Genomic DNA, 138,702 nt, shown 5'->3' with positions numbered 1-138,702 from the left:
ACAGTGCACAGACATTTTGCCACAGAGGTCCAACGGGAGCACAATTATGCAAATATGCATTGGGAATAGCAAAACACCAATTACCAATTTGATAATACCAAATCACAATGTTCTGCAGTCTGTCCTCTGTTTTCATATGTAGTTTGACTTGGTGTCTACTGTCACAAAATATGCAGATCTCAGCAGGTTTCAGAAATGCATGTATGTCTGAATGAGTAGGTAATTGGTTCTTGTTGCATACTGAAAAAATTTATTTGCTGTCATGTTATAACATACAAATCAGTTACTGAAAAAATGTACATATCATACATTTTTAATATCTGAATGTGCAGTGCCTGGAAAAGTGAAGCTGCAATGAGGAGTTATTCAAATTACAAAAACAGTTATAAAATGCAGAAAACTGTGAACATAATGCTGGGGTAGTTTTTTTAAAGACAGTTATGGAAATATATCTTTGTCTCCCTATTTTATAGTGTAAAAACATAAAGTAACCTAATATGTATAATCATGAATCTTAAGATGGGTATGTGAGGAGGACAAGGCTGCCTTATAAGCAAATTTCCTCTGCTCTGTACTGTCCTGGGGACACAGCCAGGAGCTCGTGCTGCTGTAGCTTACTTCAGACTGTGTAGGCTTAGACTAACCTGCAGCATCCAGCAGTCCAAGCATCCTGCCTTGCAGGTTATCTTCATAAAGTAGACAAAGTGAATTGAACCATGGACAATGAACCAGGTTTTGCCAATTTTCCTCTGAATTTCCTCTCAATTTCTACGATTCAGAAATGTTTCTTCACCCGTTAACTCTTCAAGCAAAAAATTCATGCTCAAGCTGAGTATATCTGTTGCAGAAGTTTAGTTACTTCCTTTCTTTGTGACTAGCCAGTTCACATGTGTATTGTTCTGAGAACTTCTTTCATTATTCTAATTGACTGTTGTAATTTTTCCATATTTTTTTAATGGAGGATGAATAAGTCCTTGTCTTGAAGTGTTTTGTATATGAATCTTAAGAAAATTATGGCTGATTTACTTCATCTGACCAAAAGCAGGAAGAAAAAACATGCACAGATAGGAAGAATTCTGCTCCTGTGCAGAAATCTGCACTGATCAGGTCCATTGCTCGTGCTGCCACAAGGTAGATCTGAGTGTTCAGAACTGGTACCTGCTTTAGACTACAGCTGTCTCTTAGGAGTTGTCGTGACCTTGGAGATACAGTGTGTATTAGCAGTCCTTCCTCATCTTACTGACTCTGAGGAACATAGTACCAGTCACCTTCTTAATAGAGTCTTTTTAATTCTTCTGCAGTTTAGGGCAGGAACAAACTGTGAGGCCTGACCACTGACCCATGAATCCAGTGAAGATTCACCCACTGACCTGCACTTAGCAGTGATTCAAGGTTTTAATGATTCTATATTTTTCTACTCTTTTCATATTTTCAATCTTTTATTTCTGTTTTCATATCATATCAATAGAATCCATTTGTTAAAGCTAAATACAGTGACATGAGGTTTGAAAAGGTCAGGAGCAGAACAGATTTCTTTCCTCCAGATGGAAGCTTTAAAACAACAGGGAATAATTACATATAAATGCAAGAATGGTCAGGTAACTGATCGGATTTTATCTGCCTGATCCTTGCATGGTGCGAGGAGATCGACCTGTCCCTGAACTCTCTTGGCAGCTTCACGGAATGACTTAAACGAGATCAGCTAAAATGATTATACTGGATGGGTTTTAATGATTAGTCAAAGCAATTTATCAGCTTGTTTCTCATTGGTACTTTCATTCCACCACAATACACTGGCTGACTTTATGGTCTGGCTGCATCTTGTTGACAAAACAGTTTAAAATTTTGGAGGTACAGCTTTTGAGTTTAATAGATAAGTCACTTCATAAAATACCTATGCACATGACATGCACGTTGTGATATATCAGCAGTAGGCAGTCATTGAGTTAAGCTGCTGGAATTCTTAACTTCTTAAGAGTGATTTTTTGGCAATGTTATGTTAAAATCTTAGGACACTAACACCAAAACAGGCCTTTCAAGCCTTCTGAGCTCACAAAAACAGCCATTGTAGTAAAGACAGAATTAAATAGGGAAAGTCTGTAATAAAATCAGTCTAAATATTCACACTCTGATTTTGAGTATCAGGAAAAACGAGAATGAAAAACCCGGAGTGCTTTATTGTGTTCATCTAAACTTTAGAAGGTCTGTTGAGGAAAGAGGATATTCCATCTGAACATAATAGAGCAAATTCCACAATGATTAGACTGTGATGTCTAACTAATTAGCTTTTGTGGTAGTTAATTAAGTGGTCAAGAGTAGTATATGAGGCAATAAAGTCTGCTTCTAGCATTTAGCAAAGCCAAAGATTATATAAAGGGCACTGATAGTGATGTAATTCTATTGTACTTGAATAGAAATATATTCATTAATATGCTGTAAGACTTGTAATGTTTTTAATCATGAGAAAAACAGTTAAGCCCATGGAAAAATCTTGTAGTGAATACTTGGGCAAATTACCGTCTATAGACCCAAGTAATAAATTATTCTCAGATATTCATCCCTAGGATTTTAAAATCTACTTCCCATCAGTAAAATGGGCAAGAAGAAAAAAAAATTGCAGCTTAAAAACAAAGATGGGAATTTTCTCCTATTTTTAGTAGTTTCATGTTTTTTATATTTATCTATCTAGGAAGCAGGCTTATGTTTAGGATTGCCTCTGTGATTTCTGAATAAAAAAATCCAGGGGTTTGTTAGTGATTCCCCAATGTTTAACATTGCAAAGGCAATAAGATTTGTGGATATAAACCAACATAGTATCTCCAGGACTTTTGTAAGGTTGCTTGGAATATCATGTCAAATCCTTGAGACAAGTTTTAAAGTTCTTGCATATATCCAGTAAGCTGAAAACACTGAATATTACTGATAACAATTTAGATGTCTCTGTTGACTATTCACTGTTGACTAGCCACCCCTCAGTTTTTATTCTTGTGGAATGACAGCGTGAACACTGAATAACTTACTGCAAGTGCCATATTACTTGATATCAGGACTGGCTACAGATAAACAGTTCTGGCATCTAATTTCAGTCTCCTGATGAATAAAGGAAAAGAAGGACATTCTGACTTAGGTGTTCTTCATCCTTAAACCTCCTGAGGACAGCCAGGTCAGGTCCCTAAGGCCCCTGCTCTCCCTGGAAGGATCACTGCCATGCAGAACAGCAGATTGCAGCAGTTTGTAGTGTCATCCCATTTGAAGCCTATGAAGTGTTGCCAGACACAGCCCACAGGTGATGCTGTATGGGTACAGGGTTTGGGAGGGTTGCCCATCCAATGGCACACTTGGGTCCTGCAGAGACAGAAGTGAGAGGGAAGGAAAAACAGGATGAGGTGGGTAGAAGAAGCAAATCAAGTGTCCCTCATCCTGCAATGAGTTGTGTGGAATGAGTAAGTGCTAATAGGTGATACTAACCCTGTGCCTTTTCCATACAAACACTTTCCCAAATGTGGTTTTTCCAAATATGTTTTTTGCATTTCTATGTCCAATAGAGAAACTGCACAATGTTCCCTTTAAACTTATCTTTTTATTGAGACCTTCTACAGCTTGTGGTAATAAATTTCTTTTCTTTCTTCTTTTTCTATTATTCACACTTAGAGACTTGTAGTGTATCTCCAGACCTTTCTGATAGATTCCATAGAGAAGAAAATGGTTAAGGGAAAAATCTTTGAATGCGTTTTTTGAAAAATATTAGGACTAAAGCTACCTTAAAACTCCCTGCAGGTTTAATGAGAGTGCCTGTTAAATTTTCTGGATATGGAAAAGTAATTTGCTAAACAAAATCCCTGCAATCATACCTTAGTTGCTTCTTTTTTATCTGTTAAACTTAAGAATAAATGAAAAATTGATCTGTATGGTCACTGAAACATTAAATTGTCTTATCTGTCACTTGTTCAGCGTCGACTTCTTAAAAGGGAAAACAACAATCACAATCAGTAGTTTCTCAGTGCCTAGAAGAAAATAGAAGCTATAAATGGACAGATGAATTATGTGCTTCCAGTGGTTTTCAAGGGAAGCATTTACTGAGGGAGAAAATTGTTTTAATCTTATAACAACTAAGGAGTGTAGAGTTTGTAAAAACATGGAACACCTACACATAAACTTGATTTTTGTTGCATAGGAACATATACAAAGTAGCTTTCAACAAAAATGGCGGGGAAACAAGCTCTTTCATTGTTTGGTATGCTATTTTATATCTTTAACAAATCTCTGTGTAGCAGTCAGGGAAACCTAAACACAGCAGGTTATTTGAGTGTTCAACCTTTATAGTATGAGAAAAAAAAGCGTGAATCTTTTTTTAAAATGGAAATAAAAATACAAAATTATGTGGAGTGTATCTTTTCTTTCCTTATTTTTAAATGGTGGAGGAAATGAATAAGAGGAAGCTAGAATCAATGCCAGACAAAGAGCAGCCTCTGCATTCTTTTCATTTCCCTGTCCCATGTTTATTTCTAGATTTTGCTTAGGATTCACTGAAGCAAAATACAGAGTTGCAAGCCTGCCAGTTGGAGACATTCATCTCCTCTTTCATTGATTAATTAATCCTGGCCATTAGAGCATCCTTTCTCTCCTTTTTATTTTCTTGTCCATTTGTTTTACATTCAATAGCAGAATAAAACAAAAAAAAATTGGGGAAGGAAAATCAGAAAGCTTTCAAGAATTAAATAGTTTATTTTCTCTTGGTGAAACTGAGTAAACAAAGTACTGGATATAAAAAATAACATAGATTACCCATTAATAAAGACAGAAAGGTAATATCTGAATCCTTGTCGTGATGAGAAGGTAGTAAGAATCAGAATCTGATCCTTAAAATTTGGGTTTTGACTGCTAGAAGCCAGGTAAGGCTAAATAGAGATACCCTTTTTATCACCATTGTAATGCGCTGCCCAGTGTAATAATGAGATTTTCTTATGTCTGCCCTTTGTGCAGGTGTGGTTGAACTGTTTAACCTATCAGGAATTCTGGGGGGAGAGAGGAGGAAGGGGAGAGAAGGTTGTTAAGGACTGGGAAGTGAGGCTGTTCTTTTGTTTTTATTTCCAGTGTGTGCAGAGCTGGGAACACAAAGGCAACCTGATATTTAGAACGCTAACTTTTGCACAAGGTGGCTTATCTGCCAAATGTTTCCAATGACATTTTCCTTTCTAAGTGAAAGCACAGGGATGCAATACTCAAAGCTGAGTAATGCATGGGAAATGTATGAGAAATGTAGATCCCATTCCTTCTTCCACTGATGTTAAAGTAGATGTGTAAGAACAACTACTGGTAGAGCTCTGAGCAGAACTTAGGAAAGGAGAAGCTGCTTTGTTCTGGAGAATTTAGGTTTCCTAAGCTCTTCTTGCACACTTTACAATGTTACATGCAGACAAAATGCTAAGCAAGTTCCCATCTGCTTCTGCTTTATTTTGGTGGAGCCACATTGTGGGAGGTGTGTAAGACTCCACTAGTACAATCACTTTGAAGACAGAGTTCAGTTTCTTGGGTTAGTGAAATAATTATAGCAAAAGCCATTTGTAGCTGGTGGTAGCACATTTAAGAGTATTTGTGTTGTTCTAAAGGCAGCGAGTGGAATATTATGGGTGAAAAGTGGTGAATAAAGTCAAGAAGTTATGGAACAGGAAAGCTGAAGTCCTGGGGTGAAAACTGATAACTGGGGATTCAGACCCTGTATGGAATTCTGACAGCTGTTCTTTACTCCTGAATGGTTAGATTCATTTGACCACAGGAAAAAAAAAAAAAAAAGAAAGGGTGAACAATATCTGCAGGGGATAATTTTTATTTCACTTTGATCACAAATAGCATACAACAGCAGTAGCTGACAGTGCTACAGCTAGAGAGGAAAATGCTTAGAGAAAGGCAATACACTTATGTTCTGTAGAACAGTATTGTCCATAGGCTCCTGTAGAAGGTTAAGCCTGGTGCTAACTAATGACTCCTCTGAATACTCATACAGTTTTCTCACACACTGAGGGGGTTATTGATACACCCACCTGTCTTTGAAACATACTCTGAATTCTTGAAGTATCTGACTCTTAATTTTTATGTCTTCTCTATGTTACATTGCCACTGCTTACTGCCTTATATGGTGGAGAGCAAACTTACGCATTCCATTTAAAAGGCTTTTTACCATGAATCAGTATTTTTAGGTTTTAAACAGAATGTCCACTTGGGATTTATCCACTGTTACACAGATAAAATAACATTATTATTTTAATTTTATTCGATTACTTGGGGTAGGGTGGCCTGTATATTGTTTCTTATAGGGGTTTTTTTTTGTGTTTGCACCTCTAGATGAAATGAATTGAAATTAAAAAATTGCACAAAGAAGATTTTCCAGCCTAGTAGATGTTTAGGGTTCGGTTCATAAAGAACTGCACATTACTAATTGAGAGTTACACAATGTAACAGGAATGACCAATCTTTAGGATCAGAAGTCTCCCTTCCATGTGAGGAGTGTGGTTTTCAAGAATGGTGAAAGATTTAATGCCTTAATGAACAGATGCCTATGTTCCAACAAATATGACACTCTAAAACAGTTGTGGTTTTCAACAGAGATTCTGCCAAAGGGAACTCTGTCAAATAAATAAGATCCTGATGATTACAAAAAGACGCAGCCTATCTAATTTTTTCCTTGACCTTATTTTACTGGCTTTTTGGGCTATATTTTTGAGGAAAATTGTTATATTCTGCTAAGTTATTATGCCTCTGTTTATGCAGTGCTATTCCTGGGTTTATGGAAATCTCACAGAGGATCATGTGCTTTGATGGAAGCCTTCTGTATCCATCAGTATGGAATAAATGGTACACAACACCATGTGCAAGTTACCTGCACAAAGGTATTTCTCAGTTCTTGATCTTCCTTGGCATAGTACTAAAGGTGATGAAAAATCAGGCCAGAGAAAGAAATGTCAGGAATAAACAAAATTTTTGTTAACGTGCTTGTCAATGAAATACAGCAAGAGGTTAACAAAAAGGAGAATTAAACATGTGGAAGAATCTAGATAATCAAAGTTTGTAAAGAACTGCAGCCCTGAGGCTTTTAATATGTCAGTCACTGGCCTTCTCTGCTGAGAGCAGCTAAAATGTTTACAGTGCTTTTTTTGGGTGGATGACATTTAAAATCTCAGCAATGAAATACTTGCCTTTTTCATTCTAAGTAACTGCATACAAACATGTACTTATGAAATGTAATTTTTGATTGCCACAAAGAGAGACTCATAAATAGGCATAAATCAGTTCACAAGTGTTACCTTCACCATAAGTACTTCTTTATTGCCTTTATATTCTGTAAATCAAGAAGTCAAAAAAAACCAGAATTCATGTTGTTGTCTTTATGTCTCCAATAGCTGACCGATAATAGCATAAGGGTAAAGCTGGGGTCAACAAAAGGTTTCTTGTGGAAGTAGCAGCCAGATCTCTGAGTTCTCATCATATCTCTTTCTCCTGAAGAAATTTCATGAGAAAGCTAAGCCTATGAATACAGACCTGTTAAATCTCTGGTCTCCAGACATGAGATTCCATGTGCTGGGGCACAGATTATTGTGCAAGGTTAGGTGATAAGCATATGTCCAGTCATTAAAGAGCTGAATCCTGTAGCACATAGGCTTAACAGGGAGCATGCCTTCTAGCAGGGCTCCTGTCAGCACTGGGTCCTGCTAAAGAGCACATTCCCCAGCTGCAGTGCCAGGACTGTGACCTTTCTTTTGCTCCTTGACCCACACATCAGATGCAGCTGGTCAGATAATCACAGAGCAGACTGACCACCTGCATCTGATGTGTGGGATCCAAAAGTGAGAGAGAAGCCACGGTACTGCCACGTAAAAATGTGCAATGCCGGCAGGGACAGAGTGTGATACAAAAGAATGAGTCAGTGCATGAGACTTGACAGGTCTGCTTTATAGCACAGCTGGGGATTCACCAGATCCCACAGCACAGGGAGTGGGAAGTGCTCTGTGTGCTGCCCCCTCTTTGCAGAACAATCCTTAGAAGCCTGTTTCTGCATGCATAACTCACCAGCCTACCTAATGAGATTTGCACCAGCACCACCACAGCTCAGTTTGTCTTACAGATAGTGTAGAAAGCATTTTAGCCTAAGAAAACATGATTTTTAGCCTCTTCCCCATTTATTTCATAGAGAGCTCTTGTTAAGCATTCAGGTTTTGAGTCAATGTCATCAGAGCTACATGTTTTGACAGGTTCTCTCCTGTGTGTGTGTATATGGAAAGGTTCTTCATATACGTCCTAAGTTGAGAGATATAATTTGAACAGAGAAAATTATGGTTCATAAAGTGCTCTTGTTAGGTGACATGACTATGCTTAGTCCACTGCAGGACAGCCTACACAGAGAAATGCATATTTCCATACAAATTACAGTATACTGCAGCCAAGAGATCAATTAGAATGTCTGCAACCAAGAACTCTCAAGTGTCTCCATTCACTCTGCCATTCAAACGAGACAGAAATGCATTCAATTGGTGTAAAGAATTTGAACTCTTTCAGGGAATGTGTGGAGACTGCCGCAAAGTGGCATTCCCTGCAGGGTGGGACTTGCAGATTCTGTGGGATCCAGCAGGGAATTTTAAGGGTTCTGTAACCTAACATTTTGTCTCCTGTTGAGAGAAAAATTGCAGAATCTGCTGAATATTGTGGAAAGAATGAGGATTTTTCATTGGTCAAATATAACTGACTATGCCAGCTCTCTCATGTTACAGCAGCCAACTTGATCATCTCTGATCTGTGCCGTATTTTGTTTGAAAGGATCTCAAAGGATTTTGCAAGCTGTGTTGCAGATACAGCACCGGCATGTCTGGTGTTGACATGCAGGTCTTTCGGAATGAAACATCACAGGAATAAAAGGTCATAACTGTTTAACTATGTATAGTCACAGTTCACACACCAAGACAGGAAATTCAGGTTTAAAAAACCTTTAAAAGTTAGAAGTTTATATTTTCAGGGTGGCAGAGTATGATATTATCTACTCTTTTGAAAAGTGCTTCAAGATATTCATTTGACCAGAAGCTATCAAAAGCTGTGTTTAGCAATTCAAAGTGCCTACCTTTCATCAAGATGAACTAAGATCCCTCCCTTTGACTGGAACTCTAAAGTTCCATTCTCACTCAAGTCAATGAAAAAGTTCCCATTGACTTCAGTAATACAGCAACAGAATGCATCCCAGCTTTCCCAGCTTTCATTCAATAAAAGTCCTTACCAAATGAAGAAACTTAATAGAATTTAAAAGTTAAAAAGTTAGAAATACCTTTAGTAATTATTTCTGCATAATACAGTTATACAGAAGTCGATAATATTATAGGTAGTTTATACTTTAAATAGTGTGGCATTCATATACGCTGTAATTTTCTTCAAATATACCGTTCCTGTAGTATTTTTTTTATTTTCTTCACTGAGTGATTTGAAATATATTTGCTGTGTTTTACACAAAAATGCTCCTCCCAGCAGTTAATGAAGGTTTTTTTCCAAGGCTAGCTTCTCCCATTTAAAAATATTCTTTAACTGTAGGAAAGATGTTAAACTTAAAAGAGAACTTTAATTCAGAGGCAGGATTTTTTTCCTTCGTGATTTTTAAAGGTTTCTCCAGACACAGGATTGATAAAAGGCTCAGAAATTTTGAGAAGGGCAGAGTTTGCAGGTGTTTCCTTTGGATCTAAATTCTCGGATAATCTTTTTTTATTGGTTCCTGTCCCAAAATTTTCATATTTTAGGATGCCTCTTCTTGCTCATTCTGGTATCTGTTTACAAAAGAGGTATTCTTAATGATTGCATGACTTGCTGTCAAATTTTGAACAATCTTTGGCATAAAGGGATATGAAAGCTCTTTTCTGGCAGGAACTGGCTCAGGTTCAATATTAAATATGGGTTTGAGGTGAATTCAGCCTAAAATTCTCAGAAGCAAATTGGTGTTTAGCAGCTCAGACAATCAACTGGGGTCAAAATCTTCACTTTTCACTGCAGACCTTTCATGCTGCAAAAAATTCTCAGAATCTTCGAAGAGCTGTGGGATGATTTTCCTGGAGGAGTGCAGTGTGTGCTGGGCTGGGGTACAGGGCATGGAGCGGGTGGGCAGAGCTCCCAGACCGCGGGGAGCTCAGGGGCTCGGCTGGGCAGCACCCCCAGAGTTAGGGCGTGTAGCGAGCACTCGGATTTACCCAGGAGGTGGCGAATGCTGGTGTCAGCTCAACGTACTCACCCGTCTCCTGGTACACGGGCACGGTGCACGCACTGCTGATTTGAGTCTGTTTTCAGTGCCCTGGAGCTTTGCCATCCCCTCCCCACAGCCGAGGCTGTCCGGGCTCGGCTCCAGGGACCCGCTCCCCATCCAAAGCAACAGGACGCCCTCCTCCGGATTGCTTGTCCAGTTGCACGTCCTTCCCACACCAAAGGTAACATTAACATCAAAATAAGGGAGGTGGGAAGGATGAGGGTCTGTAAAAGACTTCTTTATAAACTGGATTTTCTGGAACATAATGGAAAATTACGTAGTACAGTATATGTACAGTATATGGCATAACATACTGAACTATCTGTAGGATATTCCAATGTATCTGTCATCCCAGTATGACAGCTGTAAATAAAGGGAAACTGAATATATAAAGATAATGAATATGTATATGTTTTATATACATAAATTAATACATATAGATGAGTTTTACAAGTTCGTATATAGAAGTGCCAGAAGCAAACCAAATTTGACTTTTTATTAACTATATATCAGAAAAATATTTTTTGATACCTTCCAGGATATAATGTAATTGCAAAAGTGATTGAGTCAGGATGACCTTTTTCCATGGACACGTGAAAACAAATACCTGTTGTGAGCTTTGAATGCTAAATAACTGGGATGAGCTTTGAATGCTATCTTCTCCAAGCAAGTTGTTTACTTGACTGTAACAACTGAGTGTCCCTTAGAGGTGCTGCTGCAATCCTTGTGAATAAAAATAAAGACAGCCTTTTAAAGCAAGCTGTTGCTTGTTCACTGTGCAGTAACAGTTATGAGTGACAACCTGTGATAGCCTACCCTCTCAAAGTCATATTCTTAAAAAGTACCACACCAGTGTGATAGAGAAAACCAGCAGTGGTCCTCAGGGCTCTATTCCATGGCCAGTTCTGTTCAATATATTCATCAATGATCTGTGTGTAGAGGTGGAATCCTCCGTGAGCAAGTTTGCTGATGATACCCAGCTGGGAAGAGCTGTTGACACTCTTGAGGGACAAGATGCTTTGAAGAGGGATCTTGATAGCTTGGAGCATTGGGGAGTGATTAATTGGTTGAAATGTAACAAGTCCAAATCCCAGATTCTGCACCTAGGATGGAGTAATGCCAGGCACAAGTAAAAACTGGGAGAGGAGTGGGTGGAGAACAGCTCTGCAAGAAGGGACCTGGGAGTGCTGGTTCAGTATGAGCTGCAGCAGGCTCACCATGAGTCAGTAGTGTGTCCTGGCAGCCCAGAGGGCAAACCCCACCCTGGGGTGCATCAAACAGCACAGCCAGCTGATCAAAGGGGGTGGTGATCCTGCTATGTTCAGTGCTGGTGTGACCTCACTGTGAGTACTGTGTGCAGCTCTGGGCCCCACAACCTGGGAGTGATGTGAAGATCCCTGCATTTGTCCAGAGGAGGGAAACAAAGCTGGTGAATGAACTGGAAGGAATTCCCATGAGGAGTGGGTAAAGATTCTGAGCTTGTCTAATTTGGAGAAAGGAGTCTAAGGGACAACCTCATTGTTCTGTGCAGCTTCCTGAGGAGGGGACAGAGAGAGGGAAGTGCTGAGCACTTCTCCTTGGGATCCAGTAATAAGATGTGTAGTAGTTGTTGAAAGCTGTACCAGGTTTACACTGGATATTAGGAAGCCTTTCTTCATGGAATGGGTGGTCAAACACTGGAACAAGCTTTCTAAGCAGGTGGTTGATGGCCCAAGGCTGTCAGTGTTTTAGAGGCATTTGGACAATGTCCTTAATCACGTGCTTTAACTTCTGGTCAGCCCTGAAGAGGTCAGGCAGTCAGACTAGATGATTGTTGTATGCCCCTTCCATCTGAAATATTCTAATCTCTTCCATTCTATTCTGTTCCACTATCCTAGGTAAAGTGCTACCTACAGCTCTTGACTTTCCTGGACAGCGTCAACTTCCTAGCACTATGAAAGCAGATGGATTTTTTTAAAAGCAGGATTAGCTATTAAAAACAAAGTTGTCGGGAAGAAAAAGAAATAGTGACTTTCTTCTGACAAGTGCATATCATTGGATTAGTCAGGACCTTGCATGAGTGTTTCAAAGAGGGGAAATGACTGGCCCCATGTGAATGTTAAACTCATGGTAATCATAATCCTTTTTTCTTCTGTAGTAGACTAGAGAAGATGAGGCATGGTCTCACTGTTCTATATCTTGGAAGATCAATCAGTAGATGCACAAAGCAGTGTTTCTTTTGCACTACTTCCCCTTAAATTTCAGATTCTGAAGGGCTTACCTTCGAGTTAGTCCATTGGGATCTGTAGCTGAATACTTAGGATTAAGAGAGCAAGTTATTAGTAGAGAGAAAGGATTGAGGGAATGACTAGAAAGCCATTGGCTTTTTGTCAATTCAGAGAAGCAACCAACCAAGAGATGTCATATGCATAAACACACACATATATAAAAAAAATATAATTATTCAAAGAACCCACACATTTTGTATTATTTGAAGTAAATGGAAGGATAGCAGTGGTCTGCATTAGGAACAGTCCACTATTGAAGTAAAGCAAATGAAATACAGTTCATTTTGAATAATGTTACTGAACATTTTTAGTTCCTCTAATCTGAAGAGGGAATCAAATTATTTGTTCCCTTTTAAAAAACCCCAGCTTTCAATAAACACTCTGAAAGCATGAAGCACATTATTAGCGTAATAGAAATTAAAACTGTGAAAGATCTGTAAAAACATCCTGGTATTCCATCAGTTGCCGCTGATACCCTGAACCACACGATGGCAGTGTGTTGTTGGATAAAGACAAGGAATCTCCTAAACTGGTCTGAAAATCAACTTCACAGATTATACTTTTACTTAGGGTTACAGAAACTTTTGTCTTATAGGCTCATTGAATCCCAATTGTAGCACAAGGAGGATTTTCCGGAGGATTTGGTGAAATATATCCATAAAGAAACTCTTTGAAAAACAACAGAATCTTCTTTCCAATAAATCCTAGAGCATAAGAGTGACTTGAAAAAGTGACATCATCTTCTCAGTTTCAGACTCCACGACCTTGTGGACAGTAGATCATCTTTGGATGCTAAATATAACTCCGTGTTTCCACTCCTGCTGAAGCCAATATTAAAACCGTTGTAGTATTTAGGGAGAATTGGATTAGTCTTATAATTATGGACAGCAAAGAAAGATCACAATTGTAATGGGTTTTGTAAAAAGCACCACAGAACGGCCTTGGAAGGGTCACTTGCAAAATCTGGGTCGATGTGTGTGACTCCCTTTAAAAGTTGGGCACTCTGGTTTCATCAGTGGCCTCTCTTGAGGGGGAGAAAGAGGCAGCAATTAACTCCCTGACAGATAAGAAGAAATGGACTGTCTGAATGCTTGGAGTCTGATCCTTCCTCAGTGTCAATTAGTAGTAACTGCTAAACTGAGTTTCTTGGAAGCGAAGATTTTGTACGTGACCTTTTGCCTTGGTCATTAACTGCCAAGTCAAACACCCTCTGCATTGGTCTTGGCCACTCCTACAAAGCAAAAGAAAGGAGTGAGGGAGACTGATACTGCAAAATTGCTTTATCCAATTTATTTATTTGGTCTAAAATATTCTTGTCCATAATCCACAGCATAGTTTTAAAACAATTTCAAAACAAATTAAGCAAAAAGTGTAACAGAGTTTTCAGTGGGAGGTAGCCCATCCCTCTCTCCTCTCACATTTGTGGAAACTTAACTTTCTTCCAATGTGCAATGAAGGAGTGCCCCAGTGTGGTGTGATAGTCGAGTTCTGCTAGATCAGAAGTAAAACAAACTCCAGAATTAGGACTCCTGCCCTTCCCCTGAACAGTTCTGAATGGAGAACTGTTACAGCTTAAGACCTGTTGAATCTTATTTGTTACTTAGATTAGTGAGAGGGGCTGTGTCTGAGGAAACCAAAACGGTCATTTTGGCTGAGATTTTAAAGGTGGGTAAAATCTTTATACTCTGCTGGGTTTTGTAGCCTAGCTTTCTTTAGCAGCTGTAGAAAAATCCCAGCTTTGTGGCTTTACAGACAATTATACAGCCACAGCCATTAATGGAAGAGCTCTCAGAGGTGCAGTCAGTGTAAGCTCAACGTGCAGTGTCTTACAGTGAACACTGAGGGCTGATTTCCAGCCAGTGGGAGATCAGCTGTGCAGCAGAGCAGATCACTGAGTCCAGGAGCTGCTTGGGCCATGCCTTTTCTTGACAGTGTCTTAAGGGACAGGCTGCAGCCTGGAAGGGGCAGGTGACAGCAGCCTCCCACTTCTATCTCCAAATTATTTCCTAAGTGACATCATCTGTTCATAATATCAGATTTACAATTTTAAAATACTTTCTGCTATTTAGTGTAAACATTGCTTTTCATCTTTCCATTCCATTACATTTTTTTTAACAGTAAACAATTATCTCCCTCACTACTGTGAGTGACCCCATATTCCTCAGATTCGTGTCAAAGGTTGGGTAACACTGGCTACACCCATGCTAGTTGGCTGCTGCCTTCTGAAGGTAATTAAATATGTACTACCCAAGCACCTTAATGATATTCACTCTTCTCTGAATCCCCTCCAATTTCCCATTAGGCTTTGTTACAGTCATAAAGATTAATAAAAAAGATATAATCCTGTTTCTCAATTTCCGAGTCATCTTAATGTAGCTCAAGACAAAACACAGTTATCACGAAGGGAACAGCAGGTCCAGTAAGAGATTAAAAGAGCAGCGTGATTCTGAATAAGCTGTAAACTTTAAAAAAAATAAAAGGGCTGCTAAGAAACAAGTAAAGGAGCCAACCAGAGAAACACCAGTACTAATGTGTTTCTTAGCATTAAAATGACATTAAGAATTTTCAACAACCTAAATCTATGGGATTGTTAATAACATATGCAAAACATATATGTGAGAAAAGTAAGGGCAAGGCGTATTTAACTGATGATTCCAGGGATGCTATTTCAGTAGAGATTTTCCAAAAGAAGGTGAGAAGTTGGGGCTCATCTGTGCTTATGCTTTTGAAATCTTTTCTATATGAAAAGACAACAAGGAACTGTCGATATAGGTCTTAAATTATGTTTGTTTATGCACCTACTAATGTATTAGATACAAGAGATCTTTTGGGTCAGTTTTTCCCAGTGATGTGCAGCTGGAGACTATTCAGTGACTACAGTTATTTGAGAACTCTTTGCTCTTTGACTGGTCAGAGTTTGCAGGTGAACCCCTCTTTGGTACATTTCTGAGCTGACATTAGTGTTCTAACCAGCAAGGTGAACACTTTCAGTGACATGATATATCTGTGTCTTTTTTTTAATCCCCAAGGTACTAGAAACTACTGGAGTGTGTAACTAGGACATCAGATTTGAATCATTATCAGAAACAAAGGAAACAATCAAGATTTAGCATAAGAAAAGACATACACGATTAAATAAAAACTGTATGTCACAAGGTAGCAATTCTATATTTTGTGGTAGCATTTCAACTTAAAGTTCTACTATGTTTTGCCTTCTAGGACATGTCTGACTTCTTTGACATTTTTGCACTGCTAAACTTAATTCCAGTCTCCTGACACAGTTGCAACAGAGCTGTTGTGCAATATTCAAAAGAGAAGAAAAGATGAAAAATTCTAGTAAAAGCTATATAATTTAAAATTTAAATTTAAGCTAGTCAATAAAATCCAGAAATGAAGATGGCAGGGCAGCTGCCCATCTGTGAGATTGCTGCCCCTGAATCCTGAACACCTTTGGTTCACATGGCATGTTGTTCAACTGCTGCAATGGCCCTGTTAGACAGACACTGTGGGAACTCAGTGTATTTGCATGGGCCTAAGTAAAGGTGACTCCTGCCTGCACAGAAGTACTTCCAGAAATGCCTAGGACATCCTTAAGAAACAAAGACACTACTAGTATCATCCTTGATTTTGTTTACACACCTGAGCTTCTTGCTGTGCTCACTGGTGAGTGGCTGCCAAGTGTGACAGTGGGGTGTGTGCACTGCAGGGCAGGTGACAGTGGGGTGTGTGCACTGCAGGGCAGAGGATGGGGTGTGTGCACTGCAGGGCAGAGGATGGTGTGTGTGCACTGCAGGGCAGGTGACAGTGCCAGCAGTTTACCAGCCATCTTCTTGGGAATGTTGTCTCACCTTTTAATATTTTTGCAGCATGTCTGTTCTTCTAGTTTCTTGGGTTACATAGCACGTTCATAACTATTCGGGATTCCTTCCCATTAAAGACCTTTGGTAGATGTTGGAATTAAGGTTCTCTCTTCTGCCTTTGAACACTACCTGATGAGTCTAATTAGGCAGAACTGTCTGTCAATGGAGTTTTGTCCTACAGTTGGGTGTCCTCTGGGTCCAAGCCCAATCTTAAAAATCTCTTGTTATATGGAAAATATCTCTAAATCACTCTTTAAAAAGCACTGTGAACCCTATTTGGCTTTTATACACCTTACATAACAGTATGAACCAAATACAGTATTCCAAGTGAGAGCATCATGTTGAACATAGCTCTGTATCTGAGATACAAATTTTTAATTTGGTTCTTCTGTACTTCTTGACTTTTGCTTGTTTCTTGATAGCTGCTGAATGGTGTATTTGCCAATGACAGAAAGCTTTTTTGTGGGATTCATTTGGAATTTAGCAGTATGTACAGGATATTCAAATTATTCTTCCATAAGCTGCTTTGCATTTGTTTTCCTTGTGCACCGTTGGGACATTGTTGCTAATTTAAAATGTAATCTTTCTGCATTACTGGTGTCTGATTTTAAATATACATCACCTTTCACAGTGCTGTTGGTCTAAAGTACTGTCTTAGTGTTTCTGTAACATTGGAAATAGAACAATGAGCTGGCTTCAGATTTACACTGTTGGAATTGTAAGCAGAACTTGATTGATTTCTTCCATGAAGTTAAGCTTGAATATCAGCTTGGCTGAAGGAAAAAGGTCACATCAAAGGACACTAATTAACCAGCTGGAACAGTGTCATTTAGCTATGCAGAAAGCACTGTCTGTGTGTTTCTGGAGCTCCTGTCATAACACTTTTTTTTGGTATGTTGTATGCCATGCATGGAGATGTCTGACAGCAGATACAGTGAGAATAACACTGAAAAGGCAGGAATATTTTTGTCAGTGATCAAGTTCTTATAGGTTTTGTAGAGAGCACTGAAAAAAACCTCCAGGCAACTTCATTTATGCCTGAGAAGAAAAGGTAAACTAAGGATACAAATTTGTTATAGAATTCAGGCCTCGGGGCAAAGAGGGTTTGGTCTGGCAGTGCAGCAGCTTTTGCTGCTTTTGTGAAATGCAGGCACAATCTCAGATTTATGTTCTCTCAGATCAGTTTAGCTTTTCATTCAGATTTTTGTTGATTGTTCCTGCATTTGGGTTTTGTGTATGGTTTTGTTTCTGTTTTTAAGATGTGTTCAGTTCATAGCCAATGTGTTGGCAATTGTGAGTTTGGTTCTGTGTTATGTGTTTGGAACTGGAGAGGCAAATCAAGGTGATGTTTATCCAAAAATGCTACTGGATTCAGGTTTGCCTGTCAACTCAAAGACTATGTATGATTGTTTTGTAAGGAGCTGATTTCCATTTTATTCTTGCCTGAGTATGTTTAACATCCATCGGCTTAAAAGAAGGTCATGCAAGGTTGTTGAGGGACAAAACAAGCACTGCACAAACAAAATAGATAATGAGAGTGGATTTCTGAAGACGATATTGTGCCATTCTGAAGACGTCCTTGGCTGTTCCAGAATGCTTAGACAGCAACAACCGCCAGGAATGCTTTTATCATCTGTGTTTGCCCAGGAGTCTGCAACCTTTCCTTTCAGAGGTTGGCCTGACACGGTTTTCCGTGCCTCTGTCACCTCCTGAGTAGATTAGTGTAGTACATGGTATCTTGAGTAACACACTACAATCGTTGGAAACTTTAGTTGCTGTGGAAAGTGGTTGTTGTCTTATTTAAAGAGAATGATTCAAGTGTTCAAAGTCCTGAAGAATTTGGATCCTGCATGATTTTGAAGACATCTGTCTGAATGACTTACTGCAGAAGCTGATATAAGAGTACAGGCTGTAAGAGTACAGGCTTAGAGCCTCATGTCGCTCCTTTCCCTACTTTGAACCTTGAGGGAGACAGACACGAGGAGTTCGGGAACTTTGAGCCAATGGGCATGTGTTTAACTTACACCTTTTGAGCTTTTGATTAGAGCATAATATTTTTCTCTTAGCATAGATTTTCCTGCAGAAATGATTGATTTCAGTAGGAAGGAGCAAGGAACCTCTACTGGGGAAATTTGGCAAATAATTTAATTTGGGCCTTTTTATCAGGGTTTTGTAGGTTTGTAGGTTTGTGGGGGTGGCATGCCTGTTGGTTTGTGGGGATGGCTGTCAGGGAAGCAAGCAGGAAGTTATGGCCCACTTTTTTGTCTTATACTGCAGAAATACCTGCCTTAGGTCGCCCTTGGTTATTTTAAACATGAATCTACATTTGGCTTCAGCTTTGCATAGTTAGTCTATTTAATTGAGGCCTATAAATTAAATCTGGTACCTGCACAGTGCTAGGGTGTGTATTTCAGATTATGTTACACTGGAGAATGGAGCAGAGGAGACAGCCTGGGAAGCAGTTACCATAAACAAAGATACTGGGCAGAAATGCATCCCTCAATGGGTTCATACTATTACACCTCTTTTCATATTCAAAGTGGGTGTCTCACACTGACACGAACAAACTCTTCTAAATTCTTAATAGATTTTGTATTTAGAGAGAGTTTAGGAGATCTTTACCTTAAAGACTTGAAATTTTTAATGCTTTCCAGACTGATTTGTTTGGGTTTGGTGTGTGTGGTTTTTGTAGTTTTTTTGGTGGGTTTTTTTGTTGTTGTTGTTGTGGGGGTGGGGGTGTTGTTGTTTGTTTGTTTTTGTGACAAGTGACATTACCCACATGAAGATATTTAGAAGACCTCTTGCTGTGATAAAAAGAAATTCAGCTGGCACAGGCCTAGACTTTTAAAGGTATTTGAACATTTCAGTCCCTGGCTCTGCCTGTCTCCAATGAGTTTTGTGGCTACATCGAGTCCTCCGTTCCAGGATTTATAGGGAAGAGTTAGGCAATCCAGAGCAGTCCCTCATATGTCAGCTCTTTGGAAAGAAAATCTTACTAGACAAGACAGGAACATCGAGAACTGTGATGAGACTAAGATGGTCTTTGAGCAAGCAGACGCTTCCACTGGGATTCCTAAATGTTTGGGGTTTTTTTCTAGAATTAGGGTTACGTCTAAATCATCACCATGAGTGTGTGAACAAGAGACATGAAAGAAGTGGTGGATATGCCTGCAGAATGCTGGTATGTTCTCAGTATGATGTGGAAAGGTTCTGAACCTCCATATCTTGACTGCAAGAGAAAGTTCAAGTCTCCTTGTTAGAACACCAGAACACCTGTTTGAAAGCAGGGAAAGACAGGCACCTCTCTGCCACTTATACACATCTGGACAGCTAATCCCCTTTCGGCTTAGGTATGCTCAAAGCATCTGGAAGGATCAGAAAGCAGTGGTAGGGAAAACACAGTAAGTCCTACTTCCAAAATCCTGCTTCAGTTCCTGAGGCACCAGCTGGAGCTGAAGCTGCAATTTATTAGCTGGGAAAGAGTACGAGCATCTGCCAGCTGGCAGGAACTTGGGTACCCACAGACTCGGAAATATGTTACGGCAGGACATGGGGAAAGCAGTGGACCCCGACTGGTGAACAAGGGAACCTAGAAAGAGACCAGTCCATCACTCTTATCTAGTGCATCTCCTCAGCTGTGCCAGTTGAGAAGGGCCAGCCACATACAAAATGCACATTACAAACAGAAGAGCCTGTAATGACAAGATCTAGCAGTGGATTGAAAGGAATAACGATTGCAAGTACTCATCTGAAATTGTACTTTTTCTCTATAAACTTTACCACACTGATAGGAAATTATGGTATGTGTCCACTTAAAACTTGTTCATCCATAACACACAAGATTTCAAATATAAGTAGAACTGCTTCCCTTCATTGTCTGTGATACCTGTATGTATTCAAGTCACTCAAAATCCTTGAAATTTTAAATGCCTGTAGGAAGACACAGTTTTAAGAAGAACTACCTCAAGACAAACATAATTGTCTTTCCAGCAAAAATCTTTGTAATTGCTAACGGATTATAAAATCTTGCAAACACATGGGTACACAGAAACATCTATTACAGGGGAATACACTTGTGCCAGTAAAGTTGTCAAAGGACCTAGAAATGGAGACCACTTTACAGCCAGCTTTGAAAAGCATTTTTGCAATTATCTCCTATGATTTTCACTAGGGATTAGGTGACTGTGAATTTGAAAATCAAGATAGGCATCCAGCTATATCAGAGTACTCTAAATGCTCTTTCTGATGTTCAGCAGCTGCATCTCAGAGAAAGCAGCAGTAAATTATGCTCTTTGAAAATCTAAAATTCACCATTCAGAATTAGTGAGTGCTTCTGAACTGTTGTTGTCCCCACCTTAAGTATTGAGGGATACAGAACCCTCACAATTCCCATGCAGTGCTATGGAAAATGAGTTATGGACACCTGTGAAAAAATGACTTTATAACCCCTTGTTTAAGTCACCTGAAGTGCAAAATTGAGATGATGAGAATTAAGTATGTTGCTTTTGTATAGATTAGACATTCAGCATTGAAAAGTTTGAATAAGGAAGGGTGACTATAAATAGTTATTTTTTGGCAACATTGGGATTGCTTACATGTCCATTGTCTGGATGATCTGTTTACAACTGGAAATACAATTTTAAATTAACGTCATTCCAAGCCCATTTATCTGCAGAAAGTGCCCCTCAGATCTTGCAAGGGTGAACAGGAAAATGTATTTGATACAAGCACCCTATTTTCCCTGTAGCTATATACATTATTTCATGTCTTATTAACATAATCTATCTACAGTGAAGTTTATAGGCTTTGACAGATAGTACTTCGGGTGAGAACAAAGATGACAGAGAAAATTTACTTTTGCGAAGTCAGTCCTTCTGAATCTGTTTTCGGGCAGCTTGACACCAAAGGCTATAAACATAGTCTGGAATCTGAAACCTTTTCTGCAATGACCTTGTTTTCGAAAATACTATTCTTATCTCCTTATGCTTATTCTTCTCTCAGCCATCACTCCTTGCTATAAATTCCTCACCATGTGCTCCTTCTGCTTCTTGAGCAGTATCTTCATTTTTATTTGTTTACTACCCATTTTTATTTAAGTCATGCAATCTGAAGACCTACTTTATGCTAGTCCCAGAATTATGTTAGTGAACCATTTGATTTGATACAGACTTGTCGTCTCTGCTTTTTTCTTTTCCATTTCTTTGGAAGAAGGCTATTCCAGGAGGAGGACTTCTCCTGCATTGAGCACTGCATTAAATTATAATTTAATGGTGGTAGTTTTGTACATTTAAATTTAAAATTGCCCATTCTTTGTATTAATAAAAGAAGGCCACTACTTTCTAAATAATAGAGCAGTCATATGCAAGCTTAAGGCAAAGGACTGAAAATAAAAACTCAGCCAAAAATACAGTCCCTTGGAAGACAGATGTCAAATAGATTTGAAGAATATTTTCACACATATTTCACTATTTATAAACATTACTTTCCATAAGAAATGTTATGCTGCCATTCTAATCAAACCAAATGCCATTTCCTGTGGTGATGATTTTTTTACCCTGCCCATATGACACACATTTTCTGCAGAACTGATTTAAAGAAGCCTCTACATTTACTTTCATTGCCCTGTGTTTCAAAGTCAGGAGATCTTGGGTGGACAAAGATCATCTGAGGTGTGACTGCATTAATCTCAGTGCATTTGCTCTGTTTGGGTTTCCAAATGTCCTTACTGAGATCTGCTGGCATTGCAAGATTCTGAAAGCATTTCGGTCTCCTTTTCAGCATTTCTCTCTTTTTGTGGGTTTTTTTGTTTCTTTGTTTGTTTTTTTTTAAACCCAAACTCCTACTGGGGAGCAACCTTCTTAAAACATCTGACTCCAGACTCTGTGACAGTCATTGTGGTGATGTAGACAATCCCAGTTTCTGTGAAAAAGCACAGGTGAATGAAGTGCTGGCTAAGGAATATCTATCTGTATTAGAAATATTGGCATATGTTACATGTTTTATTCTACAGTTCCCAGGCACCAAGGGCGCTATCACCTCATCTCAGTGCTTTGGCACCTGGTTTAAAATTATTAAAAGCAATGGGAGATTTTCCATTGATTTGAAAAGACTTTGGATCCAGCTGAAAGGATCCAAACCAGGGGTTGCCAGAACGTCTTAAATTCAAAAAGGCATGGAGTATTTTTGTGGTCAGTGAAAATCCTGGTTTTATAAGACACACATGCATACCCAGAATACTAAAATAATAATCTGTGTCTTTCTCTAAATGGTAATCTTCACCAAGAAATAAAAACCAGATCTTTTATTGTAGTTAATGGGGTAAATGTTATGTGATTCTTCTTTAGTCAATGAAAAACAAATTAAGGTGATTTCATTATGTTTCTTCAAGTAATTAAATCATCATCTTTTTGGTAGTTAAGTTTAAGAAAGTGGCAACATTTAAAGGATCATTAGTTTTTTTCCTGAGCAAATTCTTGGTTTATTGAATTACCAGATTTGAGCAGTTTAATAATAATTTAGGCTAAACACCTAGAAGAATGTCAACAACATTCTTTTCTGCTGGCAAAGATGACTAAAATAATAAATCTTTATTGAAAATACCACAAGCAAATCCAAGAGATGTAATAAGAGGAAGGATGTTTCTTGCATTGTATGTGCCAGTTTAAAGATTTTGATACAGTTTGTTGTATTTGAATTAGAATGGGAAAATAAAGGACTTCTCCAATTCACAGCTTTATGTTTCATCAAAGCAAGATTTGAATCATGGTTTTGGATTAAAATTACATTTTAAGTCAGTAGAGTTCTGCTATCTTTTGGGTTCTCTTTTTATTATTGAATTCCAAGGTCAAAGACAAAACGTACTCATGTTTACATTTGTGTAAATACAGGAAATGGCTTATTTTTGCATCCATTTTTATATAGCTGTGGTAATGAATTCAGTATTCATTTATAGAAGCTAAATATATTGCCTACTTCAGTGATGCTAATCTTCTAAGATGAACTACTTTCCTTAAAAATAGTCATGTCTTTGTTCCAGGACTGTTCGATTGTTACTTATTATATAATTTTACTTTTTACTAACTTGCTACTCATGGGATTTCCTCACCTTTTCAGGAATAATATGACTTACTGATTCATAGTCTTTATTTTAGCATACTAGACTCCATTTTTAGAAATTGTAAAAAACTGGTATTGATGTCTTCAGAGATATTTTAAAACAACTGATAGAATAGTATAATCATATGGATTTTGCATCCCTTTAGTGATAGGGAAAAAAAATTATCAGAGGGCTCACATAACCTGTGGTGAGATAAATTAGACATTGAGTGGAAAACTTACTCTGTTCATTTGGGATATTCTGTACTTTCATTTATATGTGTGTGCCCTCATTAAAGATTCCAAAAATAGAGCATATGGTATTAAAAAAGAATGCACAGAGAGGAGTGGCACATCAAGATTTTGAGAAGATGTCGGTGATGCTTGTAACACCATTCATTTCTGACATTTAAGTAAAAGTAAATAAATGACTCACAGTGGTGACTGACTGATGATTTAGCCTTTTAATTTTTACAAATGTGTTAGTTATTTGAATTTTCTCAAATGTTGAACATACTTCAACCAGTTGATTAATGCTAAAATATCTATTTCTACTATGTCTAGGAGCACATCTATTTTTCTTTCCTCTGTGTGATTTACTATGCTAATTCTAACCATGATCAGATAAATGGTACCATTTGATGTTCTAAATTTAAATTTCTATCAAATATTCTTTTTAAAAATAGTTATGCTCTGAAAAAGATCCAGTAGCACTTATATTTGTGGATTTATGTTTCATGAGCATTTCCAAGACATATATTTGCAAAACACCTTCTACAACCGTTTAGCCTTTTCTTTTTGGATAATATTCTTAGAAGTAAAAATCAAATCATATAATGTTCATATATATGAAATGCTAAAGGTTGTAAAACCTATCAAAATATATTTGTAATGTTAAAAACATTTTCAATATTCACCAGGCACTTCTTAAGAGTGTCAGAGGGGTTTTGCTTATTCTTTATTTCCCTCCAAAATCTAAACTGTCCCAGTCCTGCTGCATTGTTAAATGTCAGATGGAAGTTGGAGGTAAGTGGAATTCATTAAGTTTTACTCTGGTAAGTAGTCAGTTTGTCCAGCCTTAGGTGTAGGTACAGATTCCTCTCTATGCTGCAAGTAGTTTCTTGTAAAACTGGTTGTGTTATTTCTCATTTACTCTGTGACTTTGCTCACCTGAATTTATTCAGTTGGCCTTTAAACTTCCTTTATTCCTCGGTACATGTGTATCTCAGTGTAACCACTTCTACCCCTTAGACAGAGGGTGAGATGCATGACATATAATGTGCATCATATTTCCCACTCTTCCAATTTGTTCTGTACTATCCTGGAGGATCTGGGTGACATTTTCATTATGTCAGGATATTCCCCACACAGTTTCTTAAACATCTTAGGGAAAAAAAACCAAAACAAAACCAAAACCGTTAACCTGATATGTTCCTATAGGAAACATAAATGTCTGTTTCCTGTGAGCAATCAATCTATGGAAATTGCATATAATACTAGTTTCAGATTTGCCCCTCAGATACAATTTGTTTGGAGTATCATGGCAATTGTGTTGCTTATCTTTCAGTATTCTGTCTTTTCTTTCTAGTATTTAATTGGACCACAGGAAGCTTCAGAAAGCAGTTAGGTAGGAGTTTGGTAACTGTCACATGTTCTGTGGATTTCTGTGATGACATTTTTATCTATCACAGGTGCACAGTGAAAGAATGTACTCACTATGTACTCCTATGTCATTTGCCTGCTAATTTTCTGAGTCCTTTCTCCTTTACATTGGCAAATTCAGTATTCTTGAGCTGGTACAGCATGATTTTAAGGGACAGAATTATTACTTGCCCTGCAAATAACACTGCAATTTTGCTAATGCTCTATAATTCAATGAAGCAGTGTGCAAAGCACAGGTATGAACAATAACACTTAAACATGCCACCTGGGGGGTACAACGTGCTCTCTAGAACAGAGGTCGTTTCGAAAAGGTAGACAAAACTTTGCAGAATTTTGTCCTACCCAACTTTAGTTCCTTGTTTTCAGACGTGGCTTGAGCCATCTGCCACTTTTATTGACTTCAGTGGGAGCCAATGTACTCATCACTAACTTGAGCAGTGTATATGTCCACAGGAACCATGTAACAAAACCAAGTTTATTGTTTGATGCATACAGAGCTTTGTTTCTTTAGAAGTGATAAGAAATGTGTGTTGAAACAAGGCAGTATGGATGCACAATCTGGCTGATATTTTAAAAATGCCTTGACAGAATAACATTTTTTACCATATATAGTTGGGTGCATATTTGGAGAATAACAGATGATGGTATGATCATGTTAAGTTATATAATACATCTGTTTCTTCTGGGGGTTGATTTGTTTGTGCTTTGTGTTTCTTTGGCTTTGTTCTGTTCTTAAGACACCCAGGGTAGAGGAAGGGCAATGAATTTAAGGAGAAAAGGTGTTCAGGACATACAATGTTTGTGAGAACTCTTTGGAATTGAATTTATCTTTTAATTCTGTGCACACAGCAGCTACACATTCCATTGTGATCCATGAGAAGACTATAGAACATTTATATGATGGGAGTGCTGGACACACACTAGCAGTGTAAGCAGTGCTGAGGGCTAAAGTACTCTCCAAATGAGTTAGTGTGTTGCCAGAGATTTGTGAGCACCAGAGCCACACTTTTACTGTCTCCAGCCCAGCAGTTTTGCTGAAAAACCATCCTGCTGTGAAATGCTGGAGAACTCTATGCCAGCAGTGTTCCCAGAGGGATACACTTCCAACAGATGCCAGGATACCAGGAATGAGAAATGTATAAAAGACAGGTGAAAATTATATAACCTGTTCCTTTTGAAGAAATCCTTCATATTTCTATGTGCACAATAAGCTTCTTTAATGAAAGGCTGTGACAGTGATGAATAGTTTTTCATTCTTCTTATCTTTACAGAGACTTCTTTAGTATTAAAATAAAAGGCTGTTTTTAGGAAAGGGGAAGATAAAAACTGCATCTAGGGTAACAGATTGCCAGTTGACACTGTAATGAAAATAATTTTTAAGTTTTTTAGCACATGAGCCAATAAGCAGAACTGGAGAGGGTTAAGTGCTGTAAGCCAAAAAAACTGTACAGCTGGAATGAAGGAGGACACTGCAATAACAGTTATGCAGGTGACAAACAGAAACCAGGTATTGTATGTTTAATGATGCTCCAGAAACTACATAAGAGGAAACTTTGAAGTAAGAAACCATTAATCTAGGAATTTTAATTGAGCAGATAAACATGGTGTTTTATGAGGGATTCCTGAGCTGCCAAGATGCAAGGTGTCCTTACCTGCTTTCTATTCTTTTGTTTGCAATGTGGTGTGGTTTTTAAAGATACAGCTCTCCCTGGTACCAGTATTGGGCTGGCTGTTTGGCTTCAGTGGCGGGCTGGTTTCTGTGTCTGTGATAATTTCCGTACCTCGTGCTGTCAGGTGCATTGAAAGCAATACTCAAATGCCTGTATTTCTTCCAGATCTCTGTGCCTCGTGTTTCCAGCTCACTGATTCTCCGTGCTACTCCATCAGTGCCTCACTTAGACCCCTGTACTCATGAGTGAGAAGCACAAAGCTCTTCTCACTGACTAGCCACAGTTTTCCACAGCTCTCACAACGTGCGGGTATGGCCCCGAAAGGGCACTCTGGTGGTCTTCAATTCTCTCATGAAATTTTGATTGATGCTAATGGATCACATGTATGTGGTAGCCCTGCTAAAATCAGTGCTAGGTTAGGCAGCTATTGTTCTTGTACTGGCAGTTTCTGCCAGCGTGTCTGAACCCCTTGTGTGATGAATTGAATGGTTTGAGGCTGCAGCTTTCTGGGGATCACCTAGGCTGCAGATGCAAAATACAGTATATTAAATCACTTCTCGATTGTGCTTGAGGGGTGTTCAGTCCAAAATAGATGGCTGAGAGGGAACTTAAAGCAGACATCTGCCCCAAGCTACTGCAGAAATCATGCTTTTCCTCATAGTCACAGCAGTACCACAACAACTGGGTTGGTGCTTGAGTTGAACACTGATGGGTGCCTTGGTTGTCTGATGGAATAACACTTTGATGTTTCAGGGTCAAAAAAAGGTTTCCTTTGTGCTACTACTCTCCTGTAGTGTACTAAGCTAGCTGATGTTACTTCACTGAGAAAGAAAAAAGTAATTTCCAGACCCACACTGAAATTGAATCTTGTGTATGAGACAAGCTGAGGTGTTTGTATGAACAGGGGTTCAGAGGATGTAGATGACTTGATTTATTTCATCCTTTTCAAAATCCATCCATTCATTTCTACATATTTAGACTGATTTTTCTGTTAGGCTTATAAAATAATAAACAATTAAAAGCACAGATTCCAAACAACCTGTCAAAATGACCATAGAAATGGCAAATTCCTATGGAGTAAGTAACAAAAATGGAGCCTCTTCAGCCCCAGAACAGGCTCATTTGATACAGTGACCTTTTCAAAAAGTTTTTTTCTTTCATATGAAATGTACTTTTTTTTTCATTTCCAGGGGAGAGAGAGATGATAAGGGAAAACTAATGAAATATTTTATTTTTCTATAATTAATTTTTATATAATTTTTATCTACATAAAGCAAAACTAAATTTAAGGGGCCTTAGTTCTCAATTTTATATTTCAGATTGGCAATCTAATTTTACTTTAAATGTATTTCTTTTTAACGTGGTTATAAAAGTATGTACCATGAAAGGTCTCATTTCTGAAACTAGCTAGTCATTCACATGCCTTCAAATATGCTCCTTCTGCATTATTCAAAACACCTACAGCTGAGTGTGTAACTTAGGCAACCTGGCCTGATATTGAATAATGCAGTCACTGCCGTGACATTCGGAAAGATGTCTGCACCCAGTAAATGCTATTTTTATGTGTGTTGTCTTGTTTCTTGAGGGATTGTGGAACTAGACTGCATACAACATTTTTTTCCAGAAAGTATATGATTTGGATATGTGTTCATGTGTTTCTTGATTGCTTCTTTTCTTTTCCTCTGCCTTTGTTAATCATCTCAATACATGTTTAAAGCCTACCATTAATTGCTATTGAAGTGCATTTAATTTGAAGGAAAAGTTTCTGCTACTTAAGTCTCTTGTCAGGAAACCAAGTGTTAGAGTTGTTTGGTTTCTTATTTCCGAGGCTGTTTAATGACAGTGTAAATATTCAGCCTGACTCTAAACAGGTAATGAAAGCCAACTCTTGGCCAGATGTTCCCCTTTGTTGCCTGGCCTGGAGCTGAGGGAAGAGCAGGAAGCAGCAATCCCAGTGCACGCTGTCCCACTGCACACTGTCCTCGGGCTCTGGTAAACTGTGGGTGATCCCCACGTTACTGAGTGTCCCAGGGAACCTGAGCTTACAGCTGATGTGAACAGTGAATGAGCTGCTGTTCCACCGTGCTCTTTCCCTCTCTCCTCCTCAACAGTTTAGAAAATCCCTTTGGGCTGCTGATTTTGGGAGGTGAAGAACTGAGTTCAGCTTTTTCCCTGGATGAGACTCTTTCAGGGAGAGAGAGTCTTAGCGTGTACAGGGTTGGTGAAGGCCTTTGAGAGGAGTCAGGTGTGCAGATATGAAGGAGTATAGTGCTTTAACTTTTGTGCCACACCTTCTGTCCTTAGAGGCAATAAAACTTACAGAGAACAGAGCAAATGCCATGAGAGCAAGAAAACAGGGAACAGAGGGAGGTGCTGAGTAAGCACCTGCAGCATCTGGGATTTTGCTTCAAAATTCCCCAGTCTCCAGGGGTTTCACAGGGATCCTGCCTTGTGTGAGCAACAGCTTTGGTGAGAGGACTTGGGAGAACTTTGGGTGGATTTTACACTGCAATGAATGCCAGTGACCTCCTGAGCCTAGGAATTATCAAGGAACTGAGGCTGTGCTTGGAGTTAATGCCTTTATTTATTTCATGTGAACTGCTGGCAGTGCTTTCAAAATGTGACTGGCTGCTGAGGCTGGAAAGCAAAAGAGATTTAGACAATGAAGCACGGGAGGAAACCAGGAGAACCCTTTCTCTGGCTCCAGGATTGTGCATGGGAGGATACCAGCCTTATTTTTATTCTTGTGTTTGTAATGGCCTCTTAAATAGTTTGGAAAAGTCTTAATCATGGATCAAGTGACAGCAGGGGTGTTTCTCTCCCAGGTCCTGGAGGCAATTAGCTAAAAATCACTGGAAACATGAGGTTCTGGCCTGATGGCACCACAGAACCACGTGGAAGAGCTCATTCCAAAGACAAATAAAAAGAATCCCATGTTGTAAAAGTCACCCCGTAATTCGTGATGCCGAGGGACCTATTAAAGTCTGACTGTTCGGGTTACCTCTACCTACACACCCCTGGCAACCCGACGGCAAGCAGCCGGTGCAACCTTTGCGGGCATCCTCACGGCTCCGTCTCCCGCAAGATTCCAGCACCCTTTCCCGGCGCCCAGGACGAGGGAGTGGCCACGGAGCGGGGTCTCCTTCCATAGCTGTCCCCGGGGAGGGGTTTCTGCTTCAGCAGCCGTGAAATCCGCATCTGGGGCTGGGCTGTCTGTCCCTCGGAGCCGCCCCCCGCCGGTCCCTTGTGCGGCTGCGGGAGGGAGGGGCGGTGCGGCCCCGCAGCCGGCGCGGGAAGGCGTCAGCGCCGGGCCGGGCGCGCAGCCCTCCCCTGGCTCCGCACCGCCCGCAGGAAGGCGCAGCGGGGTGGGGACGGGAGGAAGGAGCGGAGCCTCCCCCGGGCTGGGCAGCGCGGCTCCAGCCCCTGCCATGTCGGAGGCGGAGAGCGGAGCTGCAGGTAAGGGGCAGCGGCGGCTCTCGCTCCGCCGGGCCCCGCCGCAATGCAGGAGCGCTGCAGCCCGGCGCGGCCCCGGCCGATCGGGGGAAGCGAGCTGCGGCCGGAGGGAGCCCCGTCCGGGGGCGGGGAGGCGGGGAGGCGGCAGACAATGTCCCGGCCCCGCCGGCCGGGCTGTGCCGCGCGGGCAGGGCAGGGCCGGGCCGCCGGCCCCTCGCTCCCGGGCCCGGGGGTGCCCCGCGGGATGGGATGGGATGGGATGGGATGGGATGGGATGGGGGGTTCCTGCGGAGCGCACCCCACGGAATTCCCCGCGCAGCCCCTCGGCTCATCCTCCATCACGGGCCGTCCCCGGGGAGCCGGTGCAGCAGCGCGGGGGCTCCAGGTGACAAAGCGATGCGGCGGCACCGCGGGCGGGGCCGAGGCGGGGCGGGAGCCCTGCCCGGGGCGCTGCGGCGGGCGCGGCATCCCCACCGGCCGGGCCTTTGTGGCTTCGACCCCCCCGCCGGTCCGGGTGTCCCTTTGCCGAGGGAGAAGAGGGAGGGCTTAGAGAGGAGATCAGGGGCTGCTGCTGACATAGAGGCAGCACCCCGCTTGTAGCGAATAGCCTGGTGCACTGGAAGAGAAAGACCTGGCAGCTGGGTGGGAGAGATGGCGCTTTCTGGGCTGAGCGCCTGAGCATCCCGACGCATCGTCGGGGACCGGGGAGCTCCCACCGAGGTGTAGGGGTGGGGGAAGCCCCGAGCGGGGCGTTTTACCTCGTTAGCGGGTCTGCATGTCTCTGATTCTGCAAACTTGACACGAGCTGAGCTGAACCTCGTTTTGCGTGAAACAAGGATTCTGTGTGTTTGGTCCGTTTGTGGTTACGCTGTGCCTCATAAATATAACACAGCCTTTGCAGGACAGAGGTGGTCTCTCCTTGTGTGGAAACGGAGCTGGGGGAGGGAAGGGGGTTCCTAGGATACAAATGATATGGGTGAATAACTCTTAAGGGAAATGCAGACTCAGCCTGATTTCATTCAAGTTCTCCATCCCTTCTTCCTCACTGCATGCTGCAAAGGTTTGAGGAAACTGTAATGCTGAGCCAAAGGTGCTGGTAGAAATGTATGGGGAAACTTAAAAGGTTGGGTTTGAATACAAATAATAGTATTTGGGGAGGATTTGGAATAATATAGCTTAATTTCAGTGCAAATGGAATAAATGAGTAATAAAGTATCCACTGAAAAAACCCCAAACCAACCGGACTACAATACTTAAAACTGTTTGAGTCTCCAAGACGACTTGCTCTACTGGATTTTCTCTCTCTCCCCCACCTCCCCATCTAAATGTTCTCTCAGTGCTTCCTAAGTAAAGTCCCTAATATCTGTTTGATTTGAAGTAACCTGTAACAATTTTCTAGCATGCAGCTGACAACGGGAAGAACAGACTGATGGATTCATTTGTCTTTCAAATGACAGGGTATCATGTGTTTTGTTTTCTGCCAACTTGCAAGGTTAGTGCGATGCAATACTGAAATGAAGTAATTTGTGACATAGGGAGAATCTGCACAGGAGGGATTTTGTTAGAAGACTGAAGACCAGGTAGTAAAGCAATGATTTGTTATGTCAGAAATCTTTATGTTCTTGCCATGCACTGGAATGCTGAAGCTGTCAGAGGAAAAAAGGCTTCAGGGATAAAACGTGATTTGGTGCGTGTTGTATTGACAGTATTGATGCTGCAGTCACTTATTGCAGCACAGTACAGTGCGTAAAGAAATATCTGTGTGTAACATAGCTGAGTGTTGTGTGCAGTGCCTGCTGATCCTTGTTACAGCTTCAGTTAGCACAGCACTGCGGTACCTGCAGCTTGGTTAGTGTGAGCCTGGGTGAGATTGGTCATACCCAGGAGCTATTGCATGTAAAGCTTCTAATTATACTGACTTCTGTCATTTCTAAAGCGTTGGCTCATGACTGGGTAACGCTGGTTGAACCGACAAGTTTTCCTTTATGAAACTGTCACCCTGTGAGCTTTCAGTCCAAATGTTTAGTTCATTCCCACAGGGACAGCAGTTGGTGTTCAACAGAGCTGCCCTTCTCTGTACCTGCAGTCTCCTCAAAGCTTCAGTCAGCTGTAGTGAGGCCCCAAAAGGTCTCTTCTGTCCAGAGGTGTTTGTAACTGATGTGTGTATGGTGTAAGTGAGCTTCATCCTCGTCCACAGGGCATGACCAGGGTGCCAGTCAAACACCACTGTCACTGGGTGCTGGAAGAGGCTGCTGCAGCCTCGGATGTCAGCTCAAGTTAAAGCAGCCTCTGGGAGGCCAGTTCTGTGCAGAAGACCACAATGCTGCCTCAGCTGTAAAAGACCTGATCCCAAGATTTAGGATATGTTTTGCTCTCTAACTGTGTCACTGGTGGTTGGGGTTATATGGGACCTGACTGGTGTCTCATCTTGTGCTCTTTTCTGCCAAATACTTCTTTATTTTGTTGAGTGCTGTTGAAATTTTTTAGGCCCCTCCTGGATGTCATATCTGCTGTTGCAATTAAGACTGAATTTCTTTTTTTTTTTTTTCCTTTTTGAGGTTGCAGATCTGGTCAAATATTTTAAAATTTCCAGTTACTTATTCTTCTAAACTGTTCCGGGTGATTAACTCCCTTTTACCGTCCTCTACTATGATTTTGCCTATTCTATCTATAAATGCACTAAGCAACCTTCTCTTTCTTAAAAATATACTTTTTATGTTAAAACAAAAACATTAAAGGATCCTATAATGTCAGTTTTCTGTACCTGAATAGGTTCTGCCTTTTGACGATGTGTCAGATGGGATTTCACAAGTATTTGACTTCAAAAAGCACACCATTCATGGTTTTAGAAACTTCTCTCTCTGGCTGTTTTAGTCTGTAGGCATTGTGAAGAAGCAAATTGGCTTTTTTGGGTATTTAAAAAAACTGTACTGGTTCTTAGTAAACAGTAAGGGAAGATGAAAGGAATGAAGAACAATGCACGCAAACAATGCTACTTTCTGTTAGGAGAATGAGAACAGTCATGACCTTTATTTGGCATGAAGCAACATGACCTTTTGGGGAGTTTGCATCTATTCCCTTTTTTATGTTCTTTAAGCAAAGTAGATTTTGGTATTTTCCATATGCAGCTTTAGTGAAATCTTTAGAGTATTTTGTCTATCCATAAATTACTTCAGTTCTTACTTATTCAGCTGCTGTATGGCACTTGTCCCTTTCCCATTAAACAACCTTGGCCAGTGGAAAACAGAAATGGGTGAAACTCCAGGTTGCATCAGTATTGCACTTGCTTGTTCAGCTGTATTTCTGCAAGGAGAGAGGTACCAGGAGGACTTGGAGTCTGTTCCAGCAATGAGCTCCGAAGTCCATTGGTCGTGATTGTAAATGGTACAGTTGCTTCACAAATGTTTTACTGAAGAGCGTGCAGATGTTTGGTGCTGTAAGGTCACAGATGTTGGTGTTGAGCTGAGGGAATGCTGCTGCCAAGTACAAACCTCAGTGATCTGAAATGCCTGTGACATATCTGCAGGCTTCATCATCTTCACTGTGACAAGTGTCCTGGCTCCTGGGTCATTAAATTGAAACTGCCTTTTCTCAGTGACCAGGCACATTTTAGATCTTAAAAGAACATTCCATAGCTCTCATTACTCAGAAATATCTCACCTCTGGCTCATGTGCTGTGCTTTTAAGAGTCACAGTGATATGCATTTAAAATAAACAAATGCAAGTTTTAAATATTGCCATAACTGCTGTTAAAACAGTGACGTTGCAGTGTTTTAAAATTAGTACAGCAGTGGTTAGCTGTGTAAGTAATCAGTATTAAAACAGGAAATTCCTTCAAAGGCTGTCTCAGAGGGATTTGAGAAAGGTTTTCATGTAAATGAAAAGGAAAATGCAGTCAGTTCTAATAAGTAAGCAAATGAATAAATGAAAATACTCAGGATATGAAGGCCAGCATTCAGCCTAGAAAGCCTTTATTCTTCACTAAGGATTTGACAAAATGCCCTTACTCAGGACTGCATCAGGGTGTGTCAAGGACATCAGAGAGTGGCTCAGCGAGCTGTGTTGGTGTGCCCTGCCATCAGCACCTTGTACTCTGCTGCTGGGCGACAGTCACTGGGTGCTCGCTGGCCCCAGGACTGATTTGCAGGGCTCTGGGTGGATCAGTTCTAAAGACATCTGAATTTGCAAGAACAGGAGACCTGGAGAAGGTTTTTCTTTTAGCTGTTTCTTATATCAGTAGTTCTGAGTCAGTCCCTGAGTCAATACTCTCAGACTGTGCTCTGCAGATGCAGTTTCTGAGGAACATTGAGAGAGATTTCTAGTAATTGTTATCAGTTTGAGTCCAGAAAAGTGTGTATTATGTGAATGTAGTTCCATAATAGCAATTCCATGCCATCTGAGGGAGTTAATCCACTTCCTATCTGTTTCTATTGTGATAGCCTGCCCAACCTGCATTAGTTTCCTTGGGGAAGAGACCAGAGATAAATTATTCTCTCTATGCTACTTCCTTATCCCATAAGGATATCTGGGAATACTGCTTCAATTTGTCCATTTTTTGGATACATCTTGTGTTCTAAGTGTAGTTCAGGACCAGTGTCTAGGGTTGAAGCAGTTTCTCTCCAAGGGTTTTGCAGCCCTAAGCACTCTATATCCACTTGTCCTGACACAGCCTTTCTTTGAGAGGTTCCATGTGTTTGTATCCACACTTTCTCTTTTTCCTGTTCCCTGTGAGGTTGCAAGAGGGAATATTCGGGTGTCTCTTTCCTCATTACAGGGTTTGGGATGTTTTTCTCTGTCAAGAGATAATAGCAAATAACTGTTCTTTAGTACATCCTCGTCTCCTCTGTGTCATTGTTTGGGAAATGTGACCGTTTGGTCTTGTGGATTTATCATTGTTTGAGGACTCAGTGCTGACTGTCAACTAGACCCATTCCCTGGTGCCAAACAGATACAACAAATTTAACATTTTTTCTCAAGTTTCCATGGATACCTGAGTAGAGCACATGCTGTAATCTGAACAGCAGGGCATGCCATTTACAAAAGCTTCCAGTATTGTCATTATGGAACTGCTGCACTCAAAAATCAAGCTTTTGTAGTAGCTTTCTTGCTGACTCAGCTATGGTCCTGTTACGATTTTAGCCACAGGAACTCCTTTGCCATTGGCTTGTCACCATGACAGGGTCACTTTGCAGTTGGTTTTCTGTCTGGTCAGTGTTGGTCTCAGTGTGATCTGTGTGCACAGTCATGGCAGCTCAGAGTGGTAGAAGTGGCACTTCAATATAAGCCTGATGGATGCTAGTATAAAAAGCTCTGGAAATAGATTTTGGTTGGTGACTGCATGACTTTATGACCTACTCTACAAATACTAATCATATATTTTCTTCTTTGCTCATATTTTCCATGGAACTTTCTTCTAAGCCTGATAGCTGTTGTGTTTTCAGGATCACCAAATAAAAAAAGTAAATGCAAACTTTTGATATAGCAATGAGATGTCACTCAGAAGCTAAATCAGACTATGGTTTCACAGATGACTTTGCTAATGATTTGTCAAATGTGATAGGATTTTTTTCAGTTTAGCCACAACTAATATTCTTTTATTTTCCCATCTTTGAAAAAATTGGGTTTAATAGCCTTGAAGAATATGAAGGGATTTATATATAGCATCACTCATGCTGACTGCTATAAGTAATGGCTATTCTAGTTGGCTGTTCTTTTTACCCTGCCCCCCACTTCTTTTTTCCCTGTGAATTGGTGAGAGAGGTTTGTTTTTTCTTGTCTGGACTCTACAAATGTATGAATCATGTTTAGCATTCCTGAAGATTGTTCATATGAAGACAAACATTTTCAAGTATTTTTTCCAATTTATGTTTTAAGAGAAAGGTGTCACTGCATTCATCCAGCTTGATGCAATGCAAGATACTTTGTGAATCTCAGAATGCTTGAAAACTAAATAACCTTTTTGCCTTCTAAGTAAACAGATGCCCCCAAAAGTGTACTTTTTCCTGTGTGGTGGACACATGGTCTGGAAAAGCTGAACAGCGATTCTTGTTCAGTCTTTGAATAATATTTCCTTGAACATCTCGATCTAGGAGGTAGATCTAGGATTGTGTTCTTTTTGGGATACATTTGCATCTTGAGATGCTTCTTAAATAGAGATTTGCAGTAAAACAGGGTTTGATAACTCTGGAATATTTTGATAATGCATTTTAAAAAGAGAAAACAATGAATTATCCCACTCTCAGGTGGGAAATCATGTTTTGTCAAAGAGAGTGATTAACATCACTGGAGTTCTATTTTATGAGTATGGTCCTGGGAATTAGAGCATAATCTTATTAGTGCCATTCCTGATAACCTTGCAGTGAACCAAGAGGAGGAGGCAGATGATGACAGACATCATGATGAAGGAGAAGCAGCAGGAAACCTATACAGAATTCTGTACATCTCTGTTTTGCTTTCTGTTCCTTACGTGTTTCTGGAAGTAGTGATGGAGGAAATGAGAGATACAGGAAAGCAGTGCTTGCACTGAGGCAAATAGTGCAAGGAAGCCTGAAGGAAGCAAGTTTAGAGAAGAGCTTGTTGGAGGAACAGCAGATTAGTGTGTATTAAAGTATCTGTGGAATATTTAGAAAGATCATGGAGAATTCTCTTCTACCACTCTGAGCTGCCAAATCTGTTGTTAACCCACCTTTATCACAACGTGCAGCCTGCCCTTTGCAGCTTGTAACCCAGGATCAGTTTTGTCTCTCCTGGCAGTCATATGTGGGTGTGGAAGAGCTGGAGTGGAAGAAGAGAGGGATCACTGCAAGGCAGCACTGGAGAGTTCCCCCAAGCCCAGGAGCTGGGGCGTGGGCAGGTTTTGAGCAAGTTGGAATCTCATTAGGACGGGGAAGGAAAAGGGAGCTGGCTGATCACAAAAGCTGGAAAGCTCTTGAGTCATTCAAGGTGGAGCTGGATTTGAGACTTACAGTGTAGATGGTGAAAGGGTTTGAGTTCAAGGCAGCTGAAGGGCAGACAGCTGTTGGTAAGGACCTGTCTGAGGCACTATATACCCAGCATGCACAGGAGCGTGATCACAATGGTTTAGTCCAGCTTACCAAGCATTAGTGAGGTCAGACCAAATGTAGGTAAAATAGTTCAACCTACACCCTGTCAAAAAGAGGAGAAGGGAACATAACCCATGTGGCATTTTCAGAAGGTTATTGCAAGTTCTTGTGTGTTTCTTTCATCTTAAATTAAGTTCACAAGTAGTGCCTTTCGGTTTCCCTTTGCCAGTGAGGCGCAGGAAAATGAATATAGTCCACAGAGTGAGTTGTTAAAAAACAACTTGGGGTTATTTTTTAATACTCTTAACAATAAAGGTAAAAACTTGACTTAAAAAGCTGGATAGCATAGTGAAAAAGTAATTCCTCTAGTCAAACCGTAATCATGGTGGGAGACAGTGTAAAAGCATAAATGGAAAAGGTCAAAGTCGTAGTGAAAAACGTCTTATTCTTAGAATTTTATCCAAAGAATTGGGAGATTATTTTTTTTTTACTTAGGAAATTACTGCACTCTAATTGGTATCAGTGCAATGAATACCAGCTCTTCGGGGGACCAGATATTATGAAAGGCTATCAGGAAACTTGGATTTGTATCAGAGGTTAGCTATGGCCGTATTCATGGAAGAGAAGTGTATCACAGTCTTCCAGCAAACCAGCTGGATGCCTACTGGCATTTTAAAACAAAGAACTCTGATTCCGTTGATGGCAATAACAGTGGTGCCATTGGATTCAGTAGAAACAGAAGGTTCTTACTTCTGATATGAAATATGGGATCTTTTTATTACGCATAAGAATATTTTAAGTGTTTTTAATTTTTTTATTATTTGCTTCTCTCAGTCTCTTTTTTTGTTGTTCCTTAAGTATTTTCAAAGACCATCTTTGTGTTTACGGTTAAATGCTTTAGGTTGTCATGTTACATTTGGAAGCTCTGACATGTTGTACTTAATGCAAAGCAAAATCTCAGCAATGGAAAAGCTGAATAAGCTAGTAGCAATATGGTAAACCCTTCTTTTCCTGTTCATCATTAACCAGCTTTGCTTGTGTCAAAATTATTTTCATGCTCAAAAAGATATATAATCTTTTGAATGAAAAACAGTGGTATCGTTCCATTCTCTTATTGCCTGATGACTACTCTATAGCCATATTTGATTCAGTACATCAGTTTGGATTTTTTTCCCTTTTTTTTCCTAAATTTTAAATCCAGACACAGTTCCTAAAATAGGAAATAAAGCATTTGGCTAATATTTTGGTATTGCCAACAGTCTGACTGAGAGCAGAGCAGTATATGTACATATAGCAGCAGTCTCTCTCACCATGTGCTGGATGGCTGGAAATTCCAGAATATTGGCTATCAGATATGTGCCAGTGTTTGATTTGTGAAAGTATTCAGCACATACATGGTAAATTCAGTTAACTTGGATTTATTGGAGCCATAAAGCTCACTTGTAATAGTGGCATTTTTAGTAGGTCTAATGCATCCCAACTTACCCTGTGCATCTGGTTCATCAGCCTACAAATAGCTGAGAGCTCAAATATTTTGGCATATGGAACAGTGGATATGCATTATACAAATCAGAAAGAGTTATTGCAGCTTTCATCTTGAGCCAGGGTGGTGTACTGCAGCTATTCTCAGTTGGGAGTTTGGGAGAGCCTGGAAAAGGGTGTGCAAGAAACCACTGGGTCCTTGGAGTGGATCCTCAAGCTCAGTCAGAGACTGAGATCTGCACAATGAATGGAAATAGTTGCATTGTATATTACGGATTGAAAAAAACAATTTATCATTGTAAGAGCACTTCTTAAAATGCTGTAACTATGATCTGAAATAAGGAATAGTATTGATCCTGTTGTTGATTCAGAAAATAGCGAGAAGAGTTTAATTAGCAAATGTTGGGTTTGTGGCCACTTTGTCAGGATAGAAATAGAGATTAACTTGGGTTGATTGGGATATAACGTACACACGAGTGTTCAGGCGTGTTCCTACAGAGAGGTGATATCGTGGTTATGCTGCTGATTTTCAGGTTTGCAAAACAGCTGTAGGAGATCCAGAGCATGGTGAGCCCCTTTCACCATCAGTTGGAAGTGAGGTCTGTGACGGTTTGGAAAATGCAGCTTCTCTCCTGGCCAAGCCTTTGCATTTGTAGGCATGGCTCTAAAGTACTGCAGAATGTGCCTGAAAAGATCCGTGGTGGGGTTTTGCATGGCAAAGTTGGGGCTTGAGCCATTATTTCTTCTTTTTTTTAAAAGTTGGTTTTTTTCCATCTGGTGTACTGGTGACACGAGACATATTGAGAAATGTCCCCCCTTTCCTGATCTGACTGCAGTTCTGTGCTTTCTGCTGTGGAGTAGCATACCATGCTGCCGGGGTTCCTTTGACTTGTCTTGTTAAATTTTTAGAGATGATTCCCACTTTAGCTTATCCATTGCCTGTGTTGCTTGGATTGCCGGGAACCTTCTGCCAGGAATCCACTGCTATGGCATCCTGCTTCGCTGGGGAAAGGAACTACTTCCATGAAATGTGAAGCAGGAGATTTTACTGATACCTTGTGTAGTTCAGTTATATATAGCTGAAATATTTAATAAAAACTGAATTTAATAGAAAGGAGAATATTTTGTGTGGCTGCTAAAATGTTATTTTGTTTGAGTCCCACCTTAGTGGGTTGTGACTGTGAGGCTGAGCAGTCATCTTTCTAGAAACAGGTTGAAGCTACTGTCTTGAAACTGGTTATCTGGGCCTGTACTGGTTCATGTCTGATTTTTTTTATTTTTTTTTTTTTTAGTGTTCACTAAAACTCATTTATCCAGACCTGAATAGGAATGTGTGGCAGGGGCTCCCAAATATTCAGAAGAGACTTATAGTCTTGCAGCTGCCACTGACTGATCTTTCTAGTTAAATGATGAGCTTGGTCCTGTTCTCTGGATCTATTAGAAAATCAGATTCAGCTGAACATGCAATCAGTGAACTATTCACACTGCATCAGCTAAGTTTTTATAAATGTTCTGGACTTTGCTTCTACTCTGCATTCTGTGACACTTAAAGGTTAATCCTTTATTGCATTTTGTTCAAATCTACAATGTAGCTGATCATTTACTGAAGAACAGAAAAAGCTAAACTGATTAGCCTATTGCAGGAAACCACAGAAAATAAACTCTTGCATGTGTTTAGATGAAAAGAAGGAATAATTTTAATTAAATCTACCAAACCAACAATTGGAGCTAATGTGATAATTAATATGATTCATTATTAATACAGTACCTGCTAATCTCATCATTTCAGGAAATTCTGTAATTGTTTAGGAATTTGCAAATCAGATAGGACCCTCTGAATGTTAAAAAAAAGTCTGAAAATAGGAGCCTTCTCTGTTTTCCCTTCTTCTTCTGCTCACCTTGAAAATTCCCAAGGTGTTCTTTGGCAATTGCTTAGGTTAGGACTAAAGTCAGAAATTGTAAAGATGTGCTCAAAGTTATTCTGTACACATTTAGTGAAATTACCCAAGCTCCTGATATAGACAGTCAATATTCATATCATAAGTAAATTTAAGAATTTTTATTCAAGAAGTTTGCATTGTATTTAGAAAAAGATTATTTTCAATACCGGTGTAAGTGTTCTAAGACTTACTTTAATTTGAATTCTAGATCAGATTCGTCCATTTAATTTAGGGTGCAAATTGGCAGGGATTAACTGTTTATTTAATGTATACTGTTTAGCTATATGTTCCTTTCATAGCATGTAGTTTGACACAGATAGAGATCCTTAGTAAACATGGGAGATAAAGCTGGAACTTGAGCTACGTGGAACATTACTTGATTATGTTTTTTCATCACAGAAGCCTTAATAAGTTATTCTGCATTTAAGAACTGTTCCAAATACCGTGATACTATCCAGGACAGGCTAGGCATCCTTTTTCTGTTTCGTGATTGCAAATCAGGTTCCTTGCAACCCTTTTCCCAATCTCTAGCTTGGAGCAGATGCTTTTGTTTCCTTCAGATCAACCAATCACAGTGCTTTAGAGATAAGAGATTCTTAAATATCCTGGAATATCCATTAATTTACTACTCTTCAGAACACAGCTGTAAAAATTGGTGGCACATGCACATTTTTTTCCCCCAAGGAAACACTTAACAAATTATGAAAGCTCCCACATGGGCTAATATATTTTAACACCTTGCAGTTTAGATAAGGTAGAGAGTATGATGTTACAAATTTCCTGATTTCATTTGCTTTTAACAACTGTTTCACTGCTTGTTGAGAAGAAGTCTTGACATTGAATTCAGGGTGATGGGCTTGCAAGCCATTTTCCGTATGTGCCAACCACCCTGATAAAACACATCTTAACTTCCCAGTGTTCTGAACTGCACTTATTCATTTATTACCTCTCTGAGCATGTCAGAGCCTCTTTTAACAGCAGTTGGAATATCACAGTTATGACTGCCCCAGTTATTGCACATGATTAGTAGTCATGAAATCAGTTCTGACTTCTGCTTTTGCCAACATGATAGCACCTCTATAAAACCACTCTAACAGTACCTTTGGGTTGAAATTGTACTGTGCTACTTTAGAGGTTGTAGCACTGCCTTCCATGATTTTCCTTGCTTGATCTTTCTCTAGGCTGATGGCATGTAGGATGCGTTGTAGAATTATTTTATTTAGGTGGGTGTTTGCAGGAGCAGCAGTGAATACAGTGCAGAATGGTCATGGGTTTGGAAGGGGTTTTTTTCTCTCTTCTAAAGATGTTGATAAATCACCTTAACCTTCCAGCAGAGCTGAACAGTTGATGAAAATTAGAAAAAGTTAGTCCTTCTACAATTCCAGCCTTTATGTGTAAGTTGTCAAGAGCATTTTGAAAGTGAAATGGACAATTTGTTTCAAAGATTTTTGATGAAAAGTATCCAAGTCCATTTTCTGTTTTAAACATTATTTTTTGTGGATCTCTAAGACAGACTTCTTATCTCTGATTAACATTTTTGGATGTGTTAGCAAATATTTTTACACTTAGGAATACAGTGAGTGTCCTTGTATACTTTTTACACCTCTGGATTATCACAAGTTAAGTGAATAAATTCTTGATAGAACCCAAATTAGCAGTTTCATTGGACGGATATGAATACTGCACTGGTTATTTAATCACCGCTCTGTGAAATACAAAAAGAATGTGTATACTGTCACACAGGATTTTCAGAGTTACATATAAAGCTATAAATAAGTTCTCAGGGTACACCCAAGCTGAAGACAGGATGGAAAATACATCATGGAATGGTTTGGGTTGGAAAGGACTTTAAAGATCATCTAGTTCCAGCCCCTTTGCCATGGGCAGGGACACCTTCCACTATCCCAGATTGCTCCAAGCCCTGTCCAACCTGACCTTGGACTCTTCCAGGGATGGGGCAGCCACAACTTTTCTGGGCAACCTGTGCCAGTGTGTCTCCACCTTAGTAAAGAATTTCTTCCTAATGTCTGGTGGAAATCCCTCTTTCGCATTAAAGCCTTTGTCCTATCACTACATGCCCTCGTAAAATGTCCCTCTCTGACTTTTTTGTAGGCCCCCTTTAGGTACTGGAAGGTGCTCTAAGCTCTCCCTGGAGCCTCTCTCCCGACCTGTCTCCAGAGCAGAGGTGCTCCAGCCCCCTGAGCATCTTTGTGGCCTCCTCTGGACCTGCTCCAGCACATCCCTGAAACATGAGTGCGGAAACAGGTAACCCAAAGAACTAGTGACAGGGAGAAACACTGCAGCACAGAGAGAGTGATTGATGTCTGCATTTCTGGTCTGCAAAGTCAGCATCCTCAGCAGGGGGAAAGAACCAGTTTCCAAAGATGTTGAGTCAGTATTGTGATGTCCTGGTCTGCTCAGGAAGTACTGGTTCAGGTCCAGCATTCCCCTGGAATGACAGCAAGATGCAAGGAATATATATTGTGATCTATTCCTTTTTTTTTTTTTTCTATGCTGAAATACTGTTCTTCAATTCTAAAACAATGGTACATTGATGGTACAATAATTAATGTTTTGAAAAGAGGAAGAAATGGCACAAAGGAGGCTCATAACAACATCTGTTCTGAAGATATCTTAATGAACCAAGCAGACCCTGTGGTTGTCACATTTGACCTGTGACTTTTTGTACTTCACTGCAAGAGGAGTAACATTATATATTCCTGGAGAACTTGTGTATGAAATGCAAACATTCTGCTTCTGTAAATGCTTCTGAAAACCAGGCTGAACATGCATGTTATAACTTAAAGAAATAAATGGTGTACAAGAGCAATATTAAGATTCGGAGGAACATTTTTTTTTCCTGTGGCAGATTATCCCATAGTTGCCCACTGCAGAATTTTTGAATCTTCCCTGGGAAACAACACATATTTGATTACCAGAAACAACAGGATTCTTCACTAAGTCATTCTAAGGTCTTTGAGAGTAGCTTCTGTGTCATCTTGGAATAAAGCTTTGACTTGTCAGTCATGTCTAGGAATAACATGCTATGCATAAGTGTGTGATATATCCAAATAGTAATAAAAATACATTGAAATGTGTTATTTAATATTTATTATGATTAATAATCTTCAGAGACCTATTACATCATTCTGCTTTACATCTCATTAGCTTGTATTCTACAGAAGAGAATTCAGTAAACTCAAGGCTTACATTTGGGGAGAGAGGGGTATGAGCAGGGACAGAGTGTGTGATACCATTTCTACATTTTGATAAACTGTTGCATTCTTCATAAAAGAACATATGTATAAATCCTTATAACTCATCGATACTTAATTGTTTTAATAAGCCATTTCCTTTTCTGTCATCAACAGTGTAAATACAAATAGTGCATTACAGTATTTATCACTCATTTGGTCTGTTCCTTTAAAGGAAGTTTTAGTATTGTATGCCGGGTAGAAATATTTCTTTGATGACTTGTTAATAATACTTTCCTTTTTCCCAGCTGGATTCTGTCCTGCAGTAGTATTAACAGCTGCAAGATGTTTCAGTGCAGAGTATATTGAAGAATAAAAACAGAGACAGTTTTGGGAAAGTTTCAGAATAAAGGCTCAGGATGGACTAATTGCAACTTACTCTTCCTGCTTTGTTCCATTGCTATCAACTCCTCTTTTTCTCTTAAAATGAATCTGTTTATTTTGATCTCACAACTCGTGTTTAGTTTCTGCATTCAGACATTTAAATCTTGGGCCGTAATGTGAGTGTGTAGTGTTTGAGATGCTTGTATCAACTATGATTTGTGAATATATTTAGGAAGAATTTTAAAATTGTACATGGCAATGTAAGAGGCAAAAGAATGGAAGTTAGTCATGAAGGTCAGACAAATATTTTAAAACCGAAACTGCAGCTATGTCTGAGCATGTTGTAAGGGCAAACCATGTATTTTAGATGGCAGCTGTGGAATTTGCTTTCTTTTTTAGCAGATTTGTTTCAACTGAAAAATAGTATAGCTGTTTGCAAAGCATATCCTGCTCGTTCTGCTTACTGACACTGACAAACGTTTGTTTCCTTTTAGATGCAGTTTCCACATCTGCTTACTCATCACCAGCCAAAAGTCTGGGAGACCCTGGAATAACTCCACTGTCTCCTTCACATATTGTGGTAAGAAATGCACTCTTAACATATACTGTGTGCTGACGTTACTTTCTCCTGCCTGTTTAGTGGGACATAATTTCTTCAGAAAGCTGTCATTTTCTCACATAGTGATCCCCTTTATGCTATCCATAGTATTAAGGGAAATTTTGGTCACACTAGGGTTGGTGACAGAGCTCTCATTCATTTCATTATGGTCCTGGTTTTGCTGTTTTTTACTTGCTGCATACTTTTGTATCAAACACAGGGGCTTCTTGATCCTCAGGGTTCCCGAGTTCTGCCCCTGTCGTTATCACTGATTTATTTAGGCAGACCCTGAAAAGTCCCATTCAAAAAAAACCAGAGGGATATAAATGATACTGAACAGTAAAATCCAAATTCCCAGAGAAAAGAATCTCCTCCTATAGATACATACATCTAGAGAGAGAAGCTCAAAATAGAACTGGTTTCATTTCTTAAGGAAATAACAACTTCTGTAAGCATTTAGAAGCAAGCAAATGTCCCATAAAGGTAGTGTGTTTAATCTCTGGTACATCATGCTGATTTTGTTGATAAAATCCTGTTAAGTCTCACATGTTTTTAAGATCATCTGTATGATTTGTAACACAGGAAATGCACAGTGTATTTCATGATATTGCAAGGGATCGTGTTCAGAACACATTTTATCCTTGTCAGACTTCTGCCTTAGCTTTCTGAATCGAGTTCAGAGTTGTACAGGAACCTATCTTGAGGATTTCCAGTGTTCTCACTCATAATTTTTTGCTTTTATTACCTTCTTTCTCCATATTCTCTAGAACTTCCCCTTTTACTTCTGTCGTACTGATGAATTTACATCCTATTTCAGTTACATTTGCTCCTTAAACTCTTTGAGGAAGGCATATAAAGAACATATTGTCCTAGTTGAAAAGCTTTATTAGGAGAATCCAAATAAATCTTTTCATGATTTGAGACTGAAACTTATTACTTGTGTTTCTCCATTTTAAGTAGCAGGCCTATGGGCTGATCTTGGCAAAAGTAGGGGCACAATGGAAATGTACTGGAAGTAGTAGGCATGGAACTAATGGAGATATGTGGGGAATATGGTGGTACACTGCTCACAGAGTGAGAACATATGGCAGTTCCTCTGTAAAAGATAAGACAGTTGCTTCAGTTCTCTTGTCTTGCTAAGTTGTTTGTGCTTTAACGCTCATCAGCATGTGAATAGCTCTTTGATGTTTATTACTCATTCCTCCTTTATACAGGGTTTAGGTTAGGCCACACCCTACTGGGGAATGGTACAGCTTGTTTATTCACACCGTGCTTTATATCAAATCATTATGATTTGAGTCATAATCCTTCCAGCTCTTCTAGTTAACGTTCCTACATTGCCCTTGAGCATGCTTTTCAGGGATTGCAGGAGTACAGGTAAAAGGCAGGAAGGAGGATTCAAATTCACCATAAGCAGCCAAACAGCTTTCCACATTCTAGCACAGGCAGGAGGAAAGAATGCATGTAGTGCTTGCAAAGTAAGTGTTATGGAAATTCTTCGTAATTTTCATGGGATATAAAGCTTATTGCTGTATTTTGGATTGTTCTGTCTCCGTTATTTTTGAATAGTAATAGTACCTCATGTTCAAGGTTATCACACAGTTAACTCCTAAAACCACCAAATAAGTCCCAAATATACCACATCGATGGATATAAACATATTCTTCAGTTGATGAGTTTAAGAAAAAAAAACCAAAAACCAAAAGAACCCCAAAACCACAAGTTTTAATAATATAGGATAAGAAGTATTCAAAAAATTAGTATGAAGGAAGCTCTTGATCAGAAGGTTATATATAAAAGGCTCTAGCAAATATGTTGAGTCATATCTTGAATTTCCTCTTCCATTGGAATGTGCAGCTTTTTGGTGTCAGCTTTGGTCATAAATGCAACTGTAGGGAAGCTCTTATTTTATATGCATGTCACAGAGAGCAAAAATACTGACGAGTTACAGTTATTCTGATCAGTTACTCAGTGTCTGTTTTGCTTCTACTATTTAACAGAAGGACTCTGATGCAGATGATGCTGTAGAACAGTTATTTCTTGTTGTTGTGGCTATTGATTTTGGCACAACATCCAGTGGCTACGCCTACAGCTTCACCAAGGAACCAGAATGTATTCATGTAATGAGGTAAGGGCTGCAATGCAGCGTTTCTTTTTGGACTGTGATAACACGGGCTGTCTGCAGTAGCCATAGGTATTTATTTCCTACAGGAGCCTGAAGTGTCTAGAACTGTCTAGACATAGTATGAATATTTCTCATGATTATAACTTTCTGTTGCATGTTATTGTATTTTAATTTGCTTTAGTAGTCAGTGGAAACATATCCTCTTATTTTGCTGAGTTTACAAGATGACACAAGTGAAAGGAGGGATCAGTGAGTATATAGAATTTTACAGGGAGCATTATTAAGTCAGGATACCCTTATCTTAGATACCAAGAGAAGCTACACTTTACTGAGGGTCATGGCATCTCCCAGGAGTTGCCCATCCCCTGGAATCATACTTGTGTACAACACTAAGTTACTTGCACTCAGAAACTGGTAGTTTGTTTGACTGATTGAAGCTTTGTAGCACTAAATTTGAATCCAATCTATGATAATGAAACAGTGATACTGGGAAATAAGCAATCAAAAGGCATGAATGTAAAAATGAAGGTTTAATGTGAAACCTGTTCTGTTTTATATGTGTGTAAGGGACAGACTTCAGATGCTCTTAAGGGGGGGGGGGTATGTTTTTATTTCTTAATTAAATGAACACAATATAAATCAATACAATTGCAAATAGAAAAGCTGTTACGGCAGCTATCAGAAAGGTATGCCCTGCAAACCATTGTTACACTATTTTACAGTCTTTTTATTAAAAACCTGTACAATTCTTATTGAAGTATATTTAAAATCACTATGTTGTAACAAGGCCAAGATAATTTCAGACATAGATTAGGTATGAAAGCTCAGTCATAGAAGAGTCTAAACAATGCTGCTGTTATAGCAGTAGGTAATGTTCTGCAATACTGAGAACAAAAGGTCAAAAAGACTAATTTGCTGCAGTCTAGTGTGATATACTGCAATTTTTCTGAGCAAAGATGCTGGCTGAATGCAGCTCCCTTAATCTCAGCAGACAGTATTGGTTGTGCAGTCAGCCTGCATAGTTGGTTTGTGTATGGTTGCAGAACATTTCTAATGCAACTGAGGGATTTGAAATACTGTCTAAGGGGAGGTAAATTTCTCAATAGTATTGTGCCATCCAGGTACAAAGTACCACTTGCAGTGTGGACAACTAATGCATTCGAGGGCTTTTATGCATTTCAACCCTCTGGTGTTCTCCGACCAGCACAGGAAGGTGCACGAGGCTGGAAGGCAAAGGACAGGCCATGTGTTGCTGTCTCAGAAAGGTTACAGGATTGGCAAATTGCAACCCAAGTTTATCAGTTCCTATTCTCTTTCAACAGCAAGTAATTAATTAAAGTTCTCAAAGAAGTTGGATGCAATGAGGGAAGACATCTCTGAAGCTGTACCTGAGCAAGCCTAAAGTGTATATTCTATGCTGTTCCTATAACCTCTGTGGAGATTTTACTGTGTGAAATCCCTACCATTTCTAGGGAAGTCCTTTAAGTTCTTTGCACTCAAAATTTTATCTTAGGACCTGATTTTGCCATTGGGTTCATATTACAGACTAGCTTCTCCTTCCAGGGTACCAGGCTTCCTGTGGTCAATGATTGGGGACACTGAAATCTAGGTGCTTTGTGCCCAGCTGAGAATATATTCCTAATCTTAATTGACTTTACTACTTACGGTTCAAAACATGGTATTTTCTTCCTAACACAATAACGGTAGCATGATTGTGATTTCAGAACTATGTAGTTATTGTATGAGATACTGATATTAAAAGAAATTAAATAAATTACTTCGTGGATTTCCAACCAGAAGAGAGGAACATTTGGCAGAGGGGTAAATGTATTCATATTTCCAATAGGTATTTCAAACAATGGAAAATATTTTAATACCAAGAATTATTTAAAAAATTTTTAAATAAATAAATAGGGCTGGCGGGGAGGAATTTTGGGCAAGATATAACTCAAACTGACTTACCAAATAATGTATGTCATGTTTTTATATATATTTATATATAAATACTCGTGAAATTATGAAATTCAATTAAAAGAATGGTATATTTATCAAAATAAGTCTTCAGTAGTTCAGAAGGTATTAAGAGGTTCAAACTCTGTATATAATGAGGCTTACATGGAGGATAATTTACAAATATTTCAGAGAGTAAATGTAACTTCCCGCCCGCACTGGAGAATGTTTACATTAAAATAAAGCGTACCAGTGATGCATGATCCTCTGTGCTTCCTAAGATTTTTTCCACCTTTCCCTCCTTAGTGTTGATCCTTTCCAGATACTTAGATTTCTGACTGCCTTTTAACAAAGCTGCTTTTCTGTAAATGTCTCAGGGAAGGATAAGATGGGTTTATTTAGAAGGTCCTACTTTGGAAAAAATGAACATAAGGGGCTTTAGCACAAAGTTTGAGTGTAATGTCAGCAGCACCATTATTCTAGTCCTGTAATTAGTAGGCAAAGTCATGTTTTTGTGTGTGTTTATTTGCTGTGATGCCTAGTACTAAAAAAACCTAGTTTATAAGCGTTGACCTAACAGAGTTCTTTAAGCATATACTTATCTTTAAATGTATGAGTAGCCTCACTCATGTCAGCAGTTGAGTGTGTGTTTCTTGATGAACAATGAATGTCTTCACTTTGATTGCAAACCACTGGTTACTGTTTTATCACTGTTAAGTACAACTTCACACGTGACAACTCTTGTCATTTCCCCCCAGCTTCTCTTAAAGGTAGTTGTGGTTGACTTCAGGTTCTTGTTGCAGAGTAGGAGTATGTGTTATTTGCTGCATACCTTGACATTGTGAGTAAATGCTTATGAACAGCCTGGCCATGAGTTCCTCACTTCAGCGGGCAGGGCAGTACCAGGGCCATAATGAAAGTTTGCTGCTGTAGAATGAGTTAATAATGTCACATTTGGAGAGAATACATGAGCTGTTACACAGTTTTGAAAAACTCCTATTGATTTATATGCCATTACATGAAGTTACAGATGTTTTGGCTACTGGTTAAATAGCAACAAACTGAATGTGAGTATTTCACAAATGGAAAAAAATAAATGGAAAAATGCATGTAGTTGTGAAACAAATTGCAGCCCGTCTTTGGAAGGAGGGAGATTGTGGTCTCTTTTCAGTGTAACTTCAACCTTCAGGTTTTGTCTTTTCCTTCTCTTCCCTGACTTGTAGTTATTGGGAGACACACACTTGCCTTTCTGCTGCGTACACACTCCTTGTGGCATTCATCTGCACTCTGATGATCACTCTTTCATTTCCTTGACTGTTTTGCTGCAGCTCTGGATCAAAATCTCATCACTCTGCACAGATCACTCTTTGGTCTGTCTTTTAGCCTGATTGAAGTGTAAGGAAGGACATTTCTCTAACTGTAGTATCACCTTATGACCCTTTCCTCACTAACTTTCCTCTTGTCTCTTACTTTCACTTCTCATACACAGTGAAGATGTTCTGTGGATATAAACAGGTCTGTGCTGTTTGTATCACTGTTGAGATAATCCATCTATATCACCCTAGAAGCTCATATATCTGCATTTGGGCAAAAATCTACCTTGGTTCTATCTGAATAGCTTTTTTGACTCTGATCCTGCTCTGAGAAAATATCCCCCATATGCATTTAAAGCAATTCTGGCTTGTATAAGTGTATGCTTTTAATAGGTATTTTATTTTTATTTTTCTTAAGAGCATTATTACCATTATTTTGCCTGTATTGGTGCCAAGAAAGAAAACTGTGAATGAAGGTGTTGCAGTCCTAGCTCTACTGACTAGAAGCCCCCACTAACTGGAGTGAGGCCAGAGCTCCACCTGAGAAGAGTGTTGCAGTCAGGGGTCACCATTCATGTGCCTTTGCAGCTGCTTCTCTCTAGAAAAATGTCACATGGCAATATTTTTAAGTCTCTGATTGCCAATGGTTAAGTCATATTTCACTTTCCCTTTCCTTATTGCCCTTTCTGTGACTGAACAATAATACAGGCTGAGCAATTATCGTGTCTAGTTTCCATCAGAAACTCTTCAGGAAGTGAGCATCCAATTCTCTAGGTGGCTTTGAAAATTTCAGCCTGTAGCATTGAACATAAATTTGTCTCCATTTAAACCGCACCTTAAGTGTACTTGTTCCGGAAAGAGAAGATGTGCCTGGCCGTGATGAAAAACAAAGAAGTATTGTTATTAGCCACAGCCTATTTATGGCATTTCCCCCCGGTGACTCAGAATGAATCATTAATGATTCCAAGGGAAAACGATATCAGTCTGTCTCCTCTCTGCCTGCAGCGGGTGTGTGGGATTTAACAATCTGGTGAAATAGCAGTCTTTTCTGTTCATAGGCTGTGAGATCCCAGCTTCTTCACATTGGAACCGTATGTTTGCTGTAACACCTACTCAAAGATTTTGGAGTTGACCAAGTGCATTTCTAGCAGCAGGTTAGAAAGAAATGACCTGGAGCAGAGCCCTTGCCAGCTGATCATAGCTCAGGGGCTGAGTAGCAGAACTAGGGAGGCTTAGGAAGGTTTTTTCAAGTTGATGAAGATGGAAATCATTCCACTCTTCATCATGCTGTTTCTGCTTCAGAGCAGTGGAATTGTCCTCTACACTGAACATTTTCAGATGTGTATTCTCTGCTGTCGCTGCTGCTTGTGCAAAAGGGGGCAGATTTTGCTCTGTTTGATCCAGCTGAATGGTCTGAGGGGTTTCCTGCATGTTACAAGGTCCTGGTCCTTGGTACTTTGCCAAGTATGAACCCTTTAGTTTGCAGTTTTCCATGTCAGTTTTCTGCCTTGGTCTAGAGGTCAGTTTATTTTCAATGGATTCAAGTGTTTTTGAGAGTGAAATGGAAATTATTCTTTCTAAATAATCTGCCTATGTCACATAAACAACTACCACAGAGCACGGCAGCCTTTTTGTGCTTCAGAATAAGGACTTCGGCAGGAGTATATTCTGAAATTGTGTTTTGCTATTTTGCTATCTTTGGAAAAAAGCAGTCGACATGTAGTTTAATAATGAATGCAGTTGCCTTTGTGATCTTAACTTGGCTCCTGTTTGAGTTGTGTTATGATTATGTCTGAGAGCATAAATAGATTTTTCTACTGATGCCTTTTTAAGAAAATCTTTTCTGGTAAATGTTTGTTTCTCATACTGAACGTACTTGTATGTGAGGGGGGAGGGAACAGCCATGCAAGTTTCTTGTTCTTCCATTCTGCCTTGGGGTTTTTTTGTAATGGGAAAATGAGGAGAAGACAGGAATGTTCACAGCTGTCTCTGGGATGACCTACTGTCTGACCTTGTTGTCCTGCCAAGCCCCCCGCAATTCCTGCTGCTGCATGCTCCCATATTTGATGTTCTTTTTTATTTTCTTGTCCATTCTGTGAAACAAGCTTTGGGTTACTTGTACCTTACTACTTTTATGCCTCTTGGGTATCCTCAAAGATACCTTTGCAATCTTGATAAGAGAGGATAGTTATATTCACCAGTAGTGACAGAAATATTTTGGTGCCTTTGAGATACTTGGGAGTTGGGGAATCTGCTTCATTTTTGACAGATTAAAACTTTTACAGCATTTTTGGCGTTTAAAACACAAAATTCATCAACTTCAGGTGAGTAGAGAGTGCAATACAGAGAGGTCAACATCTGCAGGCATGTCTTCAGAGTTTCAGGTGTCCAGGAAATGAGGCACGTGGTCAGATGTTATTTGAACTCTGGCTTGTCTTGTTTCAGAGAGTATTCTGTGACAGAAACAGGGATTTGATCAACTTCTCCATAGTGGTGCGCAGATGGCTTGAGCAGGTCCCTAATTCTGTATAGGAAAAATATCCCATACAAGTAAGCATTCATGGAGCCTGATAAGAAATTGGATAGCCCAGATTTGGGTTTTTATTAGTTGTGTTCCAGGATAATTACTTTTTTTTCTTTTCTGTACAATGTTTCTTACATTTATATGCTTAATTAGAAAATTTAAGTACAAAACTGTTTCCTTTTTAATTGTGTATGTCTTACTTCAGGGAATCTGTATTCTTTTCTGAGAATGATTATGTCCTTAAGAATTATACAACTAACCACAAAATGTATTGAATTACCTGAAACGAAGATTGCAGTCCTTTTTTCTTAGGTGGGAATAAATCCATTTGATTTTGGTATTACGGGGTTTGAAATTAGTATCTTTGGAGGGAAAAGCAGTCTGAAATTTGCCACCACATTGTTTTTCTCATGCTACACTTGGTTTTTTTCTGTGGCTCTAAACTTGAGCATCACTTACTGAAGCTGTTTCACTTCTTGGTTAGACGATGGGAAGGTGGAGATCCAGGTGTATCCAACCAGAAGACACCGACCACTATCCTCCTAACTCCAGAGAGAAAGTTTCATAGCTTTGGCTATGCAGCAAGAGATTTCTACCATGACTTGGATCCCACTGAATCAAAGCACTGGTTGTATTTTGAAAAGTTTAAGATGAAACTACATACCACTGGTGTAAGTAAGAACCAAGTAGCATTTGCTACTCAGATTATTTTCCTCTGAACAGTACTAGATCCTTGCCTGAAGATTGTCAACTAGATGTGAAGCAGCTCTATTTCTAAGTTTAGAGGGTAAATTAAGCAAATGAAACTCTTCAGTTAACGTGATTCATTTTGCTTCTCGCTGCATTTGGCAGCTGTATTTTGCCAGCCTTCTTTATAAATCTTAGAAGTTCAGTATCTACTTTGCTTAGATCTTCATGTCCTAATTTTCCTGGGTGAAATTCATAGCTGTCTGGGGAGTCTGCATGAGTTGGTTTGTTCTGTAAATCTAGTCAGCAGAAATGGAATATAAGAACCATACTGAGCTCTAGTGCAGAGGAGCAGATTCACCCAGAATTTGTTGCCAGAACTGCAAGTGCAAATCATGCTGTTAATTTGATGTTATTCCTATTGATTATATTTTTGTCTTTGATCCATTCTAGAGTTTTGGGAATCAGCCAGTACTTTCTCTGTTGAGGTGTTTTCTGGTTTCATGTGTTGGTGGGAAGCCAAAAATCTAGCCTTTAATTCTCAACTGGGCTTAAATTTCTTGCATGTGCAGCTTTGTTGCAATTAATTACAGATACACTTATTGCAACTATTTAATATTTAATCCATATTCTTCTCTCTGCCTGCAGTTATCTGTAGACATGGTAAGTGTTTAAAAACAAAGTCTAAAATAAGCAGCAAAATGTCATGCTCCAGGAAATTCAAGTGATGAGTTAAATCCTCTTCAGAACAGTTTTGTCACTTTTTCTAACCAGGTGGATAATAAGGATTCCCTTTCCTCAAGCAGTGGGAATAAATTTCATGTTTACCTTCTTTTAGTAACTTCCTGTTATTTTCTTTCATGTAGAATCTTACCATGGAGACAGACCTGACAGCTGCAAATGGCAAAAAAGTCAAAGCACTTGAGATATTTGCTTACGCTCTGCAATTCTTTAAGGAACAGGCCTTAAAGGTGGGGTAATACTTCCTTATCAAGATCTTCTGTATTTATAACTGGTATAAATATGAGCTTAACACTTTTAACCTTGCCAAGTTTTGACCTCAGTAGTATTTGATGTAAACAAAGCAAGGCAGGTGTAGAAGCCCTGGGCAAGCTGTGGACTCGGAAGAACTCACAGTAGTCTGAAGTATTATTTTCCATTTCCCATTTGAAATGTCTGTGATCACAAGATTGTTTATTGTGTTCTCCAGTGAAATACATGGCCCCAGTAAACTGGTTTTGGGATTTAAAACCTCATGTAAACAGTCAGTTGTGAATTAAGTAAACATTGGCTTCAAACGTGCCACTATAATGTCAACGTAAGCATAGGAGTTCCTGGGTCAAATCAGAATATTCATCCAAGCAAGCATTGTTTAAAATAGCCTTGTTGCTAAAAGCTAACCTACTTTTTTGAATGGGTTTAATTTATTTTCTCTGAGATCTCAGTCTCTTCCTTATGGCTGCAGAGAAACAATCCTACCACTTTAGTTCAAATGCCTCATCTTTTCAAAGACTTTAAACTGTTTTGTGGTTGGTTGTGGAGTCACAATGACTGTGAAGCTGTGCATATAGGGGGGAAATTCTTAGCAAATGTGAATGTGGTTGGGTACAGTCCCGTATTTACTGTGCTGCCTGTTCAGGGCTATGTCCTTTCCTGATGTTAATAACTAAATCCCTGGCATTTATGAATAAATCCTGGAACTAATTAGACAAGCAATGTAAGTGAGCTGTTACTTTGGACTATAATCTGCCCGTTTCTGTTGCCTTGTGCAGTATAAAGGTACTACTTTTCCAGCATGGATTTTTGAACTGCAGCATAGCTAAACAAACAAAACACCTTGGCTCAGCACATGCAGAAACATTTTTTTATGTTCTAAAGGCCTGTTGTTCACCTTTCTGAACCTTTCTGTGTTTGGATGGAGATTTAGATAGGACATATGGTAATGGCATTTTACTTGGAACCTTTCCCAAAACCTGTCAGTATATCACCTAATTTGCAAATGCAGTACAGACTTTCCTCTTTTTAAGGGAAAAAAAAGGACAATAAAAGTACTAAACTAGTCTTGAATGTTTGCTTAAAGCAAAATTTTGAAGGAACCATCAGTCATTTTTTTAAAGGGGGTTAACTGTAACTTCCCCTTGTTAACTGCATTGTAAAACTTTGATTTAAAGGTAAGTGGTGTATAAAGAAGTAATTGAAAAATCCAGTTTGTAAAACATAATGTTCATCAGTGATACTTCAAATATTTTTCTGTCTGTTAATCAAGATGTGTGAATTCTTGAAGCCAACAGCAAATACCACACCACGACTAGGAATGAAAATAAATGTTTTGTAACACTCTGTAAATTGCTGCTTTTGCAAAACCCAAATTTTCTACTTCGTGTTAGCAATAAACTTTTCTATAGGTCTCCTTGAGAAAGCTTCAACCCTAATCCCACTTTTTGGCACAGTAAAGCATTCTTGACAGGTTGGAAGTAATCCTGACTCATAGCATAGATGTAACAGGAAGAAAATTGAAAAGAAAGAGTTACTATTCTGGAGCCAGCAGAAAATAATATTTTCTTGTAAAGTAGACACCTATGATTTTGCATTCACCTCTGTTTTCCTTTTATTTAGGAGCTCAGTGACCAAGGAGGCTCAGATTTCGAAAACACTGAAGTAAGATGGGTTATTACAGTGCCTGCTATTTGGAAACAGCCTGCAAAGCAGTTTATGAGACAAGCTGCCTACAAGGTAATATTACAGGCTGAATGTAAAAATGCCCCTTTAAAGCCCTAGTTAGTAGGCTAAATGATAAACTGTATTGGGGACAATTAGCTCTAGTATAAACTGTATAAATAATGGTTTAGAAATATTGAAAGAGGAGTTAACTCTACCAAGCAGTAGCTTAAGCTATATGTATTCACCTCTTAACTGCCTTTTTCTTTCTATTTACTTTTATATGTTCATGTCCCTCACTGTAGACTGATATTTTAGTCATCCTGAACAATATATTTGAGCTGAATTCAGTGCACATGGAACAGATGCAGTTTTGAGACCCAAGGGAATGTTGATTTTAAAATACTGGACACAGTTTTGTTTTGTTAACTTTCTTTAGGTCATCACAGACTTTTAAAGTAAAAAAGGAAAAAAACAAAAAAGAGGGAAAGCAAAGAGCCTTCTTGGTGGGACTTTTTTTCCAGTTCCCATTTTCCCACAGTAGGAATGAAAGGACTCTGAACTGGACAGTCTGGATATAAAATTAAATTCAACTGTTATTTTCACCAGTAAGGGGTTTATCTGCATTTAATTCTTTCCCCCCAACCGCCCCCTGGATATGTCCACTTTCAGTGTGCATGTCCTTTATTTCAGTTTCAGTTTGTGTCTTTAATACACAAGATGTGCATTTTCATCAGCATATTCATTTTCAGTTTGGGGTTTTTGGTTTTATGGGGGGGTTTTGTTCTTTGGTTTTTTTTTTTAATTTTTGGTCGGAGACTTGCATAACGCATTGGCAGCAGCTGTGTGATGCACGGTTCGTAAAATATCTACCAGTTCATGAGTAATTTGCTGAGTGGTCCTGGGAAGCACCCAGATTTTTCTAACTCTGTTTCTAACTATCTCTAATGTTGAGCAACATTTTTCTTAACAGTCTGTATTGTGGGATTGCTAATGCTAGTGCCAGAAGCAAAACACTCTTAAAGTTCTGATGGAAGGACACGGTTGTAGGTAAATCTGAAACACTAGAGACCCATTCATTATCTCTGTATATTGTTGTCTGCCTGCTGTCTGTGTGCATGTGTGCTCGTGAAGTGGGAGCTGTGGAAGGAGCAGGGTAGGGTAAGGTAGATCTCTTGGCATTTCTCATTTGTGGCACAATGGAATGTTGTTAATTAGTGTCTGTGTCTGTGGTTGTGTCTGTGATTGTGTACTTTTATGGGCAAGCTTGATAAACAGCAAGGACTGACAAGGCTTTTAACTCGGGGTGTGTGATCAGTTGCAGGAAAACATGAATTTAGGGAAATAATTGATGTTAACTTGACACACGGTTGATTGTTTTTAAAGAAGTGGGGATGAAGAAACAAATGCAGAAAAGTGAGAATTCTGCATGCCATTCAGTCTTTCAGATTCCTCTTGCTGGATCCAACACATTCCTCAAACCAGTATGTACAGATGGATCAGAAGTTGCAGCTCTTGTTGCTAGCTATTGGAAGATGCAAGCATCTTGAAAATGAGCACTTTTGTTGTAAGAGTAATCGGCACATCATGTAGAGAGAAGTGTGAAAAGGCAGTGGTAGAAACCCTGTTACTTGGAAACACACTGCAGTACAACCACTAGTCTAAGCTGAGAGTTAACTAGTGGGAAACGTTAATGAGCTGTGAAAATCTGCTGAGTAATCTGTGAGAAGCAGAGGTAGCTCTAAGAGAGCAAAACCACTAACAGCTTCAGTCACTGCTTCACAATGTAAAGCCTAGCCTTTCTGGAATGGTTAAGTACTTGTCTAGGCAAAGCTAATGGAATTAATCGAGTAGAGTCAGAAGTGTTGGAAATCTGCTGCTGTTCTCAGCATCCATCAGCTTTTGAAGTGATGGTGCACAATCTCAGTGCACCTCTGACATCCCCTCATCTCTGTTTTGCCTTAGACAAAACATTGCTGACCTGGAACTCTTAATCTGCCCAAGGGCTCCTGCAGTGTCCCCTTCCAGCTACTGTGCTGCTTTCTCATTGAATGGGTAATCTGGGTGGTTCCCTTCAGCTCACAGTTCTTCCTCTCTCTTCCCATCCAGCCTATTCAAATCCTGCTAATTCTGTCTGCATGACAGCTTTTCCTGTTTGTGCTGCTGAGCTTTCATCCAAGATGTCAGTGATTTTGCATCTTGGTTACTCCAATATCATTTCTTTGGCTTTTGGCAGCTGTCATGTGACCTGGTTTGTATCTCTTCAGAATATTGCCACTAAAGACTTTTTAGCCTCATATTTGACAGGGAATCAACCTACATTTGACTCCATCTGTGTCATCTCATGCATAAGCTGCATGTCCTGGACATGAGTATCTGTATTGCTTATTCAGTTTCCTCTTCTGAAACCCTTTCTAAAATGCTGGTTTTTTTCATGCCTACAAAAACTTGACTGTGATTAGTCTATTTATATGGGAAAACTACTCCTCATTGCTTCATGCTGTTACTCTGCCTGCCCAATCTGTTTTCATCTATTGTGCTTTGTGTATCCTTAACTCTTTTTATACCTGAGTTATTATTACCTCTTTGAAACAGGTATTTGTTTGTTCTCATTTATCTTGCTCTCTGGGGCCTCCTGAGGGACTAAGTCTGGTAGGATGTAGAAAGTTGCACGTCTTTACAGCTTACTTTGCTGAATCAAAATTGCTTTATTCCTGTATAACAGGTGCTTCTTTCTGTCCCTCATGCTTAATTCCTGTGTGTCCAAAGATGGTTCTAAAGCTGTGTGACACTTGATAAGGTCTGGTCACAACTGGAGAGAGCTCTGTGGCAAGAGCAGAGTGTCAGCTCTGTAGGACCCACTTAGGCTTGTTTCCTTTCCCAAAACTTGTCTACTGGGATTAATGTGTGTTGCATCACTGTTTGTTACATCCTGAATAATGATTCTTAGGATTCTTAGTCAGGTTTGTCATTGTCCTCACCAGTAAAATATAAGGTATCATAAATAGCATTAACTTTTCTTGTTTCTGTGTCCCATTAACTTGTCTTGTTTCTGTCTTGTTCTGTTTCAAATTCTTTGCTTTGGTGTAGTTCTGTCAGAAGTGCAGTATTTGCCAGTATTAGAAAAAATTCCATTCTCATGAAGAACTCACATTGTGACTAATAAATTCAAATTGCTGATATATTTTCTTATTTGGAAGTCCTTGTCAGCATGGTCCAGTTGGACAGCATGTGGGAGGACTCCACCCTGTTCGTGTGGATGGGACCTGTCCTTGTTGCTGTCCTTGCAGAGGGAGCTCAATGCAACTACCTGCACTGGGCCTGAGATTTAGACCCCAAAATGCAAGAATGGCTTAGGCATGGAAGCAAACCACTTCCTGCTCTTGAGCATGGCCTGGCACTTACAGCCTCATCAGAATTACACGTGAACTTGGATCCCACCTCTGTGTTACCTGAGGTCCTACTGACACAAGAAAATTCATTGTTTTGTTAGTCTTGTATTACTGATGACAAAAAAACCAACCCAGTGTGTCCACTAGTAGAGAGGTGAAACTTTAAAAGTAGTCAAGAACATTTGTGTAGGAACGCTTTATATCGAGGCAGACGGGAATCGTTGGTTCAGCATTAGCAGCACTTTACTGTTGTAATATATTACTGTGAGCAGCACTGTTAATCCCTTATCCAGATGGGATTCAGGCACTGCAGGTTGTGTATTAGAGGAGCACAGGATCCAATACTCTTGGCGCGTTGTTTCTTTTTAGTAAAGACATTCTTCCAGCTCATCTTTCAATACACATTCCTTGGGCACAGTAAGTGCAGAGCAGAATCTGCAGGCTGGAATACCTTGAACATGCTAATAGGAGTAAAGTTTTAAGGAAGAGTTTGGAGTGTGACAGAAGTATGGGAATGCAGAAGCTATAAAATAAGGAAGTAAAACATGGCATAACAAATGCGCTCAGGGCAGAGAGAAGGAAAGAGAAGGATGTTGCATTTTCATAAACTTGCCCAAAATATTCTGTAGGCTTGCAAACGTCATTCATTTGGTCTACTTCGAAATATTGAGGGTTTTTTTCTTCTTAATATGAACTGTTGATTTTGAAATGGAGTTACAGAGCTCTGAAGTAGATTTATCTTTCAGTTACAAATAGCAAATAAAATCATTTGCATGGTAAACTCGTATAAACAAAAAGAGAGGTAGTCTAAGTTATAGGCTTAAGTATATGAGCCTGAAATTCCGGAGGCTTTCTTTAACCAGCTACTAGGCTGGATGTTTATTATTGTTTTCCTATCTGTTTTGTCATGGAATGTGCATGATGGGAATTACTTAACACATTGTGTTGGGTTTCACGTTACATTACATTGATCAGTACTAGCTTGCTCTGTAGAAACCTTCAGAGAAAAATAAACAAATTTGATGAAAGATTGATGGGACAGCACCTAAAATTCGTTGCTGATAAAAACGTGATGTGAAGTATGTTTGGTTTTTTAAAAAGATGACTAGAGAGACTTAACCAGATTGTAATCTGTGAAGCTGAGCTACACCTACTCCTTCATAAGCCTGTTCTTTGGTATAGAAAACACATGCAACTGAAATTTATTTGTGTAGGGACAGTGTGAGGCTTCTGCTGTAAACCACATAAAAAGGTGTAAGCAGCACTAGGAAGCTGGTGATTTTTTTTTAAACAGGACTTGTTAGTGAGGCAGATGAGGCAGAAGTGTGTTCATACATCAACTACCTTGATTATTTGTAGCTTCTGGGGGATCTCTTGAGTCTGTGCTTTCACTTTTGTGATATTAAGATCCTTTTAATCATAAGGATTAAAATGCTTATTGAGTGATGTGTTAGGGAGGATTCTGCATCTTGTAGCTATGTTTAATTAGGAAAAGATAACTAATTGAGGGGTGGAGATTACAGAGTGGAAAATGTGTACTGATCTCTGCTTACACATTTTAGTTACTCAGACAGGGAAAGCAGAGACAAAGCCATCTGCTAATCTAGTCCTACATTTCTGTTTGTCCACCTCTGTGCCACAAGTTGCGACATTTGGAGAATTTCTTTTTCTTTTGCTATCCAAGTAAATTAAAAGGTTTTCATAGCATTCTGTCAGAGTGCATCTGTGCTTATGTTCCAAAGCTTTGAAACACATTTCACAGGATCTTAGACATTGCCTGAGAGGTCACTGAAGCCAACAGAAATAACGAAAAATTAAATTCTTCATTCTGCTTGGTGGAAAGAGTGTCTAGATGGGGTTTACCAACCAAAAGAAGAAAATGATGGTCTGAAAGGATGTCAACTACAATCATTAGGGAATGACAGAAGTCCACAAACAAATGTAAATTAATGCGGACAAGATCTAAAACTAGCGTGTTTGATTGTTTTTAATTAGTTCATAGAAAGGACAATGGTGAAGGATAATAGATAGGTCTAAAAGACATCTTAGATGCCAGTATTAAGTTACAGAGAAAAGAAATAAAAGGTGAAATTGGAACCGTAGTGAAAAATATTAAGGAAAATCAGAAAGCCCAAGGTACAGAATAAGATGCAACTAACAGAAAAGAGCAAGCCTGTCGTTTTCTCTGTGAAAGTCCACTCAGTCAGGCCACTTGTGTCTTTTTAATATAATCAGCCTGAACCATAAGGACCTACAATGAGGATATTTCAAAATATAGAAAAGGAGAGAGCCTGACACACTAGAAATGTGAAACTAGACTTAAATAGGAAGAGTCAGGCTTTGCTGTTGTGGTAACTGATGCATGCCCATGGTACAAAAAAGCATTTCTAGAATATTATAACATGAAAAATTGAAAAGCTTATGAGAATTTAATGGCTTCATTTTTCTAATGCACGCTAGTCATGAAACTTGCAAGTAATGTTCTCCTGCACCTTGGGGGATATAATGTAATGCAGCAAAAAATTCTTGGTAATGCCACTTGGAGCTAAGCTTTCATTTGTGCAACAAATGTGATCTGTGGCAACAATCCCTTGGGAATGAGCTGCAGCAACATCACCTTAATGAAATATGAACTGAATGCCACTGTGGTCCCATCAACTTGTCAAAAACATAACCTCCACCTTACCACGTTATCATTCAGCAATATGTGACTCAGCTTTAGTAATGCTAATTTGGATTTATTTGTGGTTCCAGTACCTGAGAAACTTCTGGGGGAATGAAAGGGCAGAGGCACAACAAAACAAGCAATTTGGAGACTTTTTTGCACAGAGAAAAGCATTGGTAATTTCATAGTCTTGCAGTTGTTCTTACCTAATAAAGGATCCAAGATGCTTCTCCCTAGAAACCTCTGTCTATATTTCTAGGATTACTTCTGAGACCAAATTGTGATAGACTAGATCTGGTGTCCTAGGTAAGGTCTGCTGTAACTATTGATATTCTTTTATATCTCACAAATATAAGAGGTCCTTTTCTCTCTCATAATGATCCTGAAATCAAGTGCCTTGCCTGTGTGTAGCAAGAAGTTATCTTTCTTATGGGCAGTTCACAGAAGCTTTTTGAGAAATAAGCACAGGTAAACTGCAGAACTTTCTCCATGAATTTTAAACAAAAATGCTCCTTCATGATAGGTAGCCAATAGTCTTAATTCAGGTATATCCTTCCTTATGCTCCACTTTCCTTCCTAAAGAAAAAAAAAAGGTTTTATAGGTTAAAAAAGGGAAACTGTAATACAAAATCCAGAAAACCTGACAAGTATACAGTCCTGAATAATTCCAAGTTCAGGTTAAAATAAAAGAATAGATTATAAAAATAATCTATAAAATATGAAGTATAGAAATGCTCAGGTAAAGCAGTCTGTACTCTTAGCTGGGTAATAGCAACACCAGGAAAAATAAATTGAGGCAATCAGACTGTCCTTACCAAAGGCATTTATCTCAATAAGACAGCCTAGCCATCTATAACAAACTGCTTCATCTAATCAGTGACCACATAAATGCAGCAGTTCTGGCTGTAGCCAATGCAACTCCACAAATTCATTATTTCGAGTGTGCTGAAAATAAGTGTCACACTTCATTACAGCTCCAGGTGCCCCATTTATTTTCTTGCTTTTCAGAATGAGATAATGCCATAGTTTCTAGACAGCCATTAAGAGGGAGAAATGTTACAGGCTGTACGTTATTTCTTGTCATAGGAATAGCTTTACTGATAGGTTGGTAAACAGAAGTGAAATATCAAATGGGTTCTGCTTTGGTTCAAAGCACCTTGCTAAGTAGTGGGATCAGCTGCAGGACTGGCAGCCAGCATGATTATTCAGAGTACAAGTACCCCCCATCCCAACAAACTTCACAAATAGCTCCACTGAAAACCTTGGTGTTGAGCTGGATACTCAGAAGTTGATGCATTTGCTTTAGGGGGTGGTTTCACAAAATTTAGTCCAAGTGACTTGTAAAATGTGATATAGGAAGCTTGTACCAGAACTGAATGCAAAAAATTGGGCTTGAAGTCCATATCTGCTATTTCAGACAGCATTCTCATACTTTTGAGCATAAAGACCATATTTTAACTCTACAATGAAATACAGGAAAATGAATTTATTAGGAACTGAATTTCCCTCACCGACAAGACATTGGACCGAGGCAGATTTTTTTGGAGTGCAGGTTAATATTGTAAACTCAGCTTGAGCATCCTTGATACATTAATTTCTTTCAGTATGTTGCAGTCACTTTTTAAATGACTGCTGGCTGATATTTAAGGTTAAAGGACTGCTTAGAGCTGTTGTGCTCTATATATTTTCAGATTAAAAAAAGAAGTGTGCTGTGACAAATGTTTCCTTTTGATCCCAAAACACTTAAACAAAAGTTCTAATTGCAGTCCATACAGAAACCTGTGAGGACCTGAATAGCTGCAGGGTTGTAGCAGAGGCTGGTACTGCTGTCATACTGTCAGACACAATGGGCTCCCTCTCACTGATACACTCAAGGATTTGACGTGAAAGTCACAAAGACAAGGGATTAAAAAGTGTGTAGGTCTTTGGCCTTTGGGAAGGATTTCTGGTCTTTCTCAGTGTGGAATACCTGCAGCATTTTAGAATCCTGGAAGCACTAAGTGGAAGTGTTTGTTGGAGATTATCTAATCTGTCCTTCCATTTGAAGCAGGGTTATTGCCAACACCAGCTCAGCAGTGGCTCTCTTTAGCCAAGTTGTAACAATCTCCAAGGACAGAGATGCCTATCTGAGCAGCTGTTCTGGTGCTGCATCACCTTTCTAGTAAAAAGGAGGTTTTATAACACCCAGTTTGAAGTCTAAGAGCTGCAATTTGTGGCTGTTGCCCCTCATTATATCTCTTGGCAAGACTGAGAGTAAGTTGTGTTCTGCTGCCTTTGTAACTGCCCTTCAGATAGCTGCAGGCAGCTATTAGGCTGCTCCTTGGCCACCAAGAGTTTCTTCCACCATAAAACTAATTTTAATTATAAATAAAATCTAATTTAAATCTCTTACTCCTTCAACATACAGGTTCATGTGCAACTCTGAAATGGGGAGTAGTGTTACTATTAACTGGAATTAATTCATATGTTGTCTGGTGATGTTCACCATACCAGTGATACAGGTGCAAATATGAAGCACCTTATTATTGTCTATCCTGATTACCTGCAGGTTAGAAGGTTTCACCTAAAAACTCCCTTCACAGGAGTTCACAGCTTGTGAGTTCTGTTTGAAGTTGGAGCAGCAATAAGTTCAGGCTAGGTGAAGACTGTGGGAAGGTTGTGAATTTTCTGTGGGTTATTTACTTTGTACAAGCTTCTGGTATGGGCAAGCCCTGGGAATTCAGAAAGCACTGCAAATCCTACGCTCTGGTATTTTAAAAGCAGGGAAATAGTGTATAAATATATAGTAGCAGTATCTATGTCCTCATAGCAGAAGGGAAGATATCTGCAGTATCAGAAGAGAGGTCTCAAGATAATCCCAAAATCCTAAAGACAGTTTAAAGGCCGATTTTTACACTGGGGTTCATCCTTCTGTGTCTTTCATGTTACTTAATCCCTCATGCTTGTGCAAAGCAAATAAAAGAACTATTACAGGGATCTATTAATTTCCAGTTTTGTGTCCCCTCCCTTAAAACGGTGGCTTTTCCACTTTTCATCTTCCATAGCTTATCTGCAAAATGAAGTTACTTCTATTTAACCATAGCCTGAGAATTCATTTATGCTTTCTCAAGCAGTTTTCTCACAGAGAGATGAGTATCTTTGTCTTGTCACTTTACTGTACAGAAGGGGGAACTGACACTGAAGGAATTCTGCAGCTGTGATAATTATCCACTATTTTCTCACTTGTGAAATGCAAAGTATGAGTGGCACCTGATCAGACTAGGATCTGTGCCACAAGCCTAATTTTAGCTCAACCAGCAATAATAGTGTGAAAACGTGTGCATCTTTGTGTATCTATAATGTATATGCATGTATGTGTAGAAAATGTTGTGTAAGAGAAAGCCAAATGGTCTTGGTTCTGTAAAGCAAAACCTGCCTCTATGACGTTGTAAATGTCAGATCTTTGCAGTATCAACCACCACCCAAACATTGTGTTGACTGGATTAAAAAAAAATGTTAGTATTCAGTTTTCATCTAGGCTCTTAAATCCAGAGGATAAATTTTTGAGAGCAGGGGAGCACCCAGCAGCTCTTCTTCCTGCCTTTGGCAAACCCAGCCTCTTTGCTGTGGTCACTAAGAGGAATCTTTGAAAATCCTGTTTATTTTGTGGCTGTTCAGCAATTTTAAGCATCTGTCTTTGAACAGATAAGGGGACAGAGATAACTGGGCTGTCTGACCTCACTGTATTCTGTTTATTCGCGATATTTACTGTACTGCAGCGCTCTTCATTACTCTGAAGTCTAAAGGCAAAGCATTGGTGTATGTGATGTTGTAGTGATTTTCAGACATTCTTTGTGAAGGCTTCTCAAGGCTGAAGATCTACCAAAACTGCATGCACTGTGCTTTTCCTGCAGCTTCGTGATATCCACTTGCCCCACTCCCGGCCAGCTGAGCTCCCCCTCGTGCGCCTCTTTGGGATAGTGCTGTCTTTTCCCGTGTTGCTCATCTTCTTTCCTGGCGTGCTCTGCCTCCGTAATTACATCTCAGTCGTTTATTTGCGACATCCCAGTTGGATGGCACGGAACTGGAGAAAGTGCTAGCTAGTGAAAAAGGAGGAGGATTAGAGGAGCTCACTTAGCAAGGCACTAAGTGGATGGTGTTACCATGAATCCCTTCACACAATGAACTGATTAGTTTAAACGCCCTCGATTGCACGAGGCACTTCATTTCCAGCCATTCTTTTGTCTCGCCTTCATTCAGTTGCACAATACTTTCTTCATGCCGCCTGCACGGTGCTTAACTTGCAATCATGCCTTTCTTATTGTTACTAATTACAATAAATATCTTGGAAAATAGCAAAATGTTGATGTTAATTCTCAACTTCTGTTGTTTTGGCTGAATGATATTGTCCTGCCGAGCTTCATTTCCTAATGAACCATGGTATCTTTATGGAGCTGTTTCATGGGATCCAACGTTTAAATTTTGTCTCTGGTGCCTACAAATGGGGCTTTAGTAGTAAAACACATTTGAAAGGTTCTTTCTACCAACCAGAAGAATGGATCATTGCACTTACCTGGCCTGTAGCGTTGCTTCAGAAGTGACTAAAGTAATGCAGTTGGTGAAGGTGAAAAATTGTGAAAGAAGAGTGGGGACCCAAGGCTGTGGTGGAGCTGTGATGTAGCTGTCCCTGCAGCTTCTGCATGTGCTACGTGTCACAGGTAGAAATGGAAGCTTGCTGTTTGGCCAACGCTAGCATTTGGCTGGGACACTGAACTGGAGTTCTGGGGTTATGGAGGAATTTCCTACCTTTTTGTGGGTTCCTATGCAAAGTTAGAAAAGATTCTTTAGTCTGTGCGCCTTGTGCAACTGTGTAATGAGAGTGATTCTTTTGTACATGTTTATCTGTTTATTCTATTTATGCTTCATTTCTGTATCTAGAAACGTCCTATTAATTGTGAATGCAGTGCTTACAGCCCTGAGGCAGTACTGAATTAGGTCTTGGATGACTACAAAATATATCAAAGCAGGAAATTAGAATTCATCCAGTCAGTTCTTTCAGTCAGCTTGATAACTCAAAGAAACAGGTGCACTCCATGTAAGGTATGTTCCTTGTGTTACAGATCAGTGGTCAGGCTTTTTTTTTCCTTTCCTTTAAAAAGATATCTGATGTATCTCTCTGAAAAAACCTCTTAACTGTTGCTTTCTGTAGTTTGAAAGAGTAGTAATAGGAAATGTGTACCTTGTCAATGATGGTGTATTTCCTAACATACTATTTCTTTTGAGGTCACTGTGGTGTAATAAATAAAGCCTGATAGAACAGCAGCATTCCTGCCTGGCTGTGGAGGACTACAGCTAAATGCTGATTACAGCAGCTTTCAGAGATGGGACCTTTTCATCTAGGCCTACCTGATGGCTGTCGTTGTCTTTTGAAAAGGTTCAGACTATGTAGAATATTCTACTATAATGCCGTCTTTAAGGTCATATATGGGGCAGTATTAAAACAATACTATTAAAACAATACTATTAAAACAATATTAGAACATTGCTTTTCTTTGCTGTGTGTTGTGGCATGTGAGACTGGGTTTTAAAAGGAGCGTCTTTTAAATCTGTAGTAATGATGATTCTGCATATGGAATGAGTGAAAATTGTTTAGTTCTCTGGAAGTGCTCAGACTGCTAATACTGAGCTTCAGTTCAGACCTGAGTATTCGCTAATGATGAATTAGGCTAACAGTTGGCAGCTAATGCTGTTCACAGAATCAGGAATGTTTTGTGGTCAGCTATGGCTCTCCTGGTGACACATCTGTGGCTATAAAAACAAAGGTAGTGAGCCAGGTTGAGAATTCACCTGCATCTGAATAGTAAAGTTATTAATGCTCCAGTACATGAGACTCTGAAGCACTTTGAGGCTTGCTGTCGATCATGAATCTTGACGCATGAACAACAATGCACTGGCACCAGCTCACAGACCTGTGTTACTGGAGTGAGTGAAAATCTGGGAGTTCTCTTGTCAAAAAATGGAATCTTAGTCCTTAGGCATAGGAGCAAAGTTGAATTTTAGCATAGTTCTTTTTATAGTGTTCTTTGCTTCTTCCAGGTATATAAATGCAGCCATATTCTGCAAATAAATTCATTTTTAAGAACTTTTTTGGTGCTCAAAGAATTTTTTGTAATTCCATGATGAATTTTCCACTTCTGTGGTTTTGGAGAAATGGCTGCTTCCTTCATGTCTCATAAGTGATCACTGGGTTTATACTGGTAGTGAGTATTATGGGAGAAAGAAAATCTCCCTAGCAGGCTAGAGTCAAGACACTGCGCTATTATAAAGTCTGCTATAATCTGCCCTAGGCAAAAAGCAAATTGGTGCATCTGTCCCACTGCCAGAATGATCTATAGAATGTTGAATATCTAGACATTGTTTAGATCTGTCCTGTTCAGGCCTATTAATTTATGAATCTCTGTTCTTAATTACAGTAGTACTTGGGCAGCATTGGACAAGAACATGGAGTGAGGCAAATAGAAAGCAGCAAGTGTAAAATACAGCAGATTCACAAATGTCTACAATTAATATTTTTAACAAATGCATCACTGTTTCTTTGTGTTGCCGCCTGCTGTTTTCCCTCCTTTTTCTCTGCATGCTCAATATTTTTCTCCCATCTGTCCCTTGCTCCTTGGCTGTAATGATGGGACAGATGTACTGCCTCCTAAGTCTTCATCTTAGGGCTTGTATTAAAACAACCTCATTGCTCCGTTCCTCCTTCGCATTCTGTGTGTGTTCATGTTTCTTTATCATCTCCCCTTCCTGCGTTCTCTCTGTGCTGTGTATGGATATATATATATATATATATTAAGACTAATGTGCTCTCTCTCATGGTCTAAGTAGAACTGCTACATACATAAGGTATGAAATATTGATTGTTATATATACATGTACATATATGTATATACTTATATATAAATATGTATGCGGGTATGTGTATATATGTACATATATATGTATGTGTACATCTAAAAATATGTGTTGGTTGCCTTGTACTTTTCACTGTAGAAGATTCTTTATATGGTTTCTGTGATGTGAAATAACACATTCTTCATTGTAACTGGCCCTTCAAACTCTGTAAGAAAAGCTTTTAAGCAAAAAACCTCTACATATTCTTCATGAGATTCTCTTAGGATCAGCTGTGCTTTGAACTGTTAAAAACTGCCATTTCTGTTGGATGTTTTCCTCAGGACATATTTTGGGTATGTTAAATAATGACTAGAGAGAAAAAGTAGCAAGAATAGCATCTGCTATACTTGGAGGGTCTGAGAACACAGAGCTCAGTCCATCCGCCGCAGGTCACCGCCTTCCTCTCCTGATGTGCAGGCTGCAGTGTGAAAAGGTCATGGTGCAGACCTGCTGGAGGAGGGAGGAAGCAAATGTTATTGTTAATGGTTTACTGTTTTCTTTTAGCAGAAGCAGCCCTGGAAGTTTGTACCAAAATTCCCCCTAGAACAGATGATCTCACAGTTAATACAATCATCCCCCTCACCCCTGCTGCCCCCGCTTTGAGTTAGGAAATACCAGTGCATTCCCTGTGTGTGTAACTCAATTCTTGTCACCTCTTGCAAATTATCTATGTTGTAGTCTTTAGATTTTAATATCCTGAGCAACAAACTGTTTTTCCCCTAAAACACAATTTTGTCTTCAGTGCGTAGGTTAGACTGAGACTAAGAATTGATTTGTCTGTGCTGCTGACACATGCCCAGTACATGGAGCAGGCTGACCACTCCTGAATTCATCCACATTGCTAGAGATTGGAAAAACCCGCTTGCTGCTCAGATTCAGAGCTCTCACAAAACATGATAATGGATTTAATGTAAGTGAAAAGTGCAGCAGGGTAGTAAGGAGCTATTTGTTCTTCAAGCCCTTATTGGATGGAGCAACAAGTGCTGGCCTTGGAATTTCAGCAAGATTCAGATTAGGCTTTTAGCAAAACTCTCCAAAGGCAAAGACAGTAAAGGGCTGAGAGAATCTGTGTGCAGAGACCATACATTTTTTGAATTCTTTGGCAGATTAGATAAATGTCTGTCAAAGACCAAGTATTGATCCATATCTCGAATATTGCTCTTTCCAGTGCAGCAAATCAAAGCTTCCTGCGTAGGAAAGCTCAGATGAGGGTAAGTGATGTTGAAGTAAGCTGGCTTGAAACCAGCCCTGCTTGTGCCTACTACATCCAGACAGGTTGGAGGAAAGACTGGGTTTATACTAAGGCACAGTGCAAGAACTTCATCCCCAGTACAGTTCCAGAGCTTTGTCTAAGCCTGTGTCTGCCAACATGCTCACCTGCAAGTGCTGTGATGGCAGGAGGGTTATGCTTGGACCTGTGCTTGATAGTCTTTTTCTACATTTTAGAGTTACTCTGGCTGCTGTGGACCTGTGTTTTCCAAAGTTTGATTGTTTGGTTGCGAACATATAATATTTTTTCAATATGTGTTGCCACATAGCTGGCAAGGTTTGATATTCTGCAGTATTTGCACAGTATTTTCCTTCCCAGACATTTGTACTAATTTCAGATCATGCTGCTGAGTCCAGTGGATGTAACTAAAGCAGAAGGTTTTTCTTAACAGCAATAAAAGATGTAAAGTGACCATAGTCCCAGTCGTGAGGTGTGCTTTTAAAACAATGAGCAACCTTGTGTAGTTTAACCCTCACTTTTTTATTTTGAAATTTATTTGTGGTTGTTTTGCCTTTTTTGTTACCAATAGTGAGGCAGATACTTTCTGTAAGAATCTATTTATCATATTTCATAAGATGGAGAGGGTAAAATGAGTCAGTAAATGTGAAGGACAATTTTGTGTCTCCAAGTCTTACCCTGATATTACTTTTAAACCAGCTTTACTTTGAGTTTCTAGGTGCAGTTGTAAATTAACCAGTGATTCCCACAACCCCACAATGTAGCTGTATGAAAAAAGCCAAATTCCAGGCCAGGTCTGCAGTCCTTCCATGGGAGTCTGCCTTCTTTTGAGGATGCTCTGGAGACACCACAATGTGTGTGTATGAATTGGAAGGCTGGAAGACTGACTGTGGAAGCAGAAACATATTCATTTTGTTCTGTATTTGCTAGCATACTTTAGTACTCAGGCACTTAACTGAAAAATAATAGCAGGTAAACCAAAATTTGGGCAGAAAGAGCTGAAAGATATTTTCTGTTTTAACATAAAATCATACTGTAGGCAGAAGTACAGGGGAAAAGAAACAAAACCACAATTTTGTCAACTGTTGTTTGAATATTTTTCTCTAAGCCCAGCTCTGAGAGTGCACTATGTGGTTACATAAGAACTTGTGGCTTCTTGAAAATCTATGTATCTGAAGGCTGAAAATCCAGAAAGAAAATAGAAAGAATGGCAAATGTTGATTTTATAATGTGGGATTATTTTTAGCTTTGTTCTCATTACATTTTAGGGAACCTGCCCCATTGTATTTTGTGTCCTTGAATAAACTGAGCATTTTGAAGATATTATAAAAGTGAATGTGCTTAAAAGCAATGGATTTTGAACTAGAAAATGTTGGTTGTAAGTCAGAAGATGCATTACTGGCAAAGTGTATTGTATATTGCTGTACAGTTCAGCAGTGCAGGAACTTTATTTCAGCAAGGACTGTGCATATCTAGGACATAAAGAAAGGCATACTTAAAATACTGTTGTGAGGAGGAGAGGCCAAAGGTACTCTTTCATGTCTTAAAGGAGGCTGGGGCCCCTCTTAGCAGGCAAATTCACAGGTTAATTAGGAGTGCAGGGTTTAGGCCATTCATTACAGGTTTCAAAATTATTTCGTTTCTCCACCTGTCATGTACACAACTGCTTGGTTAGATACTTAGCATGGTAAGTGCATGCATTCTTCCCTGTGACAGCCTGTGAAGTTGTGCTATACATTGTGGGCAGGACGATTCCCAGACCTTTACCGCTGGCAGCAGCTCCTTTGTGGGTTGAACTCAAAGGGGTGACCTAAACTGAGACCATGAGCTGGGGAGAGCCTTGTTCAAGAACTGAAAGGGTCTGCTAAGGCTGCGGGACTTCCCACCCCACTTCTCTGATGGATTCTCTCTCTCAGGCAGGAATGGCATCTCCTGAAAATCCTGAGCAGTTGATCATTGCCCTGGAACCTGAGGCTGCCTCTATCTACTGCCGAAAGCTCCGCCTGCACCAGATGATAGAGCTGAGTAGTAGGGCACCTGTCAACGGCTACAGCCCGAGTGACACTATTGGGACTGGATTCACACAGGGTACTTCTCTTCATTCACTTCCTGGATCCTTACGCATAAGTTTGCTTTGGGCATGAGGGCTGTTTTCTTACTGTTTCTTGTTGTCCTTGTTCTCTTGAAATGTTTCAGGCTATCGGTTTGCTTTTATAAACTGGGTTGCTGTTTGTTGTAGATAGACTAGTTTAGACATTGATCCAGCAGATGTCACAGAATGGTTTCGGTTGGAAAGGACCTTAAAGATTGTCCAGTGCCATCCCCCTGCCATGGTCAGGGACACCTTCCACCAGCCCAGGTTGCTCAGAGCCCCATCCAGCCTGGCCTTGAACACTTCCAGGGATGAGGCATCCACAGCTTCTCTGGGCAACCTGTGCCAAGGCCTCACCACCCTCACAGGAAAGAATTTCTTCCTTTAATTTTAGCATGCAGGTGGCTTCCTTGCCTTGCCTTTTTTGGATCTTGTGGGAGTCTTTTAGTATTTTCACAGCAGTATTTTTCTGCCTTAATTTAAGTCAGTACTTCATGTTGGATCATTTTTTTAATTTCATGTGTTGGAAACAATTACGTGTTTGATTAGCTGCATTATTGAAGCAGTGTTAAATAACTGGATCTGCAATGAAACTATTAGTCTGAGGTGTTTCAGAGTTTTGGCAGATGCTTTTTGATGTCATCTTTATGAAATACCATTAATTACTTTCAACACTCAGTGGAACACATGGCATTGGAATATAGCAATGAATTTATCTGCTCGTAGAAGACCAACTAAATAGGGCACTTCTGGTTTATTGACTTGGGATCTGTTGCTAGTGTCAGTGTTTGAGGACTGACTTACAGTGAGGGACAGGGCTTAGACCACAGTGCAAGTCACTTGCCAAAAGATCCTTCATCACCAGAGTTTTTTGAGCTTGGTATCCTGCTGAAATTGGAGGGAAGTAGGAGAGAAAAAAAAAATCAACAGCACTAAGAGTTGATTGCTGCATAGTGCACATATTTGCCATGGCTGTGCACTGTGACAATTGCCCTGATATTAATGGTAGTGGGACAGTCTATTCCAGAATGAATTTTTCAGAAGAATCTGTATTTTATCACATTTGCTATGTCAAAACAGTAGAGACAAATGGAAGATTAGGCTAGTAAAGCTATTCTGCACTTACCAGAGCATTTTTTTTTCAGTTAGCAGAGTCACTACATCATTCTCTCAAATCCATGCCTCTCCTTGCCAGCTCTTGTCAGATGTGTTCAGTGTTTGGAGGCCCACGCAGAGTACAGGACACAATCTGTTCCAGGATACAGTCCCTTCAGGGGCCCCTCAGCTTCTGTCCCTCTCATTCATGCCCTGAACCATTCGAGTTCCATGTGATTCTACATGAACTCACTGTCAGACAACACAGGGATTTGCCTCTGGGAAAATAATAAAAGAAAATAATTTCTTTGGATAAGGTTTTGAAGCTGGGCATAATCTGTCAGATCATGGATTTCTGCTAACCCTTGGATGGGATTACCACTCTCCTTCTTGACTTTGTATGGTAAAAGCTATTGGAGATGAGAAAGGTTTCATGTCAAAATTAATGAAAACAAAGTTTGGAATGAATTAATTTGGGGTTAGAATTAAAATTTCATAAAAGCATGGCAGGCACCCAAGACAAGCTGAGAACAGATTAAGGAGAAAAAACCCTTAAATATAAACAGAGAGAAGCACTGCAAGGACCATATTATTGCCGTGAAGTCAAAACAAAAATTTTACTGTTCATAGTAGCCAGGATAAGCTTAGTTCAGTTTTAGTTAAAGACTGGCTCTTGTGTTCACTTCTAGCCCACAGGATTGATGAAAGGACTGCCATTGAATTTTGGGGACTCTGTGTCAGGCCTTTCCTTGGACCTAGTGCTCGTTCTGTCCTGGAGTGCTCGTCGTGTGAGCTCCCACTGTGCTGCCGAGTCAGTGCAGTGAGGCTGGTGTGGCTTGTCTGCATCGGGAGGGCTTTATGGGGAGGGTACAGAGCAGGTGGAACTGCTGGTCTGTGTTCTGGTGGTAGGCACTAGAGAAACAGGAAGCAAAATGCATTCTGTGATTTGCATGCTGATATTTTCAGAAGGAATTTTCACATGCCTTTCCTCTGTAGTGTTTTATAAAATGCCTTTGAAGGTGAGTGAAGGATACACAGGTAATGTGGGGTTTTTTGATCATTCAGTTGTAGAGGTTGATTTAGAAGCATAAGGCAAAGATTCTCGCTATTCTGCTTTCACTTAACAGACTGTTCTGCATCTTTTAAATGTCTAAGTAGCAGTTAAGTCTTGTAAGTTAACTGATTGTTATAACAGTATGGCTAGATACACTTAATTTTTAATTAATGTATATTTTAAATATTATGAGGGTTAGACCTCCTGATCACTGTGTCCTTAAGAAGTTACTAATTTGAACAGCAGTGCTTTGGCTGCTAGTTTTGAGACAGACTGACATCCTGAAAGGCAGTGGACTGGGGCTACTGCTGACAGAGGCTGTGATGAGCCAGTCCCCCCTACCCCACTGCCAGCCCATGCTTTGCAATCCGGAATATATTAAAAAGCCCCAAGTCAGACCTGTTTATAGCTTTCTTATTAGGTTATTAGTATGTATTATTTGTTTATATTATTTATATTAGTTAATTAGTATATATTAAAATATATATAATATATATATTAATATCAAGGAAGATTAGTGTGGCTGAAAAGCGTTTTTTCTTCTTCATAGGAGTGATATTCTAATGTTCCTGATTCCAATGCAGTAATTTTTGTTCATCTGTTTTGTTAAGAAGTGATACATACAGGCCTGTCAGCCTGCTTGCATAACCCTGCAACTTACAATACCCACTTCTTCATGCTTTCTTATCCTCAGTAATTTATTCTCTGTCAATCCCTAGCTAAGGAACACGTGCGTCATAAACGACAGAGTCGTACCTTTATGGTGGAAAATGTCATAGGAGAGATCTGGTCTGAACTGGAAGAAGGTAGTGTCCTTTCTTGAATAAGCTTTGCTGTCACTGGTTTTATATTGCAGGCAAATATTGTGTTTCCCACAAATGTGCTGAGCACTGCATTGTTCTCACCGTGATTATAAATAGGAAAAGAAAAAACCACAGGTTCATGTGCTGCTCTTAGTTAGTAACACTGAACTGCAATTCCATATGCTCTAGCAAAATATGGTTTATTAAGGAGATGGTAGAAAGCCATCCAGGTTTTAAAATGCATGCAGAATATTTTCCTCAGAATAGGCCTTTTAAATATGCCCTAGTATTAATTTGGAAGCCCACTAGAATGTACACAGCAGCACGAGCGGTGCCACTAATCTGCTTTACAGCTGCGCTAAATCAATAGCTTTTGACATCTGACTTTTATATTTGTTATCAATCATTGCATTATATTTACTAGTAATGATCAAGTCTTCAACACAGACATTCTGGCTTTCTGTAGGTCATTGTCTCTCATGGTGCTAGTGCCCCTGAGAAGCTGTCATTGCAGTGTGCTGGGTGGTAAGACTAATGTCAGTACCATTGCCCTCTCCCTTCGGCAAACTAGGGGACCGTTACATCGTCGTGGACAGTGGAGGAGGCACAGTGGATATGACTGTCCATCAGATCAGACTCCCTGAAGGACACCTTAAGGAGCTGTACAAAGCAACAGGTACTGTCACTTCCGTTGCTTGCTTTATGTCATTATATTGTATATTATATATTTATGTAATATTTTGATTTGTCAGTGAAGGAAATGTGTGCCTTTATTACATTTTCCTAACAGTTCTTCCTTAAATAAGACCAGCATTCAAAATTAATATAACCCAGCTGCTGGTCATCAGACATGGATGAATCACTTAATGCATCTGATGCTTTTGAATGGCAAATCTCACACTGGTATCTGTAAGATTACCTCAGGAAACAACCTAGTAAAAGCAAATGGGAGAATGTACACATTTAGGAGTGTCTACTCTTAAATACAAGTCCAACCTACACCTCCTCATGTGTGGATAAGAAGGCAGAGTTTGCTTCTAATAAAAATGTTTCTGATTTATAGTGCTAGTTTTACTTTGGCTATGATGATAGAGGAGTAGAAGTGAGGCAAAGGTAAGAGCATGTTGTGTATTAGACCAGCTGTTACATTTAGGAAAGACACCTCTTTCTGTAGACCTTCTCCCTTGACAGTCTTGCTCTAGTGTTGCTCTGATGTTTATGTGGTCAACTGGAAATGTAATAAGCAGTTCAGAATATTAAAGCTGTGCTTTGTTTGTGGTATAGGTGGGCCTTATGGTTCTCTAGGAGTGGACTATGAATTTGAAAAGCTCCTGTGTAAAATATTTGGAGAAGATTTTATTGAGCAATTTAAAATCAAGCGTCCTGCAGCCTGGGTGGATCTGATGATAGCATTTGAGTCCCGTAAACGGGCAGCAGCTCCAGACAGGACCAACCCACTAAACATCACTCTGCCCTTCTCCTTCATTGACTATTACAAGAAGTTTCGAGGCCACAGTGTAGAACATGCCTTGAGGAAAAGCAAGTAAGTAGGCAATTGAAACTAAATGGATGCAGACAAATAATTCAAATATCCTAATTACATGTAGACTGAAAGATAATAGTGTAAAAATGTAATAAGGATAAGAAAATGGGATTGCCTCCATTGCAGTTTCCAGAATGAGAAGTTCTGATCAATCTCTTGAAAAAGCTTTTCTGTACAAGACTTGCAGTTGTCAGGTATTGCTTTGTATGACTTTTATTAGGCCACCACTGCATCACTTTCTTGACTCTGACTGTGTATTGTGAGTCCCTTTCATGTTAATTAGGAGCATCAGATCAAAGACAAGAATTTGTTGCCTAAAAGTTAGTTACGTAGAACCTTAATTTTTATCAACCTGGAACAAATCCAAGACCGTGAGATGTGTAAACATGTTCATGGCTTGAGGACAATTACTAGCAGGATCAGATCACTGGTGAAAGCATGTACTACTGCATAAAGCTCTGCAAGGGGAAAGCATTCTTCTTTTGAAGTGATGGCAGGTTTTTGCCTCTTCTGGTATTTTACCAATTAGATAATTTGCTGGATAAGTAGGGAGACATAATCCCCTCCAGAGATTTTAATTCATGATTTTCAGTATCAAGAAGTCACCCTAAATGACAAGATCGTGGGCTGCTATAGAAAAGGAAGTGAGAAGAAGGTAGAAATGGGCATTTTGCATCTTTTGAAATTATGTACTACAGGAGACCTGGGGATAATGACATAAAAGAGAATGAACAAGAGAGCCTGTGAATCTAGGGCAGAATGCTTGGGACCTGAGAGGGAAAGATTTGATGTTTAGTACCTGTACCTTAGTATTTGTGGGTTGCTTCCAACTCAGCATATTCTCTGATTCTGTGAATGTAGTATGCAGGCAGGAACTCCTGCATCTCTTTCAAAAGTTATTGGTAAATGTACTGTAAGCCTAAATGACTTGAAATCCAGCTAAGAGTCACTTTCTAAATGAGCCTGAGGTTCTGAAATCATTAAAATTTCCCCCTCACAAGACCATTTCCTTTTTATTAATAGTTCTTATGGTGAATCTTAGAGGCAATGCTAAAAATTTCCTTCAAATGAAATGAAATTAATTGGATAACAGGATAGAAGGAGTATAAAGGCTGAAATATAGTGTGCATTAGTGAAAGGGAGATTACTGAGCTGTATAGATGTGTATCAGTGATGGAATAACCTAATGCCTGTATTCACTTAATAAATGTTGTGCTTCATTAAAAATTTTGTGCTCTCTTCTGCCTCCTGAGGCTTCCAGACTTGCTTGTTTTCCTTGGGTGTTTCCCGTGGCTTTGGCCCGCTACTGCTGTAATCTAAATGTTGCCCTTCTGGGCTGAATCAGTGCTGTTTCAAGTGAGCGAGCCCCGGGTTGACTGCCAGCTGTTTCAGGAAGCAGTTGAGCATTGCTAATGCTGCAAAAGGCAATCAGGCAAAGAAAACAACAATTAGACAAGGAAAAATAATAATTCTATTTTAAAATTTTACATTGCTGCGGTTGGTATGGGGCTAGGGTGAAGTGGGGCGCTTTCTTCCAAGCAAAATGGTCACAGATCCTGTAAACTCATTCATTCATGTATTTAGTATGTCTGATGATTGTTTTGCAACTCAGCTGTAATGTTTTAATGTTTTTTCCTAACTGTTCTTTTCCAGTGTGGACTTTGTGAAATGGTCTTCCCAGGGAATGCTGAGGATGAGCCCGGATGCAATGAATGCTCTTTTTAAACCTACAATTGACCAGATTGTTCAGCACCTCAGTACGTATCTGTGTGTAATTCCACTTATTGGCTGAGTTGAAATGGAGGTTTTTCTTCACTGTTTCAGGGCAGTAACTGTAATAAAGTCAAATAACCTTCCTAGTATGTACCAGTTGTGGGCAAGGAATTTAGTTCTGAAACTTGTAGTTGTCTACAAATTAGTTAGGAAAATAATAAAAGTGAGGGACATCTGAACACATACTCCTCCTGCTTAGTTCTAGTACTAGTTACTGAGTGTGATTCAGTCCTGTTACTGCCTAAGCTTCAATTATTCTGTACTTCCAGGGCTGCAAGCATTCACAAAATTAAAATGCACTGAGAAACCCAGATCCTGCTTTTCTTTTTCCTGTTTCAGGCAGCAGCTTAATAATGCCAGAGGTGTAACTAGCTTCTGATTTTTCCTGCTATTGAGACCTCTAGTTCATTTCTTCCCAGCTTTTGTTCATGACCCTCCAAATCACTGACATCTCTTAAATGCAAATAGTAAATGATGCATCATGGTAAAAGTACTTCCAGGTGTGGCTTAAGCAGCACCGTATTTATTTATCCAGTAATGGAAAGTGATGTGGGCTTTTTGGGAAAATGATTATTTAAGATCTTTGTGGTGGAAGATTGGATTTGTATCAAGTAGAGTATAATGTATGTACTGAGCAAAGTGTTTCTGTTCTACACATTAAAAAACACTAACTGAATCATATTTGGAATGGAATATCCAGTTTTGCTCACTATATGTGAGGGATTATTAGGTTAACTTCAGAGGTCAGAACTTACATATGAACAGGGAGGGAGAGGCCTAGAATTACAACAGTTGTGCCATGTAACTCAGTCTTGCTGCCTCAGTTATTTGAACTAAGGGTGAGCCTGCAACTGAACTGTATGATATTCCTGAAAGTAGGGATTGTGGGTTTGAGCTAAGAAGGAACATCTGTAAAAATGTAAGGAGGTGTAACTTTACAGATGGTATTTCTTGTGGTTAATATGTCAGGGTCAGAAATAATAAGTGAATTTAAAATGGGGTGACTTATCTGGAATGCAGTAATGGGTGTGGGAATCATTTGGGTTTGAGAATGTCTCACTGATATTTGAAGTGGCAAGATGGTGTCTGTTTCCCTATTACCCATAATGTGACTGGCAGGATTTTGTTGCAAGAAATGTATGTCTCCCTTTACTCATAGAAGCTAAATAAAAATTCTGTTTTAAAGGCCACTTCAGAAATATTGTATGCTTTGAGGTAAGTGAATTCATAGTGAAATAGAGTATAGTAGAGACTACAGAAGTGGGAGTAGTGAATGCTGAGAGTGGCAGTGTGGGCATAGATGTGGCACTTTCAGATCTTGTGCATGTGCATGAAACATTCGGTGCACTCAGACATTAGGATTTGCATTTGCATTGCCTTGTCACAGTGTATTTTTCCTTATTGAATGGGCTCTGTTTCTGTTTAGGTGAAGTGTTCGACAAGCCAGAAGTGACCAACGTCAAGTTTCTGTTCCTGGTGGGTGGCTTCGCCGAGTCCCCCTTGCTCCAACAAGCCGTGCAGAGCGCGTTTGGTTCGAGATGTCGAGTCATCATTCCTCAGGATGTGGGTCTCACCATCCTCAAGGGAGCTGTTCTCTTTGGCCTGGACCCTGCTGTCATCAAAGTGCGGCGTTCCCCGCTCACCTACGGCGTTGGTGTGCTCAACCGCTTCGTGGAAGGGAAGCACCCGCCGGAGAAGCTTCTGGTCAAAGATGGCACACGCTGGTGCACCGATGTCTTCGACAAATTTATCTCAGCCGACCAATCCGTAGCCCTTGGGGAAACTGTGACGCGCAGCTACACACCTGCCAAACCTTCCCAGCTAGTAATAGTGATCAATATCTATAGCTCAGAACAAGACAACGTTGGCTTCATCACCGAGGCTGGGGTGAAGAAGTGTGGCACCCTTCGCTTGGATCTCACGGGAACTGATGCTTCAGTGCCAAACCGGCGGGAGATCAAAACACTGATGCAGTTTGGGGACACTGAAATCAAAGCCATGGCCATTGATGTTGCAACCTCTAAAAGTGTCAAAGTTGGTATTGATTTCTTAAACTACTAATGGTCCTTTTCCCCACCACAGCCTGTTTGTGAGACTGATCTTCCAGTATTCCATTTTTTGACATTCATATATCATGTAATCAAGTTGAATTTCAGCAGGCTACATGAGAACAGCTAGTAGTGAGGTGGGGTAATGTAATGTCATGTTTGTGCCCTTTGATGATCAAAGGCTGGATTTTGAAAGACCCTTAAAAAGTTTTGGGAGCTAAAGTTCCAGAGGTAGTTAAAAGTTCCTAAATTACTCAAGCATGCTTAAAGATCTACCTTTATTAAGTACACATGGATTATTGTTGGGTCTCGAAGGTTAGTTAAAAATATATAAAAGTATAATCTCTTTGCCTTCTTCTTCTTCTTCCTCTTCCTCCTAAGAAAAAGTCAGTAACCCACATGGTTGTTGTAGGGGGTGTATTTGTGTGGGATATCTGTTTAAACAGCACCATCCTCTGGCAATGGGAACAAATTAGTAGTCTGTAGTATTCTTTTAACTTTACCCGGTGCTTTCGGAATTTAAAGTGCTGAAAATTAATGACTCAAAGAAATGGGAAAAGAAAATCCTCAGAAATCCCTAAAATTAGATTTAGGAAGCAAATATATATATCTAAGAGCCTAATATTGATTGCTCCAGTTTGAAAACAAGGCCTTTATTGCCAAAGCTCTCAGAACAAGCTGTTAGATTAATTAGCTAGCATTGCCCTCATTATACTTCGGAAGATTATTAAGAGCTAAGCTGTTTCCCATTTGGGTCTTTTAAACTTATTTTTATTAGTTTCCATCTGAAACCATGGCATCACATATTAGTTGAGGTTGAACAGGACATCATTGACTGTCTGATGCAACCTCTCAGCTCTGAGTAGTGTCAGCCAGAACAGGTTGCTTTCTTCAGTTCTGAATATCTCCAAAATGGAGATGCCTAAACTTCATTTGACAACTCTCACTGCAAAAAAGCTTTTTCTTCTGTTCAAAAGGAATATCTGGAGTTTGAATTTGTGCACATTGCCTCTTTCACTGGATACCTCTGATAAGTCTGACTGCATCTTCTTTACTGTCTGCTGTCAGGCATTTGTACACGTTCCTAACGTCCCCTGAGCCTTCTCGAGCCTAACAGCCCCAGCTCTTTCAGCCTCTCCTCACATGGAAGATACCCCAATCCCTTCATCATCTTCCTGGCTCTTTGCTGGTCTCAGTCCAGTGTGTCCACGTCTCTCTTGTACTGGGAAGCACAGAACCAGATCTGGCTCTCCAGCTGTGTGGTCTCACCAGGGCTGAATAAGGGGGAATAATCACGTTCCTTGACCTGCTGCCAGTGCTGTTCCCAATACAGCCCAGGAGGCTGTTGGCATTCTTTGTTGCAAGGGCACATTGCTGGCTCACACTGAACCTTGTGTCTGCCAAGACCCCGAGGTCTTTTACTGCCGCCAAGCTGCTTCCGAGTCCACAGCGTGTCCTGGTGTAGGGGGTTATTCCTCCCCAGCTTCAGGACTTTTCACTTGCCTTCACTGAACTTCGAGGTTCCTGTCTGCAGATTTCTCCACTCTGTTGGAGTCCTACTGACCTGTCTGGTTTATCAAGCACTTCTCCAAGTGATTATTTTTTTATCTTATTAATTCCTATATTGAGATTTGGAAGTACAGGTAGATGATGGCTGTCCAGGAACATTTAAGTGACTTAAAAGAGAGAAAACCATTCAGATCACAAGTACCATAATATATTTTGTGTAGCAAACATTTAAATGGAGTAAAATATATTGCTGTGTTGAGTTGAATGGCCAATAAAGTGGAAGGCAGAAGCCAATATAATGCAACTACAAACAGCATTAAATAAAGCTACATGGCTTTACATGTCTGTGAGCACAGAACTCTGACACAGGGGAAATGCGGAGATGGTCATGGCAGCATCTTGTTTTCCAGATAACAACTTTCTGGAAACATTTTCTTAAGCATGTTCACCTGGAATATTTCTTTTGCAACTCAAATAGTTTCTATTTTGCAAAATGCTACAGGTGGAAAACTTCTGAAACCTACATTCTATATCTGCCATGAACTGACAACTACAGATTGAAATCCAAATCCCACTCCAAATGAGCAGACTGGTGCCACCCAGAATCACCCCAAAATACCGATGCTTTCAGAGCATTTATACAGAGCTGCCCAATTACCTGCTGGAATTCATTGCATTTTTGAAACTTTGAAACGTTATTATTAATCTAAACCTTCCTTTCTAATAAGTTGAGCATGAGTTAAATTCATTGCTGACACTTTTGGGAGATAAAAGCTTAATCAGTAATTTCACTAATTTATGTTCCAGTCCTGCACTTAAGCTTTCTGTGTTTATCCTGCAGTTTTGCCACAATAAAGAGCTGCAGAACTGATCCACTGCATTTTGTCATTGAGTTTTCTGTGTCTCCCGCAGAATTCCTTAGTTGAATGGGAAGTGTGTTCTGCATTTAGCTTTAAAAAATATATATAAATAAAGGACTAAGGAGAATGCTAGTCATAGTATCCAGCTGGATACTTTCTATGATTACAAAGTGTGCTTGCTAGCAGTCGATTTCCTGCTGCCTGCTAAATGCTTTAAAAGCTAAATACTGGGATTTTTTTGTGTGTTGCTTTCCATGGTTTACAAACAAGAGAAACTTTAAGATGAGTTATAAACAATATAATTTTATGTATATACAATATTTAAATATTGTACAGACTCTTTCTTTCTACAGTGCTATTTTCTTGTATAAAAATGCTCTTTGCCTCTGTTGATTTCATTCAGCTGTTAATTTTAAATAACAGTTTCTCAATCAGCTTCTGTAATTATAGGCTTTTAAAGATGATAAGATATGAAATGTAAAAAGGTGATCTTACAATAATAGGAAAGAAATGTTGGTGTGTCAGAGAATACAACATTCTTCCTGCAATACAAGTCATACCAGTTAAACACATTACACAGATGCACTAGTATGATGCTGGGGTTTTCATTTCTTCATTTCAGATGGTGACCATTCCTTCTCCAGCAGTTCATCATAATAATGGATGAATCCTCCTGTAAAACCAAGTTTAAAATTAGTTTGTATAATCTGGGTATACAGCTTCTTCACTAGGTTTTTGGGTTTTAATAAGGAAGTCTAGTTTAAAAAAAAAAAAAACAACCAAAAAACAAAAACACTGCAAACAAGAAACTACCTTCCAAAGTCAGGCAACACTCATGTATTGTAGCTGCAGGTTAGACTCAGTCTCTCTTTACCATTTTCACCTACCAAAAGACAAAATTCTTAAAGAAAAACAGGCTTCGGTGTCTGTGCATGCAATGTTAAATTGGGTTGGTCCAGTTCTGCACAGATTTGTTTTCAGTGGCCTTAACACAGAATTTGGTCTGCTAAATGGCTGCCCTGCCCTCCTCTCCCCTATGAAAAGGAGGTGACCTGCAAGATTAGGTGGCCCATGGTTTTCGTGCTGTTTTCAGCTGTCTGCAGGGTGGTTCCTGCAGCTCTTCTGAAGCACAGTTCCCTGCACAGCAGTGATTCTCTGCCCTTTGTATTCACCTTTTGTAAGATCCCATTTGGATCCAAGCAGGGGCTTCTTGCTGAAGTTACTGCAGCTGTAAAATGTGGTTTGCATATTTTTGCACTTCCTCCTTCAGTCTGATGAGAGCACTATCAAGCTTATCTTTGCAGTGCACTGAACTACTGAACAAACTCCCAGCTATCCTTGTTGCCCTCTTTAAGAATGGAAAATTAGCTTGTCTTCCTAAGGAATTAGAATTTTAAGTAGAATGTTATGCTGTCGTCTGTAGACTATAATCCAGTTAAACAATTTCACATTGTAAGAGGCATGTGGATGCCCATTTTGATAAAGGATGGTAGGCTGTAAAATTAATGTGGAATTTACTAGGGAATGAGTAAATTTTAGAATCATAGTTCTGATACTTTTGCAGGAGGTTCCCTGTGCAGCATTTTTTTGGTAGGGGTTTCAGATGACATTGTGCAACTTAATGTTGAAAAGACAAGGCCTGCTACCCGTAGGGAAAGCAGGGGTCTTGGCAGAAGTTTTGCTCTGAGCAGCAACTTGCAAGTTTGGGTCCAAGTTACTGAACTCTAGGCTAAAGTTTTTAGCAGCTAATTGTGATGGAATGATTAATTGTGTTAGAATATGATAAATGTGCAGTGATGGTTAGGACAGTTTACATTGAATATACTAATACTTATATACAGGAGTTTTAATGCATTATTATGAGAAGGCTAGTTATATATTGCAGGCATTTAATTGCCAAGATAGGCTGCATATTTATGATATGAAGTGGCTTAAGCGGATGAATAGTATAAAAGTTGTTGGGCATAACGTCACAGTACTCACCTGCTTGAAATAAACTATATTATAAAACCAACCATTGTGGTCTTGTTCACCTCTGTGCAAGATAAATTCAGATTTCACTGATGTTTGGAGCTGTTCACAACTTGTCTGGACTGTATCTTGAGTGTTCTTGTGTCTTCAACCATGTCAAATAAAATACCTTAAAATTAATTTTTCTTTTTGGGTGTCACTGTTCTTATGAAAATGGCTATGACTTTGGGCAATACCATAAGCAAATCTGGTATTTTCTGTAGTAGTGCTCTCAGAGAGCCAGGAAATCAAATATAAAATTTGGTGTATCAAAGAGAATGGTAAGCTTTAGGTCTTGTATATTAAAAGCTGGTTTATTGTTAAAATTGTATTATCAGGCCAATAAGCAGGTATATTTGCATGAAAATGTACCTCTTTATAGATCTAGAAATGTTTAGTAAGGTCCAACTGGACTAAAAAAAACCTTGCATAACAATTTATGCAATATTACATTTTTCTGCTAACAGTTGTAGGCCACATCCCTCTAAAATTCTGCATTGTTGTCACCAGGTTTAGAGAGGATTCAGGGGCATGTGTGACCTTCGTGTACGATGCTGCTCAGATGCAGAGATGCAGAGAGTGAACTGAGATGTGTAGCAGCCACTACACCCCAACTTCCTCCTATGTGCTGCAATGAAGATGTTTTACAGGTGCTTTATGACTATAATTATAAACACCATCCTAATAGGCAAGGTACTGTATTTAACTTGTAATGAACTTGATTTCATCTAAACATTCAATTAATGTTACCAGTACAATGGGAAATATAATTACAGTCTTCAGAGACACATTGAGAACCAAATTTTGCTTTCAGTGTTCTAGCACATCGCTGAAGCTTCCAGTGGAATTTCATGTATGTGCATTCAGAATTTGATCCTTTCATTGGACTTTTCTAAATCTCCAGGTTTTCTCATATGAGTGTGTTTATATTTAAAGTTACAGCCCCATCCTGATAGGAAGGATTATGTATAAATTGTTGGTTCTACAAAATCACATAAGCCCTTACTGAAATTTGCAGATGTTATATTCATGTGAATAGCAATAGAATAAAACAACTTATAAAATGTCTTAAGGACAATGAATGTAGAGTTCCTTTACTCAGTGTAAGAGCTGCTTTATTTTCAAGACATGCAGCCTGGGTAAATTGGTGAGAAATGCAGATGCTTTGTGTAGTTGGGATTCAGGCCTGTTATTTGCCAATTTCATTAGGTACTGATATTGGAATGCTTGTACTTAATTTCTTTTTTAAGAATAAATTCTGTTTTATTAGTTCTCATTCATGCCTTGTTGTGTTCTAACACAGAGAAACATTTTTGTGGTGGAACCGATACAGTCACAATAAGTTATTGTGCTTTTTTCCTTCAAATTAGAGACCTGAATGTGGATATTCAAACAAAGCAAGAAGTTTCACTATAGCCTGTGCAGTTCCACAGATGCAAAGATAAATTTCTTGCAGCAAAAACTCTCTTGTGCCAATCCTTATGCCATATATTAAGTCAGTTGACTGCAAACACTTTTCTGCAAACTGAGAAATTCTGTATTGTCTTTGGTTAACATACAATTGAGTGGGTGTTGCTTATAATTTTAAAGTAGTACTTATTTTCTAATTTTTCAGAGACTATATAATAATAGGGAAAGGTTTACTAGACACCATATTCCAGGACCTCTGGCTTTGTGCCCACAGCAGAAGTTACTGAACTCGGACATGGTGTTCACTACCATGGGATGGCAAAAAAATTAAGAAGTTGGTAGATTGATCCTTCTATCCGTGTCCACAGGTGAGCTGACACAAACATGGAGAAATGAAAAATACAATATAAGCTTACTCTGGGAATATTGTGTGCTGCAGCAGAGCCAAGACATAAAAAGAGGACAATACCAGACTGAGTGTAAGGAGACTGAAAGAATCAGTGTGTAACCAGGATTTTGAACTACTAGGACAAAGGCATTGGTGTGCTCCGGCAGTAACAAGATGAGGGAAGGTTTCAAAACAGAAAGAAGTGGTGAGATTGAGAGCTGTGAATGCAGAGTTTATTAAACCATAGTAATCTAAGGAGTTAGAAAGGTGACTCTCCCTTTCCGAAGGGCAGCAAGGAGTATTTCCTTCCCTTTGAGGAATAAGCTCTGCACCTCTAGTAGGAACTTCCGTCTGCCATCAGCTGATAAGAGTGGACACCAGACTGAACATTTCCTCTGTAGTACAAAGAGCAATCTCAGTGCTGCCCTGATGCTTCCCACAACAAACCCCCTGCATGCCGTGCCTGTGTATTTGCTAACATGCAAGGTTGCAGTTAAAACACTGCAGTTCAATGTGTTGTTCAGAGGTTTTACTTTTCATCTAGTGACAATCATAATAGATTTATTTTCTCAGCCCGTGACCCCTCGCCAACACTTTACCTAGATGACAACTGACTCCTCAAAATGAGAGGAGTTGAAATAAGTTAACTGTGAGCAGAGCAGAATCCAGCAGAAAAGATGCTGGTCCTGGATGATACATGCAGGAGTTCTTGTATCTAAGTGTGGTTTTCCACAAAAAACATTACAGGATCCTTCTTGGGATAATTTTCTCCTGATGTTCCTTGTGTAAGCAGGGGTCCTGGATGGCAGTACTGTCTGTAGGGTGTTGGGAACACTCAGCTAGCTGCCTTATCCATGGAAAAGTCCTTAGTTGTAGAACTCAGTGGTCAGAAGGATAGATATTTTGTCAACTCAGGATAATAAGGTCAGTGTTTCAGTCTGATAATTGTGTAAGGCAGTTGAAATATCAGATATGTGATTGAGGGTGTTCCAAAAAGCGTTTGAATAATGTTGTCGCTCTTTTGTTTTGTCTTAGGGGTGAAACACATGCGATTGAAAATCAAAAAGTGCCACACGCTTACCAAGAATGCTACAGGACTGAGGGGATGTTGACAAACCACACTGATCACATCCCACAGAAGCATTTTTCATTTCTCTCCTTCAGAGTCAGGTAGTACATAGTGTATAGTATATATATTTTCCCCTTTTTTCTTTTCTATCTCTGTGCAGATCCATCCAGTATTTTTGCTGACTGCAACTGTCTCTCTGTCAGAGCATCACAGGGATCCATGTAGCTAGAAAGGACCTCAGACATCAATCGTCTATCACTGTCCTGCTGCAAAACAGTATTAGTTCTGCCTAAGCTACTCCCAACTTTTATTTAGTCTGGTTTTAAACCTTCTGATCCTGCAGTGATGCTGCCTGCTTGGGCAGTTGACTTGTCTTTCACTGTCCTCACCTGTCTAAAGTCTTACATAATGTCAGCTTTGACTCTCTCTGGCTGTCCTACCCCTAGAGAACATGGGAACATTTCATCCCATTCCTGCTCTGACAGCTTTTGACATATCTGAAGACTAGTTTCATGCATGCCCTGAGTCTAAATCTTTAATTAAACCCCAGGTCTTTCAATCACATTTTATAGACCTATGATCTTTCTTTTATGGCTCTGTTGGCAGTGGGTGCTGATTTCTTGCAGATCAGCATCATATTGCTGGAAGGAGATTTGGAAACAGATGCCAAGGTTATTCTGTGTGCATACACATGAAGGGCTTGTGTTGGGTACATCTCACTACGAAACAGCCCTGATGAAGCATCAACAAACAATGAAATGTAATATGGGGAGCTGAGGCACATTGTGGTTTTGACTTTTGCAAACAATGGTTAAAGGCCTTCTTGTGTGCAAACTGAAGGGTGCATGTTTGAACCTTAGGAGCTTGTAGCAGTTAATATTGTATTAGCTGGATGTGTTTTGGATAAATTACACCTATGAGGTAACCACAAATTATGGTTATGAAATAGACTGTGAGTTTTGCACTCACTTTGCTTTTACAAATTGCATTGTTAAAGCATTTTCCTTGAACTCCGATACTGTGGAGGTTCTGATAAACTACTTATGCCTTGCTGACCTGAAGTGTGTTGAGCTACATGAAAAATGCTGCAATGAAAAACTTCAAGGAGTGTGAGAAATCTGTATCTTCATGAATGACTTGTTGGGGAAGTTTGGGCAGGATAGATTGAGCTTCTTACTCTGAATTTAAAATGCAAGAAAATACTCCAGCCACAGAAAATGGGGCTCCACTCTGAGGTTAAAGGCTAATTTAATCCAGTAGTCATTCCTACTTTTGGCTAGGTGTCAGCACCTCTGGTCTTTAAGTCTCCCTTACACTCCTCCTGTCATTAAAAACTCTGGCATCTTCTTTGTGGCTGTAATGGGACATTATGTCCTTTGGAAAATGAAGATCTAAATTAAGAGTGTTGGAAGACAGTGCTTTAGCACTTAACTTAATAGCTGTTACTTTACTCAAAATTGACGGGTGTGGAAGAATCTCATGACCTCTTGGTAGATTCCCAATGTTCTATCACTTAAAACTGTAAGACTAATGTGATGCCAGCACTGAATGATAAACCTTATTTATCACTCTTTCCTCTCTGCTTAACCAAAAGAGAATTTCTGTGAACAAGAGAACAGCTCACTGTCGTGCAAACTCTGCAGGCAAGATTTGTTTCCTCTGCCCTATTCCACTGCCCCCGGGCCCGGCCCCGGAACTCGTGTGGCGCGGCCGCGCGGCCCGGCCGGCCCCGGGCGCGTGCGCGACGCGCAGCCCGGCCCCGACCGCTGGGGCCCGGCCCCGGGCGCGGGAAGGAGCGGGAAGGTGGCGGCTTCGCCTGTGCGGACAGTGCCGTCGGGAGATGAGAGGGGAGCCCCGAACACACAGAAGAGAAGGACAACTCTAAACGCGGGCAGATGGAGCTCGTTCAGCCCTGTAAGGCAGATGAACCTTAGGATCAAAGGGTGGGCTCAGTTCAGCGCTCACTGTGTCTCACCTGAAAAATCCCCTGCGCGGGCTCGAAGGCCTTACCCGCATTTGCAAAGCCCTGTATCACCAGCGCGCTTGTAACAATTGTGGGTAAAGATCTTGCCCAAATTTTCGTTCGCGAAGACTGGCCATGATGATGATGATGATGATGATTCTACTCCTCCCAAGGTGAAATTAAGCATTTTTCGTGCTGTCTCCATACCCGAAATCACATGAACAAAGCTTATGGAGTTGGCATAAGCATCTTGGCATGCCCAGACAACCCTAAAAGCCCGGTAGAGGTGCACTGTCTGAGGATGCAGTCCCGGTTGGGAGTGAGGGAACAGCTGGACCTGTTCTGGATACCAAAGCAAAGCAAAAACAACTGGTGAAACTCCTCAAATTTACTGAATCTTCTGGGGGCTTTTTGTGTGTTAAGTTATATTCATCTTCCCAGGGTACTATTAGCATATTCACCTACATTGAAAAAATTAATTTCCTTGTTATATGCCAACTCTTAATTTTTTGTTCTTTCAGAATTATTGAAATTTGTGACAAGAGGTAGTGATATGAGGAAATGCTTGGTTTCTGGTTTGTTAATCAATTCCATAATATCTCATTCTTCACAATTGCTTTATTTAATAGCACCAATTTCTGCTTTCAGGTCTTGACTTCCCTGATAAGCATTTAAGTTTCAGAATTTTTAAAAATCTTTTAACCTTTATCCCTTTGATTTTTTTTTTCTCAGCCTATAATTTATTATACAGTCTCCTGTCAGAGGAGGAGGCAGACTAGGTGATTTTTACTGTATTGCAAATTATAATTATTATCGTTATTTGCATTAGTAATGGATTCATTCTTATCACTGAAAACAATTCCATTATCTGATCAGACAGTTATCTTCACACTGTCCGTGATCATATCTTTTCATTAGGCACCTCTTTCTCTGTGGGTCAAAAGGAGAATTATTCTTTAGTTCAGTCACTTTTCACTCTTAACATTTTCCTTGCTTAAAAAGAAGTTTTTAATCCCCAACAAGGGTCTGTTGCTACAAAAATATGCTCCTTTCTGCTGCTGTGTTGCCATCCCTTCCAACCCAGCAAGGGATGGCACAGCGGTGCCAGGAGCTGCCCTTCAGTGACCTCTCTGTCACAGGCACTGGGAGAGGGTTTGTAATTCAGGTTCAGTGGGAGGGACTGAGAGGCTGATTTTCATGACCCAGCAAAGATATTTTAATGCCTTTTGGGATTAAAGCAAAGGCTTGAGGACCTACAGTCTCTCTTTAATGAAGGGCAGAAGCTTTCTTTCCCAAACCCTCCCTGTGTTCTCTGGGAGATGCAGGTTCGGAGAGGGATAATTGCAGAATGAGGGTGCAGAGGGAGCAAACACAGTCTCCTCACTGGCTCCCCACTAAATTTACTGTCCCTCTCCAGGGGTGTAAAACGGACACAGGCACTGATTTCCAAACTGCAAGCAAAGGGGAAAAGAGACAGGTTGGAGAGAGATGTGAGGTCAGGCCACAGACCCCCCTGAGGAACTGAGAGCACCTTGATGAGAGCTGCAGGTGGTGGACAACCTCTTTCACACCTCTCCTGATGACTTCTGAGTAAGGAATTAAGGACAGTGCTGAAAAGGTTGTCAGTCTAAACCAAGAGGTTGTTTTATTTATTGTTAAGCAGTTCCTGTGGGAGTTTCTGTCATCTGACTCAGGCTGTGGCCAGCAAACAGAGTGCTTTGTGTTGGGAGAAGGAGGGGATGGCTTCTGCTCTTCCATCACCTCAGGCAGGAACATACACATGCTTACTCTGTGTTTTGCATTCCGTGTAAAGAAGGTGATGACTATATTCCTCCTTAATGGAGAGCCTCTTCTAAGCAAGCAATGGTACCGCACTCAGGGCAGACCTCACTCTCCAAAAAGGATATTCAGGACTCCCAGAGGAATCCAACCTCTGGAACTTCACACCCCAAAACTGAGGTACCCAAGCCACCAGTAATGTTCATTGCTGTTATTTTTCTTGAGAGCGAGACTTAGGTTATAAAAATTTTAATAATATAAATTACTATGTAAAGAAGTGCATTACTGTGGAGATTTAGATCCACCTTTTTTCCCCCTTTACCTCCATAACTGGTGAGATGTGAAGCCATTACCTACATAATGCAATTAAAGGTAAGATTTTCCATAGGTTGTGTGCCACAACAATAATTCCATGGGTCACAGCACAAAGAGGAACTTGAATGCAACTTTTGTCTTTGGGTCTCACATGTCTTCAAGGTGCCAGCAAGGGTAGTAGCCACTCAAATGTTATTGTGTAATTGAATACAACATTTAGACATAATTTAAAGAGTACTTTGCTTCTTGCTTCTGTTTGTATATAGGCACGGTTTAGAAGTAAGTGTCATGTAGGTCACTATAAGTATTTTTTCATTCAGGGCTGTGGAACATCACATCGACCCTCTCCTTTCTTCCTCTGCCCTCTGCTGAAGCCTCCTCTTTTGACCAGGTAAGAAAGGGGATACATCCTACCCTTTTCTTGTTTTCAAATTTGAGAGGGTTTGCAGAGGAAACAAAATGAGTATCTTAAGTTACATAATTTCTTTGGCAAAAAAAGTATTTTGTTCTAGTAAATATGTCTTTTGACAAAGAAATTGTCCCCAGTTTATATCAGTAACAAGTTGTTAACAAATTTAGTCTTGTTTTTCCACAGTTAAACACAACCATACATAGTATATATTTCTGAAGTATGAGGGTATGGCAAAATACCTTAGGATTTACACTCAAACTAAGGAAAGACTAGCCTTCAAGGCATAACATCATAAAATTCTTATTTGCAACCTCTGAGGACACATCCCAGGAAGGTATGGAAATAAATACAAGTACATTACACTGTCAGCTGTGACTGGGTGATGAAAGCTCTAATATGACAAACTAGATTAAAAAACCCCTCAAGAGATTCAGCAAAGAGAATTCATCAATGCCAAATTAAGATACGCTCAGATATTTCTTGAAAGATAGAACCTCATTATCCTACTGATTTACGGAACAAAGTAATGACTGTGGACAGCATTGTCTAAAGACAACAATGAGCTCTGGTATAGCTCAGTAATAATTAGAGCCACATGAAATCTTCAATTTATTTTTTTTTTATTATTCTCAGATTATTTGTAATATGGGAGAAAAATGCATCACACATGGTAATCTCAAATGTAATAAAAATACGTGTCCCAAGTTGTTCCCATATTTAAAATTCTGATTGCAGTGCTGCCCACCAACAAAATAATAGTAATTTCTGGCAGGAATTATAAAACCTTAACTACAGCACAAAGCATTTTTCACCAAATTACTCACTTTATATCCACAATTATAGCCCATTTGTTTTCTTATGCTGATAACAAAAGATACATTTTGAGATCCTTGCTGTGCTACTCTTCCTTTAATAAATAAAGTGAGCTTTTCAAAAGCTACAAAATGATGCGGATAAAAATCAAAACATTCCTACATTTAAAGATTCAATCAAAGACTTGCCATGAATGGTGTGATATTAAAGTTCAAAAAAAAATAATCAATTTAGTGTGTATTTTTGAACACAATTTGTCACAAATAGCATTCCCAATAGATAAGAATGATTATATGGTAAAGAGAGTAATTTATATATCTCAAGCGTTCTGCTTTTGTCACCAACATCGTTAAGGAATTTGACACATTTGCAGGAGAACAATATATGTCAACTGAAATATATACCAATTAGCCATAAATGGGACACTGAAATGAATGATGCATGTGCATGCTATACTTACAAGTAATAACATGTGGTTTAAAGTCGCTCGCGTTTTCAAACAAGAATTCTTTTTATGTTGTCATTTAAAATATCTAATATTTCAAAAGGTCAGGAATAAATAGCACCATTAGCATTAAAAGCTAGCTAAAGGGAAAGTAATTTGTTGTTCATTTAACATTGCATTTTATGTAATAGCTTTGTAAAATGTTCAGAGGGGGGAGATTTTGCTCGGCTAAAACAAGATGACGGCAGCTCCAGTTCATTATTAAAAGGAGATTTTTTATTATGCTATTGTCAACTTTAATGTCTTGATTCTGTTAGGTGTTTGTTAAAATTACATGGGTTGCTGAAGTGGCTATGGCAAAGGATAATGCCGAGAATATCGTAACTGTCAAAACAACTGCGTAGGCAAGAATCTGCTTATACCAAGGTAATGGAACAAAAGACAAAGGAGAAACTCTTCTACAGTGTTAGGAAGTTAATAACCCTGTTGAGGTTTCCTCAGCAGGAGGTACTGAGATCAGGAAGCCAGTGTCTGGAAGAGACAAACAGTGAAGGCAGAAGGAAGTAGGCAATGTCAGGGGGGTGTGGTCTCTTAAGGCAACAATATTATGCTCCTGAGGGAGCAAAATTGGGTGGAATCATAGAGTAGTTAGGGTTGGAATTGACCTTTAAAGGTTGTCTAGTTCACCACCCCTCCCCACCCCTGAAATAAGTAGGTACAGCTTCAACTAGACGAAGGTGCTCAGAGCCCTGTCCAGCCTGACTTTGAATGTTTCCAGTGATGGGGCATCTACCACCTCTCAGGCCAACCTGTGCCAGTGTTTTACCATTCTTAAAATAAAAAACTTCTTCCTTATATCTAATCTAAACCAAATAGTGCCTTTTAATCTGGGCAAGAGGCACAAGTGCAATTTAGAAAGTTTTTAAACATAAAAGCAATCCTGCACATCTCTGACTGAAACTGAAATTGCTGGAAGATATTATCTTCAGTTGTGTTAAAGCAAGGAGCAGTTTGGCTTTTACATAAGGAACTTAGTCCAGCTCAGAGCATGCCCACAGGTAGCTAATCTTCAATGCTGATGATGGTCCCTTTTCTATTCTTTACAGCCCTCATCTCCCTTCAAGAGCTGGCAGAATGCACTGAATAAAAAAGAAACACTATTTTTTTTCTATATTAAAAGAGTAGTGCTCTAAGACAGAATAAATTGGTTTCAACCTCCACCACTGCACAGGGAATCTAAAGCCTTGCTGGGAGGTTGATGTCCTTCAGGAAAAGATATTATGGGGGAGGATCAGAAAGGCAGAAAGACCAGAGCGCCCCAGTCTGGGGAACCTGAGAAGAAACTGCAGGAAAGGTCCCCAGGACTGTTAGGTCTGTGTAGTGGTAGATCTCCATCAGTTCTGTGGGATTTTTTCTGTGAGGATGGACTACTTCTGTCAGCAGAGGCAGTCCAGCTGGCTTCTCCAGCAGCAGGCTGAAGGAGCTGAGACAGGATTACACAGGGTCAGAAATGAATTCGTGAACTCTCCACACTTTAGCTGAATGTGTTCATCAGAAAGCATGGAAAGAACCGATCCTCTCATTGCATTACCTCTTTCGATCCCATCATCCAGCAGTTTTGTTCAAGGCTGAGGCCCAGCATAAGGGATTTCAGGATACTTTGGAGAATGTTATGATTATAAGCATTTCAGTGAAACTTCACTAACATTTGAAATTTTCTGTGCAGATTTCTCAAAATAATTCTGTTTAGGTCATAGAAATCCTAGAATAGCTTGGTTTGGAAGGCTCCTTAAAGACCACCTAGTTCCAGCCCACCTGCCATGGGCAGGGACACCTTTCACTAGGAAAGGTTGCTCAAAGCCTCATCCAGCCTGGTGTTGAACACTTCCAGGGATGGGGCATGGTATGAGCTCAGTTCAGCATTAACACCCCAAAACACATTCGCAATTCTCCATCAAGTTGACTATTCCATCTCTAACAGGTAATTAAACTTAAACTTCTGTCCTCATTTTGTAACCTCTCACCGTCCCCTCCTATCTCTCTTTCATCTTTATCTCGTGCTAATTCTGGGCTTAGCCTTCAGTTTGACTAAGAATATCAGATTCCTTAATCCACTCCTCCTACTCACAAAGCAGATCTGCTTTCTTTTGGTACTGCCCAGGAGCCACTATCCAGATTCTGTCACCTGCCCCCTTTCCTCCTCTGGTTTGAAATTATTTCAAAACAGGCTGAAAGCAGGGGAACACAACTGGTTTTGGCTCATTCTCTCCTAAAGCTATTAAAAAAATTCTATCTATAGAGAGATATCCATAGACTTAACCTCTGCCTCCCAAACTAGCAAAAAAAACCCCAAACCAAAACAAAACAACCAAAAAACCCAAACAGACAAACAAAACAACAACAAAAAACCCCCAAACAACCAACAGCAACCAAAAAACCCCCAAAGCCAAAACAAACAAATAAAAACCCCCAAACAAACAAAATTACCCCCACATATCATCAGTATACGACTGCAGACTCCAGTGTTTTCTGCATGAGTAGCTTTTATTGATAGCAAGGTTATGTGCTGTTAGCAAGAAGTAAGAGTTTGCAGAACATCTTCTCTCACGCTCTCGGACCCACAGAAATGGTATCTGAAGAAGAAATAAATGCAAGCACCTTGAGTTGTCAACATTTCTTGAGATTATACAAGTGGATTTGTTTTAATGTAAGTCAGCCTGATTTGTCATGTGACACGAATGGACAGAACAAATGTTGAGCATCTAAGTTTGAAATATTACTGCTGGGGAAAGCACTGATAGACTGTGTCCATTCTACTTTACTGCCTGCCTTCCTTTAATTTTAGTTTCTTTTTCTTTTCCAGATTTTGTGCTACCATCACTATGTAGATGACCACAACTACTTGTACAGAGGCCATGAGTCAGTAGAAAAGTGAGTTCCTATCTACAGGAATACACTTCATCAGTGATGTGCTTTGGTGTGGTGAACAGAGACTAAACTGGACCTAGAATCTCTGCTTTAAGGTAAGTTAAAGTGGTGCCGTAATCACTTCCCTTTGCTTGAAATTGTTTTCATCTCCCATGTTGTCTTTTAAGTGATGGAATTTTAACTGTGCATTTGTATATGGATCTAAAACTTACACTGTACCTCCTGTTCTAGATACCAATTCATGGGGTGGATAAAATAAAATAAGCAAATGAGGGACTTAATTACTAAAAGTCCAGGAAAAAAATGGATTAGTTAATCCTACCTCTGTAATCTGAACATCAAGCCATATTCCATGAAGTCTAGAGCAATCGCTTTTAGCCTATTTACTTCAATTTTATAGAGAGGCTTTAAGTGCAGGCTCTAAGTACTAGTCCTCATTGGAAGGCTTATTGTCACCATCCTCTTTTGTCAATCATGACCTCAAGGATCATCCATATCAATGGAATACTTCTGCTGGTCCCAGCTGACTGTGAATCTGACACAAAAACAAGCAGTTCTTGTGGAGCTTGGCAAGAGTGATGCTGACAATCCAGCCAGCACTAATTTTTCTCACCCAAAGAGTTATACAGGAAACTTGCTCTTCTAAAGCCTGGAAAGATTTTAAGTTTTTCTTTCGAGTTATTTAAGGTCAAGACTTGAAGTAGTAGTGAATCAAACTATGGATCAACAGTGTCTTGAAAAGAAGGAAATAAAAGGTTTTCTTGAGGGTCTTTTTCTTTTAATGCTTTGAATAGCTTTAGTTGTGAAAAGGCTTTCAATCCACTCACAATTTTGTCACCTATCTTCTCAAGTAACTTTCAAGATTTTCCCAATGGATATACTTACTGTGTTCCATTTTGTCCAGATTCTACTGTGATAGTTGAAGCTCCTAATTTAGGCAAAGTTGGATTAATCCAGTTGTTGTTCCAAAGAAATTTAACCTTTGTAACTTTTCCAACATTAACTTCTGCATCGATGTAGGCTGTGTAAGTGTTGTCTGGTTTGAGAGTTCCCCTGTGAAAAACAACATTTTATGGATGTGAGGCATGCCAGCATCTACTGTTAATTACCAGTCCTCTCATTGGCCTGGCTGTGGTATCAAATGAGTAGAGAATTAACAGAGAGACAATATTTATCATATAATATGGTAACAACATTACTGCCAATTTTCCAACTTAATTCATCCCAAATCAGTGTTTTTCAGAGGCAGGTAGGCCTGATATGCTGCAGTCACACCTCACAGTGAGGACTCAGTTAGAGGATAATCCCTGTGGAGGTGGTAGAGTTTGCTCCCTGTTGCTTATGTAGGGAAGGGATTTTTTTGCATATAGATGAAATTTTCATTTAATGTTAGTTAATTTATATGATACAGATGTTGGGTTTGTTTTGGATGGGCAGAAGGTTTATCTACTAGCTGCTCAGCCTGGCTGTCTAGCAGAGATTCCCACACTGTGGCCAAGTAACATGGCCATGTCTTCCTGGTATCCCTGGTTTATAATCTGACTACTTGCTTCATATCGCACCAACAGAGCAAATTCTAAATGACAGCAGTTTGAGACTGGTGAAGGCTTCAGCTACTGCATCTCACTGAACATTAGCCAATACTTCTCCAATCCTTTTCTTTGCTGTCTCTCAGACCCACACTCTATTTTCTTAAATTTACCCCTGTCAGCAGACATTTGAATGAATCACCCAGAAGAAACCTCTATAGTTTTATCAAGCTTCATGAGAAAGACGGGACTTTCATTCCTCCCCCTAGCTTTGTACTCACTCCTGCATCTGCCTGCAGAGGAGAATGTTTACTCCCCTCCATATTAAAAGACTTATGGTAGTGGAAGTAATGAGAGACAGGACAAAATCCGTCTGCCTTTTTGTTCCTCTGTTGGATCCACAGTGGTGCCTGGTAGGATACAGCAAGTTTTGCTGGAGAAGAAAAGAACTTCACATCCAGCAACTGTATTGAAACAGGTCCTACAAAGCTAGAGAGGGCTGGAGTGCATCCCATACTGCCAGGTCTGCCAGATTCATCTCAGGTGAATGCACAGATGCATGTGAACTGGGATCAGCTCATAGCACACACCTTCTGCTGGCATGAGGATGTGAAGTCCTTGGAAAAGTGGAAGTGGCATAGTTATAAGTAAAAAAAGCAAAGAATTAAACCCAAACCTCACATCAAAATGCCTTCTCCGTATTTTTCATAATTTCAAATATTTTAGTTGAAGCAAACAAGAAAAATGCAAATAAACAAAAACCACAAGAGGCAAGGAAGCAGCTTCAGTGTAAGCAGGAAAGATATGAGCAACAAAAAGTAGATTTTTTTGTATAGTAAATCATAAGGTAACTTTAGCTGAAAGCAACTGTGGCAACATTTTACAAGCCTGTGAAAGACAAAAAGATCAGAACTCTCCTATTGCAGGTCCAGCAAGTCCTTCGTGGAACAGCAAGCAAGCAACACCAAATTCTGGCATTTTAAAATCCTGCATTTTAACCTTTTCCCTTCAAGTGTAAACCCAGAGTGAGTGAACTATTGCTACATTTACATCAGTGATAGAATTTGATCACTAAAAAAAGATCAATTTAAACAGAATTATTAATTAAAAATATGGATTAAATATTCTAGAAGAGAAGTTTCTTTTCTGTTGAACAATTAACTTACTTGGTGACCTGGTGCTGCTTTGTGTTCCCATCACTGCCATACAGGGCAACATTTACATATCCATTTACTTTACTCTTTCCAGAGAGGGTCACAGTTACTTTGTACCTCCAAACTATACAGAAGAAATACAGTAAGTTAGGCTGTACCCAGGGAGAAACAGTCTCTAAAATATCAAATGCTGGCATTTTGTCTATTTTTTCCTGTCTGTACACAGTAGTTGAAAGCAGAAGATACAAAACACCAATGAGTCAGGTATGTCATTATGTCCTAATGAGATCAACATCAGAAATGGTAGACATTTGTGTTACTTTCTGGAAAAGAAAAAAGAGAAAACTGGTCCCTACCATAGTAAATACAATATAGATTTCAGCATTTTTAAGGATTTCATACACAGTGACGTTGGAAAGAAGGCCATGTTAGGAATCAATACAGAATCTAAGCAGTAAAAGAATCCTGAAGCTAAAGGAAAATAATTTTTTGGGCGGGTGATTTCTTTCAGTGTGCAATAAGCAAAAGCAGCTTGAGAAGATTGTGATTTGTGTTTACAAAGGTGAAGGAAGAACTGTGTTTTGAGAGCTGACATTTAGGATAACTAAGGTTGTAAATGAGGTTCATTTGGTCCATCCAGTTCTGAAACCAGGCCAGCTGTGATTGGCTTGCTCTTGGCCTTTGTCAAATGGAGTTTTGAACATCTAAAAGGTAGAGATTTCCCAGCTTCTCTGGACCCCTCTTCCCGCCTTTAGCCATTGTCATTGTGACTGTGATTTTCATACTACTTAATAAGAAATTCCCTTGCTGCAACTTGCGTGCATTGCCTATCCTTTCCTCTCCTTGCACCTTGTAGTGCAATCCACTAAACATGTCAGTGATCTTCACTAGACTCTGTAGTTTGCTAACAGCTTTCTTGTACTGGAGGGCTCCAAACTGGGCAGTAGTGTTGGAGCAAAACAGGAAAAAGCATGAAGAACTGAACAGCCCTTGCACTATGTTGAGACCTGTTCATCTGTTAAAATTGATTGTAAAGCAGGAAAATTAAAATTTTTTTTACAAGGAGTAGGTAGCAATGGAAGGAATCAAAACTCACGAGGAAAATCCCTGGCCTCTCCAGTATTCAGGTAAAATTTGAGAAAGTCCTCTGTAATTTTCCCTTTGAATTTATCTGCATAGTGACCCATATTTGGGCATCCTTCTTCTGGGCATGGAAAACATTTTCCCTAGTGAAAACAAATATATCTATTAATAACATTATCCAGCCAGCCAAGAACAAAAAATTAGTCGCAGGACATATTTTTAATATACCCACCTAACTGGCCCTGTATCACAGCAACAGATTTCAAGTAACCCTTTCTATGACTTGAGAAGGATCATGGGAGCTAGCCAGCTTTCTCAGAGGCTCTGATTTTTCAGGGCTCTGTGCTGCTTCTTGGGCCATTTAGTTCAATCCAACCACATCAGTGCCAATCTTGAGTAGTCTTGAACTGGAGCAGGGAAGAGAGGTGTCCTTCCCAGCAACTGATGAGAAAGAAGGATGTCTCCTTATAGCTTCAGGTTGGGTCAAGGGAGGCTTTGTCTTGAAAACAAACCTTGCTTTTATCATGAAAGCAGCTTTCTAGTATGGTGACAGAAGCAGGTAGTCACCTTCTCCCAAAGCAATCTGAGAAGTGTGATCTCTATTACCCGCTAGAATGTGTAAAGGTTGATCTAAGCGCTGTGCAAGTTTATACCTCTGTCTGTGCTGCTTGTAGGGTATGATGAGCCTGTCACCTTCCTGCTGCTCTTAGACTGTAATTCTTTGTCTCCCAGTCTGGGACAGGGAAGGGCTTCCTGACCTTGGTCCATAAAGCATTGCTTTGTCCCTGGAGCCATCTTCAGTCACCAAAGGACTACAGGTTATCACATATTATTTTACTTCTTGTTCTAAACCCAAGAAACCTAAGCTGTGTTTGAAAGCTTGCCTGCTACAGTATGGGATCACAGTCCTTGCTCTTGATAAATACATTTGGCCATTACAGGGACAGCCTGTTCTCTTTGCCTCTTCCCCAGTTCAATGCAGAGGAGCAGGCCTGGGGAAGCCACACAGGCTCCAGTAGTACTTCAGGGCTGCCACACCAGCACCAAACTAGATATGCCCCTGTTCTGCTACTGTCTTCTCCTACTTTCACCTGTGTCATCTGCACAAGCTGTAATACTTTTGGATGTCTGACACCTACTCCTCTTACAGATACATTCATTGGATGCAAGCTAGCATAAATACATTGAATTTCAGATGCACAGATAAGAGCCACTATTTTCAATAAGGTGCATCATGAAGTTCTGAGACATACTTACTGATTGAAAAAGATCATATGAAGCACAAGGATAGCCTAAAAAGCCATTAGGGTAGATGATGCTGTCCAAGTAATACTTGTAACTCCGCAAATGATTGCAAGCCACAAAGTCCCGGGTTCCTGTGAAGAGATGCTTCCAGGTTAGTTCTTCCTTTCTGTTACCCTTCTAGGAAAGAGATCAGCACAGCCCTTGCCCTGTGATTGGGATGCATCACTCCTGCTCAAAAGCCTTAACACAGTTCTTGGAGCATCAAACATAAAGTTGGAAACTAACTTACTTTTGGGGAATTGATGCCCTAAGGAATGTCACTGACTCAACAGGTATAAAATGCAAACTTGAAATGCTTTGTGGAGACTGTGCAGCTCAGTGCAGCCCCTGCCCCCCAAAACCCACTCATTTGTGCAATCTGACCGAGTTTAAATAGAAATGAGAACTGCATGAGGCAACAGTTGCATTACCATAACAAAAGAAAACCAAATGAAAAGTATTTAACAGTGAACTTCCTAAGGCAATGCTGATTTGCCTCAGCTGAGGACTTCAAAACAAAATTATTATTTGGGGGTGCGTAAGAAAGGAGACTCTTAGATTAAAATAATGAATATATTATTTTTCTTTGTGTTGCCTTTACTTTCCTATCTTTAGGTTAAAAAGATCATATACAGTGCAGTTATTTCTTTGTGCTTTAATTCCCCACTATTAATAACAAGTTTACTCTATCCAAAAAAAAAAAAAAGGAGAAAGAAAAAGTAATGCCTCCAGCTGCATTTAATAAAAGATGGAGTAAAAGGCTAGTTATCACAAATCAGTTCATGGATTCCCAGAGTTTAAGGTGTTTGCAGTAGTATAAGAAAGACCTTAGATAATATACTGAAAAATCTCCACAGCAGAAATCCTCTGGGGTTTTTTTTGTTGTTTTTTTTTTTTTAACATAATGTACAATTTAAGTAGATAGACAGAAATTTTGTAATACTCAGAGATTTTATTAGAGCCATATAAAACAACAAAGAACAGTGTAATTGAGCAGCTATGTGCCAATCTTTTTTTAGCTGGCTAAAAGTAGACGCGATAACATCAGGGCAACTCGGATTGTAATCAGTAACTTAAAAAAGAGTTACATTAATTGTTCTATCTCAGAAGAAGAATTTCAGCTGAAGATACACTAACAGGAGCAGCTGTGAACATCCTTGCCCTGCTCCATCAGTGCTGCTGCTGAGCAACTAGACACAAAGTGCAATGTGTGCTACAGGCCCTTCTAAATTTCTTGGCACAGTTCCAGTAACTTTTGTTTCTGCTATTAGATACTTTAGAGGAGACATATTTTGCAAAGGCAAACCCTTTGTCTTGTTTATTTTTTAATGAGCTCTGAAAAATTGGGTGTTTTGAGCCTATTAATAGTTTTGCTGTGCTCTGCAGCTGCCATTGCTGGTGGACACACCAAGAGCTAATGCAAAACACCTGAATTAGAGAAAGTGGCTACACCGTGACAGGTGACATACCCATGAATTTATAATGGAATCAACATACGTACCTTCCCAAATGCCATCGAGATCTACAATCTGTGAGACAGCGTTCTTCCCACACCCTGGCATTTCCTCTCCTCCATTTGGATAAAAGTCAATATGTCCTATTGCTGGTCTTATGCCAAAACCTGAAGCATTTAAAACATTGGTAAGCATGCTTTAAATTAACATTGTCTCATACCTGTAGCTGCTGGCTTCAAGTTTGTCTGTGCATGGTGTTTTAGGAGCTGTTAGTGACCAGTATGGTGTATTCGTTCTGTGTCTGTGACAGCACAACAGAGTCTTGATGAACAATTGACTACTTAAGTGCCATAGGGCATAAATAATTCAGTATTAATACAGTAGATATGAATACTCACCTAAGTTGGGGATTGTGGGAGCTGAGTCTGTATGGATAATGTCAACAAAGTCTGCATCAGATTTATCCAGTCTGACTTCAGTTGGAGTGCCTTGAAAATAAGGTTGAGCAGGGTCCAGTCCTGAATGAAAATGACTAGCATTATGTATAGATAAAGAGAAGTAGATGTAGAATCATTTCACATAACACTGATTGATTATATATAATGACTATCAATATACAGTTGCCTTGGGTTCCTCATACTAGGTAATATAGGCATTAATTAAATGATGATGTGTGCTTTCTCTTACCAAGTGGCTTTTCTTCCAGGAAGTCAAAGAGGTTACTTTTGTGAAACCTATTAAATTTTACTAATTTATATATTTACACCAATATTGAATCCCAACCCTTGGAAATAACTTTTTTTTTTTTAAATTTAATTGAACTTCCCTTTAATAATGTTCAGACTGAGGTTGCTGTGTCTGCATCCCATATAACTCATGTGGTTTCTAGCCCACCTTGCTTGAGAGTACTCAAAGAGGAATTTCAGCTGATAGCACCCCGTGTGTTTGAAGGTGTTGAAACCTGCCTGCCTACTTCTGGCTCCAGTCAGATTTTGGGAAAAACATCTTGTTTTGAAATGACGATCTTGGCTTTTGAGCCTAGCAGAAAATAGAATTGATTTGCTTCCCACATTACTGCAGCAATTTCAGGAGCTTGTAAAGTCTTGCAAATTACACAGTTTTTGCCAACTTATAGTTGCATCTCTTCTTGTCCCTGGGCAACACATTAGGGTTTGCTTTTAAACTGACTTTTGTAGACTATTAGTCCAAGGTTCACCAAGCCTGAAATCCCTGAGGAAAAGTAACCAATTGAAAAGGGTTGTGTTAATAATATCCAAAATTGTCTTTTATGCATGAAAGGTCACTCTGCTTAATGCACAACGCTCTTGGTGCTGCCCGTGTGATGAATAAGGAGATCAAACCCATAGCTTTACCTCTGGAAGGGCTGAACATGTTAGAAAATTTCCTTTGCTGTGTAACACATGTGCAAGCAAAATAATCATCATGCTGACTGTTTTCCCATGCTTATCGGGGCATGGCTCCTTGGTGTACCATAAGAGGCTGAGTTCTGTAATACTCAAATTACCTTGACTATCCTGCAGCCCATGGATAAAACCAGAAGAGGAAATGAGCAGCAACGTTTTGTTTGGTGGCTGAAGTCACTGACTTACCAGTTATTCTTCCAATCCCTGGCCTCCTCCTGCCAGCCTCACCAGCAGCATGTGCTCCAAGGCTGTGCCCGATTATGTGGACATCAGCCGGAGAGTATCCGTATTCATCCTGGGAAAACAACAACAAAGAAAAATTGCTACATCTCTTTTCATCAGCAATAGGGAAGACTAAAAAGGGGTTGAAAAACTAGTTCTAATTGGACCACTGACTCCTCTCCTATAAGGAACTCTTATAGGATTTCAGCATCTGTTTGCCTGTATAGTTACTTATGTTCAATACATAGATTTTTCAAAACTCCTTATTCAGGTGCTCCCTGCCTTTGGAGGCTGTTACAGCTCCAGACAGTTCTGTTCTGAGAGGCACTGTACCTGTGTCACATTCTGGGCCTGTTAAGATTCACAGAATGCTTATCTGGCTTACGAGAGTCAGCCAGGCAGGAACTCTGAGTTGCACCTGAGAGGTTGGGCACCACATGCAGCTGGGGGAGAACATGAGAGGAGAGATACCCTCAGCCTTTTTGGACAGTAACTCAGGAGCTGCAATGCAGATGTAGAGAGTGAGACATGGGTCAGAGCACTCCTAGACCCAGCATGCTCTCTGTTTTTAGTAATTTATAGTTATTTTGTGGGAAATATGTGTTGAAAGCAATTAGATTAAAAGAAGGCTTCAAACCAAGCATCACTTCCCATGTGAAGCTGCCTACAAAAGTGGGCATGGGGCACCTCCTGCAGAGTTGGGTACTGTCGGCCGTGACTTTCCCTGGTGGGTCCTGCTTGTCCCCAGCCACTGTTGCTCCCTGAGAGTAGTTGTCCTCCAGCCTCTGCTGACTGGCAGCTTATTTTCTGGCATTCTTACGAGCTCTTTAGTAGGTTTTGGTAGGTTCTGTCTCCATAAAGAAGCAGTTTGCCGTGTCCATTATTTCTGCCTGGCTGTACTGTGGGAATATCTTGTTGAAATTCCTATCCCAAGGTTGTCTAGAACAGTTCTTTTAAGAAAAGGTCTGGTTTCAGCACAACTGAAATGATCGTGGAGCAGAAGACTGTTTTCTGCTGGCTACATCCACATTCATGGAAGTTCCAGTACCGTATTTCTTTCAAATCAGTGTTATAGCTATAGCTTTGTACACAGAATACTCTTACCATAAGAACGTCTACAAAATAAGCGATTTCGGCGCCTACGACACGGATGTTGTTTGATGCCTGGGTGTACTGACATCTTGCACCTCTCTTCCAGTTCACACAGATGCAGTTCACATCTTCCACAGTAAGCATCCTCTGTTTCATAAAACAAGAGTAAAACCCATGGTAAATACAATACGGAATCGAGTCGTTTTGCTTATTGCAGCTCAACTCATATATTTTGTGTGAACTTGTATGACAACCTTTTAAGAACCAAACCTGTAGCATGTGGGTGTGGTCGTGCCTGCTCACAGTGGCGTGTGTGCTCACACAATGCTGAAATAGGGTGATGTGCTGTAGGAATGGCCACAATCATTTCAAATGCCTATAGCAATATTTTTTACAGAAGGGAAAACAATATCAATAGTGCTACTTTTAATTTTTATTTTCAATCAAACTTTGTATGTAACACTAAGAGCTTTACTTATGTACTGATTCACTTCAGTGATTTAAAAATACTTATTTAATTAAAATTGAATTGGAACTTACATTTTTGATTATAAAAATCAACAGTGTTTTTCTGATACAGATTTTTAAAAAAGAGAATGCCTTTTTATAAGAGGGTGCATAGACTGATGGTGTTCCTGAATATCCATTCCAAATTTATTACTTTATTTGGATATAGATAGATAGATAGATAGATAGATAGATAGATAGACAGATATGCAGGCAGACGCCTTATTGTCTGCCACAGAATGAGAAGCTTTACTGCCCTCCACTGAGCTGGATTGTTTGGCTAAAAGTATTTTGCTTTAGAAGCTTATGTATAGTTATTCTTCTATGCTTTGTGTTCAGACATTATAAAGCATCCAAAACCAGTTAAAACTGGCAAAGGATAAAAAAGGCAATTGAAGTGTCTATGACCATGTTAGAAGTAATAAAAATCAATGTGCAGATAGGATTATTGCTTAATGGGAAGGAAAGTAAGTAACAGATACACATAGGAGGGTTGATGTATTCACAATCCCATTTGCTCCACTCTTTTTTAAAAAGATTCACTGAGACCAAATTTTTCCTAAATATAAATAAATTGGACTGTTGTGATAAAACATAGGCCACCATCATGGAGAAAAAAATTAAGGATTTATCTCAAGCCTCTACATCCTTGTGAAAATTGATCAAATGGATTCAAGGTACTATCTGAAGGAAATTATGAGCTATCTTGTTGACTGTGAAGTTCTAGCAAAAACCCTCTATTTTAAGAGGGGAAAGGGGGAGAGAGAAAAGTGTGAAAACATCACTATGTTTCTAATACTGTAATTAAATTATTAACTAACAAATCCAACAATCATTTGTGAATTTTCATAAAGTGATAATCAACATAGATTTTTTTTTTCAAGAGAAAGTGACAAATAAATTTAATCTCTTTTCTTTTTACCTAGTATCAAAGAAAAGTAGGTGATGGGGATGCAATAAGTGTGAAATGCCTTGATTTAAGTTTCACATTGTTTCTGTTAGTGATCTCATAAGTAAAATAGGAACACATAATTTTAAAAAATTGTGGTTATGTTAATAGATTTTTGAAAACCGTATCATGCAAGTGCCACCAACTGGGATTTTGCTCTGTGCTGTATGACCAGTAGCTTTCATTAGCTACAGCTGCCACATAAGCATGTTTGAAGGACTTGAGAAAACCACAAGCTGGATTTGCACTTTGTGTGGGGACAGGGTTAAGAAATAATTCGTGGAATTAGCAGAAAAATCAATAAAGCAGAGTGCTTTACTACATTCAGTGTTCATAGTAAGTGTTAGATTGAAAGCTTTGTTTGAAATGCTCCCCTTGAGGTCCCTTCTGGATATCATTTCTACAGCCTTATTGCTCCTGATAATGGCCAGCCCAAACAGCCCCCAGCCCCCAACAGCCACACGGCAGCCCAAGCCTTTGTGATAAACTTCCACATCTAGAAACCTGTTCCTTCTCTGGGGAAAACAGGATTCAGCAGCTCTGAGTCTGCAGTTATTTCTGGAATCATCCTAGATCCTAAGCAGTATCTTTATCCAGGGTTTGTGTTGTTTTTACCAAGAAAAAGGACACTTATGGAGTCAAATCCTGTTGTCACTTACTTCAATAAAGAGAAGAACCTTATAGATTTTGCCTCATGCTTTTCCTCAAGGTGCAAAGCTACATATTTAAGTTAATAACAATTTGAAAATGTCACCTTTTTCCCCTTTCTTATCACTTCAAATATCATGAGAAAAATTGGTTAGAAACAGGGAAATCAGACAATTTTTAGGATTGTGTTTATAAATGCAAACTAAGGTACCTCAGAGGGACAGGATGTTCCTGTGGTACATACCTTGCACATGTCTGACAGCCAGTGTTCTTCTCCATTGTCTATAAATCCATGTACTATAAATCTGGTCATCCTGCTCGTGTTAAAATTGGAGTTCTCAATTGTTGACTTATCAACTGCAGAGACTTCCTACAGGAATGCAGATATTAAATTAATGTAGATAATAAATTAATAAACCTTTAAATCTGCTTTTTGTAAATAGTTTTTCAAAATTGCAAAGACCTGAACTATGGTTATCTGTATAGGTGTTTAAAAGTTATGCAATGTTAAACTCATCTGCAAGCATTCACATGACTATGGCTTAAGGTCTGTATTTCCATTCAAACAGGCTTTGACACATATCTTAGAGCAGAAAAGACTTTACTTTTCAAGTGTTTTCATTTTGTCTGTGGAAAAAAATACCCAAAGATGCTCAGTTTCCAGGTACTTCTCAATGGGGACTCTGCCAAGGAGCTGGAAGAGGTTGTCTCTTGAACAAAGTGGAATTTTTAACACTTTTCAGGAACACAGCTGAAGCCTGTGTTTATTCACGATTTTTACATGTGATTTACTAATGTTTAAACTGCAACAGTTCTTACTTGAAAGTCAGTAGGATTTTCTTTTGTGTACAGGAGGAAGTGAATGTCTATACTTTCTGGTTTCCAGGGTAACTTATAGACTGGTCTTTCTATAGTCCCAGACCATGGCGCATCATCTGTGAAGCATCCAAGCCTTTCATAGCAAACTTCTTTACCTGTAGCATTAGGATCAGATCAATAATACACGAGTGAGCAGAGAAGAGGAGCAGTTAGTCAGAACTCACAGCATCGCTTCTCTGGGGGTCTCTTGATTCCTTTTAACAGAAAGCAAAGACCAGAAGTTTCCCCCTCCTAGATCTTTAGAGGCTACAGTTTGCTGTAAGGAAAGAAGCCGCCCTCTTGCTTATCAACCAAGTCTTCAGAGGAGTTCCTCTGTGGTATCCTCTCTCATACCTTGGGTATCTTTCCCCAGATGTTGCTTTTCCCAAAGCAAAGACAACTGAAGAGTTTCTCCTAACACCAAGCCAAGGAATTGCAAATGATCAGTAATAAATTGAGACTGTGCTGAACAGCTGACTGCACACAAGAAGTCACATTACACAAGCCAGTGTCTTCTGCTGAATATAAAACTATAGCCTCATTAGACTGCCTCCACTCCCCGCCCCTGGCTTTTTCTCCATTTCCATCACTAAGAAGAGTACAAGAAATAATTCCCTAGGCATGGTAGAGCAATAGCTTTGTTCTGACATAGGAAACATCAGCATTTCTTGCTTATTCCTAGATTAGAATTTCCAGAGTGGAGAAGAGGAAGGACAACGTGCACATGCATTCATCTCACCATTCTTGTATGGGACAGTGAGCCATGTAACCTCAATCAGTAACTGTTAAAGCACCATGTTGTAAAATAATACCTCACAAAATACAGCAACATAGGAAGGCAATATAAATACTAATCCCTAAATGCTTACCTTCTGCTGCACTGAGAAGGAATAGGGCCAGTATCCTAATTCCAAGCATCTAGAACAGTAGAAAAAGAAAGAAGAAAAAGAAGCAGCTGGGATTTGCTAACCCACTCGATTAGCAAGCACACTTAGCTTTCTGGTGCTGAATTTTCTCAAGGTGAACAGGGTGCTGTGACTGTCTTCTCTGCAGCATCTGTCTATGACTGCTGTGTACGCAAGACAAGCGTGAGTCAGCTTTGTGCTTGCTTGCTCCACTAGAGACTGGGGGGTCATAAATATACTAAAGCATAGCTTAAATCCAGAGTGATTTTTGTCCTATTGAGGCTGCACTTTTTTTCCCTAATCAGATGTAGAGGAGCTACTTTAGAACTATCATGAGGAATAGCATAATGTGAGCTGTAATTCCCCGTTATACTTCTCACGTGGTGTCGTGAGAAGTCAAAAACCTGACAAGGTAAAAAAAACCCCAAATCTGAACTACTTACGATGCAGCCTCTCGAAGGTCCATGCAGTAATGTGCAAACTTTGCAAGCACTTTTTATAGTCTGCTTTATCCTTGGAAATGTTCCTAGAAAGATAGGAATATTTATTTCAGATTATAGATTATAGCTAAACTGAAAAACAACTTTAATGGTTGGTTTCTCTGAAAACTCCAAAACCCATGGACATAGATTTCTTGAATTAGTGTGCTGGAGGCCGGAATAGGATTGGAGCTCCAGAGGTAGGATAATTCCTAGGCAGCAATGCATCAGGAGCAGGACATTAAAGAGAATTATATGTATCTGTGTGTTTTGTCTTGGCTGAGAAGACTGTTATTTTTAGTGTTGTGTAGTTGGGACTACTGGGGATCTACTGGGACAGTTAGTAGGGAGCCATACTGTTTTTATGTCTCCTTCCTTGCCCTGCATCAAGTGACTTCAGGTGTGGAATTCTCCTGTGTTTCTGGGTCTTTTGTGCCCCATTCCTGACATCAGCTCAATTTGTCAAATTCAATTTGAAAAACTTCTTAGTGGTTGGTTGGTATATTCTTTTCATAGTGAAAGAGCCTTATCTTCTCCTGATATCACCTTAATTTCTTTGTTGAAATGAGTATATGTAGAAGGACAATTATCTGACCCTTTGGATCCTTTCTATACTACCTGTGTAACCCAAGTTTTGAGAAAGCCCTTCTCTGAGGGATGAACTGAGAGCAAACACACTGGAAAGCTGTACAAATAACACACAAAATTCCCCCAGACATTGGGACATGGCTGGTTTATATAGGAACACTATAGAGCTCAGTAGGTTGTTCAATTAGATACATCAAATAAAAGGTGATAAATAGCCTGTAGAAATGAACAGGACTAGGCCTGGGAACCCCTTGGACCTGTTTATTTTTAGGAGAAGGCTGTAAGTGAACTCAGGAAGAAATGAGACCTGAGCTAACTCCACTTAGAAAGCTTTGTCAGCTTGGCTTTGCTTTATGGCTTTATGGCCATCTATGTTTGCAGAGCTGATGTTCCCTAATCTCCACCTCTGGGAATGACCAAATGGATACCAGCTGTGTGTATAGGTGTTACACTGCTATTACCTGTGCTAGTGGAATTTGTTTCTTTCAACAGTAGTGAAATTTTATTTTGTACTAAAATATCACTTTGATACTGATTTAGAGCTTAGTGCTCCCATCTTTAATTGGAGTAGCATTTTAGTTTGTAAATATGTTCATGCCAGTGATATAGGAGAATCAGTACATGCCCTAGTGCACTGACAAGTTTTAACACTTGTTCAAAATGGGGGGGGACAGTCTTTCCCATTAGTTTAAGAGCTGGTGGAAAAGATTTGAGTTGGGATTTTATCAGAGCTAGTCTGCTGCTCTCTTCAGCATTGTAATAACACAGGGCAAACAGCATAAACAGACAATTTCTTAGGCCGTGGTCCGTTGGGTTTCAGCTCCTTCAGGAAGAATGGGCAGTGCTGGGGTGCATGTCCTTCCCTATGATGCAGGCTGCTCTTTGCCTGGAGGAGCTGTTTGGCCTCCTTGTGGCCTCACAGTCAGAGGCTTTGGAGGAAGGACGGCATTTGAAAAAGAAAGCGATAAATTAAGGCACAGCTACGTTTCTGCAATCCTGAAGAAGATGTGGCCTGGAATAGGAACATGCAGAGGAAAGGACTGAATTTGTGGAGTTGCAGGGTGCTCTGGCTGTCTCCTGGGACATGGTGTGGTGCTTCCCAGCATTGTGCACGTTTTCCTCACCACTTTCTTAGAAGTTTATCTGCCCAAGTACTTGGACGTCATTTCTCAAACGTGGGGAAATGGGAGTGAATAAATGATTAACTCTTTCTTCCTGTTCATTAACTTAGAATTTGGGGTTTATACTTTGAAAAATATCCACTACCTCGGTCTCTTAAAGCTCCAGGAGGCTCCCTCATGCCATGTTTCGCAGAGCGGTAGTGTTCACTGAAATGGGGAACAGTCAAAGCGAGGTTTTGCAAAGCCTAGATTACTCAGCGTTTCTCTCTAGGACTGTCAGCGGGCACAGCAAAGGTGCATGTTTGAAGCTGAACAGGAGCCAGGAGCTGGGCTTCAGTGTTTAGTTTCTGCCGAAGTGGGGAGTGCTTCACTTGTACTTTTATCTGTTGCTTCCATGCACGTGCTGTGCACAAGGGGCTGTGCTGACCTGCTGCAGGAACGTCCTGCTCTTGTTCTGCTCCTGCCTCATCCCAGAGTGTCTTCTGAGGGCTGTGTTCTTGTGTGGGGCTGGAAAGCTTTGAGCAGCAGCAGGGGCCACAGAGAGGGGCTGTTTGGGACCATTCTCAGCCTCAGGAGTATTCTGAGGACACGTGCTGCCTTGAGAGTGTGTGATAATTTGCCAGATTTTCTATCTGTCAATGTGGTGGAACTCAGCTCTCGCCTTGGGGCACTGGTAAAGCAAGACTGTGCAGTGTTATAAATGGATTTTAGCATCTGTGATTTCTCATTTCTCCCATAGTTACAAGTACAATAAACTTGTTTCAAACATGAAAAACCTTGACAAGTGTGTTTGCAAAGAACTGAAAAGAACCAAAGGAAGCAACGGACTTTTTTTTTTTTTAAACTTTGTTTTAATTGCCTTATGTACTAACATTTCCATGCACAGGGCTGAGGGTTTGCTCAGCTGCTGTATACAGAACTTGGTGACCTCTAGCAAGGTGTAAGTAACTGGGGAACTCCGTATGCCACAGTTCCATGGCCACAATAAGTTGACCTGAGAAGAAAAAATATCTTGAATCAAGATTTATTTATCTATTTTCACCCCGTGAAAAATGAAAGGGTGTCAGCTGTCACCTTTAGGGTTGTTAGTTCAACTCATAATCCCACTTAAGCCTTCCTAAAAGCCTGCTGTACAGAATATTTGCATCTGTATATTAACAGTAACAAGGTGAATGTCCTTCTTTTGGGGACCAGCTGTAAAATTTAAGTTTTAATATATTAATAAAATTAATCTCTAGATTCACAAATATAGAACTCTAGATAAAAGTCAGAAAGGTGGGTTGTTAAGCTCCCTTTATTTAGGCTATGTGCTTAACTAGATTGCCCCAATCAAAGTTCTGCAGCTTTTTGGTTTTTAGGAGCTCATACCAAAAGGGATTTCATCAGCCTCTCAAAATAATCCATGACAATGCCAAACTATGGTTTTTCTCCTAATATCTAAGCAATATTTCTTCTGTTGTGAAATACATTAATTAAATCTTGACCTAAACCCAGTGGATATTTGGAGTAGTTGATGGTGACCCTTCACAGACAGCTTAGGCCTATGTTTCTGTCCTCCTCTCCAGGTTTTTCTTTATTGAGGAACACACTTCCTTCAGCTGCTCTGAAGTTTTCTTAATCTTTTGATATTTTTCCAAACTGCAGTCTGTGTGTATTTTTTCCTGAAGTATACTCTCCAAACTTGAAAATGCCTCTAGTTCTGGTTACAGTCTTACCCCAATTATTCCAATTAGAATAAATACTTCTTGGATCTTCTGTATACTAATTCTGATAATGCACCTGGGAATGAGGTTTGCTTTATCTTGGTTTGTAATTGTAAATTACTGGACATTATTCACTGCCGTATTCTACTCCAGACAATTATTCCCTGGTGCCTACTCAAACATTTGATTTTCTGTCCAAAGTGTAGCAACTTGTCCTTGTCATTACTGAAATTCACATTGTTGAATGCAAACCATGTGTCCAATTCAAGACCATTTTTCAGTCTTGTCTCCTAGGGTTTTTGCACTCCTTTCCCATTCCTTCTGACCTGTAAAAAGGATATACTTACCTCTGTCCATCCTCTCCATGCACTATATTGACTGTTTCTGCTCCTAGTCTTGTCCAGAGCAGAGAAAATATGGCTTTATTCCAGAGAAATTCAATTTTTGTAGTATTTTTGGGGTTAATTTCAACATCAAGATATTTTGTGTAGACTGCACCTTGAGTGAGGTCTCCACTGCAAACAGAATGAAGACAGCAACCTGAAGTTTGACGGGGCAGAGATTGCTGAACCAAATCACATTCTCCACAAACTTTCAGTTTTTCCCTTTGTTACAACAGAAATTTGCATTTTTGTTGTTCTTTAACAGAACACAGCACCAGGGCTCTGGGGCGTTATGCTCTGAACAAGGAGAGGATGAAAACTAGTACTAGACACTTTATTGGGCCTGTGGCAGGAGACCAGAGGGAGAGGAGAAGAGTGAACCGGGGGCTGTGTGCCAGGTTTGCAGGTGTCACTGCAGGGAGAGCTGCAGGTGAGCTGGAGCACAGAAACACAGAGCTCATGGAAACGGAAGTGACTTCCATTTCCTTTTCTCAACCATCCATCTGCCCTCATGGGTCTTACTTACGTAATAACTTCTTTCATATCTGATGTTAAGCAGAATGTTTGCAATGCAGGATAAATGTTCACACAGCTTAAATATGTGGAAAATATGCAGACCAATGTTAGGAGCATTAAATGCTATAGAGAAATAATAATTTAACTTACTTGGCAATTTCATATTCTTTTGTGTGCCCCTCTGTGTCATAGAAAACTAGGTTTATGTCTCCTCTCGTTTTCTTTACACCAGACAGTTTTATAAATACTTTTTGTCTCCAAGCTGCATAAATAAAAGCAAAAATAAATCTAGATTATCATTGCTATGAGAGACCTAAAAATGCTAGTATACCAGGAAGTTATTTTTTTCTAACTGGAATTCATTCCTGTTAAGAAATGGAAGACTTTGTGAGCTTGAATTCTGATAACTAATGTAGCATTTTTTGTCAGAGATATTAGCAGTTGTTCATAGAAGCAACACAGGTACACGGCTGTAAATCACATCAAGGCAATGACTTTTCAAACAAGTGGACAACTGTAACAAACCTTCTCCACTCACCAGCAAAAGGTTCATCTGCTGCTGTATTCAAAAAATACTTTTGGTTTTCCCTCTTCAATTTATCAGGGAATCTGTCAGCATAGTGCCCCATCATTGGACATCCCTCGGGCGGACATGGGAAACAGTCTCCCTAGGGAAAAGAAGAGCATCAGTTAATGAGTCTTTTTTCATCCTAGCTCTGATGAAATTAAGGCTCAAGATGTTGTTCTGATCTTGCAAAGCTGTGGCAGTGCTGTATATTGTCACAGCTTACCACCAAAACCTGATAAACTTGTTTTAGATAATGGCTCCTGCACCCAGGAGGGTGTAGAATGAGCAGGTTTGATATCTGTGTATGATAATGGTCTGAAACTCATTAGTTCAAATATTTTTCAGTTAGGTTCTAGTTCAAAATGTAAGCCAATTTTACCCTCCTAGTGGAAGAGAACTTGCCCACATTCACATTGCAATATCATATGGGAGAAAATAAATGGAGCATCATTCATAAGTGCATTAATTTAGGTGCTCTAATCTGTGTCCAATGTAAATTAGAGGACGGTCGAGGATTCTGGAGGCTCCAAATGTCTCTTTTTCCAGCCAGGAATTAGTAGGATAGATATATCTAACCTATGTGCCCTTTGCATAAAAGTTTGGGGCGATAATTCCACGAGGTTTAATTTTTTTCCCACTTTTTTGGTGATATCATCTATGCTTCAGGATTCATTTTCCAGAGTGGAATAGTTGATGGGAACTACTGTGTGCTGTGCTTCCTCCTACACGACCACACCATGGGACCACAGCCACCAGCATCTAAGTGCTACCTGCCCCTGAATCCTGGATGATTTTCTTTACTCCTCACACAGTCCTGGGCTGATGTACTTACTTCCTGAAAGGATTTGTACGTTTCACAGGGATATCCAAGGTATCCAGTGGGATAGAGGATGCTTTCAAAATAATATTCGTGGCTGCGTGAGTGATGGCACCCCCCGAGCACTGTAGCATCTGTTGGAAAAAAGTTTATGATCATCAGTGAGACAACCTCTTGTTATCCTATATGAGAGTTGCACTTGTCTCACCATGGAAACAGCTGAGGCACAGAATGGAACAACAGCATGGTCTGGTATTAATCCTTTTGTCTGAATTTGCATGTTTCTACTTGTAGAAGAATTACTGTTTTGTCTGTGTTTTATATGGAGAACTATGTGTCATTACCTCAAGATTTCAAGGGAGATGTGTTGGTCTGCTGTGATGTAACAATCCCTTTTAAGAAGACACTCACACATATGCATATATATATATATTTGAGATGTCACAGCTAGATGATTACATTTTTATGGCTTAATAGAGCATGGAGAATCCAGCAGCCTTCTGCCAACCTGTCCAAAGCCTCTGAAAACAGAGAAGTCTCAGGGAGAGAGCTGAGGCATGTACAGTCCCTGGAAACGCTGAGTGCTCTTGCCTAATTCATGCCTCATAAGTGCTGGATGCTCTTTACAGCATCTGCAAGATGCTGCAAGAAACCAGAGATGGTGGTGTCATGCTGCTGATTTGGTCACAAGACTGGCCTATCTCAGCCTGGAAAACCTCCTGCCGGGGTTGTTGGACCTGCCCACTCCTTGTCTCCTGCTTTTTGGGTCCTACATCTAATTTCAAATTACAGAAGCAAACCTCAGGCATGAATGATACCTCCTTTCCTTTTCCCTACAGCATTCTCTGTGGAGCACTGTTCTGTTCCAGCCTTTATTTCTCATTTCCTTTTTAACTTAGAAGTAAATAGGCAAAAAGAAATTTTGTTTTGCTGTTTTCTCCCAAACAGGCAGTTATTTTCACAGTTCATGTTTCAGAATTGAGCAAAAATAAAGTACTATGCATGTTGGAAATGTATGTTTACCTGCAATGATAGCTTCAAAATTGCTTTGCTTCATCTCTAGAATTAAATCATTGCATCCAGGCATCACAGTTCCTCCATTTGGGTAAAAGTCCAGGTGCCCAGTGGTGTTATACATTCCAAACCCTGAGATGTGCATGTGATGATGTCAGTGTCTCGCTGACGTGCCCATCCCTGCAGGTACTTACTTGCACATGAACACTTACCTGCAGCAGGAAAGTGAGCAGCATTACTGTGAATAACATCAACAAAGTTTGCATCTGAAGGATCCAACCTCACCTCAGGAGGAGTGCCTTCAAAATAGGGCCCAGCTGGGTCTAAACCTAAAAACCCACAACATTTATTAGTTGAGGGAGGGAGAGAAGCGTTGCACATGTTAACATGTCTTTTCCCCACTTATGACATCGGGTGTTCAGTATTGTACAGGGCATGTTCAGTAATGATGTGAATTATAAGCTAAACTGTAAAAAATATGCAGCAGTATGCTTCTGTGAGCCTTTTTGAAAACCTATTCCAACAGGAGTAAAATTTTTTTTCAGTTCATTATATAATAGCATATTATCACTATGAAGGAGGCATTTCATTACCTGTGAGCTTATTACTGTCCTGTAAAGCTTTACAAACAAGTATAACTAAGGATCCTTGCTGCTTTGTCTTTGTGTGGGGCTTGATGTAACACAGTGAATGATGGTAATGTTACAAACTTGTTAGCTATGTTTGTCCTTCCACTAAAGTCTTCCTGTAAAGAGTTCTTAACCTAAATAGAGAGAGAAGATGTAATAATTTTCCTCGTTTCTAAGAGGCTTAAAGTTTGAATACTGTTATGACAGGTAGCTCCACCACTACCAGTAATTTAATTCCAGTCTACAGACCAGTGTGTTGCAAGTTTCTTTCCCTTAGACATGGGCTGTTGGCTCTGCATCTTGGTGAACAGCCTACCTGTTATCCGTCTGATGCCTCGGATCCTTCTTCCCGCTTCTCCTGCAGTATGTGCTCCCAGACTGTGGCCAATTAAATGGATTTCATAAGGGGAGTATCCGAACATTTTCTGATCATTAAAGTGGTGGTGGTGGTGGGAGATAAGAACACAGGCTTTGAATAACAAGCAAAGAGCGTGTCTGACATTATGGGCCTCTGGCAACATCTAGAACGACTTTCTGCATAGCAAACAGGGTGTGAGCCCCTTGAGTTAATTATTGTTTAAATTACACTAAGAATTGATAGAAACATGATCCAATCTGGAACTTTAAATGCATAGTGATGCAGGATTCACTGCTGTAGTGTTGGCATATGCTTCCCGTATTCCACTACCCTTGCTGACAAAATATGAACCTTATTTGGATCAATGCCTAATGTCATCTTCCATAACAGTGATCTTATTTTTTTCTTTATGTACTCTATTATGAAGCTATTTTTTATCACATGTCTACTTAGAATATATGATCATATCACTGAATAATAGTTTCATTGACAAGCTCAGGTGGGGTGACATTCTTCTTTTTGCCAAGTGTCACCTGTACAAGACCTGCACTGCTGAGATATTACACGTGTTTTGAAGGTCAAAAAGGAGATTAAGCAGTCTGTAGGCTGTACAAAGGGGACAGATTTCATTCAGGGATTTGATGTGTTTCGTAACTACCAAACCCAATAAGTTTCCTAATTGCTTGAGGCTTTTAATTGAGTTTTGTTTTGTACTGTGTGTACCAAAAGTAGATCAGTAGTATTGGCCCGTCTACCTTTATTGTTAGATGGCAGACTCCTCTGAATACATTTTACTGCAGTACTTCCATTTCCAATGCAGTTTAACCTTTCCTGCAGTCAAACTCTAAAAGTTTGTAAATCGGGGAAAACAAAAGAAAGTCTAAGCATCACCTATGCATTTTTGTAAGGGAAGAAAGGGAGGCCTAGACTGCAAATGGTGCAGCAATAGAGATAGTAAATGAGAAACTGAATCCATCTTCAAATGACCTGGGATTTACACATAAAGATCCAGGAGCAAATGTGTGAGGCTAGGTATGAGTTTCCTAGGTAGGAACAGTTGATTGTACCCCAGCAGAATCTAGAAAAGTGGTCTTTGATTGTCAGGTGCTGCAATTTTGGCACTTTGCTTTGTGGGCTCTGAATTATCTCTCGCAGCACTTTAAAATGAGCACCTCCTGACCAGGATCAATCCATGGCCATGCAGGATTCTGATTTTCAGCTGCTCCAAGTACTCATGAGTCTTTCTGAAGTCAGTGGGAAATGCTGATACACAAATTTTGCTAGTGAGCAGTTCTGTGCTCTGTTTATAAATGTGAACACCTGCCTTCAGGAACATGAAGTTCAAAACTAGAAGGCAACTGGACAGTTTATTGTGTCTGTAGACTGCAAATATGGCACTATCAAGTGACGCAGCTCCTGCTCATTTTGGTGGTGTAAGCTGAGATCTTAATGTACTTCTAGCACATGTGTATAATGCTTGCAAAACTCTTATAAGCACTGAACCTGCCTCCTTTCCACGGAATGCCTTCTTGCCTGTATCATCGTATGGAAATGTTGCCACCTACTGGTCTTTAATTAGTTGGCACATCTTCTCAGCCACATTAGCTTAATTTGCGTCTTTTGTGGCTGATAATTAGTGTAATTAGCTGGATCTCTGCTGCATGCGCTGTGCAGCTCTGCCTGACCGTACTGGACAAGGTTCAAACCCAAAGCAGCAGTGTCATAACCCCCCTGTATCCACTGAGGAATTGCAGGAGGTGAAGCGGGGTCTTTTACCTGTAAAGTTGTTAGGAAATAAGCAACCTCAGCCCCAATCACGCGGATGTTGTTCACTGCACTGACGTAGGTGCCTTTTGCACCTTCTTTCCAATCCACAGCAATGCAGTTGATGTTTGCCACTTCCAGTAGCAGCTGATGTGGGAACACACAAAGCAAAGTATTTAAGAAAACAAGTAATAATCAGAGATTCAACTTAAATCAGAAAAAGCATTAAAAGGTAACATAATAGGGAAATATCTCATTCTCTACAAAATGGGACTATCACTGTAGCCCACACCACACTGAAACACACATCTTCTTACTAGACAGAATATATTATTCCAAAAAGTATCGATTATGAAAACTGTAATAAGAATATTTTACTTTATACAGTGTTTTTATGCATATTTGAAACAATTTGGAAAAGCCATACAACTGCACAGTTTTTTCTATGTGCAGTATCTGACTTTCTTTGAGGGATGTTAGTAGCTTAACTGAATTGTATAGGAAGAAGACTTATTTATTAAATGCCTTTAAAACCGAGAAAGTCATGTCAGACTGAAAAGACATGGAGTAGAGCAGAAAGGTTCTATTTCAGCAAAGAAAGCTAATGCGCTGGTCACTTCAGTACTGGGCATGGCCTTGCAGACATCAGTGATTTTTCCAGTCTGCAGTTATAGTTTTCTGTAACTAAAGCTCACTTAAGGCTGAGATAGAACAAGGAGTGGAAACAAAAATTAATTCATGTAAAACAGCTAAGGGTGAATGACAAGGAAAACAAAAGCTTGAAACCCTAGTGCATCCTGGACTCTCTCCTTTCCTGTAGGGACCATAAGTTTGTAGTGTGGAGAGGCAGAAAGAAATACTGTTTCTTTTCAACATTTTTTCACTGTAATCAAACAAAAAGCAAAAAGTTTGATGGTGGTGCTTTTGTTGTGGTTGGTTGGTTGGTAGGGTTTTTGTTTGTTTTAAAAACTGAATAGTGGTGAACCAGAATAGTATTTATAAACTGAAACTTGAGCTTTACAACTCCTGAAGGCCTTTTGACTGAAGGACAGTTCAGTTTCTGTTAATGGGAGCGGCAGTGTCTAATCCAATATTCTGACATGGCTGTAGAGGCTGGAGACACCTGTGTTCAGTTTATTGCTTTGATCTGATCTGTAGGGTTTGGGAATGGAAACTCCCTAGAGAAACAGCATCTCAGAGATGACCAAGAAACCTTAACTTTGCTTTATCTTCCTGAGTGGGAACATTCTGGTTTTTGTGAAATTTAATTCTTGGTTCATATCTTCTACTACCCAATGAACTGCAAAATGGAAGGTGAATGTTAGTGCCTAAAGGATAGTGACAAAGCTACTACTGCTGATGGAAATCAGAGGATACTCTCTCATACCAAGCACATTTCTACCACCCAGCCTGTTTTTCCAGTGCTGCCAAATCCGTGAATGATGAAGGAGGTTTTCCTGTGTGAAGAAAAATGTGAGTTCTGGATGGTTGAGCAGTTTATCGCCGAGATCACCTGTATGTTTAAAAAAAAAATAAAATTATCTATTCATATTTTCAAACATTTAAAAAAGTCAGTCTGCAGGACTAAATGAACTCCTTTGAATGGACAAAGGTCTGTGATTTTCGGAACTCAGGGACCCCTTTATCCCTCTTTTCTTAATTCCACTATGGTTTCCAAAGGGTTGTTGCCATGTGGTTTCTGCTGCTCCTATCTGCTTAACACAGGAAGATCCCCCTTTAGTGGAATATGAAGCAACCTAAAAGGGCCACAGTGTCAGTGGTGTCTGTTGGCCTGACTTGGGCGAGTTCCTCCAGGGTGCAGCCCACCAACTCCACAATTCCTGCTTCAGCTTGTCCTTTTACCGACCTGACCTTTGGCTTCAATGTGCTGCTTGCATCCAAGCAGCAGCCTGTTTTGCCATTAGCTACTCCAGAAAGGCTGGAAGAATTTCATGCAAGAATTGCATGCAGTAGGGCTGAAACTGGTCTTCACACATTGCTGCAACCTACTTAGTTATATATTTTTCTTTGAGAATGATATCTGACTATCTGTATTGTTTTCAAACAAATACAGAGGCTGTGATGTGAGCTCAGAGAGTTTGGGTGTGGATGGGCTGTGCCCTAGATCATAGATACACTTAAGTTTAAATGTACTGGGAAGTAGTGCAAGAAGTATTTTGGTTTATGTTATCAGCAACAGAACTGCTGAGCAATTTGCTGAGTGTATCTCGTGTGCTGACACGTCCCTGCTCTGCAGATTGTAGAACTTTGTTACAGGTTCTCATCCATGGAGCATTAGATTCTCAGTGTGGCAACCAGAGTTGCTGTAAGCAATGATGTCTGCAAGGGCAGTGGTGTGGCATTATAGTTTGTAATGCAATGTAGTTCAGAGGAATGCCAAGCGTCCCTGTACTGCTCAGGGGACACGAGGTTTGGGGGTCTGAAAGGAATTTAGCAGCTTCATAAGCATTTACTGAAGCCACGTGATCCCAGCTCCTGATCTTCCAGGTTCTTCCACATTGCTCTGCTCAGTATTTCAGGGCATAAGCAACTTGAGTAATTCTACTTTTAGAGTGCAGAGAGACAGGTGAGAATGTAAAATTACTCCAATTTCAAGGTGGAATGTGGGTTTGGAAATTGCATAAAATCAGTCACCTTCAGACTTTTATTTTTAAAACTCACAGTATCTTCTAACTCAGCTCCCCTTTAAGTCAGCAATATTTGCTCTCCCATCTGATGCTCAAAAGGCTATTTATTTGAAGGAGGTTGCATTGTTGCTCAGAGACCTAAATATATGCAGAAGGTAGTCTGCTATAACCTATAACCTTGTGCAGGAAAATACCAGGAAACTTTTTGTGTCCTACAGATCATTCATAATGAATGTCCTACACTCATTCTTTTTTTTTTTTTTTTGTACTTTACACCAAAGTACGTTCATTACTGCACCTTCAAACTACCTTCTTATTTCGACTTGTTTGCCTATGGTGACTGACATAGATTTGGTAACAAGTTAATATTTCTAGGTTTAGTCAGTTTTTTATGTTAAAAGTAAATGTCACCTGTGAGTTATTTCCTGTTTCTCTGGTGTAGAGAGTGAAGCTGATGTTCATATGCTCTGGAGAATCAGGCAAACCTGTCAGAAGTCTCCCTGGTACCCCAGACCAGGGTGGGTCATCTGTAAAACACCCAAGCCTGGGGTAGCAAACTTCTTTACCTAGGGAAGAAGAAATAACTTGTTTGTATGTCCGATTCCCTTATACTCGGTGATGTATTTGGGACTACAGTAGTCTGAAGAGCAGAAAACTAAGTATTTAATTTTATGTTAAATTTTGAAACTCATTTCTTGAAGTTCATTCTTGTTTCCTTCATGCATTTTGCCCAAAACAGGTAACATTAGGGGAGCAAAATACTTAGAGAATAAACCAAGTAAAGACCTACACAGAGTTTTGACACCATTTCCTAGGCTGGTAAAGTATTGGTTCAGTTTCTTTTTAAAAACAGACTTTTAAGAAATGCTCATTAGAATTGCTTCTGCATGGTTTCTACTCCAAAGCATTGTGTGTCTGCTCATAGGAATGAAGCATATCTACCTTGTACTGTGAATGATATGAACATTTCCTTTAAGATAGTAGGGGTTTTTTCTAGATCAAATGGGTCTCATGCTCACTTATCCTTAACTTTTATGTTTTAGTACAGTTGTGCTAAACACCCTGTTGCTGATCAGTTCTTTGTACATGACAAAGAACTGTACATGTACTTTGTACATGTAATGTAAAGAGCTTGTGCATTGGCTTGATGGGACACGTGACACTGAATTTCTCTGTGGATTTTCAGCACAGAGTTATGTCTGTTGTGTTCTTAATAATAACTTGTAAACAAAGCAGAGCCTTTTAGCATTAGTTCTACGCACAGTAATAGACATTGTCATGCAATGACCCACAAATCATACTACAGTTTCAGTGTAAAGGAAAATAACAGTCATCATATCCTATATATCATTTCATATGAATTCACTTTCTAGTGGTAGTTTTTAAGGTATAATGTCTCACCTGCTACTGTGCCAAGGAGATAAAATGCAATAATCCACATTCCAACCACCTAAAACAAATTGAATACACAGGTTAAGCATTTTGCTTTGAGTGATTTGTCCTTTTAAAAGGAGTGTAATACAAAGAGAAATGCAAAGACCTGCACCTGAAGAGGAATAACCTCACACGCTGGTCTGTACACAGTGGGAACCCATCAGACAGAAAGCAGCTTTGCAGAAAGAGGCCTGAGACTCCTGGTGGGCACCAACTGACCACAAGCCAGCAACATGCCCAACACCCTTTGCTGTCCTGGGCTGCTTTAGGAGGAGCGTTGCCAGCAGGGTGTGGGAAGCGATCCTTCCCCACCACTCAGTTTTGCCATTCATTGTATTTCTTGCACAGACAATACTACATGCAGATTGCTGAGGGAATTAACCAGAATCCAAGGTCCTGATTTCTTTCCAGCTGTGAAGAGATAGGTGAGAGGTGCGGTACAACACAGACAGGGATCCCTGTAACTTGATCAAGTCTGCACACTTGCCAGCTTAGGCTCCTCACTATAAGAAAGACATTGAGGTGCTGGAGAGATTCCGGAGAAGAGAACAAAGCTGGTGAAGGGGCTGGAGCACAAGTCCCATGAGGAGCGGCTGAGGGAGCTGGGGTTGTTTAGGCTGAAGAAAAGGAGGCTCAGGGGGCACCTTATAACTCCATACAACTACCTGAAAGGAGGTTGTAGCCAGGTGGGGTCAGGCTCTTCTCCCATGCAACCAGAGACAGGACAAGGTGAAATGGCCTCAGATTGTACCGGGGAGGTTTAGATGGGATAGTGGGGGAAATTTCTTTACAGAAAGGGCTGTCAATGGGAACAGGCTGCCCAGAGAAGTGGTGGAGTCACCATCCCTGCAGGGCTTTAAAAGATGTGTAGATGTGGCGCTTAGGGACATGGTTTAGTGGTGGACTTGGCAGTGTTAGGTTAAGGGTTGAACTTAACGATCTTAAAGGTTTTTTCCATCCGAAACAATTATATGATTCTATCTTCAAGCTCTTTGGGCTGCTTTTAGCCAGGGCTCTTTTTATTTATGCACTTTCATATCCCTGACTTTATACAGATTCCTTTCGTCTACACTTGTTTATTTGTCTTTTCCAGGGCAGGAGTTCCATTTATTTCACCTTTCTCCCTTCCCATTTTCCTCATTCACAGTTCTCAAATTCCTCTTCTTCTAGGTGTTTCCTATGGCATCTTCCTCCCATTTCATCATACCGCTTTTATTTTAAACCAAAAATTTGAGCTGTCACTCCTGGCCACTGGGATAGCTCATTAGAAGTATTAAGAAAAAATGGGAAATGTAGTAGTTATAATCTTGCTGTGTGAGCAACACTCTCCAAGGGATATTTCTACAGACAGGAGAAAGCTAGAAAAACAGTGCTCCAAAGCTCCTTGACACTACAAAATGCTCTTGGAAACAAAGAAGAAACAATTCAGAATTTTACAGAATTTGTCCTTGAAGCTTCTGTGACAAATGTCAAACAGGAGGTATATGTGATCCACCTATGTACGTGTTTTTGGTGGAAGTTGGATTACTTGGCTGTAAGACATGGTTTCCTAACAAAGCGAAATGGGAGAGGTCAGAGAGTGTGTATCAGTACTCTCCAAAAAACTCTGAAGTCTCTATTTGGTAACAGCTTGTTTATGTATTAGGGCAGAGAAAAGAGGGTAAATGTCTAAGCAGTGAGCAGGAGGTGCAGAGTGCTGAGCTGAGAGGAATTATGAAATTTCCTTGGAAATACAATTCTGATCCCAATTCTAATTTATCCTTCGGTGTAGTTAACAGAAAAGAAAAGATCAATCTGCTCAAGGAGAGTGGAAATCAGAGAGGAGGTCTGGCAGTAAGAATAGGAGAGAAAAGGATCAGGAGTTATTTGAAGCTGCTGGTGAAGGACAAGAAGAGTGAACTGTTCGCCAAAAAGAGCAGCTCCCTTCAGCTGGAATATCTGTCAAGCACTCCCCATCACCATGCTGAGAACCCGATGACAGGAAAATCACAGATGATGCAGCACATCAAAGGGATTGCAGAGCTCGGGAGCATTTGTTTATATTTAATGGACAGTCCTCCTACCCAGGAGATGTATAGTCCACGTTGGGAACACTACCGCAGGAAGGATAGTATAATTCCTTTTCTGACCTAAAATCTAAAATGCAAGTAATTTTAGAAAATGTGGGAGACTGTTGACAAATAAAGGTGATCCACAGTTTCTTTCAGAGGATCTTCCTTTGAAGGCAGAAAATTGAAATGGACACATAGCTAGGTTAGTAAAAGAAGCAGCAGAAATGTTATTATTAATGTATATAATTTGGATAGAAGACAATTTTTTAGTGGGAAGCCTTTTTATATTGATCTATGATAATGACAAAAAGATTGTAAAGAGGTCAAAAAATCATGTCTTTTTAAAAAGGGTTCAGGCAGCATACAACCTGAAAACTCTTTCATTGGGCATTGAAGAGGCGTAGTGCTGAACAAGAGGAACTGGAATTACTTGTTTGGGAATGTGATCTCAGCCTAAGCAGTAGTGCTGGCAAGAGGCTACTGAACACTTAGCTCATTTAATATACTCAATGGACAGAAGACGTGCACTTTTGAAGCAAAACTGGCACTAAATATTTCTAAATTGCTTTTCAGTTCAGGAAAAAAAATTTGCAAATACTGATAGACTGACATCCTATTGTATAAAAGTTACACTGGAGCAGTGGTTGTCCTTCACAGTAGGCCATCAAGTCACCTTCAGGACACTGTTGCTCAGTCTGTGATTCATGGGCCACTTGTAGATGGTTTGTGAGATATGAGAAAGTCTGTATAATGACTGTCAACAGTGTACTTTTAAGTCCCACACATGTACCCACACACCTTCCTTAGGACATGCACACAAGCAGACACACGGAATCTATTAAAGAGAAACCAGCCCAAATCTCATTTTTCATAATCAGTATTTTAACCTAATAATTTCACAGTAGGAAATCGGTTTTTAAAAAATTTTAAACAAAATTCGTTATTTATCAAATTGCTAAGAATTTTACTCACCATTCTCTTATAACGCTTGTTATTTCTTTCTCTGGTGAGTAGTACCAGGATACAAAATGGCCACTGTTTTCTTTAGTGAAAATTGGGTAGCTGTATGCTGAAAAAAAAATAGAAAAGAGATTAAAAACCTGTGGGTAACTTGGTAGAGTGGAAGAAACTGGAAGACAACAAGAGGACAAAAAAGGGCAATATTGATAACTGAGAATTATTGGCTAGGAGTCACACAAGTTTCATAAGGAAAATGTCCATGCCAACATGTACACTCGTGGCCATTAGAATTAAGTTATGAATTAAGTATAAATATTTCATGCATGGAAGAATTAAAAAGATGAATTTTTTTTGTCTCTTGTTGCCAAAACCAGCTGATATTCACACCAGAGAAAAAAAAGTATCACACAAGAGAAGAAGAATCATGGTGATACTCTGTCCAGACAATAATTCTAGATCTAATGTAGAACAGCTGCTGAAACTAAATATTCTAAAATCATTGACTTCAGTAACTCATAGCTGAGATCCTTCAAAAAATAAAAGGCTATCAAAAGAAAGTATTGACAATTTTTTTCTAAGATTTGTAAAAAAATTCCAGATATATGATTTGAAGAAAACTAACATAATAACAGGTAAAAAAAAAAGTAGGATGAATTAGCTGAAGAATTTCAGACCTGAGGAGTTTCAGTCCAGTGTCAGCCTGAGGCAGAAAAATGAAACCCTCCACAGGATACTCAGTCATTAGAGAAAAATTGTGAAAAACTGTTAAAAGATTAGGTTGTGTAATTGAATTCAGGTACATGACACGACAAACTAACTGACAGTCTTATAAGAACAACATTTTAAGTTGCACGATACTGGGATTCTAAAATGATCTCCTTGTCACTTGATATTTTGATTAAGAAAGTCAAATTATATGCATGTGGTACTACAACAGTTAAGTAGATTAAAATTAGATGCATGGATTAAGTAGATCAAACATTGAGTAATAATTACATTTCAGGATACAGTTGAAAGAACCAGATAGCTGCTCCTGGATTTGCAAATACAGTTCTTGCTACTGTGCAAGATATCATATCATATAATATCATATCATATCATATCATACCATATATCATTTCATATCAGTAATGTCTCATGATCAAACTATGATCATGATTTTTAGCTTTTTAACTTAATTTTTTTATCCTATATTTAGTCACTACTCATGCTGGCTCATCAGCCATCAAGATTTTAGAAAAGGAATCAATTCCTTGCAGTGGCATTACGCTGCATGTCAACTTTCAGCACTGGTATTGCTGGACACGAGCTCATACTGAAAAAATACTTACATCCTGATTAAGAGATAGTAAAAAAAGGTACAGGTTATGAGTGTTGGATTAATTTTTGTTGGTGGTGAAAATAAATGCTGTCACATTGCATATCATTCTTGGTTTACAGAGGTGAACATTTGAGGAAGCTATAACTGAAAAGGCCTTTGTTGAAATCTTGGTAATGTATTACTAGTGACTTTTGAAGCACCAGGGAACTTGTTAGTCTTTGTTTCCACACATACAGTTGGGAGGATACTATTTTCAGTATACATATTGCACTCAATATATAGATAGAGCTGTTTTTTAAAGAGCACAGATGTTTCATTGGTGCTGCGTGCACATTTCAACAGGCATATTGGAAAAACAGAGAAGACTAAAACAAAGTCTTCTTGGATCATCGTGAGAATAGCAAAGTGAAAAGAGGACTTTTTAGTTTAGGGTTGCAAGGGCTCAGAGTGCAAATGGTTTTTCCCCAGCCATACAACCTGAGACCACAGGAGGAGCTGTGATACTTAGCCAAGCAGCAGTGGTGGAACAAGAAGTAGCCATGGAAAAAGGAAATCCAGCGTTGTCCTGAAATAGCCACACAGCTGGAGGCACAGGGCAAAAACGTAGTTGGTTTTAATGTGGAGTTTTATCCAATTTCCTGTGACAGTGAGAAGTGGCATGGATAAGGGAGAGGACAGTGCCTTCCACTTCCTTGTCCTGTGTTTCAAGGAGGTTAAATGGGAAGTTACTGTCTCACCTCCACAGTCTGTGCTGAGGTAGGAAACAGCCTTTGCTGATATCATACAGCACAAAGCAAGCAGCGCCCGAGCAGGAACAGCCCCTCCAGCAGCACCCAACTGCAGTGCTGGCTCACTTCCATCTGTTAACAAGGCTAAGCATGGCATCTGCTGTCCCTTCAATCTTATGCTGTCTTCCCAATTTTCAGGTCTGCTTTTCCCCTTTCAGTACTGAAGTTCAAGTTCGTTACCTTCTGCCAGGTCTTTTTGATTTATTAATTTTTTTCAAGTTTTTCTTGCCTTACCACTCCAATTTTACTTGCTCTATTTCCTGCACTGGCACTGTCCTTAAACAGAGAATATTTTTGCAGTTCTATCTTTCCACTCTTTTATTTTAGCCTTTTAAATTTTTCAGTAGTTTGGCTCAGAGCTCAGTTAAAGAGTAAAGTCAACACAAGGGAGAAGAACCCATGCAGAATGTAGCATATAAGCCTTGGGTATAGAAGTTGCAGGTTAAATTTCCTGTTTTCTCAGCAAATTCTTGCAAGGCTTTGAGCCTGAGCATTTAGAGAATGCTTGCTAATTGCACACCCTAGTATTGAACATCAGTCAAAATGGTAAAGAAACTAAGGGAAAAAAATTGCAATAGTATCGTTAGGCCTCATTAAGGAGATCATGTACATATTTACTCATATGCAAATACCTGAGAGTAAAATATGATTTTGGGAGTTGTTTTATTTGAATGTAATTTTGTTGTTCAGCTTGTTCTGTAGATGTATAAAAAGAATACCATCTTTCCTAGGCACAGCCCCTGCTCAGTGGCTCAAGCACACTATTTGTCCAGACTGTCAAATACAGAAAACTGATGTGCACAGTACTGAGCAAAATGCTGGTGATATGGTGTAGTAATTCAGGTAGCAGAATAATTGGCATTGTTAAAAGACCTAAATTAACCTCCAGCTCCTCCCCACGAACAGTCCATAGTAAGGTCCTGATTCTGGATGAAGGCTCTTTGGCTCTGCTTCAATCCAAATGAGGATAAATAAGTAAAAGAGCATCTTGGCATTAGCCAGTTCTCCTTTCCTGCTTACTCATCAGCTTGTAGGTACAGTGAAACTCTCCAGGAGGAAACTGGTCTTAACTGAATACAAATTTAACATTAGAGAAACAAATTTTGTAGCAGATCAAAGATGTTCAGAACCTTTTGTAGATTTTCTTCCTTCAAACCACTCAATACGAGGTAATACCTAAGGCAAGGCAGGGCTCACTCACACAGGTTGTCTGGTCTGGGTAGTAGATTTTTCTGAGTGTCAATTGACCTCTTAAACTGAATCTGAAGCTGTTGACTAGGGCATTGACCTGAATGACTCAGAACAGTGATGCAAATTATATTCTTGAGGCATTTAATGTGGGAAGCACTCCAATAAAAGGTTAGTAAGTATGTTGGAAGGTGCTGTAATATTTAGATTTTAAGGTTTTTTGGGTCAGTTTCTTAGAAATGGTGAACAATCCAAAGAAATTGTAAGGTAATAAAATAGTATGTCTTTGGCTTCCTACTGTTCAGTATTTGCTCATATTTCCTAAATAATAGGGTTCTCACCTTGACCTTATACTGGGATTCATACATTTAAATTTCCATAGACAATTACACTAATTTAATCCTAGTACAAGCATCATAAAAAACCAAAACAAACCAACAACAAACATGATTCAGTTTTGGGAAGTAGCTGTGTCAATTCTGAGTAACTAGGGGGCTTTCAGCTGACTTGTAGCCACCACCTGGCCACTAGTCTGTCTTTCCAAGATGATCTCCACTGTTTGTCTTCATGATTAGGCTGCTTTTAAATTTAGTCAACTCCAAGACCAATTCCATTGACCTTTTGCCATTTCTGAAGTGCAGACTAACCCTTGCCAATGACTAGTTCAAGTCTCTCTGTGTACAGTAGTCTAACAAAAAATGTCTTGTTTTCCATATACTTCCACATAACAGCTCCATAATTCTTCCCCATTTCCATTCTCCCTTTAAATTTGCAGTGCTCCTAATAATGCTTAAATACATAGCCTATTTTATCCTCCTTTTTCATTTTCTCTGTTATTTGTGCTCTCACGCATTTCGCCTTAAAAAATAAAAAAAGTCCGGATACCATCTGGAAATACTGTCATTTTGTTCTTCCTTTAAAAATATGGGGATATATTCAGGCTTAAATTACCTTAGCCCCACTGAATCCACCCCATTTTCCTAGCTGCATTACATTATCATAGCCCAGAAATTCTCATCTCCTACTGGGACTTCCTGGAATTGAAAAGTTTTAAGCCTTGTAGCTGCTGCCAGGGTCTCTCTCCCCTGAGGATCACTCTGAGTGCTACTGTTTGCTTTTTTGCATGTTGGCTCAGACAACACCATTCAGCCTGTGAGTTCTTGCAGTACTCCAGCCCCAACCAGCAGTTAGTACAGACTCGCCCCCAAACCCCACCAGTTTTTCAGCCACTTACCACTCTGAATGGAGGAAGGGTTGCTGCTTTGCGGGCTCTGTTCAGTCAGCTCCCTGTCAAATCCTGGTTGCTACTGGCCCTTTTCACTTGGAATCAGTCCCACGACAATAGGTGCAGACCTGCCCACATGGCCTCTAATTACAGGCTTGGTGTGGGTGAGTGAGAACCTTTGTAAAGAACGATACCCTTGCTGCTGGATGAAATGATATTACCTTTTCTTGGCCTTGGTCATATCGAATTCATCAAAATTTTCACCTCTTGAAGTTTTGTTAGTTTGAAAAAAGCAAGACGAGTCCATTTGAGCCCTCAGAGGGGTTATCATACATAATGTTCGTAAGAGTAATGAAATGCTTTCCTGAGTTAACTAGTTATTGTAAGCTCATGTTACAGGTAACAGACTGACCCACCTCTGCTGGGGTGTTCAGAACAGGAGCTTAATTTCTTCGCTCTGTGTCCCCCTCTAGAAGTCACAGCTATCTGTTTGATAGCTGTCTGATGTACATGCCTTGTCAAAGCAAACCCTTGTACATTTTCATATGATCAAACCTGCTTATTATTTTTTAAACTTTTTTTTAATCACTTCTTTTAGAAAGACAGGAGTAAGGAAAAATAGTCTTACAACTTAGTGACAAGGTATATGAGCATTTAATAATAATAGCTTTTTCTAGTCTTTGTCTTCCCACTACCATTTTGACTAATCATAAGGCCATGTGGGATTCCCAGATTAGGTGTCTCTGTACCAAGCTCTCTTATCACCTGGCATGCTCTGAATATAACTGACATATGCTGACAATATTGTGATCCACTTATATGGGAGAAATCACAGCCACTTTCATTCAGAACTGTTTCAGGAGAAGGGTAGGATAATGATAATCATGCCATTTATCTTTTCATGACTTGTCCATCACATAAATCCCTGGTTCTCTTCTGTGCTCTGGAGGTTGAGTCACAGCTATGTCAGAACCCAGTTCTTTCAGTGTCTGGGCAAGACCTCAAGTCCCTACACTGTTATCTACAGGATGGGTGCTGCCACAATCACCTGTTCAGGCAACTGCACAGGAGTGACTGTCATCCTTATACAAGGAGTGATTCAAGTGCCTGAGGGCAGGAAGTAACTTGGCCCGAATCTATGGTTCACATAAGGACCCAATTTGTGGTCTTGAGATATGGGCATTGCCTGAAAGAAGATATAATTTCAGAAATAACACCTTGTTCTTGTTGGTAAAGTGGTACAAGACAGTGCCATATACAAAGACAGTCATTAGAAAGAATTCTCAGAGGAATGTGGAGGGAGCAGTGGCTGGTAAGGGACTGGATCTCATATTTAATTGCTGCTTATACAGAAGACACTATTTCAGATAAGACAGAACAGATCTAGCTAATAAAAAATTGTCAACACTCTAGTCTGTGTTCATTGACTGGAAGATGGAAATTTGGCAGCAGGTGTGGCACAGGTATCTCCTCAGAACAATGTAGCTCATTAGACAAGTCTGGGGAGGAATGAGTTTCGGGAGCTAAGGAAGAGAGATAAGGAATGTTATGTGCCCCATTTGTCAAAATTCTGGCACGTGAGTTAAATGGAAAGCAGCCAGTGAAACTGGTGCCTCTATGTTTTTATGAAACATCTTCAGAAACTGATGGACATCTTTGTGTGACAGTCAGATCCTTTTGAAACATTTTTAGGGGACCGGGATTGATGGATACGCTCAAATATTTTGCTGTTCTTTCCACAGAGTTACTTTGGGTGTGAGTGCTGAAACAGTGCCATTGAGTTTCCCTGTGTATTTCAGAGGGAATACACAGGGAAGCAGATTAAATTAATGTAGGCCAGCATGACAAGCCAGCATTAATAGTAAAAATAATCTCTAACCTATGTTGTAAAGTTTTGATTTCTAGCTCCTTTTAGGAATGGTCAATTTTTCTGGGCCCATTTTCATGTGTTAAGAGGAACAATGGGGTTTTGTGAGCAGGAAGAAAAGTCTGGCTTTTGTAGTTTCCTCTGACGATATGCAAATGAACATATCCAGTGGTTTTAAAAATGTCAGCCTGAGAATTATCAAGGAAATAAATGCATTTTGGTAGTAGTGGCCTTCATTTAGGTAGGAAAAAGAGGATCAAAACACTCACTGAGAATCATGTTCTCCAAAGGAATCTCAGAAACTGTGTTTCAAGTGCAGCAATACATAAATTCATGAGGCTTTCATAGAAAGACAAGTGTATAAAATTGTAAACCCAACATTTTTCCCTCTCAGTTCAATTTTAGATTGAAGATGGTTAAGGAATTTCTTAGCTTGGGTGGAGGTCATCTGGAAGCAGCTTTGTGTATTCCATCCCCTAGAGAATTGTTAATATGTATAGACAAAGACCACCCAGCTATTTGGAGGATCTTACCTGTAGTCTCTGAGTGGCAGAGCCATGAATAAAACACTTTCTCGATATTTCTATTGTCTAATTCCAATATGTTCTTTCTAGTCAGTGAAGAAATTTTATGTTGAATAGAGACAAAACCAATTTGTTTTATGTATCCTTTCCAGTATCACACAACAGTAATAAAAGGAATATTTTGGAATTATAAATATTTATGACCTTCCATAATACATGCTGATTTAATTAAATTAGTCAAAGCAAGCAAAGATAATGTTAACTATTGGTTTGTGAGCTGGAGATTTATGGAGCAGATGATGAAAGTAACCAAAGGCAGAGAGGAGTCAGTAAGGACAGCCAGAGTTTCTTTACAAGTAATGGGCAGAATTAAAGGGAAGAGGGTGAAGTTCATTATTCTGAATGCTTTATGTCCTATTAATGCTAGAATAATAAACTCATTTGAAAGAATCAGGTGAAATAAAAGGCACTAACTGTGGATTTGCCTTGGAAATTGAAAGGTGAATGCAAATCATGACTATGTGGATGGATAAAAGCACAGCTCTGAGCAGCTCTCTACAGTCTAGGGCTCAGAACAAAGCTAGTAACCCAGGACTCTGGACATCTGCATTTGGCCCTGAGCTTTCCTGGTGTCACAAGAAAGGCCAAAATGATGGGATGGATGGCAGACTGACAGCACTGCCAGCCTGCACTGTCACACTTGCTCACGCTTCCGCTGTCACCAGTCCAGCCCCGCGCTGGGAGGGGAGGCAGCTCTGTGTTCCTGCAGCACAGCACCGGGGCGGGCTGGCTTTGTGCAAGGGCTGGCCATGATGCATGTGCTCTCTGCAAGTTTTTATAGCCTTGCTAGTTAATGATAAAGAACAGATTCCTGGCTCTGCTTTATCTTGGAAATATGCCATAAAATTAGATGTGGGCATGCTATCAACTTCTGCTTCCTAATTATTGGAAACAGAGTAACTTAAAGCAGCTTGGAGTCTACTTGAAATTAAAAAGTCCCTGATACCACGTTAGGATGAAAGTAGACTAAAAGAGCCAAAAGTTTTGTAGAAAGCCCCTGAAGATGGATTTACTCATAGGTCTTTGATAGGTCAATTCTTTACCCTCCCTATGGCAACTCCAGCTCCAGTCAGCTTCGGTTTTGGAAAAATATCTCAAATGAATGTTGGACATGCACAAAGTTCTTTCGTTTTGCTTCTGTCCCAGGAGCCTGACAAACATAATTGTTAGAGCCAGGAGTTACACAGAATACTCTGACTACACTAAAGTCTCAACAAAATTCCTTTCCAAAGTTTTAATTTTACCTTCTATAAACAGATACATACTTGAGAATTGGAGCCTGCTGTAGGAAAAATCAGTAAGTTGCACTAAAGGAATGGAGTGGGAACTGTAGGTAAATAATTTTCCTGTAAAAATATCCAGCAGGAAATGGAAGAGGAGTGAGTGAGGAGATGTCCCTGCAAGAATGGAACTGCGAAAACAGACTTCCTCCTAGGCCATGTGATCTTACAGGTGAGTTGGTAAGTGGTATGACACAACTGTGGGCTGAAAAGACTCAAAAACTAATTTCAGGTCTACCAAAAGCACCTTCAAGATGTGCGTTCTCAGGCATTGGACCACTGTAGTCATCCACTCACTTCTGATAAGCCAAAGACCCTAATCTGAATTAAATATAAAAGAAGAAGTCAGAAAACTTACCCAAATGCAACTGTCTAGAAAAGAATCAGTTATTCTTGGGGAAACAGAAGCCTGAAGAGAGAAAAAAAGCTGATAAAATAACATGGGAACACACAAAATACAGATAATGTAGAGGAGACAAAAAAGAACCTCATCTGTTTTTACATGGAAAAAAAATATGGATTTTCCTGTGGAGTTTCTACCAGGAAAGATGCTGGCAAGTGACTGATCTGTAAAATGATTTAATCAGAAAGGAGGTAGTCTTAAAGGCAGAATGAAGGCACTGGAGAGGCTTTCTGTAAAAGAGCCTTGTCAAGTTTCATTACTAACAAAGATGAAAGACCAGAAGAACTTGGTAGGCTTATTCCCACAGATTTATGGTTATTTTACAAGGATTGTATCAATATATTCTAGTGCATTAGAGTAGCATGAAAAAAATCTGAAAAGTCACAGACTAGAATAGGATCAAGAGTAGGAAGAGAGATAATTGCACAGACTGAACGCTGAGGTCTCTGCCTATTAGTTCTATTTAATTAATTTTCATTATTTTTGTTATTTTAGTTCTGGGCTCACAAATATTTATGAGGTATATTTTGATAGGCTCTGTTTTTTTTGAAAGAAGAGCAACTGCTGTGCTATGCAATAGACTTTTATTCCTGTTAATGGATAATTCTGACAAAAAATCTTCCTTGTTTTCTCATTTCCACACCTGCACACGTTCCTTTATGACAAGCGTAAGTTTACTCCTAACATTACTTTTCTGATGTCACATATAAAGTAAATAGAGGTGACTGGAGTGGAGCGGATAGTTCATATTTTGGATTGGTTACTGTTGCTGTTCCCTTCTTCTATAGAAGGTTCAAGAGGTTTGTTTGTGTGTATATTTGTTTTACCTCACCCTGTTGTCAAAAAAGAGAGGAAAGGGACTGAGGCTGAAAGCGTTATAATGGCTTTGTTAGCAACTTAACCTTGTCATAATTTTTGTAGTGAACACATAACTAAGGAGTATAAAATTAAAATTGTATTGTAATTCTGAAGCACTTATAGTGTGGCAGAATATTTAAATAATGTAAAAGACTGAATGCAAATCTTAATACGTCCTTAAAAACCCTGGGGAAATGAAGCACAATTGATTTTAAAAAACGCTACCTTTCATCATGACAGCCAAACATATCAAATGGTGCATCTCACTTGACATTTTAAAGACGCAATTTAAATTATTCTGAAAAGCTGGCTTATCCTGTTGTAAAGACATGAAAGAATTACCTGTTCCAGGTTAGTCAAAGGCAGATGGTCTGATGAAATATCCAACCCTTGCATTTTTCTTACTAGCTCATTAATACAAAGTAATAGTATCCAAAAATTTCATACAAGTAACAATTTTAATTTTTAAATACAGAAAGAAACAAGGAAGAAGACTATTTGCTACCAGCAACATACAGCTGATGTCAATGTGGGGTTTTTTCACCTTTAGCTCATACAAATAAATCTCTTGCTCTGTCTAAAAATATATTAACCAAGAAATGCAGTGTTGATGTCTACTATACCGAAGAACAAAAATTAAGTCAAGAAATAGCATATCACAAAAATGAAAACAGGACAACACAAGAGGAAGAAATTAATGCAATATTTTATTTTTAGCTGAAAAGATTGGGTGAGAAAATGCATATTTATAAGTGGTCTAATTAGCTGTACCACACTTATAGCACAAGTCATCAGCCCATATGAACTGTCATGTTTTGTCAGAATGCTGTTGAAACCAATAGTTTAAAAATAAACAAAATGAAACTTGTATTCGGAAATGAGTTATTATTCATAAAAACATCTAATTAGTTTTTAGAATTGCAAAAGTGGCACAGTCAAGTATGGAGACAGGAGGGCTTGGGCTTTAGGAAAGTCTTGAGTTCAAGGGGACATTGCTTCCGTTCTGTGAGAAGCGATGCCCTACATGGCACTGATCATACTCCTGTCTCATGTCATAAATCCAGTTCTTGGCCCTGCTGCACAATTTTTTGCAATCCTGAGGGAAATATTTACATTTATTTTGCTTCAGTTCCTGGCTGTAAGAAAGGCAAAACAAGTCTTTCTTTTTCCCTCTCTGAGTCTCTTTAATTTGTGCAACTGTGGGGCAGAAAGCCACGCGTGATTTATGGAGGATGTTAAAGATGTTGTAATTACTGGCTGCAGATATTTCCTAACTGTGTATAAATACCTGGGGGGTTGTTTTGTTCATCTCCAGGGGAGCACAGAAGAGGGAAGTCCCGTCTTGCTCAAGAGGGGCATCTTGCCAAGGAGTAAAGAAGGATGAATTTCCTGCTAAAGACGATTTCTGGATCCTACTCTGCTCACATGGAGATGGTAAGGGTACAGAAGCAGCGAGTCTGAGAAGGCAGACAGCTGAACTGTCAAATGTCCTAAGCAAGCTCCTTCAGCAAACTTCACAGGAGGTGACAGGGTTCTGACATCTCAAAATTATTGCTGCATAATTTGAAACACATCTGTTCATCACTAACATTTAGCCTTGGGTAACACTAACATCATCAATACCTTTTGATAAACCCCACTGGAAGTATTCTGGAATATTGTTGTTAGGATGGGACAGAACACAGTTACCCAGCGGAATTGATAGACATAATTTCTGCACCTGAATGACAAACCTCACATCAGATGTAAAAATTAGTTGAATGTCTTAGGGTAATTAAAAACTCAAAGAATTTTTGTGGGTAGCATGTGTTGAAACAAAAACAACCTTAGTTTATTTTGGCTGATGCTGATAACTCTGGCTAGTCTGGTTTTGCTAATCAGTATAGTCAAAATGCTGACAAATTTGGAGTGGCAACGCTAAAGCAAATAATGTAGCTCAAGCCCAACTTAAGCATCTTCACAAAGGCAAAGTACAGGTGGAAAATTCAGCTTCACTGATAAAGAAAAAAAATAGTTACATATTGAAGACTGCCAGAAAATTCAAGTTCCTCAATAATCCAACACAGTTTTGAGAGCATCCCAGCTCACCCAGCATTCAGCAGAGCTCTCATGAATGAGTTTTTCCCCAGGAAGAGGCAACAATCAAGTATTTTGCTGTACCTTAAGCTATCCTGCTTGATGCATGGTGAACTTTTGATAATAGAGTTCCTCTGTACAACTTGATACACAATCCCTGCTCCTAAGCAGTCTTCTGGATGTGCTACTAAAATGTTGTTTAAAAGTGTTCTTCAGGAAGGCAGGATATGTCAGATAACACCATTCAAACTCTGCTTATTTATATATTTAAAATATA

At 39.6% G+C, this 138,702-nt stretch overlaps 3 protein-coding genes and 1 long non-coding RNA gene across 5 annotated transcripts; 2 read left to right on the top strand and 2 right to left on the bottom strand.

Annotated features, from left to right (window-relative positions):
• The first annotated feature begins 30,083 nt into the window (after positions 1 to 30,083).
• On the top strand, positions 30,084 to 85,887 carry HSPA12A (heat shock protein family A (Hsp70) member 12A). 2 transcript variants are annotated; one of them, XM_051799576.1, is made up of 14 exons: positions 30,084 to 30,277; positions 42,852 to 43,004; positions 44,812 to 44,897; positions 46,916 to 47,043; positions 53,312 to 53,498; positions 54,381 to 54,485; positions 56,131 to 56,247; positions 72,301 to 72,472; positions 75,345 to 75,431; positions 76,000 to 76,104; positions 76,713 to 76,971; positions 78,625 to 78,728; positions 80,171 to 80,778; positions 85,682 to 85,887. In XM_051799576.1, exons 2-14 carry the CDS (start codon positions 42,989 to 42,991, stop codon positions 85,685 to 85,687), a joined length of 1,980 nt encoding a protein of 659 aa, XP_051655536.1. In that variant the 5' UTR covers positions 30,084 to 30,277; positions 42,852 to 42,988; the 3' UTR covers positions 85,688 to 85,887. The 2 variants fall into 2 exon arrangements, with proteins under 2 accessions (XP_051655536.1, XP_051655535.1); XM_051799575.1 differs by lacking the exon at positions 85,682 to 85,887 and having other exon boundaries at positions 30,085 to 30,277; positions 80,171 to 85,312.
• A 3,824-nt stretch (positions 85,888 to 89,711) lies between these two features.
• On the top strand, positions 89,712 to 94,556 carry LOC127477235 (uncharacterized). The gene is made up of 3 exons (XR_007906897.1): positions 89,712 to 90,174; positions 92,416 to 92,486; positions 94,083 to 94,556. It is a non-coding gene; the product is annotated as an uncharacterized LOC127477235 (long non-coding RNA).
• A 1,732-nt stretch (positions 94,557 to 96,288) lies between these two features.
• Positions 96,289 to 110,349, bottom strand: LOC127477230 (pancreatic triacylglycerol lipase-like). Its single transcript, XM_051801263.1, has 13 exons — positions 110,246 to 110,349; positions 109,767 to 109,815; positions 108,859 to 109,013; positions 108,284 to 108,409; positions 105,948 to 106,082; positions 104,808 to 104,916; positions 103,596 to 103,715; positions 103,245 to 103,364; positions 101,717 to 101,835; positions 100,473 to 100,602; positions 99,389 to 99,500; positions 97,579 to 97,746; positions 96,289 to 96,398 (listed from the first exon to the last, which is right to left on the bottom strand). The coding sequence occupies exons 2-13, from the start codon at positions 109,813 to 109,815 to the stop codon at positions 96,335 to 96,337; spliced, it is 1,407 nt and encodes a 468-aa protein (XP_051657223.1). The 5' UTR covers positions 110,246 to 110,349; the 3' UTR covers positions 96,289 to 96,334.
• A 2,510-nt stretch (positions 110,350 to 112,859) lies between these two features.
• Positions 112,860 to 130,338, bottom strand: LOC127477232 (pancreatic lipase-related protein 2-like). Its single transcript, XM_051801266.1, has 13 exons — positions 126,848 to 130,338; positions 123,792 to 123,840; positions 122,802 to 122,956; positions 121,130 to 121,255; positions 119,755 to 119,889; positions 117,937 to 118,045; positions 117,204 to 117,320; positions 117,001 to 117,123; positions 115,993 to 116,111; positions 115,131 to 115,260; positions 114,743 to 114,854; positions 114,041 to 114,208; positions 112,860 to 112,984 (listed from the first exon to the last, which is right to left on the bottom strand). The coding sequence occupies exons 1-13, from the start codon at positions 126,848 to 126,850 to the stop codon at positions 112,921 to 112,923; spliced, it is 1,410 nt and encodes a 469-aa protein (XP_051657226.1). The 5' UTR covers positions 126,851 to 130,338; the 3' UTR covers positions 112,860 to 112,920.
• Positions 130,339 to 138,702: the final 8,364 nt, after the last annotated feature.

This window comes from Manacus candei, unplaced genomic scaffold (genome assembly GCF_025592945.1).
Source record: "Manacus candei isolate 608988 ecotype Guabito, Panama unplaced genomic scaffold, ASM2559294v1 h1tg000050l, whole genome shotgun sequence".
Classification (NCBI taxonomy): Eukaryota; Metazoa; Chordata; class Aves; order Passeriformes; family Pipridae; genus Manacus; species Manacus candei.
The sequence above is the reverse complement of the archived record's forward strand: the minus strand, read 5'-3'. Positions and strand labels throughout refer to the sequence as shown.

Excerpts from the sequence above, each read along its gene's own strand:
- LOC127477230 (XM_051801263.1), bottom strand. The coding sequence starts at position 109,815 with ATGCTTGGAATTAGGATACTGGCCCTATTCCTTCTCAGTGCAGCAGAA. Across the intron at positions 100,603-101,716 it reads CATATGATCTTTTTCAATCA|GGAAAATGTTTTCCATGCCC; the intron begins GTAAGTATGTCT and ends TGTTTTCACTAG. Across the intron at positions 99,501-100,472 it reads AGAGGCCAGGGATTTTCCTC|TTTGGAGGTACAAAGTAACT; the intron begins GTGAGTTTTGAT and ends TCTTCTGTATAG.
- HSPA12A (XM_051799575.1), top strand. Across the intron at positions 47,044-53,311 it reads GAATGTATTCATGTAATGAG|ACGATGGGAAGGTGGAGATC; the intron begins GTAAGGGCTGCA and ends CTTCTTGGTTAG. Across the intron at positions 75,432-75,999 it reads CTGGTCTGAACTGGAAGAAG|GGGACCGTTACATCGTCGTG; the intron begins GTAGTGTCCTTT and ends TCGGCAAACTAG.
- LOC127477232 (XM_051801266.1), bottom strand. Across the intron at positions 122,957-123,791 it reads TCTCCTTGGCACAGTAGCAG|GTAAAGAAGTTTGCTACCCC; the intron begins GTGAGACATTAT and ends CTTCTTCCCTAG. Across the intron at positions 112,985-114,040 it reads CATGGAGAGGATGGACAGAG|GTCAACTTATTGTGGCCATG; the intron begins GTAAGTATATCC and ends TTTTCTTCTCAG.